Source organism: Pipra filicauda, unplaced genomic scaffold (assembly GCF_003945595.2).
Source record: "Pipra filicauda isolate LSUMZ 115617 unplaced genomic scaffold, ASM394559v2 scaffold441_size551697_pilon, whole genome shotgun sequence".
NCBI lineage: Eukaryota > Metazoa > Chordata > Aves > Passeriformes > Pipridae > Pipra > Pipra filicauda.
In genome coordinates this window covers 260024-363422 of record NW_024104578.1, presented here as the reverse complement: position 1 = coordinate 363422, position 103399 = coordinate 260024, and the positions used below count along the sequence as shown (strand labels likewise).

General features: G+C 40.6%; 1 protein-coding gene across 3 annotated transcripts; it reads left to right on the top strand.

Moving 5' to 3' along the window:
* Positions 1 to 20296: 20296 nt before the first annotated feature.
* On the top strand, positions 20297 to 90218 carry SLC44A1 (solute carrier family 44 member 1). Of its 3 annotated transcripts, none has more exons than XM_027714418.2 (16): positions 20297 to 20437; positions 38429 to 38518; positions 40977 to 41119; positions 48681 to 48817; positions 61863 to 61956; positions 66644 to 66813; positions 68613 to 68702; positions 70770 to 70897; positions 71905 to 72091; positions 73899 to 74064; positions 78231 to 78387; positions 78843 to 78926; positions 79959 to 80096; positions 81789 to 82025; positions 83413 to 83493; positions 85716 to 90218. In XM_027714418.2, the coding sequence occupies exons 1-16, from the start codon at positions 20411 to 20413 to the stop codon at positions 85737 to 85739; spliced, it is 1953 nt and encodes a 650-aa protein (XP_027570219.1). In that variant the 5' UTR covers positions 20297 to 20410; the 3' UTR covers positions 85740 to 90218. The 3 variants fall into 3 exon arrangements, with proteins under 3 accessions (XP_027570219.1, XP_027570218.1, XP_027570217.1); XM_027714417.2 differs by having other exon boundaries at positions 84154 to 90218; XM_027714416.2 differs by having other exon boundaries at positions 83413 to 90218.
* The last annotated feature ends 13181 nt before the right edge of the window (positions 90219 to 103399 follow it).

The window sequence follows — 103399 nt, the reverse complement described above, 5'->3', positions numbered from 1 at the left end:
CCTGTTCATTTCCTCCTTCAGCTCTCCACTGCCAACTACGTCAGACTTTTCAGAACAAGGTTATGAATGCTTTACTGTCATTCTTGTCTCATTGTTTTTGAAACTGTGCAGTGAGCAGGATATGCTTCAGTTACTATTCAGTCTTGGTCTAAATGCCAACAAAGTGAAGAAGAGAAGAGAGCAACAAGCCAACAAACTCAGTGACAATGAAGTTAAAAGTAAGCTGTCACATTCAGATCTTTGTTGCATTCTCCACTTCATGCAGACCTTTGACTCAGGCATTTAGGCAGGGTGGGGAATAAGTCTAGCCTTATTTTCATGGCACTGATGAATTAACTCATTCAAAATGGGGAAAGTAAATATTATGATGCTTGGCACTGTATTCCTATAGCTTTGATGTTCTTTGAAGTTTCATACTGCTTCAAAGCAGGAGAAGCAGTGACTTGTGCTGTTCTACAAAGGCCTGCCAACAAGGGTGTAGCTCACATACAGGTCTGTTAAGGGACTGAGTGGCACTGTCATCTGGCACTCAAGATTCTGCTTCACTTGTTCTCATGTTTACACTAATAAAAAAGTGCTGTTGACCCTTCTGGGATCTTGCTCATCCAGGGACTGCAAAGTAGTTTGTCAAGGTATATATATGCATATACATATATATGTGTGTGTGTGTGTGTGTGTGTGTGTGTGTGTGTAAAAAGCCCACTGAATCCTCATCAGTTTCACTGTTGTGGGCAATAGATCATTTTGTGTTGTTATAATATGCTGACAGCTACCTAGGATAGACCAGCTATAAAAATACCATCTTCCAAGAAATTACAGAGTTGGTCACAGAATATCGACCATGACAATTAACAGAGACATTGCTATTTTGCTCTCACAAGAGCTCTTCATTAACTGTTGAGAAATGGTTTCTCCTCAGTATCTTCTTGCCTTCCTAGTGTGTCATTGAACAATGAAGACTGTTTATCAAGCCATCTGTTAGGGGAGTCCTTGATTTGATCAGAAATGCATTTATACAGCTAAAGACATTATTTGGTACTGAGTAAATCTTTCTGGAATGACATGGATTTAATCTCAGGTGAATATTATGAAAGTAGCATTTCAGTGACAGGCAGGCAAGCTGGTAAGATCTCTGTCCTCACTGTATACATGAGTTTGGGTGCACGTGGCTATGAAAACAGAGGAAATAAAGCTGGACTATTTAATAATAATAACAATAACAATAATAATAATAATAATAATGACAACAACAATAATAATATAATGAAAAACAGTGCTTTTTCATATGAATCAAACAGTGTAAAATATTGAGCAAAGCTCTCAAGGAAGGTTGATTAGAGAAAGAGAAAGCATTTGCTATTAGCTGAAATAACACGTATGTCATTGGTAGGAAAACAATTAAATGCAAAAATCTTTCCTAACTCCTCATAGTCACCTCTTCAATGAGTCAAAAGGATTGATGACTCCTTGAAAACAGTGTAATAATAACAAAGTCAAACCTGACCCACAAAGTTTAATCTTAGCTCTCAGCTCTTCAATAGAAACAAGAGTTTAATGTATGCAATGGTAGAACTGCTGACATAAATATCTTACTACTGCAACTGTCTCTGGAGACCTTGTCTGAGCACCTCAGTGCCAAGCATTATGTAAAAATATTTTTTTACTGTAGAGTTATCAGTCAAAATCAAGGAATAAATAATGGAGAAAGAAGGAACATATTTCTTAACTGCCAATCTTCTTCACAGCCACTATGCAGTATTGCATTCTTTATGGATTGTTGTGCAGTTAGATTCAGATTTATTGGCAGATAGAAAATCTGGTAGCAGATCATCCTAAGTCTGAACAACACTACACGAAAAGCCAGTGTTGCCTGAAAAAAGAATCATATATCCAATCCTCAGCTGAAATAGTCTCAGACACAGTTTGCCAGAAATAATTATGTCTAATAAGCTGAGAGAAAGCACAATGGAATATGTTACAAATGGGTCAGCTTAGGCAATTTCAGTTGTATCATTTTATGCAAATGATCCCCACATTCTGATCCACAAAACAAACTCCCCAAATCAGAAACGAAATTCAGTGTTGTGCAGGCTCAGTTTCTCGGTGCTGAGAAAAAACAATCCCATGCTGGCAGATTTTAAGTAGGACTCTGGGAAGTTGCAAGACTCTTCAGCTTGCAGCCAGTGTTTAACCAAGAATATGGGGAAGCCTTTCCCTCCTTTGGAATCCTTACAGCACTACACCAGAGCTGGGAGCTGTCACCAAGTGCTGTCACTGGCATAGGAGCTGTACCAGCTGAATACACTTGGAAAGACCTGCACAAATGGTGGACAAGTGAAAAGAGGGAGGAGAGGAATTCCCTTAAGCTTCTGTCACAGTGACTCCCAGTGGCCCATGGCCACAGCCTAAGGGGAGCATCACAAGCCTGCATTTCTGCTCTTCACTGAAGCAGTGACACCCTCAGCATCCCCCAAAAAAAGGAAATTACGGGAGGACAAGGTGTATTCAGTGCTCCCCTTTTTCACACAGTCTGTTCTCAATACCTCTGACAATTTCTGGAAGAGGTAAATGCTACATATACTGTGAAACAGGAGAATTGGGCCTAAAAAATGTCTGCAAGTTCTCTACACAACTATCTCCTTACATCAGTGGAGCTAGCTCACTTCCAGACTGACTCTATCCCTCACTTGTTTGTGATTGTTGTGTACTTATCTATTACTGTGTGTTGTCTGTAGACAATAATTCAGCCCATTTTTTATAGGTAGTGTCTAATCTGGTAATAAGTCAAGAGTATGGATATATAAATGGAAAAATTTAGCAAACCTATCCCTGAAAGATTGATTTGCCTTTGAAATATGACCTTTCTTTTACATCCTACCAGCTTTTACTGCTTGAATGTTATTCAGACTTTTTGAACATATACACATTTGGTTTCAAATGTAACAACTTCCACACCAATTTCTGCTTCAAAACAGAAAGATAGAGCTTAGTAAAGGAAATGGTTTGCAAGGTTTAAGGCAAAGAAGTTACTCTTTCTTTGTCTATTATGCTCTGTGCTTTTACAATATTTATCATATAATGGGAAGCCTTCACAAATACACCATATTTCCACTTTCAAATATTCAAAAATTAATTTGATTCAAATATCATAACACTTCTAATATATTGGTTCTATTCATATGCCTTGTAGTTTTAAGTTTTTAGGTGTTTTTTTCTCTCCCATTAGGGTCAGTACTTTTACTTTCAAAATAAAGGTATTCACTCCAGAAAGTCCTTCCTCAGCACCTACAGGGACCACATCCCAATTTGAAGGGAGTGTGTGTGTGTGTGTGTAGGTCTCAACAGCAGTAGTCTCCTCTCTTTTCTTGAAACATAGATAGTCTTCATCTTTTTCTCCTGCCTCCTGGGATGAGACCAAAGCTGTAAGCTGGTTTTATCCACCAGCAGAAATAACTCAGGCCACAGAGAAAACAGATATGTCCCTTCTTACCCTCTGGTAGATTTGGGTAGAGACGAGAGAAATGCTTTGGTCCATCTTTGTAAAAGGGTAGACCTGTCACTGGTTTAAAATACCCACTTCTTGACCCACTTGCACATATTGGTGTGTACAGCTGCTTCCTCCTGCTGTAATTCCTTGGAGGCACGTCTCCTTTCTTTATCACTCTGCAATCTGTTTAAATGCTTTGGTCTGTAGCTCAGCAATGCCACCACTGCAAATAGAGTGCTCGGAGAGAAGATTCTCCTGGTTACTAACTGCGTGCCAGCTCCTTGCCCTTCAAGCACTGCTCACTTAACTAAACACATGCAAAGGGTTTCTGTGTGCTGACTTGCAAAAGCATTGCAAAATACAGGAAAGAGGGGAAAGGCAATGTCATTGTGCTGACTGGACAGAGAAGACAGGGTGCTTGAAGTACGTCATCATTCAACCAAGCATTCAAGCACATGGTTAAAATCAACTACCTGTCTAAAGTGCTTTGCTAAATCCAACCTTCCATCCACCAAGATGTGAGATTGAGTTCTCCTGCTAGAACACCAGACAGGCCTGCAGGAGTGTATGGTAGGAAGCCCTTCTCCTATAGTTATTTAATTACATATTAGATAAAATCACAACCTGTGGAGAGCAAAAATCCCAAAAGCTTGTGGGCACTGATTTTTGACAATGACCATCCCTGAGAAGTCATCAAAAGTTCTCTGAGACTTCTTCAAAAACCCAGCAATCAAACAAACCGAGTCTTGTATCAGTATATTCTAAACTGAAAAACCTCATGCCCTGCCAGAACAGACAAAATATTGGGGTATGAACACTTTGTCATTGAAAAACTATTTTAATACAGTAGTTAGCAATATTTCTGCTGACATCCAAATGTAGGATGCTAAAAATACTTTCCATCTTCATTTCAGAGCAGAATTTTGTATGCATAAATAAATAGATGCTCTCTTCAAACACAAAACAGATCTGACTTCTAAGGCTAGACAGAGAAAAAAAGCAGAATGCCGGGGTTGTGAGCTTACTCTTATTCTAAATTAGACACACAGTTACTGCAGTTGTGTGGCAAATCAGGTCTTTGAATGTACAAAATGGCAAGAGGGCCATGTCACAGCAAATTCCAAATGGGGGTAAATAATATTTTACAAACTGTACATATACACTGATCACAGTGTTGTAAGGTACCCTTCCATCTTCTTGAAAAAAAAGTATCATAACCTTTGAATAGTGAAATGAGACTTAAGATATTTAGACATTTTCTCATGTTAAGCACCAGTGCTTTTATAAACTACCCTTATTCCCCTAGACAGTATAAATGGAACAATCCTCTCCTCAGGTATTTCAGTCTTCAACAACTTCCATATATGTCAGAGGCAAAAATAGACCTTGCTTCCATCTCAGATATATAAGGAGATGCTGTTCCTGAATCCTAATGATGGCCACAATCCCTGTGGCTCAAAGCATGAAGATTTTTGCCTGTCTCAATGGACAGAAGAACAAACTTACTATAAGGCTGTAAAGTTTTCCATACTCTCATGTTTCCTTTCTCCCTTTCTCCCTTTCTCCTTTTCTCCCTCCTTCCAATAACCAGCAGCTATGGCTGGGAGTATAACACAGAAGTTTTGCTTTTGGCTTCTTGATCAGAACACGTAGAAATCTGACTATTGGGACACAATGCAAGTGTCAGGCTGTTGAAGCCAGGGGCAGCTGATGTCTGATGTGACTAGACTTTGGATTTCATCTTTTGCTATGCATGTTTTGAATTTGAGGGAGGGACAACGTTGAGCTTTTCTTGTGACTCTTTGTAATATACGTCAAAGATTACACTTTTATGAACCATAGAATTAATTTAAGAAAAAGATCATTAAGATCATCAAGTCCAACCATAAACCTAACACTGACAAATCTACCACTAAATCATGTTCCTAAGCACCACATCTACGTGTCTTTTTAAAAATCTCCAGGGATTGTGACTCAACCACTATCCTGGACAGTCTGTTCCAATGCTTTACAACCCTTTGTCTGAAGAAAATTTTCCCAATATCAGATCTAAACATCACCTAGTGCAGCTTGAGGTGATTTCCTCACATCCCTGGGATGATGGGACACCATCATGATGGTGTTTCCTGGGAGATGAGACCAACCCCCACCTGCCTACAACCTCCTTTCAAGTAGTTGTAGAGAGTGAGAAGGTCCCCCACAAATCTGCTTTTCTCCAGACTAAGCAACCCCACTTCCCTCAGCCACTCCACATCTGGGACCTCATTAGACTCATGCTCCAGACCCTTCCCCAGCTCTGTTGCTCTTCTCTGGACATGCTCCAGCACCTCAGTGTCTTGTAGTGTGGGGCCCAGAACTGAACACAGGGTTCAAGGTGCTGCCTCACCAGCACCGAGTGTGGGGGATGATCCCTGCCCTACTCCTGTTGGCCAGGCTGTTTCTGATACAAGCCAGGATGCCATTGGCCTTCTTGGCCACCCAAGCACCCTGCTGACTCATGTTCAGCATCCCCAGGTCATTTTCCAACCTCTTTCCAGCCACCCTTCCCCAAGCCCGTAGTGCTGCATGGGATTATTGTGTCCAAAGCAGAGGACCCAGCACGTGGCCTTGTTTAACCTCATACAATTGGTCTTGGGACAATGATCCAGCCTGTCCAGATTCCTCTGTAGAGCTTTCCTACCTTCCAGCAGATTTACACTCTGCCCAGCTTGGTATTGCCTTCAAGCTGACTGAAGGGGCACCTGATCCCCTTGTCCAGGACATTGATAAAGATGTTAAACAGGACTGGCCCCAATACTGAGCCCTGGAGAACACCCCTTGTGACTGTCTACCAACTGGATTTAACTCCATTCACCACCATCTGAGCTTGGCCACACAGCCAGTGTTCTGCCCAGCAAACACTGCATGAGCAAGCCATGAGCAGCCAGCTTCTCCAGGAGAATTCAGACAGTGTCAAAGACTTTACTAATACCAGGTAAATAACATCCACATTTCCTTCTCCACTAAGTGTGTCACCCTATCACAGAAGGAGATCAGGTTGGTCGAGTAGGACCTGACTTTCCTAAACTGTGCTGGCTGGGCCTGATCACCTGCTGGTTCTGTACATGTTGCATGATGGCACTCAGGATGATTGCCACGTCAAGATGAGTGCTATCTCTGTTCCATGACCTTCCCCAGCACTGATGTCAGGCTGACAGGCCAGTAGTTCCCCAGTTCCTCCCTTCTGCCCTTCTTATGGATGGGCATTACCCTGGCTAGCCTCCAGTCATCTGGGACCTCCCAGGTTAGCCAGAGCTGCTGTCAAATGATTGAAAGTGGCTCAGTGAGCATGTCCTCAAGAACAAGTGGACTTACAACTAAAGACTGCAGCAAAGAAGGCACTAAGTATCTCAGTACTATACCTTCACATATAACAAATCTCCTTTCTTTTTGCTATGAAAAATGAGAAAAAACTCAGTAGAGACGAATGGTAGCAACACATTTGAGTACAAAGACCCAAAGGAAGCAGAAAGCAAATATAAAATTAGTTGAATCACCACAGCAAACCATTTTCCTTAAGAGCTTTCAATACTCTTAGCTAGAGGGAATACAGCTAATGAAGGTTGAAAGCACTGAATTGTGCATGCAGAATAGTTTTCAGTGGGCTGAAGGCACTGAGTTGGAATCAGGTTTCAAGTCTGAAGACACTGAGATCTAGGAACATGCACCAGAAGATTATGAAGCCTGTGAAATAAAAAAATGGGGCTAGGTAATACCATAATTTTCTAATGCAGTGAATTCCCTTCAGGGTCCTGAGATTTTGTTTCAAAGTTTTGAAATCTCACTCAACCTCTGTGAACATCTGAAAGGAGTTTCCATACTAGCAAGCTCTCCTCAAGCGCTCCTAGGAAGCTGCTACTAATTTGACGTCTGCTTATCTGGAATGAAATTGCAAGGGGAGATAGAAATTCCTTCACAGATGCATATACTTGTGCTTCCTTGTGGACAGAGAGAAACTTCAGCTAATGGGCAAATTTTACTCCTTCCACTCTATTGGGAAAATTATGCAAGAATCTCTCTCTCCTAAGTATATAGGACAACAAAATACGTCAATTACAGGATTAGAGAAGGTGGCAGGAGTGGTTTTTTGCCTATGCTGCATAAAAGCCCTAGTACAGAGAAGTTATTTACTCTGTCCTTCAGCCATTTCAGTATTTCCAGATCTAGCAGGAGAGGAAACAACAGTCTTATTCCAGACTGAGAGATCTTTTTCTCCCCATTTTCTTCTTCTTTTGACCAACCTTTGCTATGGTCAAGCACAGAAGATACAGAAACTTCAACATCAATTTATCAAACTAGAAGCTGATTTGATCTGAAGCTGCTTCATGTTCCTCAGTTTTGGAAGTTTAAAACCTCTCCGTAAAATCACATTCCTGCTAACATGTTTCCTGGACATTCTCTATTTGTTAGAAAGGTGCTTGGAATAAAAAACAGTACTCAAATGTTCTCTCTATTTTGTGTGACCTAAAGATTCAAACCAACCTAATACACTTTGGCATTAAGAGGTTAAAGTAAAAAAGCTCTCCAAACCTGAATTTTCCAAATGCTTTAGCTTAGTTCAAAAGACATATCCCTTATGATCCCTTGAGATGTAGTCTGAGCTTAGATTTCCACTACATGACATGTCTCAGAGGCAGATTCCTATTGATCAAAAGTGCAAATTATTCAGCAAAGTCCCTTGGAATCAGTCTGGAACCTCTGTTGACACCAGACTGGCAAATCAAAGCCCGAAATATTACAGGAGAACTCGTCAAATTTGCCCAAGTCTTGAATCGAGCATAAATACAAGTGATCCATCAGCTGCAGGACAGATCATATCCCTGAGAGGGAGTGTTGCCTCTTTCTTCCCACAGCTCCCTCTATCAGGTCCGAGCAACTCATTTACAGGGAGAGAGCTGAAGGAGTTTGTAAGCATTTTTAAAAAACATCCTGCGCGGTTTCAAAACGCCAATTCTGCCACCTAGTGACCACGGAAAATGAACCTACGGTTTACGAACAGGCTGAGAAAAGACTGGCTCGCACAGCTACAACTGTGCCATAGCTGGTGGGTGGGCACTGCCGTAATGCCACTGGCACCGTGGTCCACCCAGGCACTCTGCCTGCACTCTCGGAGCGTAAAAGACGACGTGAGTACTGCGCAGAGGGATGACCAAGCCAGCATGTATAAGCCCAGTTCGTTCATCAGCACACACTGGAACTGCTGCTGCCTCTAAACCTCGACTTTAGGGAGCTCAGTGAGTAGATTCAGCTGTTGGCTGCAGAAGAGCACAGTACTGGAAGAGGGGAAGGCAGCAAATACTGATGTTCTTTCCCAGACCTTTGGCTCACTGGACAGTGACCCTGATTTGGACCCTATATCTACAGTGTATGGGTGGTGCATCAGCAGGACCTTCCTGTGTTCAGAATTCACACACACACACAGAATTGCTAAAGTACCTGCTCAGGGTGAAGCTTCACAGCACGGTTCTCCAAAGGAACTGGCAGCAGTCAGCACTCTCCACCTCTAAAGTGTGTTGGCCATGGAGTGATTCAATGCAATTTCCTAAAATGTCATGTGGAGTCCTCTGAACTGAGCCATTTGTAAAAAGGCATCCAGCAAAAATGTATGTGCTCTTCTCTGCCCAAGATCTTGTGACCTTATTTTCATTGTCCTGTGTCATGTGCACAGGTTCTAGGAAGACATAAAGCGTTTAGGTCAAAGGTTGCTGTGCCTTCTATTACAAAGGCAAATAGTGTGGTGTTTAGAAATATGATTTCAGAGCAAAATCTAACCTGTGGGTTAAAACAACTAGCTTCTCTGTATCTGCCCTGGAAGCATTCCTAGGCTAGATAGGTATAAACTCATTGCTTCCTGCTGCATTTCACAGCGCTCACCTACATCAAAATGATCTTCAAGCTTTTGTAAAGGGGGTGGAAAATGCTTGGAAAACTACAGTGGAAATAACAAAGAGGCAAAAAGCTAAGCTGCTTAAAGGATGTATTGCTAATTAATAAAGTCTGCAATTAATCATTAAAACTTTGTCAGGGCAGAGCTGCAAATAGAATCCAGGCTTGCCATCTTCATCTTCTTTGTTCTAGTGACTTGAAAACCCTTTATCCCTAAGTAGTTGTGCATCTGTTTTACATCCTTATTAACACTGATGTAAAAAAGAATTACTGAAAGAAAAGCTTACTATAGAGCTCTGGTTTTAAGATAGCTGGTTTGTTCTTTCTTACACTTTCGTAACTCAGAAAATTTCACCTGAATTCATGGAACTAAATCATGGTGAGAGAAGTGTCCAGTCCAGCATCTTCAGAACCCCATATCTCATACAGCTACTAACCCTTTTTCCAGGATGATGAAGGCAGCTATTCAGGAAGGTATTTCTATTGCATTTCAGTATAAGTTTAGCTTTAACTTGTTTCCTGGTTGAAGTTTTAGCATTTATGCAGAATTTTTTCAACCATGAGCTGGGGGAAAAAAGGAAGTAAAACAAAAAGTCTGTCTGAGTGACAGACTGTGCGTCACGCAGCTATATCTGAAGTCCTTAGAAGGCATTCTCTACTTTTCTACAGCATGTATTTACCTCATGGAATCAAAGGCACTTGGGACTATCACAGCAGTACTATAAAATCTACGTAAATCAACAGACACTTCGGGGGCTTTTTTCTCCATACTGTCACTCAAAATAGAAATGCTACATTCTTGGTGATTTTACCATATATTAGAAAAACTAAACACAGCAAGATTTTGGCAGGAGAAAGATGGTAGATACTTGTTTTACAGTATACATATTTTATCCTTCAGCTCCATCTCATTTCTCATCCCATCCTGTTTTGTTCAGCAAATAGGAAATTCTAGCTAGTATTTGAAAGCAGAATCACTAAGGCAGTATTTGTTTCAATAAGGAATGGGATTCAAAAAATAATGGTAGGGAAAAGGTAGAAAGTTACGTGGATACCAGAGAAGATCCAGAAAATGTTTTGATTTTTATCTTCTAAGGAACTGAATTGTGCACATTACTGAGGATAGCAGCTGTTTATTAGGGGCACAGTGGAACAGAGTGTAGAGATCTCTTAAGTAGTCCATCTAAAAGGTTTAACTCAAGTAAGATGTCCTACTGTACGTCCCTACTGTTTCATGATATGAATGTGTACACAGCTTTGGTGTTTTGAACAATACTGTCCTACATGTGCAAGTGAAGGGTCAAAAATTCAACAGTTAGCCTGGATGAATATTCCTGTATCTATACTGCAGTTGATCCCTAAATGACTCATGATTTTGAGTCTCATCCTGAGGTGTCATTAAGAGATCTGACCTAATACTAGGTCTTGCATGTGTGTGCATGGTGGTGGTGATGGTAGTCATTGTTCATTTAAAATAAAAGTGAGCCAAAACACAGATGTGTCTAAAAAGCATGCAGTGAAAAGTCTTGTACACAGACAATCAGCTTGACATTCACTGTGCATCAGTACCACAGTTAAAGCATTTGCACTTCTTCCCACGTCGTAAGAGTCACCAGGCCATGACTCAGGAGTGGGTACAACTTTCCTACTCCAAACCAGTGAGGCACACTAGAACAGACAGACACAGTCATGGGGACTGAAATGGTGACAACACAAAACAACTATAACCCTAACAAAATAGTGCTAATGATTAATATTTCATGCCCACCTCAAAACTCACAGCAAGGAGCAACTGCTGCAGGAGATGTTCAGTAAGACATAGGAAAAGAAAACACGAGAACAGCAGGAGCCAGTGTCCTCTCTGCCTTGAGTGGGTAGCTCATCTGCCTCTCCTTTACCAGTGTGCTATGCCCACTGTTTGACACGTGCTTAATTACTTACATGATGACTTACAGAACAAACCCTCCTCACAACAGAATGAATATACTATGTAAAACAAATATGGTCCCTCCTGCAAGCTCAGTAGCTGAGACGGAGGTTATCTATTTCTCCAAGAAATTTCACAGGAAAATATAGCATGGGAAATTCACTACCACAGAAGAGTTGTTCTAAAACAGGACAAAATGCAGCCAGCTGTCCTAATTCTTTCATAGGTTAGCCTCCCCCACTGAAAAGGTAGAGGGGTGGAAGAAGTCCCCTCTTCTCTGTACCCTGCCACCACTGCTAAGTAGCAGAACACATCCTTTGGAGATGTTGTGGAACTGGTGTCTGATCAAAGAAAAGTTTTACAGTAGGGCGACATTTATTCTAGGAAAGCCTCTGAGGTTGAGCTGTTTGACAAACATGATGGGATAACACCTGAAAAAGAGGGCAGGTCTTTCAATCATAACTGAATCTCTTTGAGACTATTACTTTATCGTCACTTTTATTGCAATTGTATTCTCTTGTTGTTTTAAGAAGTATGTTGAGTAAGCAGTTTCTCACTGAAAAATGCAAGTTCTTTGAAACTGAAACTTCTTGGCCATGCAGAAATCTTGCCCTAAATCTGTCAGAAGTTAATTTTGATACCTGAAGCACAATGTCTGATCCATACTAGAGCCTGCCCTTGGTCATTAACCCAAACAGAACCAACTGCTCAAGAAGTCAGGCATTCATCTGAAAAACAAATGAACAGCAGCACAATACTTCCAACAGCATTTGCAATATCTTAGTAATTAGACGACTAACTAAAAAAGCAGAGGTTTTAATCTTCTTAAAAGAAAAGATACGGAATCAATTCTTTTTTTTTTCCCTGCTGCAGAACAAACAACTACTGAAATCTGTCTTTGTGGGATGGTCACAGTTTACCACGGTTGAGGAGGTTTTGTTGTGCAAAGTCCAATGTTCAACATAAGTTGCCTGAGAACCTGTGTTTTCTCTATTTACTCACAAATCTTCTTGCCTTTCACTGTTTTCATTAATTTACTGTTCCTGTTTTGCAAACACAGAGTTGCCCTGGGTCCTACCTAATGAAAATCTGAAGGAAGAAGGGAGAGGTTTCTTCATCCACTTCTAAAACTTGCAAGAAGCTTTCTGGTAATGAGCTATTGGAATCAGCCATCTTGGATAGACTTGGTGGATGGATGACACCTCTGTAAACCATACAGTGCTCCCACAGAACTGCTAAAAAATATTTTTCCATATTTAAATTTTTTCCATCTTTCAGCTTGAAAACCGTTTCAGGAAATCTTTTGAATTTCAGAGTTGTGACACACTTTTCTGCAATCCTTCCTACCAGAATACTCACAAAAGTGTCCTTACAAGACACTGCATCCCCTCCCCCTGGGATTTTGCTAGTGTGCCATGAAAATTGATAAAGCTGTACTCTTGTACCCAGGGTCTGTCAGAGGCTCTATGGTCTATGCCTAGCCAGCTGCCTTGGTCAGGTTTCTAGAACCTGGTCAGTGAGACAGGGACAGTGACAGAACAAATAAAGAAAACCTCTTCAGTCAGTTATTAGCACTCTCCCTACCTTCCTCTATGTCCTGAGCCTGCTGCCTGAGTCCCTTCACTGCAGTATCTCAGTTCTGTGTCATTAATCACATGCTCATTAGTCCTGCACTTCTGCTTGTTTGCCACAACTATGAAGATGTAACAGCAAAAGAGCCATTTCTCAGTGTCACCTGCTCAAAAATCATCCATCTTCAAGTGAAGCAACAACATGTTTGGCATGCCAGATTATTTTCTAGAGGCAGACTGTTTCTGCTTTTATTTTGGAAATATTCTCCCACTTGGGAACTTGTAACAACTGTCGACAGAAGCATTAATAGCAGGAAGAACTGCTGCAGGTGACTAGAGGCTGGAGTTAGGATAGTGTCAGGTAGGAGCAAAGAGCAATGAGAATATTCTGGAGTAATGTTGAATTAATAGTTACGAGAAAGGCAGAGAAATAAAATAAAATAACTTACTTGGTGGATATTATTCTAGTATTTAGGGGAATATTCTGTCAAATGAAACAGATGTAGCCAAAATGAAACAAAACAAATCTAAAAAAAAAATCCAAACATTGACTGATTGTGTTCCTGTAAAATACTTCTGAGTTTGAATTAACGATCTTGAAGCAAAGATATCTCTGTACATTCTTCAGGTGAGCCATAGCCTCTAGATAATTAAAGACTTGCTAATCAAAGATAAAATGCTGACAAGAAAAAATGCTTGAAGAAGTTAATAGAACTTGCTCTTCTCAAGAATATTGTCAGCCAATGTTTTTTCTTCGGTGTTTATACCACAGTGATTACTTCAGACATCCAAGGATTTTTTCTTCTCCACCCAAACTTTTTGTGGCATAAGATGCCAGGGCTGTTAGTCTGAGGCTGTGTCAACCAGCACAAGCCTGGTTCAAGGGACACAGGCAGCTTGATATCTGATACTGCTGAGCAGACGAAACCTACATCCACTGGAGCACACACAGTGTTCACAGTACTGTCCAGCTATCCAGGACCAGTAAGAAACCCTCCAACTAGGCCAACAAGATCACACAAGCTCGATGCTTGTTTATACATACATATGTATGCAATTTTTAATTGGAATGGTGGCCATTGTATTAAAAGAAATTGCTTTTCAAATTTTTAATACCCTAATTTTAAGCATAAACATAAGTGACTCAAAGAACAATCAAGCATTGAGGCTGGGACCTTTAGGACCCAACCCAGAAAGAAGAAATCCAGTGAAATTCATTGTGAAGGCCCTCATATCTTCTTTTGTTAGCTGTCACTGTCAGCTGCGTTGGCTGTATGTATACTGTCAACTGCAGTGTGGAGCTGAATTATGCTGAACCCTGTGACAGTCCCATCCCTCTATCCTCCTTTCTGGCTTAACTCAGCCTCAAAGTTTCAAAAGAGTACTTTCAAGGACTCACACACAGGATTATGCATCAATATTTTGAGCTACATCAGTGTCTATCTACACTGGATATATGAATGAGGGTTTGTGTCCATGGCAAACCACTCTTTGGTCGTAAGCCTGCCCCTGAGCTGAATGCTGAGTCCACTGCAAATGTTCTCCACAACCAACAGGCTGGGCCTGTGCCAACCTATCAACCATTAGCTGGACATTACTATAGCTAAGCTATAAAATTCAGCCTCTGGAGAGGAATGTCTCTACTCCTCTCTTAAAAGAATACTATAGAGAAAGCCAGAGAGATACAACACATTGAATATTGCTATGTCTCCTTTCTTCTCTTACTCTGAGAAAGAGCTGAAACTTCCTTGATGAATGGTTCCTTGCATAACACTAAAGAGTGCAGAATGGAACAGTACCTTCCTCCATAGCCCCTTTTCCCATCTTTCCTAAGAAAACAAATAGCAGATCCCTTTAGCATATGTTTTTTTAGGCAATGACTTTTCTCCAAGAGATTTACAGTGGCAGCCTTATAAGAGATTTGTAGCAGGCAGTCCTCCATCTGTAGTCTTACATCCTCACTAGGAGAGTCATAATTCTCCTGGAATGAAATGACAGAAGACTGTAATAGCTAATCATATATTATGATGGTATAGCCTCTACAGGAAGGATTGTACTTGGCTTTGCATGTCTCCTTTGGGCAACACAAAGCTTTCTCAAAAGGCTGAAATAAATTCTATTGTTTTGGTTTCTACCACGTCATCAGTTGCACACGCCATCCCCCCTAAACACACACACACACACACACACACACACACACAGCTGCACTGTCCCAGGTATTTTAAGGAACATTTTCTGAAAAGTGGATTTTTCGGAGGGCTTGGATACTGGCTATGGAACATTTCAGCTGCAAATTGCTAGCATGATTTTGGCTCAGGCTGGTTATTATGTAAATATGTCACAGGGGTTTCGCCTGCGTGCAATAGTCTATTCATGCAGTTCTTCATGCACAGGTGATCTGACATCAGAATGAAATTCAACAGGTATTAAATAGTGCAAAGCAACACGTTTTAATATACAAAGAATATCTATAACTTTCAGTATGGCATGAATGGACTACTGTAGGTACAAAGCAGTACCTAAACTAAATGTTTAGAAAGCCATTTTGCCAACACACCAACACTTTATTCTTCTAAGGAGTCCTGAATATTTTTGATATGTCCCAGAGACAGGACCTCCACTGTACACCTCTGTCCTCTCACCAGAAGGTTACATCTCTAAGAGTACAATGCACCAAAATTTTGACTGAGCACTGGGGAAAGAAAATTTCACCCTCTTTATTAATTCAAAAAGCTCTCTGCTCTTTCTCTTTCCTTGGTGTCTCCAGTTTTCAAATTGAAACAGACCTAACATGACCCACTCAAGGGGTTGCAGCACAAAGTAGAATCATAGCAGGTCTTCTGACTTTCTCAGTAAGTTTACTGAATTAACCTGTTCTTCTGTGGCCAGACATACAGCAAGAAGAAAATCTTAGCTTTAATTTGTGAGAGCTTAGACTTACTGAGTGCTGTGCATCTTTTCTTAGTCAGCGATGAAAAAGCCTGTAAGAATCCTGCCATTCTAATGGCAAAGCAGGATCCCTTGAATATTTTTACCTCGGCTGACTAAAATTCACAACTGACAGGATGGCCAGTATACAAGCTGGAGTTCTCTGCCTTGTGACTGGTTTCCTGCGTGACTCGACACAAGCATCCATGCTGTACTTCCACAGCATTCAAAAAAGTGCAACAGCATGGTTTAACTTTTGAGAAAGATGATTGGCTTCACATGGGTTCCGAGATATATGGGACCACAGGGCTCTGAATAGTTCAGTGGGCTTTATCCCCATATCACTTATAGAGATGGGCTGACATCCTATTTGCCATTTGTTTGCTGGAATGCCTTCTCATGATGTACTTTTGTTAGTATTCTGCTGAAATCATCAGGATCACTCTTAATCCTGCATTGATACACGTGTATGAAAGTTAACAGTATGTTCACAGGGTATATTATGGAGGGAATATGTGTGGCTCTGTATTTAAATAAATTAGAAAAACAAAAACAAAACAACAACAGCAACAACAACAACAACAAAACAAACAAAACCAAACAAAACCAATCCTAGGAATACTGAAGATAAGCACGCAGGATGGGATTTTTAAAGATATAGAGTGCTTGCCAAGCACAGATAGATGCAGATTTATTGGTAGGTGGAAGAAGTCAGCAGAATGATAATAAGCAGATTTTGTCGATTAGAAGAAGGAGACAAACACACAGGCTGTAACAATGCCTTGCTGGTGCAATACCCAATTTTTAGTCTGCACAATGCATCTCTTCCCATTTCATTTTCTTCAAAGCAAGGCCAACTTCAGACTGAGCACTTAGCTCAGTACTGAGCCTGTTTCAAAATGACACCCCAAAACTTATACTTTAAAACATATCCAAATAGACTGAATTTTAGTTAATGCTATTTTAAAGGTATTTCTCTCATTAATACAGAACAATAGATATAGACTGTTTTGTACTCTGTAGAGTCTTTAGGTGTTTAAATATGGATGGATAAGCTCAGGATCCTACACCTAGTGAGAAAAGAAAAGGTAAATATTACCATACAATTCATGCTTTCTTCCCAGAATGGAAGCAGTCTGGACACAACCTACAATTTTCAAGTGCAAAGGCATTTTTTGTCATTCTTGGGCCTTGTCTCTGTTGTCTCTCTCAGTACCAAACGGTGCTTCAAAAACTACAACGTGTCATTCTCAGTCTAGCAATGAAATGAAAATATAGATAAAGCTCATCCTTATTGGTGAGGAGAAAAGGGCAGACTCAAATCTGTTACAGAAAAAAGCTAGTTTTTTATTAATGGTAGACTTGTGCAGTCAGATTTGCTCTTTAGCAGCTTGTGATGTAACCGTGCCTTAGAGCAGGTTACATTCAGCATCAGAAAGGAATCCATAAAGCGCAATTCAAGAAGTGCACTTAGGCATATGCTTAAAGTTCAACTTCTGCATGACTGAACTAAGATTCAGCAATTCCAATTTCAGTTGCTTCATTAAATGCTAATCTAAATAAATATAAAAGCACGCACAATCATGAATAAGCCAGAATCTTTTAACATTTCCTCTCCTTTGTGTGACTGGCCAAACAAAACGCAATAAAACTAATGAAAGCCAGGTAACTACCACTGCTGCTGTTACCACACCCCTATCAAAAACTAACTAATTTCCTCAGTCCAGAGGCAGAGATTCCAGTGATTATTTCTAACATTGATATTTGTTCAAATACTTTCTACAGTTCTCATATACTTACACGAAACTCCAGTTACCTGTGCTACAGCCGGTATGTCTTTACAAGCTTTTCCATAAAGGCTCCCCCAGAAAATGAAGATCTGTCATTTTTTAATCACTATAAAGATACCATTACCCCCCTGCAGCTGCAAAAAGCTTTTGATTATTGGCTAGGATTTTTTTTTTTTAAGGGTTTACAAGTCTCTGCAGGACTGTGTTTTAAACCCATTACTATAGTCTGATAATCATGCTGTACATGTTTATTCTACATCCAAAAGAGAGACAGTATTTAATTACCAGGACAACACTCTGAGGTCCTAAATGAAGCAATTGAAGTGGAAGTCCTAAATGAATGGATTATTTAAAAAAATTGAATTTGGTCTGTTTAACAGACTGACTAAAGTACATCTATGGCATAGTCATCATGCTTTTGTTACCCAAGCAAACAGAAAAGACAAAAACTGGGACAAAAGTCAATTTTATAAATGGCAAAATGGAGGAACAGAGATACAGGAGTAACATGTCCAAAGTTACACAAGAACTGACTACAGATTTCTTGTTATCTATTTCTGTGTCAATCACAAAAGACACATCCCTTCTAGAGACTGTTCCTGCAAAGCAGTACCTTGATAGCCACACCTTCTGGAATACCACAGAATTATTTGAATAGAATGAGATGGAACAATGGAATATAATGGCAATGTACACGTAAATGGCAAAAGGGTATTTTAACCTTTTTTCTAATTTTTTTATTAGAAAATGTGAAAATTGTGATGTTACTGATGAGTCATCAACCTTGGAGGTATTTAAAAGATATGTAGATGTGGCACTTAAGGATGCGGTTTTGTGGTGGACTTGGCAGTGCTGGGGTTATGGTTGTACTCGATGATCTCAGAAGTCTTTTCAAATCTAAATGGTTCTGTGATTCTACTTGCCATTAAACTGAGAAGAACTAAAAAAACCCAGCATGATTCACAACTCGCCCACATGACAGTTTCTGTTTTATTTTGGAAGCCTACAAAACTCCTTCTCTAGTCACAAGGTCTCTTTTGCCTCATTCTGCTTAAGGATCATTTTAAACTTAAATCATTACGATGTTATTTTAATCATGGATATTCTACTATATTGATAGAATAATTCTGCTACTGAGAACTGCGAGTGTTGCTTCATACATTTAGGCCATGTTCAAACAGAGCTACTGGGCCAGTAAACATACCTTAAGAGGGACTGACGTTAGCCAATGTGACACCTATCTAGAAGAAGAACAGGATGGAGGATCTGGGAAACTACAGGCCTATCAGCCTGACCTCAGTGCCAGGGAAGGTTATGGAACTGATCATCTTGAGTGTGATCACACAGCATGTACAGAACAATCAGGGGATCTGGCCCAGTCATCATGGGTTTTGGGAGGGCAGATTCTGATTGACCAACCTGATCTTCTTCTATGACAAAGCGACCCACTTAGTGCACGAGGGAAAAACTGTGGATTTAATCTACCTGGACCTTAGCAAAGCCTTTGATTCTGTCTCCCACAGTATTCTCCTGGGGAAACCGGCTGCTCATGGCTTGGATTGGTGCACTGTTCTCTGGGTAGTAAACTGGATGGATGGCAGAGCCCAGAGAAGGGTGGTGAATGGTGCTACCTTGGCTTGGCAGTGGGCCACTAGTGGTGTTCCCCAGGGCTCAGTATTTGGGCAAGTCCTGTGTAATATATTTATTAATGACCTGGATGAGGGGATTGAGTGCCTCTTTAGCCAGTTTGCAGATGACACCAAGTTGAGTGGGAATGTTGACATGCTGAGGGTAGGAAGGCTCTGCAGAGGGATCTGGATAGGTTGGATCAATGGGCCAAGGCCAAGGGTATGAGGTTCAACAAGGCCAAGTGCCAGATCCTTGGGTGATAACAACCCCATGCAGCACTACAGGCTGGGGGCAGAGGGGCTGGAAAGCTGCTCAGCAGAGAAGGCCAACAGCTGGCTGAACATGGGCCAGGATGGCTGAGAAGGCCAATGGCATCCTGGCTTGTGTCAGCAAAAGTGTGGCCAGCAGGACCAGGTAGGTGATGGTTCCACTCAGCACTGGTAAAGCTGCAACTCGAGTTCTGTGTCCAGCTCTGGGCCCCTCAGCTCAGGAAAACACTGAGGCGCTGGAGCGTGTCCAGAGAAGAGCAATGGAACAGGTGAAGGGTCTGGAGCACAAATCCTACGAGGAGCAGCTGAGGGAGCTGGGGGTTTATCCTGGGGAAAAAGTAGGCTCAGAGGTGACCTTATCGCCCTCTACAACCACCTGAGAGGGGGCTGTAGCGAGGTGCGTGGGGGGGCGCCGCTGTCCCGCGGGGGGCCGAGGGCTGGGTGAGCTCGAGGGCTGAGCACGGCCCTGGACGCCAACCCTCGACATACCCCAGCCCTCGGCCCCCGCGGGCCGGGACCGGCCCGGCACCGAGACATGGCGGCACCGGAAGCGGCGGAGCGAGCCGGGGGGCGGGGCCAGTGGGCGGGCCAGGACCCCCCGCGCCGCAGTGCCTGGCCCCGCCCCCCGAAGACCCCGCCCCCTCGCAGGCCCCGCCCCTCCCGGAGCCGCCGCGGGCTGAGGGGGAGGAGGAAGAGGATGAGGGGGCGCCGCGGCGGCGCTTGTGTTGGTGCTTGTGCTGCTCGTGCGGCAGCCGCGCTCGCCTGAGTGGGCCCCGCGCTCCCTCCCTGCCGGCCTCGCACCGCGCCGCCGCCCCCGGGGGCGGGGGGAGTCGCGGCGAGTGGATGCCCGGCGGGCACCGCCGGGGCACAGACCCGCGGACGCCATGGGCTGCTGCAGCTCCGCCGCGCAGGTGAGCGGCCCGGCCCCCCCCTCCCTTCCCCTGCCCTCCTCCGCACCCCCGCCCCGGGGCCGCCCCTGGCGCTGTGCTGTGGCTGCGCAGCCCCTCGTCCCCCCCGCTCTGTGCCGGCCGTGCATCCCCTCGTACCCCTGCCCGGCTTCCCCGTGGCTGCACCGCCTCGCTGCCTCCCGCCACCGGCGCCCCGCTCTCCCGTGGCAGCGCATCCCCTGCTACACCTGTAGCGCCGTTCTCCCGTGGCTGCGCGCTCGCTGCATCCCGACCTGTAACCATACTCTCCCATGGCTGGGAACCCTTTGCTTTTCCCTCCCCGACTCACACCCCACCGACAGCTCTGCTCTCCCGTGGCTCTAACCCCCCCCTTTGCTCTCCCCTTGCTCTTTCGTGGCTGGGAACGACCCTCTGCACCCGCTTGTTCACCCCCCCCACATAGCCTTGATCCTATCGTGCTGCGCACTTCCACCCTCTGCGCGCTGCTCTGTGTGCTGCTTCCCCTGCGGATCAGCATCATCTTGCCACTTCTTCCCCCAGCCCTGCCACAGCTTTGCAATCTTTACCATACCCTGCTCCCATCCCCTGCCATGGCTGCAGCTGCATACCTCCAGTTCTCACCTGCCACCGTCGTAGTGCCTTGCACCACTGTCCTGGCGTCCTCACCGCCTCCTCCCCTCTGCCATGCCTCAGTACACCTCCCTAGATAGCTCTACACGCCCTGCCCTTCCCTGCAGTATGTTCTTTGGGGTCCCTACTTGCCGCCCACCCCCCTCCCCCCCCCCAGAGAGAGAGGCAATTTCATGGGAGGAAATCATGCCCAGGGCCTCACTCAAGTCCACTGCCCCTGGAAAGGGAGGCATTCCTAATCCCAGCCCCCTTCTCCACTCTGTGGCCAGGGTTTCAGGTGCCTCCCTACATCCTTTTCCCTATGTGTGATTGGTTCCACGCATATCTCTTGTTTCCGAGGTCGATTTTTCCTTCTTCCCCCTCCCCCCTCGCTCTGCTTTGCCCTTACTGACTCCTTTTTTTCCCCCAGAGTGGTGCTGCCAGGCAAGGCACAATTGGGAGCTCCACCCAACGCTCCAGTTTGCAGCTCTGCTTCCCGTTTTAACTTTCCCTTTGAACAACACGGCCAAGGCTGTGCTGTTGTTTTTGCTTGGCTCCTTTCTGAAGGCTGTAGGACGAGCGATCACGACTGATGCCTTGGCTGTGCTTTGCTCGCTTGTAAATGTTAGCTTCCTTTGGCTGTGTCACTTACGGTGGCTGAATCCAGCTTCCAGCAGACTGCTTATGTGGGAAAGTCCGTCTCTGCTGTCCCAGATGACTCATCACAGAGATGAGTTTTTGTAGCTCATCCGTTCAGGCAGACTTTTTTTTTTTTTATATAAGGGCTCTGTCCTTCCGATGCAGAACACTGCAGAGAGCTGTCCAGTTGCAATAGGGAACATTCTTTCTGTACAGCAGATTTGCTGCAAAGAGGAAGGCAATCAGCTTTATGGTGCGTGAAGAAATGGTTTGAATTAGAGAATGAGATGTATGCTAAATGATAGGGGAAGATTTTGAAGTTGTTTGGTCACTGCAGTAGACTGCCAGGGGGTATTGTGGAGTCTGTATTGCTTGAGGTTTGCTAAAAAAAACCCAACAACTTTAGATAAACATCTGTCAGGAGTGGCTTAAGGAAAGCTGATACAGACTTGGAGCACTGAGAGTGAAGCTGATATTTTGAAGTAATGTTTTGAAGTCTTTTCCAACCTTATTTTCTGTGATTCCTATCCAAATTGCTTTTTTGAAGTGATTAGTAGGCCCTTTCTAGATCTTCTTTATGAATTTGAATTGCTGTTCACTGTTCTGTTCTTAAATAAAAATGCAGGCTTATTTATGGGTAACGTTAGACTGAAATAGGAAGTAGAAGATCAATTGGTTTACATATCTGGCTTGTTCATGGGTTTCAACTGATTGATTTTGTTTTTCGGTGACACTTGTCTTCCACTGTCATGGTGTGTGATGTTAATAGTGCACTATTGAACTTTTCATTTGCTTTCGTCATGTGTGGCAAGATATGGTACAGTAATTGAGCTTTGTATCCCATATATATAACTGAAATATAAAGAATGGCTGTTTATTTAACACCCCAGCCATAAGCAATGTTGTGTCTCCTCAGGAAATCCAAATCAAGGGCTAGTTGCTGAATATTTTATCAGCAGTTTGTCTGGTATACGGATTGCAGAAGCCTTGCAACCTACAGTACAGCATTACATTAGATCCTAATGTCTGTCTTATCCTCCCTTTTATCATTAAAAATAAATGTTATGTTCCTCATCTACCACTGTCTTTGTACTTTCCCCTCTTCCGTTTTTCCTGGGCAGGGGTCCATCAGACATTCCTTCATATTGCCTCACTTACTTTTTGCTTCTCTCTTTGTAGCTGCATGTTGGTCTTTGACATAGTCTCTCCCATTGCTGCGGATTGCTCATCCTCATTCCTTATGACTTTGTTTTTCAAGTTGATTTCTCATTGACTTCATTCTTCAGCTCTGTAGCCTATTTGATTTTCATCTGCTAATCCTCATTTCTGTTTCTGAGAGAAATGATTACTTCTGTTTTGATTCTGCCAGCCATCTTATCTGAGTACTGCACCTCCAGGTCCCTTTCTCATGACTGCCACCTCCTCTTATTTGTGATAATGCACCTACCTGTGACTGATAGTTGAACAGGGTAGATTTCTTTGTTGTCTTCTTCCTGACTCTTATTTCATATTCAATTATCCGTTTTCGCTACTGAATGCATTTCCCAGTTCCTTTGCTTTGCAGGCTGTCTAAAGCAATGCCTCAGGCCTTTTCCTGTATCTCTTCCCCTGCAGAATCTAAAGATTTCCAGAGAAAAACTGATTAGAATTGACTTGTTTACCTTTGCTCAGCACTATTGATTGCTGCTTACAGAGATGGATTTGCATGTTTGCCTTCTGCTTTTTCTCGTTTTTAACTGCTTAGTCTGACCCCAAAGCCCCATTCATTCAATTTTCCTGTTTTAATTCCAAATTACTGGGTTTTACCTCTTGCTGCCATCTTATTCCCTTCCTAATTTTGGTCTGAGTTACTATTATCAGTCCTCAGCTGACAGTCAGCTCCAGTCTGCTTCCCTTCTTTTCAAACTCCTGAATGGAGGAATGTATATTTGTCCTGTCTCTTCATACTAAATTAATTCCAATCCATATTCTGTGTTGTGCTGAAATTGTCTTCAGTAATGGTTCTACAAACTTCTTCTTCTGCCCAAGTTGAAAGGATTCCCCTTCTTTCTTACCCTCTTTGACCTCTTTCAATACTGTGTGTAATCCTCTGCCACATGGTGTCTTATTTTCCCTGGGCAGTCTATGGTATCACAGAATATTTCGAGTTGGAAGGAACCCACAAGGATCATTGAGTTGAGCTCTTAAATGGATATGGGGATATGCCTGCTGAGGCACTTAGAACGGGTATATTCTTTCCAGTTAATTTCTTGTTTCCATTTTGGTCTTATTCCATGTTTGCACGACGTTCTTCTGCTTCCCCTGGTGTAGTATCTTCTGTGATCTGCCCTTGTTCTTTATCATTGCAACCAGAGTTCCTGTTTGCGTGGTTTTCCTTTTTGGTGTTAAAACAGTGTCATCATCTTTTTTTTTCTTCAGGGATTTGTGCTACTCTATACTTATTTCATTTCACTAAGCTGTAATTATTTTTGTGCTTGCTGTCTCTTGACTATCACCATCTTGAACCTTGAGCTTGCTGAGAAAATCTTGTGCGGTGTCCGCTGCATCCTAACACTTGTCATAAAGCAGTCTGGGTACTCATAATTAATTACCATGACCAGATCTTCCTAACACTTTTTTGAATTGTAGTTTAGCCAAAGTGTGCAGACCTGTATGACATGAAGACCTGTAAAGGACAAGAGAAAGAAACCCCACCTCTGTGTATCTCCTCTCTGGCACTGCTGTTAGTTGCCAGTACCTTAATGTGATTTCAGCCCACTGTCCTCTCTTGGCCATATCTTTGTCATGAGATGTGTGTTTTCTCAAGGTGGGTGCTTCTGTCTTAGGTGGATCTCTTTCATTGTGGGTCTACCATGCAACAAAAGTTAAAAAGTTTCTGCTTACTTTTAATGGAGGTTGTTCTGGTTTGGTGGAGATGTTTGGTTGGTTGGTTTTTTGTTTTCGTTGGGGTTTTTGTTTGTTTTTGTGGAGTTTTTTGGTGGTGGGTTTTGTTTGTTTGTTTTGGTTTTTGTTTTGTATTTTTGTGGTTTTTTGTGGGTTTTTGTTTGTTTGTTTTGGTTTTTGTTTTGTATTTTTGTTTGGTTGGTTTGGGGTTTTTTTTGGTGCATGCTGTTTTGGAAATTATGTTCTCTACCTAATGTACACATCTTTTGAGCAAATGGTGCTGAAGTTCCGAGTTAATAGAACAATTAAGTTTCTATCAGATCTTTAATTTTACTGAAGAAGAAAAATGGAATCTGTGGTTGAATGGCAGTATTCTCTTCTCTTGCGTTTCATTCTTCTCCTTCATCAGTGATATTTTCTGTTATCTCACAGCATTAATCCATTATAAAATTGGATTTGCAGGAGGTAACTGTTGGAGTTCATCACTCTTATGTCACCATAACTGTTAGGCTGCACTGTAAATCCATTTGTTCAAAGTAATCTGTAGCAGACTTTTTCTAAGCAAGAAAACTTGCACTACAGTGTAACTCAGATTGCTCTGCTGGTCTAGTTTATAGCACAGTTCCATAAAGTTTGCATTCTTATATCTGAGCAGACAGACATTAATAGATCGTGAAAGGGAACGAGGTAAGGGGAGAGGCAGACCTTAAACTGCTTTCTCATGGGACATTTGTGATACATAATCCATTCTCCCTTCCTGCTGTTCTGCAGTTGGAGTGGCTGATTGGAGTTAAAAGGTGTTTATTTTGGCAACATGTTGTAGGGAACAAAGCAACTTATTGAGATCTTTGTGTTGGGATTGGGAAATACTATGTGTGTTTATTTATTTTATCCCTATAGCTTTTTACATTAGTGACTTAATTCAAGATATGTGGGAGAGAAGCTTGAAATATTGACAGAAATTGGAGGCATGACTGGAAAAAACAAAGCACATGTTATTCCTGGTGGTTTTAGTGGTGGCCTTGGTTTTTGAAAGACTGTAAGAACTTCCCATTATTAGAGGAGATGAAGACAGATCATCCATTAACTTTCCCTTGAGCATCTGCTATCAAAGCAACACTGAATAAATCTGGAGTTCCTAACTTTCTAAAAAACCTCACCGTTCTGATGAAATGTCTCTGCTAACCTGTTATGGACAATACAGATGGCTAATTGTACACTAGTGGTATCTTCAGTTGTCAGAGGTTCTTGCAGTCAAATGAATATAAGGGGCATCAAAACATGCCTGTTTCACTGTGGGCACGGGTATGATCATGGAAGAAGACCAGCTGAATAGCAGTGTTGATGAACAGAAACAGAATGAGTTGTGAATTCTAATTCCAGGAGATAGGAAGCTTGCTTTCAGTTCAGTATATTAAGAGTAGATGAGGCTTCCATTTGAGCCTCTGGCAAGCAAAGATAGTATGAAGGGTGAAGCGTACAAGCAGGATCCAGAAACATACTAGTGAGTCAGGTATCTCATGAAGTTGTTGGTGACTCTTCCGTATTTCTGATCTGTGAGCTCTGTTAGATTCCTGTGAAGCATGAGATGTCCTTTTACAAATGCTGTCACAAGCAACCTGTACAAATAATTCCTTTCAATCTTAACACAGAAAGAAATATTTCAACTACATAGATACTTGTAAGTACTCTTTAAATTCATGTACTAAGGTTTTAGACTACCCTTCAGTTATGTCACTTCTTAAAAGTTGTAAGCAGCAAGTTATTTTCTTTACTTTGTCAGGTATTTCAAAGATCAACTTTTTTTATTTTTAAGAGCTTCAGGAAGTGATAGTTTGTATTAAGAACAATAATGGGACCTAGCATCCTTATAAGACTTTTTTTTTTTTAATAAAGTGAGAACAGTTTTGGAAAAGATTGATTATCTTGCATTGTTAATAGGAAGTGCTAAATCCAAAGCTCGTGTTATTGTAATCTATGGGGCATCAAGAATACTGTCAGCCATCAGACTTTTAGGCTAATAATAGTGCAGGTATGTTCAGTATCACCCAACTGATGGCTTTTATTTTTCATTATGAAGAGATGGCAGTGTTTGTAATGTAGTGAAGTTGTCAACTGTCTTTATGCTGTTTACTCTGAAGGCAAGCTTTGCAATAACTGTGCATGCCTCTTTCTCCTGTGGGCTGACTATAATTTTTGTTCCTTTGAACTTAGCTCAGCGGGTTCTTTTGTGAAAATCAGAACTTGCAAACCGACTTAACATAAACTGTGTCTTTGATATTTTGTATTTGAATCTTTCTCACTTAAAGCAGCTCTTGGAAAATTGTGTAAATCTTAGGCTTAGCTTCTAAAAAAATAGTTATGCAGTGTTGCCAGGTGACTTCTACCTGCTGATTAAACTGATTGCTAATTTTTACCTCTGTTTGATGAGACCTTTTTGTGTATAAATTTTAGAGAAAGGGTCTGTGTTGGTGAATATATAATAGGGTTCTTTTAGGTCTTCCAACCACTTTGAAGTTTCACAGACTTTGTAAATAAATGTCAGTGCTTCGATTTCCCTTCTGTTGCTAAGCCCCCCCCCATTTTTTTTTTTTTTAATTTTTAAAAAAATTTTCTAGGTAAGCATTTTCCTAATGTGGAATAAAAATGTATATTTGTGTGACAACAGCCCCAGAAACATCTGTATGTATACTTTAAGAAGAGAGAAGTGTCGTCTTCGTTTAGAAATTCAGCTTTATAGCCCAAAGATTAGTTTTCAGTGCTTTAACGCGATTTCAACACCCAGTGTGCATTGCACTGCAAGAGTAGGAGATGACTGCTTGTATGTCGGAGAGCTGAGGTTCCATGCTGCACTTTTACATGGTAGTTCCTAGCTGTCATTCTTTAAACCAGTAATATTGCTAGACTCTGGTGGAGAGTCATGGCGAGCAGAACACGGTGACTTGTGCCTCACAATGTAATATACAACGTGCCTGCTCTTAATTAATGCCAGGTAGTTAAGCTGCTGATTGCAGCAGAAATGAGCACTGGCCTGTTGTGTTTTTGTTTTAAATTGAAACCACTCTTGCTGCTCTCCAGATACTGTTTGACTGAGGAAGAGACCTCTGAATGTTGTATACAGATCTGCAGAAACAAAACGAGAAACCCGTTTAAGTACTTTGTTCAAGGTCGTGATAACCATCTCCTGGGAATTTTTTGACAGACTCCCCCTAGTTTGCTATGAAAGACTGAAAAATTATTGCCTACTTATAAGGGCGTATGCTTATGTAGTAAACTAAGGGCTTAACACATTATTTCCCTTTTCATTCTCCTCCTGCTCTTTCTTCCTTAAGTGAGAGCTTTCTTAGCGTTGGTTCTTGTTAATCTAATATACTTTCAATGTCCTCAGACACTGCCCTCGTATTGCAATCCTGAGTGGTTTGTTTGTTTGTTTGTTTGTTTTCTTATTATGCTAGAATTTTGGACCTGTAAGTCAGGACTTGGTATTTAAGCGACCATGATTTTCACTTGGCAAACCCATTTGAATGTAGGATACATTTTGGAGGAATATGTAGCAAACTGCTGTGAATTCCCCTAGTTATTTTTCACAGCAGTGCCGTGCAGGCCATGAGCTCTTGGTGAGCTGCGATGTCTTTGGTCTTGAATTCCCGTGAAGAGAGTGCAAAAAAACAGGGGCAGCATTTTCCTTGGAGTGTTCCTCATCTGGAATCCACATTTCACGGGGAGACCAGTAATTGGGGAGTTCTGCTGTGGTTTTATCTTTGTTTGTTTGTTTGTTTGTGGTTTTTTTTGGGTGTGTGTTAATATCATGTGATAAAGCTAAGACATTTGGAAGCAAAGTGTGTATTGTAGTTGGGCAATGTTTTACTAGTCCAAAGTTTGAAAATGTTTTATAATTTGGGACTTGCAGGGCATGGAAGGAATAAAATTTGAGATTCTGTGAAACCGGTTGATATACAAGCAGGAAGTTCAAATGTGATTAAGTAACTTGGTATGTGCAAAATGCCTTCAGAAGTGAAATGTTTTGTGCTTTTGGTTTTGGGGTTTTTGTTTGTTTGTTGTTGTTGTTGTTATTTTGTTTTCGTTTGCATGACTGATTTTTATTAATTATTAAGAACCATGGAAGTACCAAAAATGCATTGAAATTAATATTTTAGTCCCCTGAAAAATATTTCTGTGATATTTGTAAAGTGTCCTTATTTATTGCTGCCTTCAAATAAGTACTTAACAATGGGTTATGAAGAAAAGAAAAAATAGTTAAAGACTTAGAGAGTTAAAAACTGGGCTTTTGTCTGCAGATGTCCTGATTTCTAAACTTCAAAACCTCAGCAGGTGTGCTGATCAGCTCTTTATTTAATCAGCTGTGTTATGCTTCAAGATAAATATTTAAATTGTTGACTGAGGTGGAAGCGTATAATAAAGGAGTTTTGAAGCAATGTTTAATATGAGTTGACTGTCAAGATGAGTGGAAGATTATATACAACACGTCATATTCAAGAGTGGAGTCTCCGCATAGGAGTTTGCAGGGTAAACATCTTCACATTGCATCATCAATAATATGATGTCCTATGGGATCTCAGTTTTGTTGACATTGTGTTAAAAACTTATAAATACTGTTTGTAGCATCTGAGAATGTTCATGAAGTAGCATATGTGGGCACAGTGAATTGGTGGTATTCTTTGTCTCAAGGGAAGCAAAGTATAAACTCATCACCCTTTGGTGGAGAACTTTAAAGCAGTATTATACCATCAGAAAACTTTTCCTAGCAGGACCTTTGAGTTTCATACCTAAAAAGAGCAGATGCATCTTTTCAGTGGTCAGGGGATTGGAGGACAAGTGATGAATGTGGAGTCATTAGGAAAATAGGGATGTGGGTGCCTGTATGTAAAGTACTGTTATATGGCTCTTAGTCTGAAGTGTCACTGGTGTCTGCCGTGCAGTAAATTGAAAAATACAGGGTTTTGTAGTGAGGTCAAAGCAGGAATTAAAAAAAAAACAACAAAACAAACAAAACAAACAAACAAACAAAACAAACAAACAAACAAAAAAACCCAAAAAAACCCCACCAAAACCAAAAACCAAACCAAACCAAACCAAAAAAACCCAAAACAAACAAACAAACAAAAAAAACCAAAACAAAAAAAAACAACCCAGGATGTCAGACTCCACTGTGATTTGTGTGTCCTGTTATGCAGTCCATTTTGGAATTGCCCACATGTGTTTGGGCTTCTTTCTACCGATGACTGCCACCTCAGCTGTGACAGTATTACAGTGACAACCTCTCTTGTGCCTGGAAGTGGGAGACATTGCTTCACTTTTGTAAGTCTGGGGCAACTCAAGCCCCTGTCTCCGAGGAGAATTCAATCATTAGCAGCCTCTTTGGGGTAGGAGCAGTAATACTGTTCTTCCGCAGAGGTAGATCCAGGCCAAGGCTACACTAACCATTCTTTTGGTGTGCTTATGGAGATATTTTTATTGATACAGTGTAGTTCATTCTTCCAGTGAACTGGTATAGTTCAGTAGAGTAAAAGTTTGTGTTTGCTGGTGTGTGTTCCTGCTCTAGTAATGGAGGTGTAACAGTAATTTGCTGCGTAACAAATCAGTTTTATTGCAAACCTGAGAGATCATCTGAACTCATGATAATAAGTGCTGTAAACTGCTGTTTGGTACTTTATCTGAATGCCTGTAAGTCACGCACAGGAAGTCTGTGCATAATGGTGAACATTTTTAACTGAGTCAACTGTGCACAGTGTTCTTAGACTTCATGGTGAAGTAAACTGGGGGTTTTCTATAAAAATGTGACATGTTTGGTCAAGTCATGAACTGATTATGGTTTTGGTGCTTCAAGACTTTGTTCTGGACACTTAAAACAGTGCATTCACCACATGAAAATTTTACATAGAGAACTACTTTACAGTCTTCAAAATAACAGAAGATCATAGAATAATCATGGACTTAATGCTCTTTAGAGCTGACAAACATAGACCTTCATATTAGCATTGTCAGGGACTCTAGACTCTGTTTACTTGTGAGGGTGTTAGAAAATGTCCATGTCTTTTCTCTCCCTCTCAATATGAATTCCTTTGTGCAGTGTATTTAACAGGTTTAAAAGCTAATGCTTTTGTTTGAAAATGTGAAACAACTTGCTAGATTTTAATTTTATATTCTGACATTTTACACACTTGTTTAGATCAGTCATTACCTACTAAGTTGGCTGTAGATGCAGAGAAATGCTCATGAAGTAGTTACTAATTTGTGTTTATAGTGAGACACACTTTAGTCTACATCTATAATTGGTATCATGTATGTTTTGACCACTTTGTAGTGGTCAGATGCAGCCTACCAGTCATCTTATTCACTGCAGTTTGACATTCGTAATGATGGAAGAGGAATGGATAACTTCATTTGGTGTCTGGAACACGCTCCCCAAGGAAGTGGTCACAGCACCAAGCCTGTCTGGATTCAAGAAGCATTTTGACAACACTCTCAGGCACATGGTGTGATTCTTGGGGTGCCCTGTGGAGGGCCAGGAGCTGGAGTCTGTGGTGGTGGTGGGTCCCTTCCAACTCAGCAGATTTTATGATTCTGTGTCAAAATGGCTTCTGCTTTGGACTAGGGGGCATATCTTTGTTTTAGGCCTCGGGTTGGAGAGTTCTGAAAACATCCTAAACTGTTAATGCTTGGGGTCAGGACTCATTTCCTCTTTCTCTTTAGGCTCTAGGATTAAGATCTGTTCAGAGGTGGAAGAAGTTTCATTAGGACAATATAGAGTTGCTACTAGTTGTTATTTTAAACAGCTGACTAGTGTAGAAAAGTGTTCCATGTCTTGTGCAGAAAAATGCCATGTTCTCTGTTAAACCTGGAGAAGTACATTCTTGTGTTGGAAACAGTTTGGTAAACTACTAAGTTGTGACTCCTCTTATTGATAGGTGGAATGCTTACTGGTAAAGGTCAGCATGTGACTAGTACTGTTCTTTAGCTTGTAAAGATATATAAAATGAACAAAGAATCATTTCCTACTCATTGGGAAACACTAATAAATGTTTCAAGAACTGTGTGTGTTTTTCTTTTTTTTTTTTTTTTTTTTTTTTTCAGTGTGGGTGTGTTTCAACAGCACGTGAAGATGCAGTTTTAAACATAGCTTGCAGGACAACTTCTGAACTGGATGACTTCTTGCTCATCATCCTTTTAACCCGGCTTGCCCATTTTCTGGGCAGTCATGCCCTTACGTGTCCTTTTGTGGCATGCGCAGTATCGCAGATGGACCCTCCAACTTTGAAGGGTCAAACCTGCAATGTACGTGTAAAATTTATGTATCGTGTACTCACTCTGCTATTGGAATAAACTGAACGTTACTTATCAGTTGAATCTTGGCACTTTATCAGCATCAGTCTGCATCCTAGGAAAGGTGGAGGCTGGAGGACTCTGTGCAGTTTCTGCAAAAGATCCTGGACAGGATGAAAATCCTTTTTTGCCTCTAAGGGCTGTTTATTAATGCTGTGCGCACACTGAGACTGTTTGTTTCCTATGTAGATAGATAGATACTACACAATAATTTCTGAGTTCTTGATTTAAATAAACAAACAGCAGTTATTTCTATTTACTCTCCTATATTGAAGTACAGCTGTATGAACTCTAAGTCCAGATGTAACATCAAGGTGATAAAAAAACAAACAGAGGATGTAGTTAGATTAATGTGGTTCTTAGAATGGGGGTTTATAACAAATTATCCTAACTTTGAACATCGGTAGCAATATCCCTGAAGATTTTTAGAAGTACGGCAAAAAATATCTTTTCACTTAAAAAAATATGAAATATTTACAACCCAAAATTTTTAGTATCTTCTTATCATTACTGAAACTTATTAGAAATTGTAGAAGTGAGTATTCCAAATTTTTTTACAGTCACTCTGTAAAAAACCCTGAAATTAATTAAAGCTATGTGAAAACTTAACTTATATAATTACTTGTAGTGATTTAAACTACTTTTTTTACCAGTATCTTTAGCACAGATTGCACAATCTGTGTAATGGTACACAGTTACAATTTTCCTTCAGAAAATTAATGGTTCTTCCCCCACGCCCCAAAATAATAATTTTGAAAATTATTCATTCAGCTGAGCTACCTTGGCAGTGACAGCTAATTCAGCAGTGATGATGCAAAGGTCCTGTTACGTTCCTTTAAACTTAATATAAGACTGAGGTCAAACTGTTGCTGCTGAGGAAGGGTCTCTTAACGAAAACTCAGTTACTCTTAAATATCAGAAAACCTGAATGAGAAGAAAGAAAAAAAAATACCAGGAATTGTCTCCACTGCATGAAGATCTATGATCAGAACTTTCTCTTTGTTAGATATCAGAGGATCTCATTATACTAGTCAGAAAGACCAAAGGAAGTCAATCCCAGCTAGTTCCATGGCTTTTAAAACTGTCAGTTTGGTTATTAGCTGGGTTCTGCGCTTAAAAACTTAATAAACTATATCCCACTTAAAAGAATGGTCACAGACAAACACCGTTTTTAGGAACAAATGGGAGTTCAGGTATTTGTGCACACCAGTGTTTGACAACCTAATACAACTGTTCCATGAAAGGAAGATGCGTCTTAAACTTCATTAAATTTTGTAAATTATAGCAGGGAGGAAGTCTTTCAATGATTGTGCAGTTGGTGTCATGATTGAGATATTAAAAAATTGGAAGGTGGATGTAGTATAGAATGGAAACTAAGGACCTGAATTGATTACAAAATCAGTGTGCATTGTTGAGGAGAGAGTAGGCAATGAATTTTTTTTTTTTTTTTCCCCCAACCTTTAAGGAAAGGTCAAAAAATGAATGAATATGAATGGTGAAAGCAGTGGTGAAGTTTACATACACAGGTTCTATGTCTGGCAGTCCTGTAAACCCACCAGTTGAATCAACAAAAGTTTCAGAAATCCCAAGTGGTGTGAAAAGTTACACCCTTAAAGGACGGTATGAGCTGCTAAGGGGAGGATGGGTCAAATGCTGAAGTGCTTGAATATCCTGATCTGAAAAACCTTTGTAAATCGAGGCCTGATTGTTTAGATGGGTGAATCAAAATGCCATACCTTGCATTCAGTGTTCAGTAGAAAGAAAGTGGCCATTTCTAAGTGTGGAAAATAAGAAAACTTATTCTCAGTTCCTGCAAATGGAAAACTGGATGTTTTGCAGCATCTTCATTTTGTGTTAGAACCAGGTTGAAAGAAAAAAGGAAACTAAACCAAAGCAATTTGTTTCTTCTTAAGAGAGAATGTCAAAGTTATTTGTGTGCATCTGTGTTAAAAAAAATATTTCAACTTTTCTGTCTTATTTTCTCCTATTTTGACTAGAACTGGAACTGATTTAAACCAAATGCTGAAGTAGAAGAATATTGGGTCACTGTTTTTCATCTGCATGTAAGGTTTTATGTAGCATTACTTATGAATGGGGGGATGAACCATTTGTCCTGGACCATTTGTGGACCTTCCAGGAGTTCAGAGCACATGCACTTAAGAGCCTCTTCTTTAGCCAGAATGGCACAGCTCATGTAGCTGTCATGGTGTCTCCCAAAGTATAACACCACTTGGCTTTGCTGCCTGTGGACATTGCTTTAAATTTTGTCTTCTCTGGACTTTTGGCTAGTGAATCTTTCTGTAGGGTTTTGATTGGATATTCTTCATCCTAGGTCTCTTAAGAGAATTGGTTTGGGCTGAAAAATGTGAAGGCTGTATTTGTTTGTTCTGGTTTGGTTTTGGTTTTTTTGTCCTCAACTAACTGAATGAAGCTGTGACTTTATTATTACAACCTGGATGTTCATATGCAAATTGGAATAGTCCTGTACTCTCCAGCTTCTAGTTTATGCTCACTAGCTTAACTGAAGCCTAGAGTATAGCCTCTTCCTGCAAGTTCTTTTCATCCAGTGGTTGTTACTCATGCTAGTTATTCACTGGGTTGCCCTTAATTCAGCCCACCTGCCTCACTAGTACCTTCATTTTCTTCTTCTTGAAACATGTCATCTGATCACCGAGACTTTTTCTCTCTGCTGCTTTAATCATGGTGTTGCAACATCCTCAGTTGATGGCAAATTCCATCTTTATCCTTACCTTATTCACATCTTTGCTACTTACACACTGCTTGATTATCCGTTTATATAGTGCTGCAGATGTTATTTAATAGGCTTCTTGCTTCAGTCACATCGCTCCCAAATTTTACACTGCATGAGGCATTTTGCGTTTAAAATAAATTGTAGCTCCTTGTTTCTGTAGTCCCCTGGTGACATGCTGTGTTTTCACAGTTCCCTGTGCTCTTGTGTGTGTTACACTCTGGTTAGGGCAGGCGAGTGTTGTATGGCACCGTAAATGTACTGCTGTTGCAGTTAACAGTGAAAGTGGCAACCACTGGTTTTGGCTACGCTAGTTTTGGAAAAAGAAATCTGGAGGAGGGGTTTCTATATTTGTTTTGGACCGATGGGAAATGCAATGAATAGCAAGAAAATAACCTCTTTTTATTTTGCGTTTGCATGCAAGTACTTGCTGTCTCGAGACTGCGTAGCTCTGAATTCAGCTAGAAAAGCCAGCGGCTAGTGTGCTGGCATTCTTCCTGTTTCATCTTCTGCAAGAGGAAACCTAACTGTAGGCATCCAGCTTTCTATGTGTGGAATATTAAGACGTGATTGTAAAACTGCTGCACCAAGGGGTTCTGATTTGGTTTTGGGTTTGCTAAGTCTTGTGAAAAATGGACGGACGTAAACTTCTGAACACACTCATTTGGGTTCTGAAGTAAATAACTCATAAAATCACCACAGAAAAGCTGTTATGGTCAGGAAAATTGTTGCCAATCTGCAAGTTTGTCTTGGAGAGAAAGACTCTTTCGCAGGCTTCCCAGTTTTGACTGATAATGCTCCTGATTCTCTGTGCTTTCATGTCAGTACAGATTGACCTGATCTTTGTTAATGGCAAGAATATTCTTAGGGAGCATAGCATAAATTATGAAAGCTCTGTTTGAAGAGAAAACTTTAAATTAATCAAATAATTTCAAAAAAATTCTTTTTTTTCTTCTCTAGGTTATTTATCTTTCATGCATAAGCAAATACTGTAGGCTCTTAATCCATCTGGAAGAAAGGCTAAAATCAGTAGAAGTGCTGAATTAGGGTTTCAGGCAAAGCATGTCTGCTGACATGATATGGTACTTCACTTATCGTGGAGACAAAGCATAGTTTGCAGACTGCAGAACAAACAGCATTTGTTAAACCTTATGTTGGCCATAGATTAACAATTAGTGTTGCCAAAGCATGAATATCACAGTCTGAGTAAATACCTAAGGGTGTAGAGTGGACAGGAAGCAGTCAGTAGAGAGACGTAGATACCAAAGTCAAAGACAAGAATAAAGGACTGTGAAGCTAAGGAAGGAGATTCAGTAGGAATCCAGAATACAAGGAAGCAACTGAGAAGAAAATAGCAGATAGATAATGGCAGCTAGCTCAGCTAGCTTGGGTTGTAGCAAGGACTGGAGAGAAGAAAGATTGGACAGGCTACCGAAGATGGGTGTTGTTTTAAAACATGTTTAATTTCATATATTTTTACTATACTATGTGGTTAAATTGAAAGTTAGTAAGTATCTAGTGCCTTTTGAGTTGCCTCCAAGACTATTCTTTGTTTAAAATACCTTCCTGCCTTTTTTGTTGTTGTTGTTTGTTTGGTTGGTTGGTTTATTTTTTTTTTTTTTTTAGTTATGTTTTGTAGCACAGTAAGGGCTAGGGACTCAGAATTAATTTCCCTGTGTAACCTTCTAACTATGTGCTATGTCATGGCATTTCAGGTTTCTTTTTAACATATAAATTGCAGTCCACTTAGTAAATAAAATGGATTACTTATGGTAACTGTTACTTATGGTAAATGTGACTAGTCAGACAACCTAAATCCTTGCCAGAGCTATTCCAGAGGCTTTAAAAAATCCTATTAAAAGATTTTGTTTGCAGGTGGTACAGAGAGGATAAAAAAAACCCAACAAAACAAACAAAACGCAGTCTGCAGAGCATTCTATTGCTCCCTCCTTTGCCAAGGGCAGTTTACTTTTAAGACCACAGCTGTAGGTGAAATTTGTCTCTGCTGTTTGTAAATAAAAGTAAATTTCTGAAGAATCTGGAGTTCTTGGAGGGAATTTAGGAACAGGAAGCATGAAGCCTTATGTATTTTCTGCAATTATCATTATGCTAATTATAACAACATAAATGTCACAATCATGTTGTAAATGTTAAGTTTGAATCGTGTGTTAGTGCTAAGTGTAAGCTGCCAGGATCAGAAGACAGTTTTTTTGAATGTGGGTAGTAGGGTGCATAATATGACCTTTTAGCACCTTTCACTACTGATTGTTGAGTAAAATCTAAAGAAGCTGGACTGTTCAGAGCTCATAGTAACTTTGCATAGTTTGAATTAAAATGATATTTATCTTATCTGTTAGTGGAACTTCCTTAATAAAATATTGCAAAAGTAGCATGGAATTCCCTAATGCAAAGTCAGACGACTTAGAAAACTGTGTGTTTTTGAAGCATGATGCATGCAGAATTTAATTTGTATTTACACAGTTTGTAGCTTTCTAATAGTAGTATTTGAAAAGTGTTTGCTTTGTGCTTGTGCAATAACAAAAGCCAAAGTCATGAATATGAAAAAATGACCTTGCTTATATTATGTACATTACACACTATTGCTTTTTTTTGATTAAAAATCTGCAAAATACATAGTAGAGATAAAAGCTGTTGATATTTCATCCAACCATTTTGGTTTAATTGAGTACTGATGTTTGCTACCTTGTTAGCAAAATCCTGAAGATGCTTCAGAGTCTTGAGAGAAAAAAAAACCTGAATAGGTTGCCCCCTTTGCTCTGTCCCTAGAGAGAACTGTTTTGTATTCTCGCTGTATCAATCTCCTTTTCTTCCTCAAGGATTAAAAATGTGTGCATTTTTGGGGTCTCAGGAGTAATATCTGAAGACTTAGTATTTGGGAGCCAATTGAAAAAGCTCATCTATAATCAATGTTTTTGTTGTAATAAACAAATTCTGATATGCTTAGATTTGTACTACAGCTAATGCTTATTCTTTTCCTGTAACCTGTTTGCCTAGATGACTCTTTTTAACAGACTTTAATTATCTTAGCAATGTGTACACACTTGAGAACTTTTACCTCACGAGCAGCAAACTATTTGAATTGCTTACAACTGCCTCTTTATACTTTGCAGTATAAAGTACTGCAATACTCCATCTTTGAGTATTTCAACCTTTAAGTACGCAGCTTTCCTTCCTGGCACCATCGCAATACAGGCTAGGGATTTCTTCACTGAGATGTTAAGCTCAGCTGCTTTGTGGCAGGTAGAGAACTGTTCCTTAAAGAGCAATTTGTTACCTCCTTTCTACATGCACTGTAATTGCTAAACCTGCCAATAGTGTTTGAAAACTTAGGGGCTTTTGGAAAGTTTAACATTTTATCCTTCTTGGAAATCAGATTACTGAAAGGTAGCTGTGGAAGACTGAAATAGAGAGATATCGTCAATTTCATGCCATTAATTTCTGTTTTATATTAATAAAAAGTCAAGTGAAAATAACCTAGTTTGTGGATAAATATTTGTAAATTCCTGGATAAATTACCTGTTTTCTGGATAAATAATATTTGTTGATCTAGCTTCCTGTGGAAGCACTTCTTTTGAGGTCTTACATGAGCCTTACTCTTTAAATCTTTTGACCAAGCTGCTTCAGCTACGTCAGAGCTTAAGGATGGCTCCTATGGTATGTTAATGCCCCGTAGAATAATTTTCTGCCTTTTTCTATTGTGAGCAGACAATTAAAGTGTTGTTAACCTCATCTCTCTCTTCTCACACAAGAGCTCCAAGCGAGAGTGGAAGCCTCTGGAGGACCACAGCTGCACAGATGTACCATGGCTGCTCTTATTCATCCTCTTCTGCATAGGAATGGTGAGTAAAACTCAGATAATTCTGTAAATGTTATATAGTTAAAGAGTTTGCATTCAGAAGAAAGGAATTTTCAAACCCTTCAGTAACTTCATCACTGGGAAAAGTCAGGGTATATTTTCATGAGAACCACTGGCTGTAGAACAGAAATGGGTAGTATGTCCTTGGTAGGGATCCATAATTTATTGTTTGTGCCAATTCTTTCTTCAGCTTCTCTTCCCCTCCAGTTTCTTTGGTAAGTGATTTACATCATGAAGATGTATCACTTGAGTCATGTTTCTTAGGGGGATGGATGTCCCAGAAGTGATAGCTTTGAATCTGGTGAACAGTTCTATGAATGACAGTAAACTTTTTGTGAGAAACAAAGATCCTGAATATCAAAGAGTTGACTGCTTTTTGGGGGGTTGGTTTGTTTGGTTTGTTTGTTTTTTGTTGCCTTTTTTTTTCTTGGATGCTTAGTAGAAGCAGCTACTGTTAACAGCCATATTACTAGTGGTAAAATCTTTCTTTCAAAGTTATACCATCTCTGTCCTGTGTGATGAAGCCATCACCTTTCTCAGGTCAGCCTCACAACCCTCTTGACTTTATGTTAAAAAAACAGACCTCTAAGAGCTGCAGATTAGTGAAAACTAGCAATACACTTCTTTTCATCTTGTTTTGCTTCATACCATTCTTCTTAAACAGAGAATGTCTGTTTCTGTCTTGTTCTGCTATGTTACAAGCAGTAGTCCTTAGGGGTTTGGGACTTAGATGCTGTCAGCTTTCTTTTCTGCTGTCCCTTGGTCTCTGGTGTTTGGAATAATTCCACTGAAAAATTTATTCTACTTTCCCCAGGGTGTTTGTCCATGGCTGTGCTTCAAATGCAAAAATTATAACGATTATTTAAAATCATATGAATTACAGTGTCACTGTAATGTGGCTATCTTAAAATTGCAAAAAGTACAGTACTTCCTGAAACAAGTAGCTCTCTCTTTTGTGTTTGATTTTTTCTTGGCTCTATTGATGTTCCCTGATTATTCGTGCATACTTACCTGTTCCCCCAATAATAATTAGGTCTGCTATGCATGAGTGTCCCAAATTTTCCTGTCTAAGCAATATGATATACAGAGCAATTATCCTATTGTTAGGATACCTTGTTAGTTACTGTTCTAGGGGACTTCATTTGAAGGGTCAGGTGCCATGACAAGCCAAGAGGACATCACTGCACACTTGTAAATTAGCTTTGATAGAGGAAGGGTTGTATGATTTGCCTGTGTGTAAGGACAAAAATTCTTGAACCAGCCAAGAACCTGAGGACTATTGTATGTAAAATGCACGCTAGTGTGTCCTTTACAGAATAGTAGGGGATCTGAGAAATTAAAAGTGAATGCTGGAAATTAGCTTGAATTATTATGATGACTAGTGAGCCTTTTGATCACTTTGCTCTTGTTTTCAGTTTGAATATTAGGTCTATAAGTGCATTAGTGCATTGGCAAGGGAAACATAACAATTGGCTTGTTGTCTGGAATTGATAGCCTATCCATTAGAGAAGGTCACTCTACTGTATCTTCACACCTTTGAAACCACACATTTTCACTGTTCTGTACTGAGTTCATTACCTGTTGTCATCATCTCATCTGATCCTGCCACTGCCATCTGTTGCTTCACACATTTGTCTCAGCTGCTCAAATCTTAGCTTGTGAAAACAAGTTCACTGATGGTAGTGGAGTGAGCTGATGGTTCATTTCTGCCTGTCAGTGGTGGTGTTAATGATGCTTTTGCACCAGTCTCCTGTTTGCACAATCACCATCTTGATCTTGGTTTTTTCTTGAGAATTGTGTCTGAAAGTTCACAGCAAGACCTGCCTATGTGTTGGTATTTTCCAAATTACACTGTCTGAGCCATCTTGCTCTGTGTCTGGTTTTTTCCTGCATTTAAATCCAGCATATGGAACCATAGTAGCCTTGATCTGGTCACTTGTTTTAGGAGCACTTCCTTAGAAGAAACTTGTGTTAGATAGGCCTCTTCATTCTAGCTCATCTTTGAAAGCAAGTAATTTGAAGGAAAGAAAAAATTCTGAAAGCAAGAAAATCTGGACTGTGTGGAATTCTCTAAGATGCATAGTAATCCTTGACAGCTCCAGCTCTGCTTGTAGCTAGCTCTCCTTCACTGCCTGCTCTTGGTCTCCCTTCTGCTTCGTGCACAATTCACTGACAAAATGACTAACAAAAAAACCACCTACAAGAGTCTTAACTATGCTTGTATAATACCCAGTGTTGGATATCTCAATCCTCTTTTAGGTTACATTCAATTTTATCGTTGCACAACATCTCTCTGTGATGGTCCTTGTCTTTCCTTTTTCAGGCCGAAAGAATTTTTAGACAACTTCTACTTAGAAACAAATTAATAAAACTGACTTCTCCCAACTGTCAAACAAAATATTGCTAAACTGTGGATTTTTTTTTTTTTTTTCCTCCTCCAGGGTTTTATTTGTGGCTATTCAATAGCTACAGGAGCAGCTGCAAGACTGCTTTCAGGATATGACAGTTATGGAAATATTTGTGGACAGAAAAATGTCAAGGTGGAGGGAATAGTCAACAGTGGTCTGGACCTTACACACAAGAAGTAAGTATGTAATTCAGTTGCTGCATTCTGTAAACCAGGAAAGGCAAAACCTTTCTTCCTTTGAGAGTGGTTTTCAATAAAATGGGAAAAGGGATATGCTAACTCATTCCTGCTTGTCATTTGGCACTTTTCTCACCTAGAGGACAACAATCTCTTGTAACAACCAGCAACAGTACTTGGAGATGTGCAATATGAATATAGCTAAAGACATTGAGCAATTACCTTTTCTTGGTATCCACTTTATCCACTTCATGTAGGATATTGTATTAGGCCACTGAAGAGTCTAGTTTGTTAAAGTTTTAGGTGTGACAAGTATTTTCAGATTTAGGAGCTGACCTTCAATATTAATTTAGAAAGGTTTGCTTTTGATGTTGTATGCTCAGTTTCTGCTGCTAGGTGTAGGGGGAGATGAGATATATCTAACACATTAAACTGTAAGCAGAATGTGCGTAAGTGACTTGTGGAGAAAATGCACAAAACTTGTAAGCAGCTCACAGCTCTTATTAAGCAGTATCATGTTAAACCCCTTACTTACAGTTTAGGTATTTCCCATCTGTTTCCCAAAAACATCCCACTGCAGTAGTAGTACTGGAGAAGTAACAAAAATTCTGGACTTACAGGTTTAAAACATCTCTTGAGGTTTGCCTGCCAGTCAGTGCCCAGAGCACATCTGTACAACTTGGGTGACTTAAGAAAGTAAACTGTTTAGCCTGACCATTGAACAGTGGTATAAACAGACAAAAAAAAAAAAAAAAGAAAGATGTTTCTTTCACTGTTTGATTCCTTCAAAGAATTAAAAAGTTATTAATTTCTGAGTATAATAACCTTTTGCTTCCCACTTTCAGAGTAACAGAAAATCAATAATTTCCATAAATTATTTTGGAGGGATGCTTTTTTAAGATCTGCTTATTTGGAGTTGCTATACAAAAAACTTCTAAATACTTGATTTAAGATTTAATGTGGCTGGGTAATTGGTGGTTACCAGAAGGACTTGAGATAAATAAAATGGCCTGAAATATTGTACAGATTTCTTCTGTCAAAAACCCCCCACTTCTTAATTTAATCCCATCTTCCAGGAGGGTTGAAAGGCTTAAAATTCATGAAGCATAGTTTTCCTATTTTTTTACATAAACATTTTAATGGTTTCCAAATCCGTGTATATTCAATACAAAATTGTTATTCTGGCATTCTGAGATAAAATGCAAATTTTAAAATCATAATTTTAAACTTACTTTTAGAAAGAAATGGTGTCTGAGTTCGTGTGAAGGTAGAGAAATTTAGACACCTTATTGAAATGTAATAATTACTGTTGTAATAGACTGCTACATGTGACAGAAATCACACCATCATGTGGAGAAACATCTACCACTGCTTAGTGATTTCCTCTTGTGAAGGCAAGCTCAAAAGACAGCAAATAAAATGAGAGACTATTTTTAACACAGTTAATAGATAGACTGTTGTTTATTAAGAAGTCTTAATGAGGTTCAGAAGGATTATGTTTTTGTAACAAAGATGTTGTGGCTTGAGGCGTGACCTAAGCAAATTAACAGATACACTTATAAGGAATATCATCATCTCTATTTGCCTGAGAGTAAGAGAAAACCTTCTACCAAGGCAGACTGTTCACATGAAGTGCCTGGTACAGTCCAGGGTAGTGAGTTTTGGAAGAGATTGGTTCTTATATAAGCGAGTGATCCTTCATTCTCTCACACCCTATAGTTTCTTCTGAAAAATTGCCAAGCAAATTTAAACAGCTATCTGCTTTGCATCTGTCTCTAGCAGATGGAGTTTCTCCAGTGTCTGAGGTACAGTTCATGGGAGTATTTCATGCTATTTTTATAAAAGTACTTTTCAGACAGCCTGTAAAAATAAGCTTTTCTTCCTGCCTGTACATTTCAGTTTGTGTAGAGAAAGAGGACTTTTAGGATCCACAAATGCGGTTCTGGAAACATGAAGTTATTTCATTTTGCTGGCAGGGTAATTCTGTTTTCGTTTCCCAATCCAAAGGCAGAAAGCTAAATCATCTGTAAAAATAACATTTTCTTCTTTGTACGTGACAGCAACCCATAGGCACTGTCATGTGGAAATGAAATGAATGTGACCTGTGTGGATATGGAAATCTGGGTGGTAAGGGTGAAGAGGACAGTCCTCACAGGGATATGATTTGCTCTGTGTGCGTCAGATATGCTGAAACCACTGAGATGAAATCTTGGGAAGGGGGGTTCTACAATTTGGTCTCATCAACAAAGAGTGGATCAGGCATCTTTTTATTTTTACCACAGAAACAACAGTACACTTTAATAGTCTAGAGTCAGACATGGCAGTGAATTCTAATTAAATCTATCTGCTTCAAGTAAGCTCTTTGCTTTACAAATTCTGGTAGTTGTAAGGGGGTTAAAAAAAAAAGATGTTTTATTTGCAAATATATGATGACCATGGCAGACAAATGTAAGTCCCTGAAATGCTAGTTCAGTCTGATTTTTGATCACCAATACTGCTTGGACAGAACTCAGTTTTTGCTGTTTACTCCAGTATAAGGAGATGTGCATATGCTGCTATAGAGAATATAGCATTCCACCTTAAAAAATGCCCTTGACCCCAGAAAATGGGGTTTAGGTAAGGGGAAAACCCAGGGAGAGTTTGCAAGCAAGCATGCAGAGAATTTGGCTGAGTGAAACTGCATGTACCCTACAGTTAAAGACATTTTTGCCACTAGGCTCTCATCTTCATTCGACAGATTTATTGGCACAGATGAGTTATGATATTTGGTAGCTTGATCTATGTGCCTTGAAAAAGGGAACCTGAACAAAGAACAGCCTGGGTAGTTATTCCCTTTCAATCCAAACTCCCCATCCCTCACATGACAGTCCGTACCAATGGCAGTGTTCTGTAGTCCACATTGTAATATGGTTGTTACGGTTCGTATACCATGCTCTATGGGCTGTACACTCTAGCTGTTAATTTTTAGGCAATATTTAAGATGCTAGCTTTGTTTATTCTAAGTATTGTTGATGTTCAGATTATTAGCTCCAGGTTTCACCTTATTGCTCTCTACAGCTACCCAAAAGGAAGTTGTGGAAAGGGGGGGATCAATCTCTTCTCCCGTGTAGCAGTTGAGAGGAAGTTTAGATTGGACATTATGAAAAATTTCTCTGTCAAAAAGGGTTATCAAGCCCAGGGAAGTGATTGAGTCACTGTTCCTGGAGGTATTTAAAAGACGTGTTGATGTGGTGCCTAGGGACACGGTTTAGTCGTGGGCTTGGCAGTGTTGGGTTTACAGCTGGAGTAGATGGCCTGAATGGTCTTTTCCAACCTAAAAGATTCTATCGTTCTAAATCTACCCTCTTTTAGTTTAAAGCTGTTCCCCCTTGTCCTGTCACTATTTGTCTATGTGAAAAGTCACTTTCCCTCTTTTTCATAAGCCCCCTTTGAGTACTGGAACGCTGCTATAAGGCCTTCCCACAGCCTTCTCTTCTCCAGGCCGAACAGCTCCAACTCTCTTAGCCTGTCTTCATATGCTCCAGCCCTCTCATCATTTTTGTGGGCCTCCTTTGTGCTCACTGTAATGGATTCATGTCTTTCCTGTACTGGGGGGTCCCAGAGCTGGGTGCAGTGTGCTGGGTGGGGGACCCATGAGAACAGAGTAGAAGGGGAAAATTCATCCCCCTTGCCCTGCTGGTCGTGCTTCTTTTTACAAAGCCCAGGGTACAGTTGGGTTTCTGGGCTGCAGGTGTACGTTGCAGGGTCACTGGTCATTTTTGATGCACCAGTACCCCCAAGTCCTTCTCTGCAGAGCTGATACTACATAAAGATGCATAAAGACACTTAATGTTGTAAGTCTGCCATACTGATTTTCATATAGCAAACATATTTTCATTTGCAGTGTTGAAGCATCTCTAACAGTATGATTGCCTTGTTTACTTCAGTCTTTGTGTTGCTGATATAAGTTATTCTGTTATCAACAAATTAGTCTATTGTTGATTGTAAATAACTGAAATTGCAGCACAAACCATGTAAGTACATTCTTCTAGGAAGAAACAAAACCTGGTCTGTGATTACACAATATGGAATTTTCTGCAGTAAAATCACTTATTTTCTATAAATAAGCTTTATAAACAAAAATAAAATTAACCTTTTCTTCTGTAATGCTGGTGCCTGGCATTTTGATTTTTGTTTTAACTGCTAGAAATTTAAAAAAAAAAATCTTACTTCTGTCTTCCTAGACTACAGATTGAAGCCACGGATTGGATAGCTTGGAATTTTCTGTGCAACTCCCTTACTTCTGTCAGAACTGCCTCTGCCACTGCAGTGCAGTGTTTGAATTACATGTGTCTATTTAAGTGCATGCCAGCACAGCACACTTGTGTCAAAACTGCATGTGACACTGCAATTGAGTTGTATTTCTAAACTGCCAGGCTTAAGTTAAAATGGTAGTATTTTACAAAATATTCCAGCAATTAAAATTACAACTTGGCCCAGAAATTTAAATTACTGTAGAAGTGGGCTGAGTTCTGTCTTGTCAGTGGCAACATTCCTCATCTGGTTTCCGTAGGTAATATGTGTTAAGGGACATTCAAAGAAGCCTTCTGTCCAGGAACTGGAGTCCAGCCCTATATATCCTGGTGTCTGCCTAGGCTGAGAGATGGGGATGGACTGACACGTATGGGACACTCATGCAGCTGGTTACACAGACTGGTACTGACAAAGTGCTGCCTTCAACAGCGGGACTCACAAACAGAAGCACAGACAGCCACGTCCTCTCCTCCTCATGGGCTCACAGAGACAGAAGGTCACTAGTGCAGGCACACATATGACACTTTCTAGGTTCACAAGCTCACATACGTTTGTGGAGCCCTCAAGTACCAGCACAGCACCTCTACTCACCTGGCACCCCTGCCCCGTATCTGTCTCTTGAGTTCCTCCTACTCAGCAGCTGATCCAGCTTGGTGCTAACTAGCAAACACTCACACACTCGTCCCACAGGCACCCTGTGCTCACAGTTCTCTCAAATACCAGTGCAGACCCTCTGCCTACCTGACACCTCTGCCTGGACCCAGAGCCTCCTACGCACCATCTGATGAAGTTTGGAGTTTGTTGGGGAGTTACAACAGGAGTTGAACTCAATTATCCTTGTGGGTTCATTCCAACTCAGGATTTTCTGTGATTCTGTAACATGTGTACACCTGCTTTGGCTCAGCCCCTGTCAACAGCCAGCACCATGTGGGCTGTGACCACTTGTGCTCAGTCCTTCACCTCTGTAGCTGCATTTTTTTGTGGATGCACATTGTTCCCACCCCAGCAACCCATTGCCAAGACCCCTCTCTGCCCCAGTCACTGGCACTGAGACCCCACTCACTTCTGTAGCTGGCACCACAGGCCTGGGGCCTGTAAACCCCTGATCTGATTCTAGTTGCTGGCACCAAATCCTTCATGCCCATGCCAGTCTCCCCAGTAGCTGGCACTTAATCCCTGCAGGACTTGCAGCATCCATACACACGGAGCAGAGACTGGAACTATGCAGAGAGAGAGTTAAAGGATTTAGTAATAGGATATGACAGACTGCAGTGATCAGGTGCTGGGATCAGTGTACTGACCAACACCAGCTTGCATGCAACTGTCCCTTTTACACCCCTTTCTGTCTGCCACCCTGTCCCATGCACACCCCCTCAGCAGCTCGCACAGTCCCACTGACCACTCCTACTTTCTGTATCTGTGGGTTTGCATCCTTTTCAGCCACATAGTCCCTGCCTGCAGTTTCTTGGTAGCCCATCAATGATTGTGATTGACTGGGTTTGTTTCTGATTATTAATATAATAATCTGATTACTATATTCTGATTATTAATATAATATTAACACTAAGTGGTTAAGTTTTATGTCTGAGTGTCTCCCTCCTTTTCCTTATTATCTCCGTTTGTCAAGGTGCTTAGCCAGATAGTCTTATGGAAAGTTAATAATTTTCAAAATCCACATATCCTTGCCAACTTATGTGACTGACTGGGTTTATTCCCATCCTAACCTCCCTTACCACATCAATCAGGTTTTACTCTGTAAGTTCTTGTTCGTGGCTTCTTTGACCAAATAACCTCAAATGAGCAGACGCTCTTCTTCCATGTACTCTTATAGTATAGAATAGCAACTGTAGAAACTTGCCCTCATGCAGTGGAAGCTTTGACAGGAGTGTTCAGTTGAGACAACTCTTGAACATCTTGGTATTAACTCAAGAGTATTTTCTTTGAAATAAAGGAAGACTGTCACTTATTACTCACATACAGTTACTTTGATTGTGTTTACAGGACAGAATTTTCACGTTTGCATTTGCTTCTCAGACAGTGGTCTATGGATTCCTGAGATGGGTAGTGTGTATTAAATAAAAAAAACAGAAATAGCAGTGGATGATTTTCAGTGAGATGTGGACAAGCAAAGGGAATGTTTTAAGAATGCAGGTAATTACCACATTACAATTGATTTAGATTACGTGGGGTTTGATGGACTTTTCAGGAAGTAAGACTGTACTACATACTTATCATTCTTGTATACTGACACTGGGTAATAGAACAGTAGACAGCAATTAGTGTACAGACTGAAGTTGTTCAGGCAGGACCTAAATGCCTTCTAGGAATAGAAGGGATTTTACTGATCACAGAATGAATTCCCATCCCAAGGACTGCAAAAATAGAAATGGCATTTTATATGGTGGTTTGGTATCGATTTCCTATGATGATGTTAGAAAATATGTAGAGAGTATTTCAATGTATAGTGTATCACCAGAATTGTAGGAATTTGAAAGACTTGTTCTACTTCCAAAGAGAAAGGCGTTCTTCATCTGTATTATACCATCAGTGGGCAGTTCTGTAGGTTTAGGGCTTGTGATGAAATGTGTATAGCCGGGAGATGTTAGCTAAGGATCTATAATATGTGCTTCAAATGGCAATGACTCATCATGGAAAGTGAGAAAATAGAATCTCTTTAAAATACTGCACTTGAACATGAGATAGTTGTAATGAAATATCTGAACCATTTTTATTTCAAAGCAAATACTAAAGTAATCTGTTCAGTCATATGGTGTGGAAAATTGATCTAAACTAAAAAGCTGTTCTTGATTGCTGGTATTATGTGTTTTCATTAAAACAGCCATGGACTTTGTCCTTTTGCAGCATAAGGGTAACTTTATGGGGTTTATTGGATCTTTCTAGAAAAATTTGTTAAGTTTAAGGGTGGAGTGAAGGTTTGTGTATGTTTGGGCTCATATTTATGAAAAGGCATGGTAGGAGTATTGCTGTTTTTAGCAATACTGTTTTTAGCATCACTTGAATGGACTTGAATCAGGTAGAGTTAAACATCCTTTCTGTGTTATCCGGAGGTATATAAATACCCATATACTTGTGGTGCATACGTTGAGTACATAAATTCTTTTGATCCACTCAGTTATGATAATATGAAATTTACTGTGTTTCTGGATAGACTGAATCAATCAGTCTTGACTGAATCCTATAATTTGAAATTTTGTTCAGCGTAATTGTTAATTCAAATAGAAATTATTTACCTTTTTTCCTTCCCTAGGTATGTATTCTTCTTGGATCCATGCAATATCGATATAGTACATCAGAAAATCAAGTCCCTTGCCTTGTGTGTATCAGCTTGCCCAAGGAAAGAACTAAAAACTCTGGCTGATATTCAGAAATTTGCAGAAACTAATGGTATGGAAAAAATATGTTTGCTTTTGTTCATATACCAGATATTTTCACAGGATTAAAAAAAGGCTCATGCATTAGCTGAGCTAAAAATGAAATATGTATGAAGAAATACGAATAGAAATAATGTGCTCTTTTCATTAAGCTAAAACGTTACTAAATCTTACAGTATGCTAGTGTTCCGTCATGTCTTGGGCAGTATTGAAAGCTTGTTGTTAAAACAGGGATACAAAGTGTAACAAGCACTTGAAGGAATGTCTCAGCTCCTAGGGAAATGTGCTGACATTGCTGCTCAACAGTAGTGCTGTTGAAATGTCCTCATGTATATGGGGTTAGTGAGAGCAGTGCTGCTATTTAATGGCACTTGTGGCACAGAGAATGACTGTGTGTGTGTGAAAATATTCCTGCTTCTTTTCAGTGCTGCAGTGTGGTTCCTGTTGGTTTGGTTTTTTTGTTAATTTTTTTTTTAGTTTTCCCTAAGAGTAGTACTTTTTCTAAGTAGTAGTGACACTGATACTGCTAGCTCAGTTCCTGTTTTAACAGTCTTTGGAATAAAATGCATAGGAAGTAACCAACTTTTGGACGTTCAAAAGAAAGTAAAGATGAAAATTTAAATTAAGGAAATTTCAGGGGTTTTCAGCTATTTAAGTGGGAACATTTCGTCCTAAACTTACCTTATCTTTTAAAGTGCTGCAGTAAAATTTCTTTGTGAGGTGCTCGACTAAAGATGAGTCAGTCTGGATGACCCAGTTCAAAGGGGTGAAACCTCTTGATTACTTTCCATAAAGGAAACTGAAATGTCTGTTTCTGTTCTAATACAGGTTATTTGAGTACTTCTTGTTTGAAAGCAGGGCGAGTGGAAGTGTCCCTAGGGTCACTGCTAATGCCCCTGGCTCTCCCACTGCACTGTGCCCACACACCTGGGTGTCTGACACTTGAACTATCGCGCGGCGTCACAGCTTCCGTGGAGCTGCGCAAAGAGCTGTGCCCGCACAGTGTGGCTGGTGAATGAGAGCCTCCTCATGTGGTCTGTGCAGCCTTGTCAATTACAAGGGAAACTACTCAGTACCTACAGCTGTATTCTTCACTCCTTCTCTGAGCGTGCTGTGTTTCTTTTAACCAACGCAGGGCAGTTATTTGTTGGTATGAAGTTAAGGTCATTTGTACTGGAGTTCAGGTATTTCTTGAAGTAATGAAGTGCAGCCATGTCTTGTTTTATCACCAACACTGTTTCCATGTTTATAAATCAAGTCTCTTATTAGTTGTGCCTGAAATATGTGCCAGTTTAATGTAACTGTTTTTTAAAGTACAACGAAAACCACTCTTCCCAAAACATGCTATGCTATGTCTTTTCTCATCATTCTTTCTTCTAACTGTATCTCTCTTAGTGCTTTAGACTTTAAAAGATATAATTCTTTTTACTTGACATGACAGAACGGTATTTTCAGTTTCCAGAAGCTTGGTCAAAAGTATGAAACCTGATGTTAGATCAGAACAAAATCTTTAATGAGTTCAGTTCCGAATTTTCGTTATATAATGTTTGACTTATCAAAAACAGGTATTATACTAAACTGATCTTTCCTTTTATAGATGAACTCTGTGCAAGACTGGAATCACACTGTTCAGAGAAATATTGTCATCTTCATGGTTATATTTCTGCTTAAATGTTCACCAGCCTTTGCAGGTTCCAAAAAGGGATGGTTTACAGCAAATGAACAGCTTAATTGCTGACTGTCTTAACTGCTGCATATGTATAGTAGAAGTTCAAGTGTGATTCAGTCTCATAGTTGAGCAAGAACAGTGAATTAGTACCAAAACTATAGTACTTGGTAAGCAGAATATTTTTTCTAAGATATGATAGTGGATTTAAATTAATTAGCACTAGGATTATGTTTGGCAGTCTGTTTTAAGTGACCATTGACTCCAGTGTAAAAACGATAATGATGAAATTTGAGGACCTTGAACATGACTGCAAAGAGCTTAATTGCAATTTCCATGTTTGTTCTATAGTTAGAATATAGAGTTCAGCTGTCAAACTGAAGAATGAGGGCAAGCTTGTGATAATCAGTGCTGAATTTTCACAGGCTCGTGACTTCTAACGTTCAACAAGAAAACCATCGTAATGGTTTTTTAATATATGGGTAAAGAGTGCAGTCAACTCTTGGTTTTGCTCTTTTGAGCCTTTCTGAAAGCTTTAACGCTCCCTGCATCCTGAAAACAGCAATTGTGCTGAAGACAGAATCTGTGTAGGTTGTTGCATGTACTTTTGTAGAGTTGGCCATTTTCACCTGGTTCATATGCCATCCCTGAAATCACCTTACTTGTCCATGTACCTTGAAGTTCTTTCATAAATTACTGCTTAAGAGCCCTTCCACAACCCAAAGAAACCATCTGTTGTGACTCAGCCCATCAGGAGGTGGTGTGGTAAGTTAAAAATGAATGGGTTTTTTTAATCTAAACATCAAGAGATGTAACATAGTAAAACATACTACAACATCCTTGTATTGACTAATGATTTTATCAGTACCACATATGATCTTGCAGCTAACTTAGTACTTATGGTATCTTTCTTGAAGCAAGACAGACACTTGATTGGCTCTACACAAGAGGACACAACTGCCAATCCCAAGGGTTCAGAGCAGTTATGGCAGAGCTCTTATTCATTGCGCAGTACAGCTTGTATTTTTCTGTAAGCAAGATTATAAATAAGCATTTAGGGCAGGGAAAATGCTTGCTTGAGGCGTGAAGATCATTTTATGACAAAGCAGCCTTTAAGCTTTCTGAATCAGTAATGCACTTGCTCTTCTGCTATAATTTGAGAAAAGCAGCTGATTTTGTGAATAACACAGCACCATTTCAGGGCAGTAACTTCACTCTCACTCCTACCCCACTTGCTCTCTCACAGTCAGGCATTTGCTGTGCCTTCCTTCCTAAGAAGAGAAGAAGCACATCCCTTACAAAGCCAGGCCGATTTTAAAAAAACAAGGAAGTGTGTGTCTTTAATCTGTTCAGAACAATTGACATCCAGAACACTGGGAACCAGCTGAGACTTCTTACAAGAGGAGGAAAAAGGGAAAGAAAAAGAAAAGATCTTTGCCCTGTGCAAAGGTGCAAGTTGTAAAATGCAGGGGTGCTCCTGGGAGTGACACAGAAAGGTGCAGTGTTATCTAAGAAACATTCTAATGCTGTTCTCAAAGAGCTATACTAATACTTGAGTTTGTAGAGCTATGAATTGGACAAAACTGAGAATGTCATATGTTGTGAAGTGACTGCTGCTGCTCTCCCCAGGATTTTCTCACCCAGCAGAACACCTCAGGCAGGGAGTACTTGTGATTCAATGTTTTTGTCGGTCTTGGCACTTAAAAAATGTGTATTTTGAGGAGTGTGACTGAAAGCTGTTTTTCCCAGAAACCTGATTGATGCTTCAAAACTTAATGTCCGTGAAATATTGCAATGGTGTTTTCAAGGACTTGCCAAAGCATTTTGAAATATCCTTGAAGATATAATTCATCTGTGACTGTGCCAAATGAATAATGAAATTTCATTATTAAAAAGAAACACTAGAAGGTGGCCATAATTTCTGTTGTGTTTAATTCAGTGATAACTATACTGTCTGTTCAGTGTATTCCTATCTGTTATGTAAATATCTGGATGCCTACTTAGGAATCTAAAATTAAATTTCTCTTTTACAGAATGTTAGCAGGGATCTCTCTTGTCTGAGATCTGTAGCTAGACCAGGCTAGTTATGGTCTGGGTGGACTTAGAGCCAGAGATAAAGCTACATTAAATTTGCTACAGAGACTGACCTGAAAGAAACCTATAGAGGAAATCAGTCTGGTTAGGTCAGAGCAGGTAATCTCTCTGAGCTATTAGGAGGAACCACAGGGGAAACAAAACGGATTTTTCTTTTATCTGAAGTTAATGACATCTTCATGTGCAGTAGTCAAAATACATTTTTGCAGTTCCCATTGGTACTTGCCTTAGAAATAGCCATTACCTTGATTGCTGCTGGCTTCTGATATTTTTCATCTGTTCTTCCCCCCGCCTTTGTTTTCACTGAAAGTATTCTATTTAAAACTTAATCCTTTGCTCATGATTTTCCTGAAGCATGTTGTACCATGCTAGTTAGAGGCATCTTATGGTTAAAGGAATTCTGTACCCACAGGTCTTTGGGAACCTGGGTGTGTTAGTGTTGAATGTCATTTTTTTATTGACTTGAGTAAAAGTGCATTATGACCAGTTTGAGATAGTCATCCACCTCTATTCTACCTTGTTACCAGAACTGTCCATCAGGGTTGCCTTGCATTGGAAATGGATCCTCTAGTTAGAATGAACTTGTTTCCTTGATAGAAAGTGGCTGCATGTGGAGTCCTCCAGTACTGTTTTGTGTTATTCATTACATTAATAAACCATTTGGAAAGGGGAAGAAACATTGAGGTAATAAATAATCTGCTTAATTATTTAGAATTACATGGAAAAAACCCTGCTATTTATCAATTGCAGTGGAATAAGGTGTCAAATCAAAAGGAATTCCCCCAGAATGAAGGGGTGGGAAACAACCATCGTTATGCTTATAGTGTTTTAATTTAAAATGGCTATTTGTACTTGGGAAAGAGATTGTGAAGCTACTGAGGATCACAAGAGGATTAGGTGGAGGCACAGCATTGTCCAAAAGTGTAATGTTTATTAATTGTGAAGAGGGACTGTGTTTTGTGTAAACTCATGCTCTGTTGGCATCATAAAGCGTGTGTTCTGGCCCTTCCTTGACAATTTTTTTTTTAAACTTATGCACAAACACACATATTTGTATATTTCCAGTATGTATACACATACTGTATGTGTATACAAGGGTAACAAGGATTATCATAAAAAAAGACCAGTGATTCTTCTGCCTGGAAAAGAGAAAACTGTCAGGAACAATAAGGTCATTGAAAGCAGGAATAGCTTAAAAGAAGATTAAAAAATTATTATTCTATGATCTCATAACCTGACTATTGTGAAAATAGAGGTCAAAAATGAGTCACTAATCATGAAAGAGCCAGATTTTTCTCCACACAAGTTGGTTGATTTACAAAACTTATTGCCATGAGGATATTTTAGATACATAAAAGATAAACTCTTAGGATAGTACTGTTTAGATATTTAGTAGCAGGTTAGTCCTTGACCTCTAAGTGGTGCAGAGCTAAAGATACAGTAGGAGAAACATCTGCTACTTGACTAGATGGATTTTAATTTGATTCCAGAGTAGATGGTTTTATTTAGCACAGGAAGAAATATGAGTGGAGGAATTGGTAAATTAATATTTGCATTCACATTTCTGTACTGTTAATACAAATGGGGAAAAGTGAAGAGTATTGTCTTGGTTTTTTAATTAAAATTGAAAAGACACATGCAAATTCTGAATCTAGGGGCTTTTTTTGTGGTTTTTTTTTGGTTTTGTTTTGTTTTGTTTGTTTGTTTTACATACTGTTACTTGTAAGAGCAACTGTGCTTAGCCATCACAGTTGTTCTCTTTGTGGTCTTCAATTCTAGAGACATTTGAGGATCTAACTAGTGGGGTTTTATTTTGGATCTTTCTTGGAACACACTTGCAGGCGCTAGAAAATACATTCAGTTCAGTCTCACATAATTTATAAAAGAAAACTGTAATTTCTCCTGCCCTTTGATGCTTGTTGTTTTAAAAAAGTAGTAGTATGTCTCTGTGCAACAACTAGAAGTATAGATATACAAAAACCTTACTTTCCTTCCTTTAAAACACACACTGTGTTTCTGAAAGGCACCAGTGGGTAGATCTAGAGAATGCAGCTTGCTTTCTTTTGCTGAGAACAACTCTGTCATACTAATCTGAGAAGTCCTGACTGCAGAGTGGTTTGTCCTATGCCTTTTTGCTCATCTCAAGGCATCACTATTTTGCTAGGTTCTGCTAGGGCCTAGAAATCAGGTTTTTAGGTATTAAGGTTCAGCTCTGTCCTTATTTGGCCTTCTGGTGCTATTCCTGCACAATTTGTGAGAGGCATAGCTGCCACATTTAGCTATGTCTGTGCAGTCCTCTGGTGTTTCTATTTTACTGCTAGTTAACACCCTATTCAAGCTTATGGCTAAGAAGTGGAGTTCTTGTTTTCTCGCTCATTTCCAGCTCTGGTGCCAATCTGTACATAACTAAATGCTACTTCATTCCTAAATGAAGCATCAAATATGATCAAATGTGTCTGCTCTTGGAATGTTTTTGTTGTTCTGAAAACACATATGTTAACAGGGAATTTATACAAGCCTAAGCTTTACATGTGCTTAATGCTTGCATTGAGTAGAATTACTTCCTATAGTTGTAGACATGTTATAATTACTACTGTCAGACATAACAGTCTAAGGACGAAGAAGGTCTGGTCAACATCAGTGTAGTTCCTTTTATGATGATCTGAACTTTTTTACACTTTCATGAAGAGAGGGTCAGGTTGTTACTTGCCATAGTCACACTTTTTATGAGGTCATGCAGCAGTGTTCTCTGTTACTGGCAGAACGTCCACTACTTCTGTGGAAGTTCTGTGGTTTTGGGAATTTGCAGCAGCCAGATGCATGACACCATGTCTTAAGCTCCCACTTTTTTGTGCTGGTCCATAATATCCAATTATTGGTAGTGTACCAAGTTGTCTGTTGTCTCATTGCATGAAGCTTTGAAGGGGTAATGTGGTTCAGATTAAGAGTTTAGAGGTGGTAGAGTTTGACAGACAGATTTGAGGCAAGCTCTGGAGTGAGAAAAGTATAAAAGAGTTATGAAATTTTGCACTTGTGAGTGTCTGTGAGCCTTCCTGAATACCAGTGAACTCCACCTCTGTCGATATCAATATCATACTCTAGCCTATATTGCATGGGTTGGTCAAGTATAATCATCTGTGAGTCACGTATTCACAATGTTAGCTAAATTCTCATTGGTGACAGTCACAAAACACCCAGAACTCAAGAAGAATTAGGACTGGGCTGAAAGTCAGAGGTGAAGAGTCACGATGCAAACAGTCTCACTCCTGCTAACATTTCTGCACATTTCTGTGTCTGTGATTACCTGGGATTTGATTCCTGTGTTAGAGGACATAAGGTAATGGTGGCTTAATAGGATGTTACTTGCTAAGGAGAGAACATTTAAAATGGAATAAGATTATGTTTTTTATATGTAATCTCTGCTGTTCTTTTGGAAGTCAATTATCAGTCATTATAGAATCATAGAATATCCTGAGTTGAAAGGGACCCACAAAGATTGTCATGTCCAATTCCTGGCCCAGCACAGGACACCCCAAGACTCACACCATGTGCCTGAGAGCAATGTTCAAACACTTCTTGGACTCCAGCAGATGTGGTGCCTTGACCACTGCCCTGGGGAGCCTGTTCCAGTGCCCAGCCACCCTCTGGGGGAAAAACCTTTTTCTAATGTCCAACCTAAACCTCCACTGACACAATTTCAGGACCCTTGGGTCCTGTCGTTGGTCACCACAGAGAAGACATCAGTGCCTGCCCCTCCACTTCCCCTCATGAGGAAGCTGTAGATGCTATGAGATCTTTCAGTCTCCTCTTCTCCAGCTTGAGCAAGCCAACAAACTTGGCTTGCTCTTACCATAACTTCAAGTCCTGAGTCCATCTGTATGCTGGACATTTTGTCCAGCAGGATCTTGTGAGAGACAGTATTGAAGGTTTTACTGAAATCCAAAAAGATTACGTCAGCTGGCTTTCCTTGATCAACTAGGTGGGTTACTTTGTCATAAAAGGAAATTAGTTTTGACATGCAAGACTTTCCTGTCATGAAACCAAGCTGGCTGTGACTGGTAAATGCATTGTCTTTCAGTTGCTTTTCAATAACTTCTAGAATAATCTTCTCCAGTTACCAGCCACTGAAGTGAGACTAACAGGTCTGTAGTTTACAGAGTCATCCATCCTTCTTGCCCTTCTTGAAAACTGGGACAATGTTAGCCAGCTTTTAGTCGACTGGGTGCTCCCATCCATAAGACCGTTCAAAAAATCATCAGGAGAGGCCTTGCAATGACATCAGCCAGTTCTTTGATTCTTGGACAAATCCCATCATGAAACCCCATAGTCTTATAGGGACTCTGGAGCAGCAGATCCCACAATGATAAGCAACTGTTTATCATTCTGGGAGTTTATCATTCTCCCAGCCATGGTCCTCTAGCTCTGGGCACTGAGACCCTCTTAGCCCATCATCAGTTGAAGACAGAGGCAAAGAAACATTAAGTGTGTCAGATGTGTGCTCATGTCACATGTGCACAATACATGCGTAGTGTCAGTCAGACTCAGAGTGGTGAGACTGTGACTGTATATGGAAGGTTATATTAGTTACGTTATCAAAACTGTGGTTTCTAGTCTCTCTTTGCTGTGTGTCTGTGAAGAGGGGTTTATGGAGCTGCTTGGAGCCATGCCTTAAACAGGCTTAAACAGAAGATACTTCTGAACTCCTAAGGTGACTGTTCTGCTCCTGGTATTGAAGCTATCCCAGGTATCTCTGCGTAGTTCTTTATCTTTCTGCTTAAATCCTTGACTCTGAATATGAGTCCATGTTTCTAGATCTGAAAGTAAGGACAGTTTCAGTCCCCGTTAATAAGTGTTGATAGATGGGTAGACAATGCTGAGCTACCAGACTGGGATCCAAAACTCACGGTGTGCTTTTCACTACTGTAATTCAGGCAGTAAATGTCAGTGGTTCCCACTGTGAAGCTGCTTCTCTTACTGGATGACTTAGGAAGTCTTAGCCATTTCTCAGGCTGTAAACTCTTCGTAGTGATGCTTCTTTAGCAGGGGTTTGTGTATTTGTTTACAACACAGCAAATACAGGAAGGAGAGCTGTATTGGAGCTCTGGTCTTAGAAGTGTTTTTATCTAACTACCTCAAGTTATTTTGGACCTTCCTAGTTACTGCACTGATGTGGAAAGGGTGTTATGTCTTGTTCTGTGTGCTGTGTCTTCTGAGCACAGAAGACCTTTAAAAATTTGCCTTCTCAATTGGAAAGAATCTTTGAAGTAAGAGTCCTGGCTTTCTACAGCATCTTTATATAATTTTTGCTTAATATAGCTGTTTTCTAGGAATGCCAGAGGTAATGGCTGTTCAACGCCTCGCTAATCCAAGCCTAAGCAAAAAGGAAAGGAAATTTAGGAAAGAAGTTCCTGTGGCTAGGTTAAGGTTCAAAGTTTGTCTTTTGAGATACTTTTCTCCAGTCATGGCTCCAATACATTCTAATGACTGGAGCGACTCTATTCACTGAAAAGAAACTGTGGAACAGAAGCTGTGCTGTGTCTCTGGGATACCACTCTGTAGGTGAAACCACCAAATGCAGCATTGTGGGACCAGTTGACTCTGTGTGCTCACCCGTATCCCAACAACTGATGCTCTGCATAGTTTAGAGGTATTTTTCTTTAAGGTTACATTTTGGGATCTGAAATCCATTCCTTGAAGGACAGTTTGCTGTCATTTGCCTAATGGTTTCTCCAGAAGAAATATGTACATTGCTGTAGAAAACAAAGAATGTATTACTTTAATTTTTTTTGTCAGTTTCTCTGTATCCTACTTGTAATGTTTTTGAAATTTTTATGAGTGGTAATAATTTAGGAATAAAAGTCATGTCTTTGGTAAACTATCTCTGCAAGATAGAAGACTCAAATGCTTCTTTAAACTTTTGTAGGCCTTGAAAGTTCAAACAGCAATAATAAGACTGGCTGTGCTAAGACAGCCTCTACAAACCCAGAATAAAAATATGGAGTGGAAGGTTTGACAAAGCAGTTCATTCTCACCCCTCTCACCTTACAAAATGCAAACTTTTTTTTTACTGAAGAACGTTATTTAAAGAGAACGAAGGTTCTCTTTTCTTAAAAAATTGGTTGAAGTTTAATGTAAAGGGACATTACTCAAGCACAACATTTGGGTTCTAAAACTCTCATACATAGTATTAGAGAAGGCAGAAGGTTTTCAAAATTTTAAGGAAGATATACTTATGGGAATAGTTTCTGCCTAATTATGTAGGACAAAAGGACCAATCTCGTGGGTACTATTTCAGCTATGGGACTGGTAGTTTCTTTAAATACGGGGTGGTTAATGTCCCTTGTTTGATAAATTCCATGAAAATGTTTTTCTTCTTGACTGTGAGTCTAAAGAAGCACACTGTGTGAGATAGGCACCTGAAGGGAAGAGGTCCAGAGGAGCCTCAGGAGCAGTTCCCAGGCAAAAGATGAGAGTGGCAGCCTGAGTTGTCCACTGCTCCAGGGCATGACAGGAGGGAATAAGCCATTGGGTTCCAGAGGGACCTGACAAGCTGTCTCCAGCTTCCTCCACAGGCTGGGGTGGTATTGGATTACACTGGTCTGCAGGTCCTACTTGAATGGCTTGTGACCTGTATGCAGATCAAGGTCTGGCATTTGGTTTTGCTTGGCTTATGTTTGTGATCCAAACAGTCTTCAGATACACATTTGTGCAAATCCTACCCTTTTTCTCTCCTGCTTGAACTGCTGGAATTTGAAATGCATGGGCATCCACAGATCAGCCCTGTCCCTTAGGCTTGTTTGGGTGTGGGGGCCTTTGCATAGGATACTTAAACACCTGCAGCACATCCTGATTCCTCCTTGTTCTCATTACAGAGTCACAGATTCACAGAATAGAACCATAGAATCATTTAGGTTGGAAAACAACCTTAAAATCATCAAGTCCAACAGGAAACCCAGCACTGTCAACCTTGTACTTAAGCTCCACATTTACATGTCTTCTAAATACCTCCACGGGTGGTGGCTCACATACTTCCCTGGGCAACCTATTCCAATGTCTGACGACCCTTTTGGTGAAGAAATTTCTCATAATACCCAATCTAAACTTCCCCTGGCACAACTTGAGGCCATTTCCTCTTGTCTTGTTGATTGTTACCTCAGAAAAGAGACTGACCCCCACTTGGCTACAACCTCCTTACAGGTGGTTGTAGAGAGTGATAAGGTCCCCCTGAGCCTCCTTTTCTCCAGGATAAACTACCGCAATTCCCTAAGTTGCTCCTCATGTGACTCGTGCTCCAGACCCTTCACCATCTCCACTGCCTTTCTCTGGACACGCTCCAGCACCTCAGGGTCTTTCTTGAAGTAACGGGCCCAGAACTGATCACAGGATTCAAGGTGCAGCCTCACTAGTGCTGAGTACAGGGGGATGATCACTGCCCTGGTCCTGCTGGCCACAGTATTGCTGATACAGGCCAGGGTGCCGTCTGGGCATCTGTATCTGGGCACCGTGCATGCTCGTGTTCAGCCAGCTGTCAACCATCTCTATAACTTAGGTGTTGGCCTATATTCAAAGCAAAATAAATGTAAATATCTGCAATTTTCTCTTTCCTTCTGTTTTTAAGATAATCTTGTGACCCTCCCTACTGTTGCCTCTCCATCAAGTTATGGAGTTGTTAGCAAATTCACTTAATCCAAAAGTTTTCATACCTACAAGAATTTGTGCAGCAGTGTAGAGCCTTCTCTCCAAATTCTGACAAAGTATTTTAGTTACTACATTTACAACTACTATGTAAGGAATGTTGTTTTGTCTGTCTGTTTATCTGATGCCATGTTTTCCACATAAAAAGTAGAGGCATATAAATAGTATAATTGAAAATATATTTCGTGTGTTTTACCTGATACCTTCTCTTTGCAGGAACTCTAGCTTTTTTCAGTGGTGCATTTGATGTTTTGCACTGGCTCTCAAAAACTACTTTGTAGAAGTGGTATTTAAGTAGTGTTCCAGAGACTGCATGAGATAGCCTGCTCAGCTGCTCTGTCTCTTCTCTTTCAGTCTGTAAATATAAAAGGTCTCTTCATAGAGGTAGAAATGTAACAATGGTAAACAAAGGTTCTGCAAATAATATTCTACAGTTTCTACAATTAATACTTCTGTTTGGTGTAACACAGGCTAAGATAAAACTATTTGTCAGAAGTCTTGGTTTATTTTGGGTAGTAGTGTGTATGTATTATCCGGACCTGGTTTGTAGAACTCTCTTCTACAGAGTATTTCTGAAGAGGAGTATTTAATAATGGACAGAATTGAATATTTATATTGATGACCAAGATTAAGATAAGTCCTTATTAAGATAAGTCCTTATTAAGATAAGTCCTTAGTTTATTACAAAGGGAACAAGGACACTAAAAACTATGTATTCAGGGCACTTGCACTAGGAAATAAGCAATCTGTTAGCAAACAAGCTTGGGAGGAAACTCATATTTGGATAGGCAGCTTATATCATTGGAGACTTTCTTACCTCTGCTGTTTCTGAGATACCAGTGCTACAGTCTGATTTAGCAGTTGCTGTATTCCTAGAAGCGTTGGGTCAGATCTTCAGTGTCTTAATTGTAGATAAATGGAAGGAAATCTCTCCTAGCTAAGGTACTTCCATTAGGCAAGAGTCAGATACAAAGAAAAAATTAAATTATGTTTGAATTTTGTTATAGGCAACTTGATCTTTATTGTGCTCAACCGATTTGTTTATGGAGAGAGTTCAGCTTTGTTAGAAGATCTGGATATCTAAAGCATAGCTTCTGTTATTTTTCAGCCAGCTTTCTAACTTCATCAGTTTTAGTTCTTTGTTCCTCTCCCTGGAATCTCTAAACCAATCGTATTGTGAAAACATGAAAAAAACCCCAACCCAAAGTCAAGAATATTTTCTTTCTGTTGTGACTGTTGTGTCATGCAATGTTCATGCATTAAAAATGATCAAAAAAAGCATGGTGGAATAGCAGGGGAGGGTGACTTCGAAGTACTTTGTCTCCTTCTCTTTTACACTGCAATGTGAATTAGGCTTTTTCACTCAAATACCCAAACTTATGAAAACCGTAAGCTAGGTGGAGAGTGTCATTCTGTTTCACTGAAGACTGTGTTGAGTTTGATTCACTGCTACATTACAGGAGGAACTGCAGCAAAACCTCCTGGTAATAACATGAAGAGCTGCAGAATCAGGACCTGTATCAGTTTTAATGCCGTTTGCAAAGAATGTGAATGTTGGATTTTTATTTTTTCCCCACGTCAATATTTTTTTCCTTTTCAACAGGATCTACTCTGTGTAGCTATGAACTGCAGTCATCAGAATATACTACAGACCCAAGGGCTGCCAAGTTATGTCCTAAATATCCTGTTCCAGAGAGGTAATATTAACATCTTGTCTGATTGGGGATGGAGGGAGCAGAGATTTGGGTTGATTGTGACAGTTCTTTAGAAAATACACAGCACACATTTACTCTTACCAGATGTTTTAGTGTATTTTTTAGAGGTTGTGAAAGTAACTCTTAAAGAAAAACCCAAACTATCTGTGGATGTGTTACTGAGGGTATTGAGCTGGTATCTGCAGGTTCTCTTCTGTCTCATGTGACTGACATTGTACTGTATCAGCTGCTTTACTGCCTTTCACCCTATCTATAGCCAGCTGCCTGTCAGCAATGCAGATCAGAGACAATTATGAAACACTTTTAATCTTCGTGAGGAGAAAGTATATAGGGACACACAGTTCTCTGCAGCATTCACTTCTACCTTACCTCAGCCAGCCAGATGAAAATTGCTTCATTTTTTACTCTTTTAGTCCCCAAATGATTAGAGGATAGTCAAGCACCAAAGAGATGACTGTATTTTACAAACAGATTATTTTGAATTTTATTGTTTTAAATATTATGTTAGACTGCTTTTTGTGAAATAGGATGGAAAAGTTGATAGCTTAATAAACTCTTCTAGCTGTGCTTGCTGGACCTGTGGAGATGAGTGTTGCTGAGAAAAGAAGTGATCTGTAAGCTGTTGTGCACACCCTTCTGTCAGTAATTCCACTAACTCAAGAAGAACCATGTTGTGTTTTCTCAAAGTTTAGCTTCTCAAACATGCTCATTAGTGGGTTGTAACGGCAAGTCTTTTCCTATGAATGGTTTTCTGTTATGGTTTTAGTAAATATTGTGTTCGTGTCAGTTCTAGAAACTCTGATTTGAAGTCTTTCTTGTTTACATGTTAGTGTCTCCAGTGAATATTTTTTTATATTGTAGTGACAATTAGTGGCATCTGAAATATTAACTTTTTTTTTACTATTCCCCACAGTAGATTCATGTTCCATGCAGCTAACCAGCTGTTATAGCAGTAATACAAAACCAAATGAAAACTTCAGTGCCAGCTTGCATACTGAAAAGGCTTGTTAGTCTTAATTTTTGCCAGAATGATATTGACTTTTCTCATTGTGTGTTCCCATGTCATTCAGTCTCAATGAATATGGCTTAATAAGAAAACAGAAGGATAGAACAATGTGTCAGAGCTCTAATGGTGCTATTTAAATTCCTCACAGAAATGACCCTAAGTTATTTTAAAAAAAATCTATTGTGTAAAGTGGAGTATTTTCCATTTTTCTATGTGATATTACTAAAATGTACACTATGTTTGAGTATTTTTGAGATTGAAAAGTCTGAATTTAGTACCCTAAGACAAAAAAGGCCAACATTGTATCTGTAAAGCGCCTTTCTTCAGGTTTTTATAGTTAAATTATTTGAGTAAGTTAGTGTAATTTGGAGGAGGAATGAAATCAGTCATTTGTTGAGACAACCAAATGAAAACCCAACACCTTGTAGACTGAGGCACTCATGGAGAACTTACCTAACACTCAGATTTGATCTGTGTCTTGGTTTAACCCCAGCCAGCAACCAAGCACCATACAGCTACTTGCTCACTCCTCCATCAGTAAAATCGGGCAGAGAATCAGAAGGGCCCCGTCAGTATATAGCACATAATGGTTTTGTGGGAAGACAAACACCATCATTCCAAATATCCCCCCTTTCTTCTTTCTTCCCCCCCACTTTATATGCTGAGCATGATGTCATATGGTCTGGAATATCCCTTTGGCCAGTTGGGGTCACCTTTCCTGGCCATGTCTCCTCCCAGCCTCCTCCCCACTGTGGCAGTACAAAAAGCAGAAAAGGCCTTGGTTCTGTGTAAGCCCTGCTCAGCAATAAGAAAAACATCTCTATATTATCAACCCTGTGTTCAGCACAAATCCAAAACACAGCCCCCTGCTAGCCACTGCCAAGAAAATTAACTGTACCCCGGCTGAAACCAGCACAATCTGCCAAGAGTTATGAACCATCTGATTCCCATGATGTCCATGGGAGGGAGGTGCCATATGGTGTAAGGACTGTCCCTTGATGTTTTCTGTTTGATGACCAGACTTCTTCACACCCTTCACTTGAGGCTCTCAATGGATTCTTACAGTCCAGCTTCAAGGCATTATGTCCAACTTTGACAGAGCAGTGCGGTCAGCGGTACATGTTTCTTCCAGAAACCATACCCAGCCCATATCAGCCTCAGGAGAGCATGACTTCACTGTTTTGAGGACCCTGGAGGAAAACCTGTCCAGTCCCTTCAGCAGCCCTGTGCCAAGGGGCTGCCCTGTAGAGGTTATAAACAGCAGCTAACAGTGGCATTCCAACCAGGCTCCCCTCACACAGGTTGCTGTATTTGCCCAGGGGCAGTAGTGAGAGGAAAAAACTCTCTGGAATCTAGTACTTGAATAATCAGATGGATCTCCTAACTTAATTTGAATATTGCTTTAAAAATACAACTTCTAAGACCATTGTGTGCTGGCTTGAACTTTATTCGTTCTTGTTTATGAATAAACATCGTGTTGCTATTCTTAGAAATTTGTAATTCCTTTTCAGTAGTTAAGATACCAAGATATAATCCAGAGGCCATATAAAATAGCATGGGTCATGGAGAATAGATCTGTTATTGTATTTTTTATTAAGACACTTCACCTCACATACTCATTCAGTCAGAACCACTGAAGCAGCAACAGATCTCAGGTGGATTTTCAGGAGTCCCATATGCTCAAGAAAGCTTGTAGAAACCACTAACCTCATTTTTTTATTATTAATTAAAACAAAGTTAGCAATTAATCACGGCACATGAAAATAAGTAACTTAAAATATTTAGTAAAATTGCTATAGGTTAAGGGATATTAGATGAGCAGTAATATAAACTGTCAAGCAAAAAGCATGTTTTCCTCTGTTGGAATATATTTTGGAAGAGTACTTTAATCCAATTAGTTCTTTTTTCAAAATGGATGGTTTTATGTTTGAATGCAGGAATGACATTCTTTTGCCTACATCCAGCTCAAAATTTGAGTTCTATTACTGATATTGACAATTTCTAAATGCTCTAGGCTTCCTGCAAAATTGTAGCAGTTAACAATTAAATAAACCTCTCAAATTTCAGTCTTTTCCAGTAATACTGCATATAATGAGCTGCAGTACACTGCATATTCCAAAACAGGTTATGTTGTAAGAGGCTGAAAGAATACATGGGCTGCCTTTTAAATGGGGCAGCCATCATTATGAGTTTAATTTGTTTTTTAACAACTGTGACTAATCCACAATTACTTTTTTTGCTGTGCTTAACTGCTGTCTTCATTACTACAAAAGTAGACCATCAGTGTGAGCATTTTGGAATGCATTTACCTACTCAGCACAGTAAGTTTAGAACAATAACATTTGCAATCATCAGTGACTTTAAACAAAAACCTAGGATCTACTAATTACTAAGGTATAGCAGGTGATCATAATTTCTCCCAATTTCTTTACAGAATAATTACACATGAATGGTTTTCAGCATGTCATCCTTTTTCCCCAAAAAACCCAATGTGTAGAAAAGATGTGCCTGAGGCAGCTGCTTTACTCACTATGTGTTTAAAATGGTTAAAATTTTGGAAAGGCGTGGGCTTGAAAAATAGTTATTGAGGACAGAAAATTGCTGGTTTATAGGTCATTACTGAAATAGGGAAACTGCAGAAGATTATGTGCTTTGCTGCTACAGTCCACTGAAATCTTTTAAGTAATGAAAATTGGGCAGGGTGAAACAAATACAGAGGTTGGAAGAGAAGACTGACATAATATGAAAGACACTTTCATGAGATCCAGTTACAGGAAGGAACATGTAATTCATGTCTGAAATGTAATTGGGAATTGATCAAATGATGTAATAGGCCACTTTGAGATCTGACATAGTTTATGAGCAAGAAAGACAGCTACTTAGTGGGAAACATTTAGAAAATAAAATTACCCACTTTTAAAGTACAGTTTTTACTGTCTTGTATCTTTCCCCGATGGACTTGACTACAGGTTCTTCCTGGCATTCTGCAAAGTTTAGTGCATAGTCTCAGTAGTTGTTTGGAGGATGCTTCCAAAACAGTTGAAAACAATAGAAGCATCCTTGCATATTCTGCGTAATTTTAACAAAGTTAATGAAAGTAAACCATGTGATTGTAATTTTTAATACAAGAATGAGTTCAATATGGGGAATAAATACATAGGTTTATATAGGAATAAATACATTGGTTTTTCTTGGCAGCAGTTGTAAATGCTGATGTCCTTTAGCACAAAATGTATGCTTTCAACAAGAGTACTGTTATTCTGTGATTTCTTTTGCTGCATGTAAGGGCCAGTATTTTATTCAAACATGAGTGAAAGGCATTGTTTCAGTTGCTGGTTCACCGCCTGACACTTGAATGAGAGATGTTTACGTGGAAATAGGAACATACATTTTCTGAGCCTTGTCATTTAATGGTGGGAGGGTAATAATTTCCTATTGGAACGTATACTCCAGTCTCACAGGGTTATTTGTAAGAACTGCATCACTTCCCATTATGGTCATCCTCATTCCAGTGGCACTTGTGCATTCAACGCATGGTTTCTGGTTATGATGTTATGAGGGTGGAATGATTGCATCTATTCACCTTTCATTTGTGTGTTGATGTGGCATTTATATTAAGTAGGAGTAATTTTTTTTTCTGATTTTTTTTTCTTGTGTCACCAGTGCACCTATTCCATTCTTCCATCGCTGTGCTCCTGTGAACATTTCCTGCTATGCCAAGTTTGCAGAGGCCCTGATCACCTTTGTCAGTGACAGTAGTGTCTTACACAGGCTGATTAGTGGAGTTATGACCAGCAAAGAGATTATAATGGGACTTTGCTTGTTATCACTAGGTAATTGTTTTTCTCATTACTAGCTATTTCTTAGTGTACTGCATTAGGAGATTGTTAACACCCTCTACCACAATATGAGCAAAAACCATGTATAATAGCAATGAGCCCTTAGAAATTATTCAGAATGCTTCTTTAAAATTTTATTTGACATCTGGGTAACTTTTTCAGAAGCAATATAGATATGCATTCCTGTTTTTATTTCTCTTCCACTGATTACAAGATAGAGGATGTGTGGCTGTTGATTAGCTAACATTAGTTTTGATATGGTTAAGAGAGCATCTCCATTTTCCTAATTTTTATTATAATATTCCCCTTTCCCATTTGCAGTAGTCATCTTCTGCTAATCCAGGTCCAAATAAACCCTTTCCAAATAAAAAGAACAGGGTGAGAAGTCCACAACAGCTCACTCCTGTTGAATGTAGGGGATTTAGTTTGTTTGGTTTAACATATTTGTGCAGGGATATGAGAACTATCAGAGTGAAAACAAGAAAGTTAGGTGCCTATTTGTTGTATTGTATGTTCCTTCTTCCCTTTCCCCCAAAATTTAAAACTTCAGGCCTTTAAAATCTGAGCCTTGTCTGAAGAGCTGGAAATTCCCAGCGGTATAGAGGTGCTGAATAGTTTCTGTAGTTGTGAGATGCCTATAGAGTGACACTTTGCACTGGACCAAGTATTGCTTTAACAAAATCTTGTTGTTTAAGATGGAATGTTACCCACCCACATAAACTGCTTACCTAGTGAGCCCTCATACCAAGTATAAAATCTGAAATACTAAAATGGGAGGATCAAGATAGTAGCCACATATATGAGCAGTGTGTGGTATAGATAGAAACACTGCAAAGCTCTGCTAGATATAAAAGTCCTTTGTTTTCAGTCTGCCTTTGTGGTTAAAAAAAAAAAAAAGAATTGGGGGGAAGGGAAAAAGAAAGGGGACAAAAAAAAGAAAAGAGGATGGTAGATACCATTAAAAAAAAAGACACACACACAAGACCATTGTGTGTGTTCAACTGTAACTGGAAAGCTGTTTATTCTTCTATCTTGATAGCTCCAGTATTTGATAATAATGGTAGAAAGATTGTTCAGAATCTAAAAGCTGGTGGCTCATTAGCAGTGCTACTGTTCAGTTAAGAGTCAGAAGTTAGTACAGAGTTTACATACAGTTAATTTAAAAAATAGTTTGCATAACTTCATAGTTAAACAGAAATTATTTATTTTAAAACAATGGGTTAGACTGTGATTCAGAAAGCCAGGTTCCAGTGGCTTTCGTGTAGCTGCTGAATACAGACATGTATGTGTAAAAATATGAATGTGCACTTGCGCACACCACTCACTTAACCTTAGTTAGCTGTAATAGTTTTTTACCCATGACTGGCGTGACATTTTGCAATACACAGGCATCATATTAACTGCACTTGTTTGACAAGTGTATCTGAGTGCAAATTCTGCTCTGGTCCTCAGGAGGTGTGCTCATGTTACCAAACTCGAACTACTATCATGTCTTGCTGTCTGTTTGGTCATTGTCTAAGTACCCCCCTGTCTGTGTGCACGCATTATGTCTTGTATTTAATGTATCATGTAAATGTATTTATGCTCTCTTTGTTTCAATCAACAGTATCAAAGCAGAAGTTGTAAAGGTGCCTAATTTTATTTATTGTTCAGTGAGTTCGTAGGCCTTGGAAAAGAAATCTTTGTGTAAGAATTCTGTTGGAAGGCAGTTGTCATAGCCCAGTGGGAAAATCTGGAAGGCTGTTTCTACTTGAAGTAATTGCTCTGCTTATTTTATTTGTCTTCTTTTGCAGTGTTGTCCATGATTTTGATGGTTATAATAAGGTACATTTCAAGAGTACTTGTCTGGATTGTAACAATTCTTGTCATTCTGGGATCACTTGGTAAGTCTTGTTTGTCTCCTAGTTTCTGAGTGCCCAGTTCTAATCTTTGTGCTCTGTGTCATCAGGCCAGCTGCATCCTGCACAGATCTTGGGCCATGCATTTCCTTTCAGCTTTCGATTGAGTCCCTTTCAAGATATACATCAAAAATGCCACCTTAGTAATTGCAGTCCTCTCCCAGAGACTATGTTGCTCCTTGCATATTTGCACTCCCTGCTTGGCAGGCAGGCTTCATGTCAGCCTCTAGGTCACTAGAGCCCACACAATCAGTGTGGGATATTCTCACAGCGCTTGTAACACAGCCCTAAATGTTGCCTGCAGTTCTTAACTGGCCTTCTAAATATGTCAGCACAGCATCTAGTCCGGGTGTGTCTGGTGGCACACCCGCCCCATCGGTGTATTCAGGCATGCAGGAATCAAAGGGCAGCTGCTGTTTATGCAGCCTGACATGTTTACAACCCTGACATGTTCATCAGCCCCTTCAGTCCTCTGAGTAGCTCTTTAAGACCTGTTCTTGAAGAGAGAAGGCAAAGGTGCTTTTCTAGCGTTCCTAATAAAATCTCTGTATTTCCATATGACTCAGGAAGACCTGCGTGTGAAATGCCATGCTGTATTGGAAGTGGCCAAAGATGATGTAGTTTGCATGAAAATAGGCTTATTTTATCACAATAACTTTAAAATTTGTAAAACTGAAGTTTTCTATTATTGTTACTCAGTAGCTAAGCCAAAATGTATGTGCAGATGACTGAAGGGCAGGAATAAAAGTAGAATAATCATATGAGGAAGCACTAGTGATTTAATTCTTGCAATTCATGTCTGCAAGCGATGAAAAAAAATCAGCAGACCTTCTGTATTTTTTCACGATCGCTTTGTTTTTCTGCTTATTGGTCTCAGGGCCTGTGACCACAGAAAAGTAAAAAAATAATTTTTTTTTCATTGATATTCTTTTTAGAAGCTGATCGGCTATACTGAGTTACTTATTACCATCTGTTACTATGTTCTAAAAAGTTTCATCCAATACAGAAACTGAATAAGAACCAATCACTTGTGAGACATGCTGCTGGTTCTGTCTTCACTGTTTGTTTAGGAGGTGCCAAAAGAGCATTCTTCATTTCAGACCTGAACAGGGTAGCTTCAGCATAAACTTGTGATCACAGAATGTGTAAGATTGGAAGGGACCACAGAGGCTCATCTGGTACAACCCCCCTGCTAAGCTTATGCATTTGATTCAGAAATAACAAGAGAACATACTCAAAAGAGAAGAAAGTGTATCAGAGGGGAGAGGTTATATCCCTGAGGGGCTGGAGACCTGTCCTTTAGAAAAGTTCTGTCTCGGAAAGACAGCTAGAATGGGAGAATAATATTCTGGCAATAAGGCTAGGATTTTGTAACAGTGGTTAGAAGATAGTACCTCACATATTATTAGCCTCCTGTGCTTTTTACTGATGTTTGTCCCACTGCCCTTGACATTGTCTGAAACAAGTGTACCTACATATCATTAACCTGAGGTGCTTTTGCCAGCATTAGGCTGATCCTTCTTGTTTTGATTAGTCTTCCCAGGAATTGTAGACTCCTTGTTTTGTTGTTACTTCACATCATAATCCAGAAGTCCCTCTCTGTTCCCCCTCCTAAATTCTTACTCCCTGCATTATTATACACTTGTATACATCCATCCATCCATCCGTATAATTCTTTATTCCTTTTGTTCCTGTATTACCTGTCTAGTGGGAGCTGTGTTTTTCGTTGTTGGGGCTCCTCATGAACTAGTTCTTTCATGCACTTCACCCTAAAACATGGAGTCAAGGTTCTGCAAGTCTCTTAAGTTGTTGCAGTGGGATGAGACTGTGAAAAGAGTATATTCACTTCAGAGGAGGGCAACAGAGTAGAACCGAGCACTTCTCCCTCCCCTGAAGTTCCTGTTGGGTTGAGCATGAGTGCTCTTGAGTATTCTGTACCAGACTAAACTTACAAGAAGGAACTGTTTCATTTCCTTGGGACTAGGTAGTATGACTGTCATACAGAGGAAGTGTCTTTCATTTATCCTTTTTTTCTTTCTCACTAAAACACAGGTGGTACAGGAGTCCTGTGGTGGCTCTATGCTAAGAAACGAATGTCTGCCAGTGCTCTCGAGACTCAAATAGCCAAAGACAATCTTCAGGCTCTCTTGATCTATGCCATTGCAGCTACAGTCTTCACGGTATGCTTTGCTAATGAGTGTACTATTTTCTTGTTCTGACTTCCTTTTGGTCTCTAATTTTTTTTATTCAGGGGAAAGGTTTTTATTGCAGACATTTTTGAACAGTTTATTTCTGCCACAAGTTCTGTTGCAGTGATTTTTTTTTTTATTTTGTTATTTTATTTTTTTAACTTTCAGGAACTGTTCCCTAATATCTGATTTTGAGTCAGGAGAGACCTTCTAAACCCTGCAGCTACTTTCGACTACTGTAAAATGTCCACAGGGACTTCCAAGAATAGGTACAATATTGGACTGCAAATCCAAAGAGATTTTTCTTAGGTTCCCAGTTCAGAGGTACTTAGTCATTTTAGTGTATCTAAAAGTCCTTAGGATATTCCTACTTCTTGAAATTAGTTGTTCCCAAATTTGTTCCGTTTACAGAAGGATCATTGTGAACTGAAATGCTAACACTGATTATCTTGTTTGGGCCCTGCTGTTAATTTCACAGTCACTGACTTTACTTTTAAAAATTGACAATGTTTGACTAACTTCCCAGGAATTGTAGACTCCCTCTTTTGCTCTTCTTCTTGTTTCACATCCTAATCAAAAGGTCCCTCTCTGTTCCCCTTCCTAAATTCTTACTCCCTGCATTTTTATAGATACGTACATACTACAAGACCACCACACCAGATATAAATGGTCAGATATAAATGTTAAATTGTATTCTTTGTTAAAACTTGCTGATTTCACTGGTTTGTACAACATAATTGGGGATAGAATCTAGTCTAATCTCATCAGCCTAAGGCTGATGATGATTTCAAATACATAATCATGAGACTGGAATTCCACGAAAGTATAACCTGGAAAATAATTTATCACCAGAAGAAGCTAACAGCGGTTTTGCATTTTGATTTTGTGATCTTATAAATGTGTTTAATTTAGCGTGTTTGAATATCCTAGCTTTGTGAAATAATAGCTCGCTTATTTTTCAGTTCTCTAAAATGTGATTTGGAAACTTCTCCCTCTAGGTTATCTTATTCTTGATCATGTTAATAATGCGCAAAAGAGTAGCTCTCACCATTGCCTTGTTCCACGTGGCCGGCAAAGTCTTCATTCACCTGCCACTGCTAGTCTTCCAGCCATTTTGGACATTCTTTGTGCTCATCCTCTTCTGGGCATACTGGATCACAGTCCTGCTTTTCCTTGGTACTACAGGTGAGCATCTGTTGCTTATTTTAAATAATTTTCACCTACCTTTTGTGTGTTTTCGAGCAGAGTTGGCTAAAAAGCATGTGGGAACCTCTAAGAAAAAAAAGCCCACCTGTTGTGCTTCTGTTCTCACCTGCTTCACTGACTTCAAAACACTTATTTCAAGAAAGTTATTGTGCATTTGAGTCTGCATTCTCACGTCGTACTTTGTGTGTTAGACTGGCTTTTTATTTTGATGCAAGTTGGCATGTTGCAAACCACAAGACTCTGTTAATACAACTTCTATAACAATTTTTTTCAATAATTCCGCCTAATTTTACACAAGCAAGTTAAAAACAGCATAATCTTGCAGCTGATCTCTCCAAGTAATTGTATGGTAGCCAGTGCTCACACAGATGAAGGCATCGTAATGAAAGGACTGTTCCACAGAATTGCTGTCTCCCACAATGTAAATATAGTGGAATTCATTTTCAGTTGTTTGTAACTTAGGTTTCCATTATTATTCCACAATTATTAGGGAGATTCTTCTGCTCTCTGTACACTGTATTCTGAGACTAGCCAATGTATTCTTAATTCCAGCCTGCTGTGAAGACCGTAAAAGGTGAAAGCTTTGTGTTCGGGGTCTGACAAGACCTTCTAGAATTAGTCAGTCCTATAGGTCCAAATCTTAGTCACTTCAGCAAAGAAACTTTGCAGTTGCTTTTTAAGATGGGAGATGTCTGCGTTATTTTGCAGTGCGTTGCAGGCGATGCAGACTGTCATTCACTGTTCAAATCTAAGAATTTTGAAATGTGTTGTTTACTGCCGATCCAAAAGTAGCAGTGTTTCAGGTCACAAAGCTATTTCACAATAATACAATATGAGTATTTTTTAATATCCCGAGTTCTTTAGTGAGGGTTGGAGGTAACACTTCATGTGTTCTTGTTCTCGTTACTGCTGAAATTTTTAGCTTTCGTTACATGCTGTGTGACGTGCAGAAAATGTTTCCCTCTGAAAGTCTCAGCCCCGTGCTTCACTCTCTGAGTCAGGTCACTGCACGGGCACTAAATTTGTAGCAGAATTTAGTCTGATATTATATTTTACTGACAGAACCCTTCAACTAGCCTTGATTCTGTAAAAGTTAATTTATCCTTTTAGCTTATATGCACTCATTATCTTCACTGTTATCAGTTAGGAGTGTTCTGGCATGCTGTCAGTCTCTGTATGTGATACTGCTATTCACATTAGACAAAGAGTCAGTAAATTTCTGAATGTATGAAATCGTATGTTTAGAATCTCTACAGCTGTTCCATATGTCTGTAAATAGCTTTAGAACTACACAAACATTGTTGAAATACTTGTACAAAGACCTACCATAAGGAAAGCAAAAGTGATTGTTAGTGTTGACATATAGATGTAAGGAGCTATGAAGTTTAATATTGATTCTTGCTGTGTGAATAATACTGATAGAGCAGCAAACTCAAAGTAAGAATGACTGAAGAAGTAGGCTTCTATTATGTTTAACTATAGGGAGTTTTGCCATGTGATGGTGGTTCATTGTGGAAATTTTCACCATGTGGCTGAAAATTAAAGTGTTGCAGGATTTTGAGCGTGCTCAGAATATTTTTTATGGCTTTTTTCAAGTGCCATTATACTGATTGTCTCAAAAACTGTATCTTTCTTAAGAACAATCTTCCTAAACATGACATTTAAAACTTAGTAGAAGCTGGATGGGTTCTGCTGTAACTGCTTGTGACCTGCTAATGCCATATGCTTCCTTATTTATGAGCTGATGTAAGCACCATCTTCTTTTTTCACCCTCATTTATTTCTAGGTAGTCCTGTCCCAAATGAAGAAGGATTTGTCGAATTTCGGATGGTAGGTCCTTTGAAATACATGTGGTGGTACCATGCAGTAGGACTCATCTGGATCAGCGAGTTTATCCTCGCCTGTCAGCAGATGACAGTAGCAGGGGCTGTTGTGACATACTATTTTACAAGGTAAGGACAACTTAGATAGCTCTACCAGGAGTTGCCTAGACATTGATTTTGCAAAAATAATGAGGGACAGAGGTCTTGGGGAGAATACTTGTTTCTGTCTTGAAAGCTGGGGAGCCATTAAATTGTCTTGACTCTTTAAATCACATGAAGTCCTAAAATACGTGTTTTGCTGATTATAGATGGTGTTCTTGACATTTAGGACTTGAAGTCTCATTTGGCTTGTAACTTGTGCACATTGTACAGGCATGGATGGTTGTTTACAAAGCAGGATGCACCTGGAAGGTCATCTGTGTTGCTAATAATTAATGCTGATAAATTCTGTAGAGATTAAAAAATATTGACAGCATCTGATTATTATTTTAATTGCAAAAGAGTGCCCTTTAAATTATTTACAGTGCTTCATTAATCTTCATTAATCTTTCTTTCACAGGATTACTTGAGGTCTTATTAGATTCATCACTTACATATAGATTATGTCAAGATTATATAAAAATAAAAAATTATATGAACTATATGTGCATTAAAGCTCCATATTTCATTGCTAAATTTGTGAACTAAACTGTGTATCAGGGCATACTTTGTGCTGGCTGTTCTGCATGTATCTGCTGGCTGTCCAAGAAAGAAATACTAATTATTAGGCAATGGTTTTACAAAGCAAGAATTGTGCTTTACAGAGCTAATTTCAGAATTGCAAACTTAGATTTAGCCTCTAGTATCTGAAAACATTTTGAATTTAATATTGCTTAAAATTTTATCTTTAATAAGTCACTAATATGTGGCTTAAATAGCCATTTAGGACCCAGATTTTTCAGAAAAAAAAAATTGGTATCAGATGCTTTGTTAGTGTTTCATGAGAATAAATGGTACTTTGGTGATCTGATATATTAAATTTTGGAATGTGGAGCAGAACTATGTGGAGCATTATTTTTGGTAAGGGAAAGAAGAAAGTACACCGTTACTTACTTTGGAGAGATATAGTTGAATGAAACTTCTCCACATGTCATTGTAGATTCTAGTAGTTCATATGTTTCTTTAACCCCCCCCCCCCACAAACCACTGCATCATTGTTCAGTGACTAGATAACTAATTTTATTTCAGATGTTCTCAAAGTCTTTTCCAAACAATATAAATACAACTCCTCTGAATAAAGAACAACACGAGTACAATACATTGGCAAGGTATTTAGCAATGGTAGTTTACTTAAGAAAGGGAAAACCGTATAGATATTGGAGTGATGCTATCCCCAAGTGAAAAAGAGCATTAGTATCCTGAACTCATGCTGTACTGATGTCCAGCAACCATACTCTGTTCTTGCCATGTGCTTTTAAGAGTCTGTTCTTTAAAAAAAAATAGATGTTTTTAAATAATGTATGCAGGTATTTTTCAAGTGGCATAATTCAGATCATGAGTGTTTAGTTGGTTTGTCTTTTTAATTGAGGCTGTTACCTGAACTACATTTGACTCCTTTTTCTGCCCTAGTCTTTAAGCATTATCAAAGGCAAGGAATCAATTTACTGTGCTGTCAGAAATTCTGTTGTTTTATTAATGATTAAGTCCTCCAGTATACCAATGAAATACATCTATGAAATTATTACAAAATGTTACAGGGATGTAATCTTGTGAATAATTAAAATAGATTGAAGAGTGAGGAAAATACAGAAGAAGGAGAAAGACATTGCATTGAAATAGATTGCTTAGCAACATGTATGCTTCATCTGTAAGTTTTGTATTTTCTGACACCTGAGGGTGAATGACTTTTATTTGAACCATACCCTATAATTCCATAACAGGAATCTTATTTTATGTTAGTAAATACTCATTTCTCTCTACTATTATCCTCTTTTTGCATTTTAAGGTACAATCATAATCTAAAAAGTGACTTAGTAAGAAGGGAAAAGGCATTAATTTGGACCCATTATTTTGCATATGAGCAACTTTCCACCGCAAATGAGATGAAGTTATCCATGGAGAAATGTTTTGTATTAAGTTCACTGTTCATTCACCTGAGCCAGATGGATTTCTTTCAACTCAGGCAATAACAGAGCTCAAAGTGTTTTGAATTACAGACTCTGCCCTGATAATGAGGAACCTGAAACTTTTTACCTGAAAACAAGGAAGTGTTTAGGTTGTCAGGGTGTAAGACTCAAACTATTTATCCGTATTCTACTCCCAACAAGGAGCAGAGTTTGGCTTCCCACCCCTTCAGCTCTAAAAGTCAACTGAAAGAAAATACAGGGTTAACCTATTTTAATCATTAACATCTCAGGATTAAGTTATGGAGATATTAGTTTCATGGAATGAAGGCTGTACTTTTTTATCTTTTCTGAATGAAACTCACATCTCTTCCCGAGCTGGGGAGATACTTTATCTTTGTAATGTGTAGCACATGTTCCTTTAATATGCTTATTATCCTGCTCTTATTTCTAATAAAGAAGAAGAGCAATTCTTTAAATGGTTAATAGAGCTGTTCTTTAAGAGAGAAATAGAATTGGCTTCCTTGGTAGGAAAGAAAAATAAACACTCTAAAAGGACTAGCTTCAAACCATGAAAGTGAGTATTCTTCTGATAAATTAAAAATACTCTAGCTGCATTGGGTTAAATAACTTTTTTAAGGTCCAGCACTTGGTGTCTTGAGGATATAATAGCTAAATCAGAAATGCAAAAAGTGTGAGAAAAAGAATTTACCTAATAAATTAGTTACATCCTCTCCAAAGTCTACATAAAGATCTCCAACAGAACAGGAGAAAAGTAGAAGGCATTGTTTCTCACTTCCTTGTAAGGTTTGAATTTGCAATGTAACTGTATAGAAACTGCTAGGTGTTAATAGTGGGTAATGCAGCTAATGCTAGTAAAACTATCACCAGTTAGTGTTTTAAGTCACTTGAAGAATCACCAGCAAAGGTATTGGCAAAAGTAGTTTTAATATAAAGGTAAAAGTGTGACATAAATCATTGACAAGGTTCACTCTACTACTCTACTAGATGCCTAAAGCACACAGAGAAAAAAAAAATCTAAAATCAATCAAACTAAAACTAAAATCAACCTAAAATTATCTATGCAGAGGCTGAGGAAGGAAAAAGTATAAGGATGGGAAAGGATATGGATAAAAAGGAATGATGGAGACCCTTCCATTGAGTCACAAGGTTCGGAGCGGACCGCCTTGCCAAATTTAGCCCTGGATTTAAACAGCAGTTTAGGCCTAGAGGTTTTAACAGCACTTAAAATTACTTAATCAATAGCCTAATTTAAACAACTTAGCAAAAGATTCTGTAGAATTTATTATAAGCACAACAGTAACTCATTTAGAGGCCTAACTTACTGACCAGTATAACACTCGTAATACATAGTACATACACTTGCACACGCACAGACCTAAAGCAGTGTGTACAAGGTATCTACCTGTGAAAAATTCCCCCCAAGTTCACTGAAGTTCTCACATCAGATGCCTTTGCATCTTCTCAGCTGGCAAAGGTTGAGCTTTGAGGAATGGAGATATCAGCCCAGGCTCCACTGGCAGCGCTTGACATCAGTCCTCCAAGTATACCAAACTTGGGAGTTCTGTGGCTCTGAAAAGCACCCCACTCAGAGGGAGATTGCTGGTCACAGACAGCTGTGGTACAGGAGTTTGTAGGGTTGCAAGAGCATTTGCTTTAGTGATAGGAATTTTCCATCCTTACTGCAATTTGGGTCGGTAACTTCCTTGGAAAGTTCAATAACAAAAATGTTGTTCCACTTAGGTTGTTATTCAGGCGCAAAAAGCAAGTTTCTAAAGCTGTTCGTTAAAAAACAGGAGCTCATTAGACAGGACAGGTTCCGGGGAGCAGACGGTGTTTCTGATATACTCAAGAGGAGCTGAGCCCAGGTGCTCTTTGCCAAGGCCTACCGAGCATTTCTGAGATCCTAGTGCAGCCCAAAGAGGGTGGGGAAGAAGGGGATGTACCACCACACTACCTATATGACATACTGATTCCTTATTCTAGTCCTACTTCTCCATTGGAGACAAATCTGTGAGTTACACAAGGTGGAGTGAACAATACACCCTGAAAGCTGGTATGAGGATAATATATTCCTTTTGCACCTTATTTTATTGAAGATTTATAGCACTTCTAGATGGTACCACATACATGCTGATCGTTCTACTTCATTTTTTTTTCTCTTTTCAACAGGGAGAAAAGAAATCTGCCATTTACTCCTATTCTGGCATCTGTTAATCGCCTTGTTTGTTACCACCTAGGAACAGTAGCAAAGGGGTCTTTCATTATCACACTAGTGAAGATACCACGAATGATTCTAATGTATATTCAAACACAACTCAAAGGAAAAGTAAGAGAAATAGGTTCCATTTTCTTACTGAAAATTAAGGCCTGGTGTGTTGACCTGTTAATTTGATCGGTGTGGGAGGCTTGAAGTCTCGTTTTGGAATAGGTTAGATGTAATGGAGAAATTCTTCACTATAAGGTGGTGAGGCACTAGAACAGGTTGCCCAGAGAAGTTGTGGATGCCCCATCCCTGGAAGTGTTCAAAAGCACGTTGGATGGGGCTTTGAGCAACCTGGGCTAGTGAAAGATGTCCCTGCCCATGGTGGGGGGAGTCCCTTCCAACCCAAACCGTTCTATGGCTCTGTGAATATTGAATCTTTAAAAGACCGTGGGACTGATATGGATTGCTTAATTTAGCAATCTGAGTATCAGTTACTGAAACACGAAGGAATACTATTTTCTTAAGATCTGTTGGTTTTACTCTTTATCTTTGTTTTCCCACATTTTGTGCTTTCCTAGGAAAATGCTTGTGCTCGCTGTATGCTTAAAGCCTGCATCTGCTGCCTTTGGTGTCTAGAAAAGTGCCTGACATACTTAAATCAGGTAAGATTTTCAATATTCATGTTTTATATAAGGGCTGATAATTGTATATATATTCCCAGGCTGCAGTCTGAGGCTGACATATAATGTATTGTACTTGGGAACTGAACTTGAATGACAGTATTTCAGCCTTGTCTTCATTGCTGAAATTACACTGCAAATACTAGATTGACCTTTGCAATGTAAACAAAGACAAAAGAATAGCCAATACTCGTCTTTGTGAACATGGTATCTCAACTTTATAATGATTTGTGTAGTGCTTGGAGATGTTTCCCATATGTCTACTCAGTAAAACCACATCTGAATTTCAAAATGTGTCTCCTGTGAAAACAGAATGAAGCTTTTTAAGTGTAATATTTAAGATTCACACAATGCAGAAACTGTACAAAACATCAAATCATCAGCATCATTTACAAAGTGGAAGAAAATTTGCAAGTTGCAGCACGCTGGCTGGTCAGACCCATTGTAAAAATGGGTTTATAGGCCTTTAGTCCATCTCTCATGTGTATATATATAAATATCTTGCTAACATTTCTTTCACTGTTAATTTCTTTTGCTTGTGGAGATATAGAAAATAAAATCAGAAGAAAGCATTTAATAAACCCCATTGTAATCCTTGAAAACTGTCCTGACTAACCTTGAATGCAGTACCTAGAAATTATCTTGTTTGACTTGTATGACTCTCAGACTCTTTTGTATTTCCAGATTTTTTTCTAACTACTTAATTTCTGTAGCTATGCCACTGCTCACCTCCTTCTGCAGAGAAATTGCAAATCCTGTTTAATGAGGTTTTTTTGAAAAAACTAGTTAATGCATAAATTATGAGCAAAGGAGAAGAAGAATAGCAGTTCTTTACCTCATATAGTCTTCTGTCAGCTGCTATATATTGCTCGATTCAACAGCTCTCAGGGGAATGTTGGTTCATTAACATCATATGACGAATGTGACTTACTGTGTCTTCCCCCTCACCTTCCCCACCTTCCATCTGAAATACCTGATCATTCCATGAATAAGTCTTCAATCTCCTTTTCCTAGAATGCATATACAGCCACAGCTATCAACAGCACCAATTTCTGCACCTCAGCAAAGGATGCCTTTGTTATCCTGGTGGAAAACGCTTTGCGAGTGGCTGCCATAAACACAGTTGGAGATTTTATGCTGTTCCTAGGAAAGGTATGTCTGCTGATACAGTTCTTACAGACCTACATACAAGCAAGCTTTCTTTAGCAATGGCTGCACCCCAAACGCAATATGCCTTAAAAATCCTGTTTCTTAGTGTGCACTTATCATGTCCAGCTGCATCCCATTAGTAGGGGCTTTGTAGAGTAGAGAGGATAAACAAATAATGTACTGACATGTAGTAAAAGTGACTAGAGAGGAATACCTGAAGATTATGACACCTTTTGCATGATTTATTTTTTAGGGAGTCAAGAGAAAAGTGTTTAGAAGTTCTAGGGTTTTGTTTGATTTTGTGGTTAAAACGTAGAATTCTAAGGAGAGGAAGCATTTCTTTTAAATTCTGTTCAGTAAGGGCTCTCCAGGCTTATGTTGAAAATTTGACACATTACTGATCACCTGTATGATCAAATTGTACAAAAACCTGCTATGAGTAATTGCCAGCTTAAGCAACTAAGTTACCTCTACTCTGATAATTAAAAGGAGACTAGAATAGTTGCTGTGGTCAGTCAGCTTTTTGGGTCTCCAACTGATGGAGATATACTTTATGGAAAGTGTAGTATTTCTATCCTTTGAAGGATTTTATGCCATTATTTACTAAAACAATTAATACCAATCTACTTAAATCACCTGTGCCTAAGCATTCAGACAGTGGTTGAACTCATCTGTATTTCTTATTACACTCCTCTACTTCTGTTAAGTCAGAGTACAGTGGGCTGAACTTTGAATCCAGTAACTAAGTCAGTAAGATGTGAGAAGGAATAAACACATAAGGGAGACATAAGTGCTTGAGAGAACATGAAATTACATAATGCAGTTTTGTGGAGGAGTTGGGAAACACCCCGCAGTCTCTCAGATTATTAGAAAAATGCACAGGTGACAGAAATGTTAAAATGAACAGTGTCCAGCATGTAAAAAATACCATCAGCTAAATCAGTGCTAGGCTGCCAGCATCTCCTCTACCAGTCCAAAATGGTATTTTCATAAAAGCTGACCTATTTTACAATTTTATGTTTAGCTGCAGTTCATAATAATAGGGTCAGAAATGTTCAAAAAGTTAAGTGGCCACAACAATTTAGTCCATTTGGTTTTGCCAAAATCAAACTGGTACCTGGTGAAATGTCTGTTAGGGCCTCACATGAAGTATAATTCTGTGGAGACTGTTACATGAAGTGCCTCACATGAATTCTGGTCTTCTCCTGTATGGAGATAAAGACTCCACAAGTTTGGAAGTTGTTTCCAGCAGCAAAATGGAAAATGTACCATCCTCTTAAGACCTAAGTTCTCCCTCCAACCAACCAAAAAAACCCCCAAAAAAACAACAAAACAACTGGGTGGGATTGGTAGCATCAGGTTGTGGGGCTTTTAGAGATTACAAGATAAAGTTCCTTTTTACAGGAATGTTCTATAAAACTAGAACTATGACAGCAGAATATAAATATAATTTGCTCTGAAAAATACCTTTTGTATTAAAGGATGTGTAACAATTCTGATATCAATGGATAAAATGTCATTTATAATTGGGGATGTGGGGAATCCAGGAGGTAAAGATGTTGTTACCACTAGTATCTGTAACCCCTCATTCTAGCCCTGGCAGGCCAAGAAGCACATTGGCTTTAAAAAAATAAACCAAGCAAAAAACATCAAAAGGCTTCTACCATTAGAGTTGTCTACTGTTTTCTTCTTCAGGTCCTGATTGTCTGCAGCACAGGTTTGGCTGGCGTTATGTTGCTGAATTACCAACGAGATTACACCATCTGGGTGCTGCCACTCATCATTGTCTGCCTCTTTGCATTCCTGGTTGCTCACTGCTTCCTTTCTATTTATGAAATGGTTGTTGATGTCCTTTTCTTATGTTTTGCCATCGATACAAAATACAACGATGGGAGTCCTGGGAGGGAATTCTACATGGATAAAGTTCTCATGGTAAGTTTCCTCTTGCTCTCAAAGTCTAAGGATCTGGTTCCATAGAATAGGTATTTTGACAGTGGAATGAATTCACTTGCTGGGTTTAATGTTTTGGTTTTTTTTTTTTTTTTTTTACCTTGCCACCTTGTTCATGGCTTGACCTGCAAACAGTGTAGTCTGATGAGCATCAGATAAGTGATGATGCTTCCTTCCCTTAGTACAACTGTTATTGGCTTCTATTTGCTGCCTGTTAGATGAGCAGTCATCTTGCAGAATCATACTCTTGGGTATCATGTCTTGTAAATGACACTGCAGGTCAGAAAGAAGCAGAACAAGAGGGAAAGGCTTGGTTTTGTGCTTTCCTAAGAAGGACATCTCTTTGGATAGGGAAGAGGAAAAATATCAGAGTATTCTACCTTACACATAGATAATGACCACAGTGGAGTTTTACTTCTTTCAGATAGACATCAACCAGAATTTGACTGTCTGTCATACGTAGGCTTTATGCTAGAAACAAAGTTGTAAGAATTCTGCTTCCAAAACCCTTCACTTTGTTGTTGAGTAGGTAGTTTTCGTGAGAGTGTTTTTAAGTAGCAGCTGTAGAATATGTCTCTGTAAAATGCCCCCCCCATGCATGGGCTAGAGGAAGATTCTTATGACTTCTCAGTCATAGAAAAAGTTTTTTTTCTGATTACTTGTGGGAAAACCATGCCGAGAATTTTGGTGCTGATTTTTTGGTAAATCACAACAGAATCTAGAGTATATAATAAATAGAGTGGTGGCTGATGAGTTAATAAAAATAAACCATAAAAGCATTGTAGGTTTCTTTAGTTGTGCAGTCAATATCACAAAACACGAGCAGCTAAAGTTTACTGAAATTTTCTGCAGAATGCTTGCCTGCAAGAGAAAAAGAATTGTATAAAATTGAATTAGCTTTGCTAATCTTCGTAAATGGGAGATTGTACTGGTGAAAAATTTAAGAGATTGAAATTACACACAGTTCACAGGCTACAGTGTAATAGCTGAGACTAGGATGGTGGTGGGGGAAGGTTTGTTGTGGTTTGGTTGCGGGTTTGGTTTTTGGTTTTGGTTTGTGGGTTTGGGTTTGGTTTTTTTTTGGTCAACCAGCCTTTTACCTTCTTTCCCCATAAAGGAGAGCATTGCGTGGTACATGGAAAAGTTGTAAGAGCACACCAGGCAAATACCTGTCTGGCTTCCAGAATTAAATGAGGGAGGCCTTTGTGGATATTTGACAGGCTTTTCTGATACCTCATGGTCAAGTCTGAGCAAGAGATGCAGATGGGCTTGATGTTTTGAGCAGTTGCATCTTGAAGGTCTGTCTTGAGACTTGATGTTTTAGAGTCCGTGCTAAGAGAGCACTTGTCGTTTCATTACTGTTTTTCAGGAGTTTGTGGAGAATAGTAGGAAATCTATGAAAGAAGCTGGCCGGGGAGGTGGAGCTGAGAGCAGAGAGCTAAAACCAATGGTAGGTGCAGATGAGGAGGTGGCGATCCTCCAAGAGTTTCACTTTTACTTCTTCTCCCTCTTTGTCTTTACTGACTGCACTTCTTCAGGAGAAGTTTTTGTTCTCTGTATCACTCAAGATGTTCTGCTTTTTCTGTTTGTGAGCTTGCCTATCACCTGGATGGCAGAGTTTTTGTCACAGCTGAGACCATCTCCTGTAAAAGTAAGATGAAAGGAACTGTCTCATATGAAACAAATGCAGTATATTTCATTAGGATTCGTGAGGCATGCTATGTGGTGTACACAGACAGCCCCAGTTGCTGTTTAGTCTAAAAATAAGATGGCTCTGAAATTCATTGGGCTATTCTGACTTTAATCTCTTCTCAGCCCTGAGATGAACAATTTTTGCTCATGTTACATTCACTGCAAAAGCCTGAAGAACACTACTGAGCGCAGCCATTGTTGCAAAGTAGGACCAGGCATTTAAAGCCCTCACCAAATTATCTTACACCATGCCAAGGAATTGGATAGAGTGATTCCTTTCAACCTGCTCAAATGACATTTCTCCCAGTTGTTTGTTTTTATTGCGAACTACTTATGTTGCTTGTCTCTTGTGTGCTCTTTCCATCTCACACTGTCAGATGCACAGACAGTGAACAATGCATCATTTATGCTTTTGCAGCCTGTTTTACTTATGGTGTGCCTGTTAGGAAGGCATTGCATGTCTGAGTAGCCTGGAATAAGGAACACTATACGTGGTACAGATAACAGATAGGAGGATAAGTTTGGAAGGTGGAGAACAGAGAGCGTATAATGGAGAGCCAGTCTGGGCAAGGTACGACTTGTCATCGTGCAATATGATTTTGTGAAATAGAATATTTTTTTCTGCCATTACTTTCTCAGAGCGTTTGGGGTCTGAGTCATTTCCATACTATGGGGATAATTTTTTAACCAAATGGAATCTAAATAAGTGTATGCTAACAGAAGAATTTCTTTTTTTTCAACAATGTACATGAAGCCATTTTGCATGAGCACTTTTTGAACAAGCTGGAATGGGTTCCTGCTATAGACTGATGTGTAGCTTTGCGTGTTTTGCTATTTCATTATGGCATACCACTCTCTAGATTTGCTTATGCCTAAATGCTGCTGTGTTTATACATATGAAAAACTAATTCTATGCTCATTTACTGTTTCTTCTGGGAGTAATTCTAGCTGTTCAAACAGACACTAATGTTGGGATTTTCAGAGTGATCCAAATGCTGTAGATGCAAATGTGCCATTAAAAATGATTGAGACTTTGGGTGTGCAAACCCTCTAGTCACATGCACAAAAATTTCAGTTCAAAATTTTATTATGTAGTGGTTTTCCACTTACACTGTTGTTGGTACTATCACAGACCGCTACTTATACTTTTGTACCTGACTGCCTAAAGCTCGGATGTGAAAAACCTTTATTCACCCCGCCCCTTACAAAAGGGCAAACAGAGTTACCTGCAAGTCAAGGGTGGTGTTATTCTTGTAGGAACTTGTTTCTAGGCACTCGAGCCTGGTACTGCCTGAAAGTCCTCATAGGACTACTGCAGAAGATGCTGAGCACTTGGGGCTCAGCATGGGAGTCACCTGCTGAATTACTCCCAGTTCTGCTGCTCATGTGATTGTTTTGTTTGGAACTGATTGGGCCTTGTTTTCTCAAGTGGCTTTCCATTTTTGGGCATTCAGCTCCAGTTGAGTGGGTTTTGAAATACTAGGGTCTCACTTCCTGATGAGGATGGGACACAGTGGTTACCTCCGTTAAATTTCTGATACCTTCCCCAAAGTGTCAATAAAGGCCTCAGTTATGTCTGGCATAGAACCATTCATAAGTCTATCCTGTAATGGTAGTGCCCATAGTCTCAAAATTGCACGTCTGAAAATGAGATTACTACTACTATTTTTCCTGTTCTTTTAGAAATAGAATCTCTACTGTCTTGCTTCAGTACCCTTGAAATGCAGATATTTCTTAGAATATGACAATTATTTCTGAAAGTGAAACACCCTAAGTGGAGTTGTGCTTAAAGTAGGTAATAATAGCAGAGACGAGGAAACATTTAGGACCTTCTGTTCTTGTATCAGGGCACAAGAAAAAAAAAACAACAAACACCTTTTCACACTTTTTTCTTTATGGCTTCCAGCGACCCCTTTGACTCAGTTTCTACTTGTCCTTTGGCATTTGTCTAAGACTGTACTGTATGACTTTGTTTTCTAGGCCTCTGGAGCAAGTTCATCTTGAAACTAGCCAGCCATATTGGAACCCATTGACATTCCAAAACAGTATATATATACATATATACATATATATATATATATATATAAAAATAAACAGCCAAAATCAGAGAAAAGGAACAGGGATTTAAAACTTTTTTTAACAATTATTTTTGTGAAACATGTACTCTTTTCATACGGGTGGCTTTTACAAGCAGCTTTATCATTGTTCCATTTCTTAAATTATTGATTGTGGTCATGGAAATGTTGATTCTTATCTGCTTGGTATTTTACAATCTGGAGGAGGTATCGTTGTAAAGATAATCTGAAATCATGACTGGGTTTAGAGACAGATTTCCCATGACATTGCTAATCTGCTGAGACTTTTACTTGTTTAGTTTCCTTTCAATTTGCATTAAATTTGGGACAGTCACATGTACAGAAAACCTTGAAATCAAGAAAAGTCTTAAATTTAGTTTTTCAGAAGGTGGTTTCAGTGAGAATTCATTCAGTTCAAATCGGTTTGTAAGCAGTTATTTTACTTTACAACCCTGGCAGGGCACAGTTTTGTTCACCAGTATCAGACATCACAATAACCAACTCCTCAGGTATTCAGGTGTGTGGGAGCCCTTGCATCTCCTATTAAACAGAACCTACAAAATGGGGACAGATAATTTTTATATGCAATCAACTTCCTGCTTTACCCTACTTGCCCCTCATACCCGTTGCCCTCTATCCTCCCCTTGAGTTCAGTAACCTCCTTCACACTTCAGCAGTGTTCCTTTGAAGGGTATGGATTCTGCATATGGGCAATTGAAATAACAGATTGTTTAAGCTCAGTCTTAGCCATACTCATGATTAATTCATGACTAGATACAAAGATGCTGAGGAGGGGAAGAGAAATGAACTGTACTACTGTACATAAAAAAGTACTGTATGCTTCATTTCATTTAATGCCAGAGAGCTCTGGGAGGTAGAAGGGATCATTCCTTGCCTGTTGTTTGATCCATATATGTATGTACTGTAGTGGGTGGCTAAAATGGGAAAGGGCAGAGAAACATTTCTTTGGAAGTGTAGCTGCCAGGATAGTTATCTGAAGTTATTAAATAATGACAAGAGAACATGCTTTTTTATTATTAGTAGTAGTACAAAATTTCTTTTCAGTCTGGAAGCTCGCCAGATATGAATGCTAATATTCAATTATTCAACTTATTGTAATGGTAAATGCTTAAGTGTATTTGCTAAGAATTCATGATCTGTCTATGCTATATATTCCTTTTGTTACAATTTTTTTAAGAAAACTATTTTTGTTAATGTAAAGTTAATATTTCAGAGCAGAATTTTTAAACTTATTGCACTAAATACAAGCTCTCTACAAATAAACGATGCCTCAATGGTACAATCACTCCATTCAAGAAAATCTTTTGAAAGAGAAAAGTCTTTCTACAGAAGCTTTGTAATGGAGTAGAAAGGTATGTCTAGGTAGAGACATGCACAACTCATGTTATCAAGGTTTAGTAAATAAGCAGTTATTTGTGCTTCCTGTCAGAGGATCAGACTTCCAAATTGCTGCTGAAGATTTAAAGAATTATGTAGTATCATGTAGCTAACTAGTGCTCTTATCTTTTGGCAATAGTAAAATATTTCACTTTTGCTTCCAGAAGGCATTTGATAACTTAAATTTGGTAGGTTTTCTTTCGGTAAGCCAGTTAAAAGAAGGATTTACACTTTTCATATCACAGACCCCAAACTATGTGAGAGGTGTGAAAATAAAGGTACATGTAGAAAGGATAGCTGCTGGGGAGGCAGAGAGACAGAATTACTCAGTCCTGGAAGCACTTAGACACTCATTTAAGTGAACTATATCAGTACCTCCACTAACATCAGAAGGGCTCTCTAAGTATTGAAGTTGTAACGTACACATCTGTGTAAGTGCTAACTGGGCTAGAGCTTCAACCTAGGGATTCAGACTGGAGCACTGGTGAGGCCTCTCAGTGCAAGTCAGAGGTCAGTCTTGCCTAGAAGAAGCACTGGAGCAGTCTTACTTTTGTGGAGAGGAGACCTTCCTGCTGTACCAGTGTCTAAGACAGCAGTGGCTCTCAACACCAATATTTGTGTAGATCAGGAGGGTTTAACCACGCCAGAAACTTAAAAACTGGCTTAGATGAATCCTAGAAACTGGATTCCAAGGCTAAAAGACTTATCGAGTACCCAGTTGCTTCCAGAAAAATTAATTTTCTTCTCGTTTGGAGGCTATTGGAGGTGCTTAATCAAAGAAGCCTTGTATTCTGCGCATTTTGATAAAAAAGTTCTGCCATGACTGATCCCACAAGTTTGTGTTCCCTGCTCACTGGAAGTCCTGAGTGGGGACTTTTCTCTGTAATTGCAACTAGGACTGCAGTTGGAAACAAATTTTGTATTTTTGTATTACTTGACTGTGCACCATTTTTATAGCAGTTTATCCTGTCTTAAAAATAAATTTGTTTTATTTACATGGTGTTTAAAAGATACAGGCAACACTTTTCTATGGGTAGTTGTAATGTTTAAGTGAGAAATCTATATCATTACGAAGTTCTTAATAAAATTGTGTGCACCACTCTTGAGTGTATATCTGGCATGCAGAGCTTTTAAGTCATGCCAAAAAGGCGTTCCATCCACATGCAGATTTTCCAGTGTCCCTTTAAAGCTTTTGAATGTCCTTTGAAGTTCATTTGCAACCAAACTACAAGCTGCCCTCTTCCAGCCCTGTCTTGTGCAGGGAGATAAGCAGAAGACAGAGTTCTGAAGAGACAACTTTTCAGGAGAAATTGAGACTCTGCTTTCCTATCCTAGTGGGGATAGCGGAGTGAGAGGACACTTTGGCATGTAAATTGCTATAGAGATGTTGGTAGTAGGGGTGCTGGGCTCTGCCAGTTGTGATGGATTCAATACTTTTTTTTTGACTGTTGGTTATTAAAGCCAGTATGTGGACTGCTTTGTGGGAAGCAGTCTAGACTAACTAGAGAGCGATGCTGCAGCGAGAATAACAATGCAGGAGGAGCAAGATGAGACAGCTGAAACAGAGAAATCATCTCCTTGGCAAGTCCATTGAATCAAGTACTGCTTGAGGACTGGAGATTTAGACTGGACAATCTGGGTTTAGAAACAATCAGTGGGATTACTAGTTCCCAGCCGTTGGTTTCCGCAGATGGTCTGTATCATAGCCTCTGACCAGCTAGGTTACAAAGTGAAAAAAGTATACAATTCTTTAAATTGCTAGAATTTTTACACATTATTTTACTCACTGTTTTATTTGGAAGTTGAACAGCAGTGTGTAATCTTTATTGCTTCTTCCAACCCTGGAGGATTTTTTTTTTTTTTTGTTCTTTTAGGTCTCATTTCTGTATTGCTCTTTCAGTAAAGGAGTGCCAAGTGGCAGTGTCAGCTCCCCTTTGCCCCACTGATCTTACCACATTCCCTCTCACTTTCCTGAGGCAATGATTTAGGATATCACCTGGACAATGAGAGGGGGAGTAGGTGCTGAGCTAAAGTCCTAAGATAGGATTTTTTTTTTATGATATCACTCCATCACTGTGTTAAAAGTGCAACCCATCTCTTCCGCAGTTTCACTGCTGTTCCACAGCTAGGCTAAACACTATGGCCAGCTTAGAATTGCATTTTCAACCTTCTTGTAGCTCCCAGCTGCCAAAAACAGGATGGGGTTTTAAATGTGGCCTTAGCTTGGCATAGTAACTGAAGGACTTTCTGCATTAGGGAGAGGGGAGAACTAGCAGTGAAAAACCCAGTTAAAATGCTGTGGTGGGTTGACCCAGGCTGTCATATAAGCTGCTATTCTGTTGCTTGCTCAGTCCCCACAGAAGGATGGGAGAGAGCAGTGAAAGGACAAAAAGCACTGTTATAAAGGCAGTTCATTAAGTAAGAGGAAAAACGGAAAAAAAAAGAAAGAAACCCAAGTGATACAAAGGCAGTCACCATCTCCCACCAGCTGACAATGCCCAGCCAATCTCCAAGCAGTGGCTACTTTGGAACCACCCCAGTTTTATAGCTGAGTATGACCTTATATGTTATGGAATATTTCTTCAGTCTGTTCAGATCAGCTGTCCTGGCTGTCCACCCTCTCACCTCTTTACCCAACTCCAACCTACTCTGCTGGAGTAGCAGAGTGACAAACAGAGAAGGCCATTCACCCTGTGCAAGCACTGCTCAGCAACAGGTAACATTGATAACATTGTGTTATCAAACACTCCTTTGGTTGCAGATCTGTGACACAGCACCTTGTAGGTTGCTGTGAAGGAAATTAACTGCATCCAGCCCAACCCAGTACACAGGTCCACTTACCCAGTAGTTAATCCAGGACTTGCTCCCTGCATTTCTGTACAGCATCTTCTCAGGGTGGTTACTTCTTTCTGAAAGGGCTTTTTTTGCAGCAGGCAATTAGCCTGCTCCACAGTGCTCCCTTTCATGGAGGGAGCAGGGGATGTTAGCTCTTACTCTTTCAGCACATAATGGGGATATAACGCAAAAATGAGCCCTTTCTGTATCAGTGTTCTGGCAATTGAGCAGCCAGTGTTGGAGACAACATATTTAATGTGCCCTCAGGGCATGCACTTTAGCAGTTTGCTCTGAGTGGTTATGATGTATTCTATGAATGTATGTTATAGAGTCAGAATAAAATGCATGTAGCAGACATATACTTGTCATCCAGTGAGCATTTGATTCAGAGTGCATATTACATGCTATATTGAACATGGCACAGTCGTTTTGAGAAACAATCGTAAGATTTATAAGTAGATACCTGACAGCATTCCTGTTTTTTAAATCATGGCTTTGCCTGTGCAGATAATGTTTACTAAATCTAAGTATCAGTAGCCCATTGTTTCTTGAACAGCTTGTGTGTCACATTATCAACACAGAAATCCTATTTCATCTTTGTGAAAAAAAAACACAAAACACCAACCTTGTGTTTCCCAACACAAGACCCAACAGACTTATTTGAAGCATTTCTTGCACTCAGCTTCTTTGTTGAGATGATGAAAGTTTACTCTAAATATGTCATTTCCAAATGGTTTTTCAACTGTTTCATCTCTGCTGTTATTTCCATCACATAACAAGATTATGGAAACTAGTAAATCTATATTTCTTGTGTTCTGTAGCGAATACTGTTCTCAAGGTATTTTTTTCTTTTATATTTAAAGAAGTGAGAGAAGAGATGAAACTTATCTCTTGTGATATGGGTCACGTATAAAAGGCAGAATTTCTGGTCTGGGATGGAGCTGTGATGTGTCTTGCAATGTTCGCAAGCTGATGCAATCAAGCCAAAGCTCCTCAGAGACTTTAGGATTATGAAAGTATTCCTAGGGACAATTGGTAGCATGAATCAATCTGAAAATACCCATTTGGAGGCTAAACTATTGGAGGCATTCATTTGGCAGAGATCTGCTAAAAGGGAACTAGCAGAAAGCCAGCAAACACCCATCAGATTCTACTCACCTGTCTCAATGAGGTCAGGTCATTGAACGTGAGCGTGATGAGCAGAATTTGGTGTTTTAAGCGTTTGGTACTTTTCTACAGAAACGTAGACTTAGGACTCCACTTAGAACCAAAGTTGCAAGAATTCAGAGCAAAAGTACCAGCTGACTTGAACAGAACTAGTCTTATTTCAGTAATGTTAAAGACAGCTATGACCTTTCTAAGTATGTGGCAGCATAGGTAGCTGCCATTCCTCAAGCGGACAACCTCTGTGGCTTGAGTGGAAATAGGGACAACTAGGGAGTTATTCCAGAAACACTTGGTGAGATTAGCAATTTTGACTACTTGTGAAACCCAGCAGAAATTGAGCACTGACGTTTCCACCGAGGTCACAGTTTTTAACTCTCAAATACCATGTGGTCCATGTTAGTATTAATTGGGTCCCTCCCTGCTGCTCAAACCGAAAAGGAAGAATATCTCTCATTTGGAAAACAGTGCTGCAGACGATGTTGTAGTGCGTCCTGGGGGAGTGAGGGAGTAGAAAATAGAAAGGTGGCTTTGTTTCTAATGTGGGCTAGAAAGCAGAGGCCAAAGGTTAGGTGGAGCCGTGGAGAGTAGGATTTCATAGGTAGAAAATATTCTGCAGAATCTTCACAATAGTTAAGGAAATTCATGTTCCAATTCAGACATCTCACAGCAACATCCCCTGTGTCCTGCTTTTATTTTGCCATGGAGCTCTTCAGAGCAAAAATGAAGGTGGAATCTATACCTATAGAAAAGAATTATTTCTGTATGATGGATTGTGTTGCTGATTACAGAAACTACCCTAAGGAAAATCTTCTGAACATATTTTAAAGGCTTGACAGTACTTGCATTGTCATAGTCCATCAAAGCTTCATCTGAAAACGAATTTTTCATCCTCCTTCACTCATACTTTTAACAGGGCAATCAAATCCCTGGACTGACTTAGTGATTTACATTGAATCAAGATCAACTAACAAGTGCTCCTTTTTCCAGTGGAATGCCACCTCCTTTGAAAATGGGAAAAGTAAATGTGACACTGTTTATTGTTGTCTTGGGAACTTAAAATGTTTTATACTGCAAGCTGTGAATGCAGGAAGAGAAGAAAAATTAACAGTGCTGATCTAATCTTAGATTTTCTGTGTAAACTGACATTGTGCCAGGATACTGATGCAAAACTGTATTTTAGTCTAAGAAATGTATAGATTTTTTAATGTATCAAAATAAAGTTTTCCTTTTAAGTAAGAAAGAAATTTCTCTGTCTTCCATGCGGGGTGCTTAAGTCCAACTCTTCTTAACAACACAATCTCAAGTTCCTGAGAAGCAAGCAGAGCCCATGCAAGTGTTTGCCCAGGCTTCACTTTGTTCTGTGCCTGCCCTTTAGCTGAGTAGCAGCAGTAATGCTGGGCATGTTGTCCTGGTGCCAAGAGAAGCATTGTGATGCTTAATGTTTTCCTAAGATGGGTGTGCCAGTGGAGTTTTGTAGAGCAAAGGTGGGTTTTTTTTTCACAGTCTTTCTTCTCACTGATCATCTGTTCCTCAGCTTCTCTCCAGCATGTTGGAAACTGCCCCTCTAAGCCAACATTTTCACCCATCATCAGGTTCCTTAGCCTGCAGGGTGTGCTGAAGGTCAGTCACATACAGAAGCAGTTGAGAAGCTTTTGCTGTGGAAAGGGAGAGGCTGCAGTCACACATGCACAGGAGTCCCTTGCTCATACCCAAGGACTCTCAGGACTGCTGATGCTGTCTGGAGCAGACTGGCTAATAATGTATGCTTTGCCTCACAGGGACAGCTATGGGGGAATGCAGAGTAGGGAGGGATGATGGAAATCTTGTTATGTATTATGAGCCATGCAAACTGCACATCCCAGTGCAGCACCTCTTGTGGGACAGCTTCCTTGTTCTGCAAGGTCCTGTACCTGCTTCCCACTCTGCAGAGCCGTTCTAACAAGCTTGGATAGCTAAAGATGGATGGTGAGTAGAAGCAATAATAGTACCTGTGTGATCTTACCAGCATAGGCATCTGCAGTCACAAAGATTTCTTGTGCTCTCCTCTCCATCCCATGGACACAGCAAATTTCTGCTTTCTTTGTTGCCGTTTTTTTTTTTAATACACTAGTAAGCCAAGCTGAACCATGTTTTCTTGCTTCTATTACTCTTCACTGCAAACCACTTCAGCACTGCATTTGCATGAGGTGGTTTACTTTGTCTGGAAACCACTGCCACTTCTGAACTGGAGACTGATGTTGTTGTGGCCACTCAGTAAATACTGTCAGGATGAAAAGGACCAGGCAGCCCATCAGACAGGACCTCTGCACACAGGCAGGGTCCCATGCTGGGGACCCAAAGAGTTCTACTGCATGTCAGTGTTCCACAGTTCCTCTGAAGGTATGTCCCCTTGGCTTGGAGTGTCTGTTTCATGGGTTATTAATGGTGAATCTGCTTGGCTGGGTGGGTTTAGCTGTGTGGAGCAGAAGGGACTCTGGAGATACCCTTCTTCAGCACTAGAGGTGTTAGGGGAAGGAAGCATAACATAGCATACAGATTATAAAAACCCTGTCTGGTTTCCACTGGATTTTGCATGTGTCAGAACTGTAGAACAGAAGCTTTCCTCGCCCTCTGTAGCAGTGAGGGACTGAAGCACTGTCTACAGGGATCGGTGCTGATTCCCTCAGCTCGGAAACAAGAGTTTCATGACCTCCAGGGGAAAAAAAAGGGGGGGGGGGGGGGGGGGGGGCTACAAGTGGGCTGCAGAGGGCTAGCAAGAGAAGTATATGTAGGGAGGACAGAATGAGACACAAGACTTGAAAGGAAAACCTCAGGGTACGGTGGTGGAATGAGCAAGAAAATCCTGCTCACACTGTGAGTGGGAGAGCAAGGGCCTAGAGACAGAGGTCTGGAGCTTCAAAAGCAGGATTTGTCCTTCAGTCACTCAGCATTTCCCACTGCCAAGACACTCTGCATGCAGTATGCATGTACCTGTGAACACCAGCCTCGGGACTCACTCCCTGGCATCGGCAATTGCAGAACAGCACAGGCAGGTGCCTCCTCAGATCCCTGAGCAGCCCTGCTCTCCCACTGGAGATGAAGGACCAATCTCCTTGCTTGCAAGACAGCACAGCTCCTTGGCCACTGCAGGAGCTCTCCTGCCTCGTGTAGAGGATGAGGCCCTCTGTGTGCAACATTTGGTGTGCAGCAAACAGGCTCCTTCTCCGAGCCAGGGAGGCCAGATCCTGTGCTGCAGGAGTCTGACACGGCTCCTTCCCTCCACCGCAGGCCACTGAGGAGCTGACCCAGTTTTAGTCGCTGGTATTTAGATGTTTAATGAAGATTAGCTAGTGCCCAGGGAGAGATTATTTAGAATTTCTAATTACTATTTAAATTATGAATGTGTGAAATGGATGGAGCTCGCAGTCCCGCGCACACAACACCTGAAAAAGCTTTTTCTGACACCTACTGCCATAATCTCCCTCTAATGCTTAGTTATTTTCTACCTTAGGTACACTAAAAACAAAGTGGAAGAAAAACCAGCACCAGGGTAGATTTTCTGATTTTTTGGAGCAATCAAATCTAGAAATAAAGCCTATGACAGAAGCTACTGAATTGTTTTATCTCACTATCCCAGATGACAGTAATCAAATGGAAGACAAATAAATGGATGAGCAGGTATTTTACACTGCAGTCCTCTGAAGAAGAAGTCACAGGCCTGAACCCTGTGCCCTACCAAAAAACAAACAAGTAAACAAACCCACAAACAAACAAAAAACCAAACCAGAGTCTGTCACGATCCCAGAAATAGTGATATTTCCTGGTTTTAATTGCCTTTCTGATGGCTCTTAGTTGTATTCTAGTTATAAATATGAAGTCCTACATACAAACTTTGGGCAAAAAACATCCAGTAGGCATTGGCAATGCCAGATGAAACCACCTCTCCTGATTGCAGGGCCTGCCATGTCCCCCTGTCTTTGCTCCAGGGGCTTCCAGGTAAGAGAGGGAGATGTGGACACCTGCCTGGGGCCAACACACTGCTGGTCCACGTGGGGCTCATCACGTGCTGTCCTTGTGCCTCCCTTTCCTCCAGGATGGGGATGCCATGAAGGCCAAGTACATTAAAAGTCAGTCAGCACTCAGATTCTGCAGGAGGACGGGCGAACTAAACGGGCAGGTAAGGCTATGGGTGAAGCTGGGATTTAAATATGCCCCTCTGCAGCTGCAAGAGGCAGTGAATTGAGTGGAAGTTTCCCGGTGCAAGGGAAATGATACAGACATGAACACCTCCGACTCATTCCTCGTCTTATAGGTAAAATATCTGAAAGCTCAATCTTCTGCTAGCAAACCCCCTCCAGTCCTGTAGTGGGTCTTGGTAGCTCATTAAATATGTGAAGTCGTCCTGACTTCCTTCCATCATAAGTCATCTACTGATTTGTTTATGACATTTCTGGTTTCAGTGAAAGCTTTCCTGTCACTGGGGTGCAATTCAGTATCCCACAGTCTTCTCTGTCAGGATTCATTGCCCTTACTTTTCATCAACAGGAGAGAGTAGCAATGTCAGTCACAGGGAAGTAGGGAGGTCTCAGAAGAGTATCTTGGGAGAATCTAATTTTGGTTTTTAACCCTCTGATAACTGGAAGCAAAGTGTGCACAAAGCACTCTGTGAAAGAACCAGACCAGAAACAAGATCTCTCAAATCCCAGGCTGGGAACACCACTAGAAGTGCCTGCTTTCTGCAAGAATTAAAATTCACTTGTTGAAAGGCACTGCTGGGTCTCTTTCAAACCTCTCAAAATTGCACTACCACAAATTACAACAACAAAACCTGACTGTAGTACCTAATGTCGGAACATTGCTGGAGGAAGTAAAGGGATTTCAAAGCATGAGTTTGCTGCCTGTTCTGTAAGGCCTGGTAGAAGGAATGCGGAGGAGTGCCTCCTTCTTACAGGCACAGAAGTCCACTGTCTCCAGGCAAGGAGCATCACAGCTTGCTTTTGAAAGCTCTGGTGTTGGATCTGTTCATCATGAGACAACACAAAGACCAGAAAACCTCAGAGGGGTCTGTACTGCATTGCAGCAGGAGACCAGCCTGCCAAAAGTACATGTAAGGTTCATGCTGTTTATGATGAAGAGGAAGCTTGAGAGCTTTATCAAAATATAATTTGCTCCCCCCAAAAAAAACCAGCACAAGAGTTTGTAGGTCTGAATTTCCCAGAAGATGCACAGCTTGAAAAGCTGTTAAGCCTCTTAAAGAAATAATAAGGAATCAAATCTTGAATGAAGGGGGTAGGAGAACTATACACAATAATTCACATAATTATGTTCGTGGGCCAGGGCCCCCCACCTGTGCGTAACCACCATCTGAACTTGCTTTAAGAATAGCACATAACAAGGCAAGTAAAAAGCACACATTGAGTTTTCGAGCTGTGGGGGCAAAGCAACTCCTTTGAAGTGAGCTGAACATTTGATAGGCGGCCACAAGCTGTGGTTGGCCTCCAGAAGGGCCCCAGCCATGACACAGTGAAGGAAGTGGGAGGAAGGAGGGAATGGACTGATGCCGTGCCCAGCCAGAGGCAGGACGTCAATCAGGGTAAGTCCCAGCAATGGCAAAGCCTTGTTCAGTGTCCAGGCTGCTGTGGAGCACCTTGGATTTGCACCCTGTAGCTGTACCCACCCCCACTGAGATCCTGCAGATGTTTTTCAGCTAACCCTTCTGGAGGGATCAGGTGACAAATGCAGTCAGTAGGGAAAAGGCAATGGAAAAGCCAATATGGAAAAAGCAATAAGCAGTAATGAGATGCCAGAATTTGGAGAAGCTCCTCAAAAGTGGGCTGCTGGAAAGCTGGGAGGAGATCCAAGACCCAAGCCATGCTTATGGGCAGGATGACAGTGGTGTGTTTCTTTGCAGGGTGAGTATCTGTGCTCATAATTACGACTACTGTAATAAACACAACTGCTCCTGCTGGCAATCAAAAATAGGTTGGTTTCGGCTGGAATTAAGCATTTTGCATGGAGGTGTTTGGGAAAGTCATATGAAGACAAATGAGCCCCTGCAGTCTGAGCATCACTGGATTTGCAGCAGAAGGAGCTTTCAGAGAGACCCCCCTCCCTTGGGTGTCTTACTTTTTTGCAAGGGGGCAAAGCTGTCCTTGCTACCTGTTCTGATAGAACAAAAGGTTAAGAAGGTCTCTAAGAAAGGATGCAGTGCTGCAGGCCAGGACACAGAGCATCTTGCTGTGATAGTGGTAACATATCAGGCAAGGGTGCAGATATACCTGTGCTGTGCTTGTGCAGACTGCCTAGAGGAAACTTAAAAACGATAAGCACTTCACACTGAAGTAGCTTACTTTTTGGGGAAAGAAAGAGCAGCTGCTCCTGAGCCAAAGGGTTAATTTTTTCTTATTACAAAATCCTAGGCAAATACGAAATTTTTGTTTTCACTCCTCCAGATGAGTCCTGCCAACTCGCTCAGCCTAAGGGCACAACTCGGTACAAGGCATAGGCAGCATCATGAGCCTAAACAGCAACAGCTTCATCTGCTATTCTGTTCCTTCCTTTGCAGTCACAATAATGAAATCCAGGGGGAATTAAAAGTACCCTGGCCACAGAGCCCATCAGCTTACCATTGTAATGTGGCTGTGAGATACAGAACCACAGACTAGCAAGCACAATTAGCTAATAAGATCAGTGCTTCATCATAACCCCATTTTAAATGGGCTGCTGATAGAGTAATTTCGACACCAAAATAGCATCACAGGAAATGCATATTCATTGAAACTCATTGTGTGTTCTATTAAGCAACATTACAAAGAAGCCAGCAAGCGATTTTCACCAGGGGCTGTCAGTGGGAGCAATTTCTCTGCAGAATGTTTGTGCTCAGGCCTGTGCTGATGAGAAAATTTTCTGTGTCATACCCTTCCCCCAAGCACAGCCAGGAGGGCATGGTTGCAAATGCCAGCTGTGAAGGTTTTAGGCTGCCCACAGCTCCCCTCGTGGATCTCAGCCGGGAGAAGCGACAGGGCCGTCCAGTAGCACATGGGCTCTGCAGTATCCTCTGTAAATAATTCCACCCGGTGTGCCTTCAGCTCGGTGTGCCTTGAGCCATGTTTATTCCTGTGGGGCACTACGAGTCTGCTCTTTCCCCTGTGCATAAAGATCAGGAAACCAAACTGGCCATGCTCGACTGTTTGAGTGAGCTCCTAGAAAATGGAGGTAGCAGGGGCTGCCGGATCCCACCAGCAGCTCAGGGCAGTGTACAACAGTGTGACAGTGCACTGCTTCCCACAGCACACATGGATGCACAGCGCTCCCTGGGTTTGGAAGCTCCCCAGCAGTGGTACTCACTGTCCAAACTAGCACCTCTTGGGCCAGCTCCAGCTCTGGACAGCCCTGTTCTGAGATGAGATGTGGTGTTGCAGCTGGGTGGTGTGGCTTCCAGTGACTCTTCCTGTGACCTGTTCTCTCGGTGCCCCCCCTGCCTCCTGAGCCTGCCCCGAGGGTTGACTCCCCACTGTACCAGGATTGCTGTGAGCTTTGCTGCTCTCTTGCCTAAAGGAGCCTTGCCAGTTTGGTGACCTTTTGGCAGATGTCAACACTGTGTGCCTCTCACCTCCCTCCTCCTCCCAGGCGGGGCTGACTTCTGTCAGCATTTGTCCCCCACCACAGCCTCTGGTCCACACAGCTGGCATGATTTCTGCACTGGATGCAGCCAACCTATGGGTGCTGCCAGAAGCACAAACAGATAAGAAGCTCCCCTCCCAACTGGCCCAGCCCAGAGTCAGGAGATGGTGCAGAAGGCACTGGCACTGCCGGTACCTGACCTCCCCCAGGCCCTGTCCTTGCCTCCTCCAGTGAGTTTATCAGACTGAAACCCAAGGTGATGCACCAGAGGTTATTGCCCTCCAAGAGGTAGCAGAAAATTAGTGCTTGGGGCAAAGGTGATCTGCTACCTTTGAGTTTCAGTTCCAGTAAGTGTAGGTCAGGGTTAGGACACCTGTTTCATGCTCACCAGCTTCTTGTGCTTAAGGAGAGTTTTGGCTCATCAAGCCCAACTGTGCTGTGTTTTTTTTCCTGCTGCAAATCTTTTGCTGTGCAGAAAGAATTCACTGCAAGATCTGAGAAGTTAAAGGGTCAGAGCCTCCATCCATTAGTGCTCTCTGAAGCAGACACACAATCATATGCAAATGGTAGGCTCTTCAAACCAGGCACATACAAATTGCAATAGCAGCAGTCACCTGTTTTGGTGAAGGAAGGTGTGCACAGTGCACAGACACTTTCTTGGGCACTACAACTGTCTGCTTTCCATTGCAGGTCTCTGGCAACACGCACACCCTTCCAAAAGAGCATGCTGTGGAGCTTCTTCACTGATCAGGGTGGCCTCCCTGATCAGTGCCTGTGGAGGGAGCCAGCAGGACACTACGGGCATGGGAAGTTTCCAGCTGGTTGCAGCATGGTTCATGTTGCCCCCGAGGACAGGCAGGCACTGTGGGGAAGGGGAACAGGACTGGGTTCATCTCTTCCCTTACGGAAACGTGCTGATGATGTTGGGGTGTAGTCAGAGCTGGCTGTCCTTGGGAGGAAGATGTGGGGCTGTCACCAGCTGCTCCTCAGGCTTTCAGGCCATCCACAGCTCCCAAGAGGAGAGCCAGGATTGCTGTCCATGCCACAGCCTCTAGCTCTGTTGCACCCAGGCTCTGATATCTGTGGGCACAGGAGCTTCCTCCTCTGCAAAGTCTCCAGCACCCTGTTCAGCAAAACAGTGTTAACCAGCACATTGAAATGACAGGTCATGGATCACATTTGGGGCTACAGCATTCCTTCTAGGCACTGATCACAGGCAGGTAACCCACTGCTCCCCTCTAGCCGGGCAGACTGACAAAGACACAGTGCCATCAGCTGGGCATTTGATGCCACTTCCCTGGAGTCCAGGACACTGTCCTACCAGAAGGCAGGGATTTCATATAACCTCAGCTTTTGGGGTCGTGAAGCTTTGTGGCAGACAACAGTGTGTGCAGAGCATAGGCCTGCTGTAGGTAAGGAGGGCAAACCACTCTGCAGCACAAAACCAGGATTAGAAGGTGCTGAGCCCACTAGGAGGGCAGCAGCTAATTCTTGCTATGAAGCAGATTTAGGGAGCCTTTTGTCCTCCATGCTGCACCCCACCATCCACCAGCACTTACTTGCTACATGAAGGCAGGCATGGCAGCAGTGGTGCCCCTGGCATTAGCAGCAGTCTGCCAGGGGTACAAAAGCCTTTGCCTGCAGTTTGCTTTGGGAACCTCTTGTGTGGAAAGAGGTCCAGGTGGCAAGCTGAAGAAACAGTATTGCTTAAGCTTTAACAGCTGGAGGACTGCAGCTGACTGCACAACCCTGCAAAGTGCAGACAGCCTCAAAAACCTTTTCAATTATGCTCCTTTTCTTCCACGCTGTAAGTGGACTTTTCACTGGAGTACGCCAGCACATCTCTCCCTGGAGGTGAGAGCTCATATTTCCTCCTCTCCTCATCCCTCCTGCTCCCTCACTCTCCACTGGAAAAATAGGCAGCAGCGGACCCTGTTTCCAGGTGTGCTTGCTTTTATGCCATGTGAAAAGCCTCCCTTTCTCTGCTCCTTCCTTTGCTGCTGCCTCTGCTCCTGCCCCATTTTTTTTTTTCTTCTCACTCTGCCTGTCTTCTTTCTGCTCCTGGCTGGCTGCAGAGCTTCTCAAAATTTGGTTTTAAAATGGGAAGTGACTTCTGGACTTTGTGGCTCTGGGCCAAGCCTTCACAGGCAGTGGCTGAGAAAATGTACTTATTCACTGCTTTTTGACATGGCCAAAGCTTATTCCAACAGGCACTTTGGCATGAGAGGAGCAACTTCAGAAACTGACAGAATGATAAGATTTGAAGAACCCAGCCTTCATCTTCGTGGATGGATTCCTCCTGAGGAATATACTTTCTTTTCACATAAACAAAGTGTCTGTTTCTTTGCAGCAGCTCTCATAACTTCCCTTGACTCTGCTTTATTTGAGTGGTGTACATGGGTATGTCCTGCCTATATCAATATATCCTGTCTTCTGAAGAATTCCTCTCTCTGTCTCAGGGCCAGGGGGTGCAGGGGTGGGGCAGAGAATGAAATTCACACTAGTTACATGAAATTAAAGGCCAAATTCTAGTGAGCTGGGTCCTTTTGAAACTTACCTCAGCCAACAGAAGGAATCAGTAGAAGAACAAAATTCACAGTGGGGCAGCATCCCAGAGATGGCACAAGCTCGGTGGTGTTGTGTTTTAATATCGGCACCGTGCTCAAAGCTGCTCTAAAACCATAAGGCTACATTTGTACCTGTATCTCTGCAAAACACCATCACTGTGAAAAGAAATTATTATTTCTTTTCAACACTGCAGTGGTTTTGTTTGGTTGGTTGGTTGTTTCTTTGTTTGTTTTTTTTAGAAATTGGATTAGTGTGCTCTGAGATAAAGAAAAGTTGCCTTACAGGACGTCTGACCTAACATGTGTACACGATACAGACCCACAGAACGGCTGGGGTTGGAAGGGACCTAAAGGATCACACGGCAGGGCGGCACAGCGTGACATCTGTGCCTGTATACTTTCAAGCCTAATCGGCAAGAGAGGAGACCTAATCAGTGGAACAGGGAGCGGCATTCTCTAATCCGGGACACCTGGGAAATGACAAGCTTTAAGGATGCAGTAAATCAAGGTGTTGATGTGTGTCTGTGCATACCTTGCTAACTTGGCAAAATGCTCACGGTCCATGTGTCCTGTAGCTGAACTATGTTCATTATAAAACTTAAACTCACGTCTAGAGGTCAAAAAGAGCCCTGGCCAGGTGAAGACCCTTCCCCTGACACGCGGAGAAGTTTAGCAGGGGTTACGTAACTCGCATGGAAATTTACTGTCCGGTTGTACCAGAGGGGCTGCACTGGGGAAGTCACCGGCTCTGAATTGCTCTGTGTGAATAATGGCAGGAGAAGTCCGGTGTTTGCGCTTGATTTGTGCAGTACCACCGAGCGCCCAGGCTCGCACAGCTCTGACACAAATAACCCGCGTCTGTGTCGGGTGTGTGGCTCGTTGCACACCGGGTGACGAATCCGATGCTGAGGACCACGCTCCTGGCGTGGCGGTGCCGGGGGCAGAGGCTCAGACGTGCCCCGCTGTGGTGCGGGGACAGAGGCGCTGACCCCCTCGGCCCGGTCACAGTGGGGGCCCCTCCATCCCCTCCTCGGTGTAATCCGGCGCTGAAGGGATCTAAATCGTAACAGCGTTTTGTTTGTTTTTCCTGTGGCCGCTATAATTTCCTCCTTCCTTTACTTACCATTTGCCCCCTCCGGGAAGTCACTGAGGGGCAGAGATGTGCTTGGCCAGGGGCTGGGCTTTCCGAAAATTACCCTCTCTGCACGAAGTTCTGATTCAGCCCTTTGACTTTCAGTCCAGCCGTCCAGGAGGGCTTCTGTCCCTGTCTCTGTGAAGGCTGTGCTTTCCTTAGCTCTGAAGCCGGTCTGTGAGTAGAGCCCATGGCTTGAAATGTACAGATCAAACACAAGTCCTATGAGGAGAGGCTGAGGGAGCTGGGGTTGTTTAGCCTGGAGAAGAGGAGGCTCAGGGGAGACCTCCTCACTCTCTACAACTATCTGACAGGAGGTTGTAGCCAGGTGGGGGTTGGTGTCTTCTCCCAGGCAGCTCTCAGTAGGACAAGAAGGCATGGTCTTAAGCTGTGCCAGGGGAGGTTTAGGTTGGATATTAGGAAGAAATTCTTTACAGAGAAGGTGATCAGACATTGGAATGGGCTGCCCAGGGAAGTGGTGGATTCTCCGTCCCTGGAGGTTTTTAAGATGAGACTGGATGTGGCATCAGTGCCATGGTCTGGGAACCAGAGCAGGGTTGGATCAAGAGTTGGACTTGATGATCTCAGAGGTCCTTTCCAACCCAGCTGATTCTGTGATTCTATGATCACAGATGTTTGCTACTTCACTTAAGTGTCTGTGCTCTCGCACTTGATGCTACTTATCCACGTGTTAAAGGAGAAACTGCTGCCTGAGCACTCTCATTGCCACTGACAGTCACTGCTGAGACCCAAGTCCCTTGGCAGCAGGTGGCTCCTGTGAGCTGGAAGGTGTCCCTTTTGGCTCATGTAGGTTTCCTCTGGCAGAGTCTCAGGCACTGGATTTATAAAAATGATGTAACAGAGTGGTACAGCAGCAGGACAGCAGTA

What these genes read in the sequence shown, in the direction of transcription:
- SLC44A1 (XM_027714416.2), top strand. Translation starts at nt 20,411, where the DNA reads ATGGGCTGCTGCAGCTCCGCCGCGCAG. An exon ending in TCCTCTTCTGCATAGGAATG is followed by an intron (nt 38,519 to 40,976) that starts GTGAGTAAAACT and finishes TTCCTCCTCCAG; the next exon opens with GGTTTTATTTGTGGCTATTC. An exon ending in GCCTGACATACTTAAATCAG is followed by an intron (nt 78,927 to 79,958) that starts GTAAGATTTTCA and finishes TCCTTTTCCTAG; the next exon opens with AATGCATATACAGCCACAGC.